The sequence below is a fragment of the Pelodiscus sinensis genome, chromosome 3, assembly GCF_049634645.1.
Source record: "Pelodiscus sinensis isolate JC-2024 chromosome 3, ASM4963464v1, whole genome shotgun sequence".
Taxonomy (NCBI): domain Eukaryota; kingdom Metazoa; phylum Chordata; order Testudines; family Trionychidae; genus Pelodiscus; species Pelodiscus sinensis.
This window is the reverse complement of record NC_134713.1, coordinates 198,605,358-198,746,099: the sequence shown is the minus strand read 5'-3', so window position 1 is coordinate 198,746,099 and position 140,742 is coordinate 198,605,358. Positions and strand designations below refer to the sequence as shown.

At 55.2% G+C, this 140,742-nt stretch overlaps 3 protein-coding genes across 7 annotated transcripts; 1 reads left to right on the top strand and 2 right to left on the bottom strand.

Moving 5' to 3' along the window:
• Positions 1 to 38,289: 38,289 nt before the first annotated feature.
• CST7 (cystatin F) lies at positions 38,290 to 46,352 on the top strand. Its single transcript, XM_006136892.4, has 4 exons — positions 38,290 to 38,470; positions 41,131 to 41,303; positions 41,762 to 41,878; positions 42,240 to 46,352. Exons 1-4 carry the CDS (start codon positions 38,401 to 38,403, stop codon positions 42,315 to 42,317), a joined length of 438 nt encoding a protein of 145 aa, XP_006136954.2. The 5' UTR covers positions 38,290 to 38,400; the 3' UTR covers positions 42,318 to 46,352.
• Positions 46,353 to 48,248: 1,896 nt separating this feature from the next.
• Positions 48,249 to 71,345, bottom strand: APMAP (adipocyte plasma membrane associated protein). Of its 3 annotated transcripts, none has more exons than XM_075925865.1 (9): positions 71,186 to 71,345; positions 62,489 to 62,605; positions 60,354 to 60,469; positions 58,896 to 58,988; positions 55,401 to 55,517; positions 53,793 to 53,967; positions 53,191 to 53,325; positions 50,661 to 50,853; positions 48,249 to 49,029 (listed from the first exon to the last, which is right to left on the bottom strand). In XM_075925865.1, exons 1-9 carry the CDS (start codon positions 71,275 to 71,277, stop codon positions 48,820 to 48,822), a joined length of 1,248 nt encoding a protein of 415 aa, XP_075781980.1. In that variant the 5' UTR covers positions 71,278 to 71,345; the 3' UTR covers positions 48,249 to 48,819. The 3 variants fall into 3 exon arrangements, 2 of the variants coding, with proteins under 2 accessions (XP_075781980.1, XP_006136955.2); XM_006136893.4 differs by lacking the exon at positions 71,186 to 71,345 and adding an exon at positions 62,989 to 63,280; XR_012903080.1 differs by lacking the exon at positions 48,249 to 49,029 and adding an exon at positions 51,680 to 52,505 and having other exon boundaries at positions 50,825 to 50,853.
• Positions 71,346 to 74,557: 3,212 nt separating this feature from the next.
• Positions 74,558 to 133,343, bottom strand: ACSS1 (acyl-CoA synthetase short chain family member 1). 3 transcript variants are annotated; one of them, XM_075925863.1, is made up of 13 exons: positions 131,045 to 133,343; positions 125,254 to 125,453; positions 123,180 to 123,355; positions 113,140 to 113,292; positions 109,075 to 109,222; positions 108,662 to 108,799; positions 107,162 to 107,254; positions 102,346 to 102,458; positions 100,961 to 101,087; positions 98,993 to 99,120; positions 96,202 to 96,265; positions 92,892 to 93,010; positions 74,558 to 75,519 (listed from the first exon to the last, which is right to left on the bottom strand). In XM_075925863.1, the coding sequence occupies exons 1-13, from the start codon at positions 131,086 to 131,088 to the stop codon at positions 75,490 to 75,492; spliced, it is 1,533 nt and encodes a 510-aa protein (XP_075781978.1). In that variant the 5' UTR covers positions 131,089 to 133,343; the 3' UTR covers positions 74,558 to 75,489. The 3 variants fall into 3 exon arrangements, with proteins under 3 accessions (XP_075781978.1, XP_075781977.1, XP_075781979.1); XM_075925862.1 differs by having other exon boundaries at positions 74,558 to 80,768; positions 131,045 to 133,341; XM_075925864.1 differs by lacking the exon at positions 113,140 to 113,292 and having other exon boundaries at positions 74,558 to 80,768; positions 131,045 to 133,342.
• Positions 133,344 to 140,742: the final 7,399 nt, after the last annotated feature.

Below are 140,742 nucleotides of genomic sequence, written 5' to 3'. Positions count from 1 at the left end.
GGGGCACCAGATACATTTTCTCCTCCTTGCACTTCAGGAATTCTCTAGGCCCGGGGCATCCGACCACGTCTGACGCAGTGGCCATGATGTTGGCTACAGCGAACTAGCCACACTCCACCAGCCAGCCAGCCACGTATGGCTAGTGGCTAGCGTGTTGGACACCACGGCTCTAGGGCCTGCCCCATGGGGACACGTTGGACGGAGACGTCCTTTCACCTTCCAGTTGTTGGAAGGGACTTCCAAGGCAGCCTAGCGCTGGGTGATATAAGCTAGCATATGGTGGCTCTATCATTAGCTAGTGTTAGCGCAGCACTATTGGCTTCCTGTGATGTACCACTCTATTTTCTCTGCTTCCATAATGTTCTCAAATTGATGTTTTCATATCTTTTTATGGTTTAAAGAGACCATTTCAGGTTTAGCTGGGGCTCTTTCTCTCTCTCTCGCTCGGTCTTAATTGCACCCTTCTGCCGTTCCTCTTTGCAATGTGCCAGCTGGAATACGGCTGAGGGCTTCCTGCAAGCAATATTTAACCCCAGGAAACTTAAGTTATCCATAAACCATAAGACTAAAAGAAACTTTGCAAAACACAAACAGCTTTGGAACAACCCAGCTTTGGTTTCTCGGCCTGTCACCTCTGCCGCTGGAAAACGGCTTTTCGCCGCAGTGAATCTTCTGGCCAAATTTTGAAAAACCCGGGCACCTAAAGTCAGGCTCCTGAGCTCTGGCATCCAGGCTGAGCACTGACCTCAGCAGGGGTTTTGCCTTTGGCCATGCAGCCCAGTTGGAAATTTCAGCTGGGACGAGTGGTGGGGGCCAGAGGCCAATGGGTGAGGATCATGTCAAATGCATAAACCACCTCTTGTCCGGGCTGCACTTCCTCTCTCCTCCTGCAGGAGGCGCTGGTCTGTGCGGTGGGGCTGGCCAGTGGCCCTGGGGACAGACTCTCCCCCGACTGGTGCCGTAACTAGCTGGCCCCGGGAACCGAATGCAGGGACGGTGCCTGTCCCCTCCTGCCTGGACAGCCCTGCGTAACGCCTAGCCCGAGCGAGCCTGCGAGTGACCCATCTCCTCCCTCTGCAGCCCAGAGTGGAGGTGTGCGTCCACAGCTCAGAGCAGCAGGGACGGTCTCTGTGGCCGCACTTGCCCCTGGTCGCCAACAAGGGAGGACAGAGCTATTTCCTTTCTGGGGGCCAGCCGCTTGGCTACGCAGCCCTGCTCTTGGCGCTGGACGAGAACGGGTTTGTCATGCGAACTGGCCACACACGGATGCCTGGGATGCAGCAGGCAGGCCCGACATGCTGCTCCGAGACGAGGCGGGTGTTCCCAGCTGTACAACCCCCCCACCCCCGCCCTTGGTGTGGGAGTTCGTGCCAGCGCAGGAAGAGTGTGGAACAGCTGTAACGTGGCCAGTCCTAGTGCAAATAGCTGCCATCCTTGTAGCATGTGGGCACCTCCCAGTCCCTAACGTAGCCCTCCTCACGCCTCTCGGGGAGGCGGGTCGTGCTGCCCCACCACCTGGATGGGGCCCTGAGGCACCGGGAACCAGAGCCACAGACGTATTTAGGGGTCACGCGCCCGCTGCGTTCAAATCAGGGGGTGATAATCAGGCCCCTTTGAGGTTCACCCACAAAGGGAGACAGCCAGGGGCATGGAACCATAGAACCTCCTCCGGCCCCGCCCCTGCCCTGTCCTGCCCCCACTCTACCCCTTCCCCAAGCCCCACCCCTGCTCTGCCCACCCCCATTGGGCACCTTCCCCCAAGCTCCCTCCTGAGCACTATGATCCAGGGAATTACCATGGGGCCTGGCCCCAGCAGCAGGGCCTGGCCCCCCACTCACTGGGGCAGAGGGAGGGGAGCTCCACTCCCCAGAGCCCAGCCCTGGCTGCATGGCTCCGAGGCGCAGAGCGGGATGTGCCGGGGATGCAGCTGCAGTGATCACGCCCCGCCTGCAGGCCTGGCTGCTTTGGGGCCCCACCCATCTTCCAATGGGAGGGGCCGGTAGCGAGAAAAAGCATTGTCGGTTGAGTGGGTTGAGTCAGAGAAATCCCCTTGGGACTGTCGCCCAATGGGCTGATCAGACCACTGAGCCTGCCTACCTGCCCTGTGGGATGCCCCATCAGCCTGTCCTGCTGAGCCAGAAGCTCTGGCCTCCTCCAGCAAGACACAGAGCTGGGGGTCACAGCTCACAGCAGAGTAACAGACACTGAGAACTGCTCAGCTCCGGGGAGGCTCAGTCACCAGTTCTGGGGTGCACAACCCCAGAGGGACCAAACCCCAGCTACACCATCTCACTATGCCTGAAGTTTATACAGAGTGAGCTCATGAGATGTTTGCCCCCTTTATCAATGAAAGAGAGAGATGTACAGCTGTTGTCCCCTCCTCCTCCCCCTCCCCCCAGCAACAATTATTTACACCGAGCTTGATCAAAAAATCACTTCTGGTTGTTAAGAATACAGGTGTAGGGTAAACTGAGGCAGTCCATGGTCTCTTGCTGAGAACTGACAACTCAAACCTGAAATCATTAGGCCAGGCCTGGGCAGCGCACAGACAGCAGTGACCGCGACCCTGGTTCCCCTGGCAATGACATTCCAAAAGGGCCTCTCTCTGGTAAGGCCTGGCGGGTACCAGCCGGGCTGCGCAGTCTCACTGTCTCCTGTGATTTCAGATTAATGAGCTTGGGTCCTAAGGACTGTGCCCACACAAGGATGAAGTCATCTCGCAGTAGACGTCACAATTTCAGCTTTCAAACTAACAGCAATATGTCCATTTTGGGGCTTCCACCCTGTTTATGTTGGCGCATTTAGCTTGTTGGAAATAACTACCTGTATTAGTGATAACATGTTTAACTGGCAGTGGGCGGAGATGCTGTGTAACTTTTGTAGCTTATTGGCTTATGTGCATATCTCACTTCTGCTGCTAGACCTATCAAATCACTTCTCCATCCATCCATCTGCTGCCTATATAATCTAATGTATGTTTTGGTTAAGTTAGTGCTCACCAGGCTAACCCCCTGATGGGCCCCTCACCAGCTTTGTGAACCAATAAATCCCCTGCTTGTTTCACCTGCACCCAGTGTGTTCGGTATTACTCCCTACAGTAGGGGTACGTGGTTGCAAGGGATGGCAGACAGAGCAAAGTACGTCACTAAGCAAAATCAAACACCCCCACCAGCTACACCTAATTCACTCAAAGACGTTGTTACACACATCATTTCTCACCCTCGTTCTTCTTTAGGCAAGTTCTTCTCAGGCCAGAGCTGATCTTTCTGACCGGGGTCCAGCAGCTTCTCTCCACCCCGCCTGCAGAATTCTTTTCGTTTCCAGGGACCCTCGCAGAACGGGAGCAGTCCGTGAAGCCAGCTGAAGACCGTCATTGTTTGCTTCCTGTTCCCGCCCTGGGGAAATTCTATATAAGAAAGTCTTTGTTCCATTCCCACTACTCCTGTGGAAAAGTAGAGAATCCAAGATGTATTCCAGCACCAGGTGGCATGGTCCCATCTCTTTGTAGGACTAACCATAGACCAGGCTTGCAGGAAAAACAAGACTATTCACAGATCATTGCGAGTGCGGGTTAACTGGTGCCTGGGGGTGGGCCAGGTGCCTGTCGGCGCCCGCCCTAGCACTGGGGCCAGTGTAGAAGCAGGAGCCCCACTGGCTGAGGGCTGCTCCAGCTGGGCTGGAGTGGTCCCCCACCTGGGATCCTGCTTAATCGGTTAACTGGTTTAGTGTTAGGTTAACTTAACATGTAACCGGTTAGCCGATGAATCGGGACTCCACGTCCGACACCTGCAGCAGTGAAAGGAACTGAGGGTCTGTCTACACTACCCCGCTAGTTCGAACTAGGAGGGTAATGTAGGCATACCGCACTTGCAAATGAAGCCCGGGATTTGAATTTCCCGGGCTTCATTTGCATAAACTGGGCGCCGCCATTTTTAAATCCCTGCTCGTTCGAACCCCGTGCAGCGCGGCTACACGCGGCACAAACTAGGTAGTTCGGACTAGGCTTCCTAGTCCAAACTACCGTTACTCCTCGTGGAATGAGGAGTTCGAACTAGCGGGGTAGTGTAGACAGACCCTGACAGCTTCCTACAGGCGCTGTCCTATTGTGACCCGGGGCCTTGCCGGAGCTGCCACCGGGGCCCCCGCGTCCTTTTCCTCTGCGCGTCTGAGCTGAGGGCCCTGCCTCCCCAGCGGTGCGCTAGCCCAGCCCCGCTCGCTCTGGTGTTTTGAATGGGAAATGCCCAGGGGCTCAGTTTTCTGCCAAAGCAGAGTGGGAACATTTTCCAAATGTACAAGCCCTTTCCCACCGGTTGTGCAGAAGGTCTGTTACCCACCGGGCCCTGCTCCTCACACGCTCAGACCCCTGCGGCGCACCTCTCGAGCCAGCGGGCTCCGGGGCGCGGGGCTGGGAAGAGCGGGCCGTGCCCCTTTACAGAAAAGCAGAGTGACCAGCAGGCCCTTTGAATAACCACTCCGCTTACGCAGGGGCGGGGGAATCTCAAAATGCTTTTGGAAGGAAACCAATTCCACTCCCAGCTGCTGTGCACGGTGAAGTGGTGCAAATGGACTGCGCGCAATTAGACAATTACCGGGGAGGTTAACAGGCTCAGCGCACACCAGGCAGGCGCCTGACAGAGCTCTCAGATGCAGACAGGCGAGACCCGGTAATTAAACCACTTAGCACGCAGAGCGCGGCTGGATTAGGGGCAGGTTTCTCTCCAGCGTCGGTGGAGCCGAGAAGCACTTGAAGGCTGTTGACAAAGTCCCCAGGTGTCCCGGTAGGATTCTGGGCCCATAACTCCAACCCAGTATTGTCAGTTCCACTCTTTTGGTCGTCTGACCAGACCAGCACCCCCCTCGGCCCGCGCCCCTCCGGAGCCCCGCTCGCCCGGCCCGCAGCCCTCCGGAGCCCCGCTCGCCCGGCCCGCGCCCCTCCGGAGCCCCGCTCGCCCGGCCCGCGCCCCTCCGGAGCCCCGCTCGCCCGGCCCGCGCCCCTCCAGAGCCCCGCTCGCCCGGCCCGCGCCCCTCCAGAGCCCCGCTCGCCCGGCCCGCAGCCCTCCGGAGCCCCGCTCGCCCGGCCCGCAGCCCTCCGGAGCCCCGCTCGCCCGGCCCGCGCCCCTCCGGAGCCCCGCTCGCCCGGCCCGCGCCCCTCCGGAGCCCCGCTCGCCCGGCCCGCAGCCCTCCGGAGCCCCGCTCGCCCGGCCCGCGCCCCTCCGGAGCCCCGCTCGCCCGGCCCGCAGCCCTCCGGAGCCCCGCTCGCCCGGCCCGCGCCCCTCCGGAGCCCCGCTCGCCCGGCCCGCGCCCCTCCGGAGCCCCGCTCGCCCGGCCCGCGCCCCTCCGGAGCCCCGCTCGCCCGGCCCGCGCCCCTCCGGAGCCCCGCTCGCCCGGCCCGCAGCCCTCCGGAGCCCCGCTCGCCCGGCCCGCAGCCCTCCGGAGCCCCGCTCGCCCGGCCCGCGCCCCTCCGGAGCCCCGCTCGCCCGGCCCGCGCCCCTCCGGAGCCCCGCTCGCCCGGCCCGCGCCCCTCCGGAGCCCCGCTCGCCCGGCCCGCGCCCCTCCAGAGCCCCGCTCGCCCGGCCTGCGCCCCTCCAGAGCCCCGCTCGCCCGGCCTGCGCCCCTCCAGAGCCCCGCTCGCCCGGCCTGCGCCCCTCCAGAGCTCTGCTCGCCCGGCCAGCGCCCCTCCGGAGCCCCGCTCGCCCGGCCCGCGCCCCTCCGGAGCCCCGCTCGCCCGGCCCGCGCCCCTCCGGAGCCCCGCTCGCCCGGCCCGCGCCCCTCCGGAGCCCCGCTCGCCCGGCCTGCGCCCCTCCAGAGCCCCGCTCGCCCGGCCTGCGCCCCTCCGGAGCCCCGCTCGCCCGGCCCGCGCCCCTCCAGAGCTCTGCTCGCCCGGCCTGCGCCCCTCCAGAGCTCTGCTCGCCCGGCCTGCGCCCCTCCAGAGCTCTGCTCGCCCGGCCCGCGCCCCTCCGGAGCCCCGCTCGCCCGGCCTGCGCCCCTCCAGAGCCCCGCTCGCCCGGCCTGCGCCCCTCCGGAGCCCCGCTCGCCCGGCCTGCGCCCCTCCGGAGCCCCGCTCGCCCGGCCCGCGCCCCTCCGGAGCCCCGCTCGCCCGGCCTGCGCCCCTCCGGAGCCCCGCTCGCCCGGCCTGCGCCCCTCCAGAGCTCTGCTCGCCAGCGCGACGGGAGCGGCAGGGACAGACGTGGCTGCAGGTGCCCAGCAGTCCACACTGACTCAGAAATGCAGGGCTGGGGGGCACGGGAGAGCTCAAGTCCAAAGAACGCCGCCTGCGTGTCACGTGGCAGTCTGGAGAGACCCTCCTCGAGCCGACCCTGGGGCAGCCTGTTCCGTGGCCCGCGAGGGTTTAGCTGGGTCAATCCTCACAGGTGGAAACCGGTTCCATTCCTCGGCTGCCAGGGCTTGGGGGCACGAACGACGCCGGTGATCCGGCGAGAGCTGACACTGCGCCCCAGGGCCCAGCTCCCCACGCCGGCCCTGCTGAAAGCTGCTCCGGGACATCTGGAGCACGTGCGCTGGGGGGCTACATGCAGGGTCAGCACGGTCCCGCCCGGTCTGGGTGCTGTCCGGCACGCGAGGCCCTGGCCGTTCTGGCATCGCAGCTGTCTCGTCGGTGGGGGTCGCGTAGTCGATCAGGTGCCGCTGTTTGGGCCGTGGGGGCAGCCACGTGGTTTGATGTGTGTGGTTTTGCCTAGAGACGGGCGCGCGCCGAGCAGACTGTTCTGCAGTTACCCAGCGGGAGGGCCCGCCCCATGCTGTCCTGGCGCACCTCTCCGGGCACTGCTCTGCCAGCTCCCGGCAGGCTGAGTCTGTCATGTGCAGGGGCTGGGCTGAGCCCGTCAGAGAAGAACTGGTCCTTGCTGCGATAGACCCCCTGCCCTGTGCTCTCTGAGATGGACACGTGGACCCAAATATCTGCTAAGAGCCTGTATTGAGAACTGGGAGATTCGATGCATGTAATGTATTCCCTCTTAACAACCTCACTCTCCTGCTTTTCTTCCTTTTAGGAATAAACCTTTAGATTGTAGATTCTAAACGACTGGCCCAGCGTGATCTTGTGGGTAAGATCCAGAGTGTACATTGACTGGGACCTGTGGCTGGTTTCTTGGGACCAGAAGAACCCGTTCGGGGTAGGTGAGATCAGGTTCTATAACCCCTCACCTGTGTGCAGGCCCAGGGCTGTTTGGGGCAGAGGGAGAGCTGGGGTATCAGGGGTTTTGCTCGTGAGGCTTCTGGCTGGCCAGATTGACAGCTGGAGTACTCGATGGGACTGGTGTGTGGCCTATTTGGGAAGGTCTCCAGTCCAGGGCTGTAAGGAGCCCTGAGCTTGAGCAATTCGCCCTGAGCAGACGCCCTCGGCGGTGCCAGACCCGTCCCGTCCCATCTCCTATGATCGCCCCCGTCACACTGGCTTTCCTCCGTGCTGGCCGGGGTAGGCACAAAGGCGCTGACCACAGGGACGTGCCCAAGGCTGCAGGGGAAATGGATTCCAGGAGCCGTTCGGTCAGGAAACCAGGGCGGTCAGGCGGGTGCTTCAGGAGAAAGGTTCTTATGGCAAATGCAGCTCCAGGGATCCCGTCTTCACCCTCGGCTCTCCCTTTCTGAGAGAACGTGTCGCTGCCTCCGGCCCACAGACAGCACCAGTCCGGTGCAGGGCCAGGACCGTCGCGGGAAGCCCTCTGCAGACGAGAGCCGTGCTGCTCTCCGGCCGCCGGGCATCCCCTCCAGCCAGAGGGGTGTGGACAGTCCAGCGCCGAGGGCGAGTCTTCTCTTCTTTACTGGGCTTTGACAGCCGTGGGGTACTCTGGCCAGATATCGTGGGGCAGGCAGTGTTTAGGGCACCGCCCCTAGCCCCTTCCCTTAAAAAGCCGCTGAGTAGCATAGGATGCTGCCCAACGTCTCCGCTGCCCCGGGGACGGAGCTACCTGGCCACTAGTCCCAAGCCCGCCAGTGCACGGGCTGGTGGCCCTGGCTCCACCTTGCCCTTCGCTGCAGGACGTACGCCGTGGCAACGAGGTCTGATGAGGAGCTAGTGGGATGAGAGCTGTGAGAAAGCCGGCGCGGGAAGCTTCCGAGTGAGAAATCCCTTGCAGAGGGCAGCTCCGCCCTTGGCTGCGGAAGCCAGATTCCAGCAGCACGAAGGAGCCTTATAGCAGAGGCCTCCCGTGGCCATGCATGGTGTCACACTGCCTCAGTTTCCCCCAACATCCTGTGCTACGAAGCTTCCTCTGCAGATTCCAGCAGGGCCTCCTCTTCCAAGGCTATAGGGTCTGACAGCTCAGGACCAATGGCCCTACCCCTGTTTATTTTGGACGGGAACATTTCTTGAGCTCGGAAATGTCCATGACACAGGAAAAGCACTTCCTGCCCAGCTCTGCCTCTGGCTTCCTGTCGCACAGAAAGTCTGGGGAGCCTAGAATGCAAGTTCAGTAAATGAAACCAGCGGGATCGCTCCCTGGCACAGCTGCAGTGTTACACGGTATCACCCCCTGGAGTCAGACCAGCACAAAACTGGCCACGCACAGCTGGGACCCAGGGCCAAGGTTTTCATGTCGATTGCGACTGCCAGAGAAAAATGCGAGCAGCAAATAAACCTCTGCCCTCCCATCGCCCCAGACCGATCGCTAACCGCTGACATTTTAAGTAGCACTATATAACTAGGGAGTAAACATAACTTCCTTCAAGGCTATTACCATGAAAAACATGAAGGCCATTTTATTGACTGGCAATTAAAACCTCATCCCTTTTTGTAGCACATGGTGACTGAAGTGAAGCCATTTTGTCCAAGAGATGGATTCCAAGCTGCATTAGCAATCAGTACGCTTTATCTCCCTAGGACTGTACAAAAAAAGATTCAGATCTTACAAGTGAGCTGGCTAAAGATACTGACACTCAAAAGTCAACATGGCATCTTGCCAAACATCAGTATTACAGATGCCAGCATTTAAAAGTCTGTTTTTATTCTGTACTGTTTACTTTCTCCTTTCTGAGCCCTCTGCGGAGCAGAAATAAAAATTCGCCTGCCTCTCACTTGGCATCGGCGTGGTGACTATCAAAAGGTGCTTTGTACAGTATTGAAGGGTTTTGTTCTTTCCCCTTCCCCCAATCAAAGGAGATAAGAAGACAGAAGATTGTTAAGAGGAAGGGGGAAAGACCCACATTCTAGTACATGGAAGGCAGGCAGCTGCAGGCCTGGTGCAATTCAATAAATGTCTAATCCAAAGCCCAGTGGGAAGGATTCACATTGATTCAGCTGGCATTGGGCCGGGCCCCTAGCGTCTGTTTAGTCACTAGCTTGAAATGACACCGTTGGATCTGCCCCCCGGCCTAAGCAAACCTGTGCAGAGCGACCCGGCTTTGCGGTTCACCGCCACCCGGAGCGTTTACGATCTCACAAAGGAAATGAATAAATGTGTCTGTTGGGCACGACCCCTTTGTCCCAGCCGGCCCCGTTCTACGACCCCCGGCACGGCCTTCCAGACAGTGAATTCATGCGTGTGCTGAACAGACTCGAAGCAATGAAGACGAGTCGGCTCTACCAGGCTTGTCCAGAGATCCATAACGAATCTTTTATTAAACAGACATTCCCAGGAGCACACAGGCAGGAATCAGATTATAGCGATAATAAAGTTAATACATCGAGCCAATAAAAATAGACTGCAATTACTAGGGAACTCCATTCATCAGGAAAATGACTGAATTTATTACATTGCAGATCCTTGCAGCATGCAACTAAGCAATAGACTGGTCAAGAGGAAAGAGACACTGAGGGGCAGGCACTATCCAGCCGGCCCCACGGAGCGATGGGCGCGGAGCCCTGGCGGGCACTATCCAGCCGGCCCCACGGAGCGATGGGCGCGGAGCCCTGGTGGGCACTAGCCGGCCGGCCCCACGGAGCGATGGGCGCGGAGCCCTGGTGGGCACTAGCCGGCCGGCCCCACGGAGCGATGGGCGCGGAGCCCTGACGGGCACTATCCAGACGGCCCCACGGAGCGATGGGCGCGGAGCACTGGCGGGCACTATCCAGCCGGCCCCACGGAGCGATGGGCGCGGAGCCCTGGTGGGCACTAGCCGGCCGGCCCCACGGAGCGATGGGCGCGGAGCCCTGGTGGGCACTAGCCGGCCGGCCCCACGGAGCGATGGGCGCGGAGCCCTGACGGGCACTAGCCGGCCGGCCCCACGGAGCGATGGGCGCGGAGCCCTGACGGGCACTAGCCGGCCGGCCCCACGGAGCGATGGGCGCGGAGCCCTGACGGGCACTAGCCGGCCGGCCCCGCGGAGCGATGGGCGCGGAGCCCTGGCGGGCACTAGCCGGCCGGCCCCACGGAGCGATGGGCGCGGAGCCCTGACGGGCACTAGCCGGCCGGCCCCACGGAGCGATGGGCGCGGAGCCCTGACGGGCACTAGCCGGCCGGCACCACGGAGCGATGGGCGCGGAGCCCTGACGGGCACTAGCCAGCCGGCCCCGCGGAGCGATGGGCGCGGAGCCCTGACGGGCACTAGCCGACCCCACGGAGCGTTGGGCGCGGAGCCCTGGCGGGCACTAGCCGGCCGGCCCCACGGAGCGATGGGCGCGGAGCCCTGACGGGCACTAGCCGGCCCCATGGAGCGATGGGCGCGGAGCCCTGACGGGCACTAGCCGGCCGGCCCCACGGAGCGATGGGCACGGAGCCCTGACGGGCACTAGCCGGTCCCACGGAGCGATGGGCACGGAGCCCTGACGGGCACTAGCCGGCCGGCCCCACGGAGCGATGGGCGCGGAGCCCTGACGGGCACTAGCCGGCCGGCCCCACGGAGCGATGGGCGCGGAGCCCTGACGGGCACTAGCCGGCCAGCCCAACGGAGCGATGGGCGCGGAGCCCTGGCGGGCACTAGCCGGCCGGCCCCACGGAGCGATGGGCGCGGAGCCCTGACGGGCACTAGCCGGCCGGCCCCACGGAGCGATGGGCGCGGAGCCCTGGCGGGCACTAGCCGGCCGGCCCCACGGAGCGATGGGCGCGGAGCCCTGGCGGGCACTAGCCGGCCGGCCCCACGGAGCGATGGGCGCGGAGCCCTGGCGGGCGCTAGCCGGCCGACCCCACGGAGCGATGGGCGCGGAGCCCTGACGGGCGCTAGCCGGCCGGCCCCATGGAGTGATGGGCGCGGAGCCCTGGCGGGCACTAGCCGGCCGGCCCCACGGAGCGATGGGCGCGGAGCCCTGACGGGCACTAGCCGGCCCCACGGAGCGATGGGCGCGGAGCCCTGACGGGCACTAGCCGGCCGGCCCCACGGAGCGATGGGCGCGGAGCCCTGACGGGCACTAGCCGGCCCCACGGAGCGATGGGCGCGGAGCCCTGACGGGCACTAGCCGGCCGGCCCCACGGAGCGATGGGCGCGGAGCCCTGACGGGCACTATCCGGCCGGACCCACAGAGCGATGGGCGCGGAGCCCTGGCGGGCACTAGCCGGCCGACCCCACGGAGCGATGGGCGCGGAGCCCTGACGGGCACTAGCCGGCCCCACGGAGCGATGGGCGCGGAGCCCTGACGGGCACTATCCGGCCGGCCCCACGGAGCGATGGGCGCGGAGCCCTGACGGGCACTATCCGGCCGGCCCCACGGAGCGATGGGCGCGGAGCCCTGACGGGCACTAGCCGGCCGGCCCCACGGAGCGATGGGCGCGGAGCCCTGACGGGCACTAGCCGGTCCCACGGAGCGATGGGCGCGGAGCCCTGACGGGCACTAGCCGGCCGGCCCCACGGAGCGATGGGTGCGGAGCCCTGACGGGCACTAGCCAGCCGGCCCCACGGAGCGATGGGCGCGGAGCCCTGACGGGCACTAGCCGGCCAGCCCCACGGAGCGATGGGCGCGGAGCCCTGACGGGCACTAGCCGGCCCCACGGAGCGATGGGCGCGGAGCCCTGACGGGCACTAGCCGGCCCCACGGAGCGATGGGCGCGGAGCCCTGACGGGCACTAGCCAGCCGGCCCCACGGAGCGATGGGCGCGGAGCCCTGACGGGCACTAGCCGGCCAGCCCCACGGAGCGATGGGCGCGGAGCCCTGACGGGCACTAGCCGGCCGGCCCCACGGAGCGATGGGTGCGGAGCCCTGACGGGCACTAGCCAGCCGGCCCCACGGAGCGATGGGCACGGAGCCCTGGCGGGCACTAGCCGGCCGGCCCCACGGAGCGATGGGCGCGGAGCCCTGACGGGCACTAGCCGGCCGGTCCCACGGAGCGATGGGCGCGGAGCCCTGACGGGCACTAGCCGGCCGGCCCCACGGAGCGATGGGTGCGGAGCCCTGACGGGCACTAGCCGGCCGGTCCCACGGAGCGATGGGCGCGGAGCCCTGACGGGCACTAGCCGGCCGGCCCCACGGAGCGATGGGCGCGGAGCCCTGACGGGCACTAGCCGACCCCACGGAGCGTTGGGCGCGGAGCCCTGACGGGCACTAGCCGACCCCACGGAGCGATGGGCGCGGAGCCCTGACGGGCACTAGCCGGCCAGCCCCACGGAGCGATGGGCGCGGAGCCCTGACGGGCACTAGCCGGCCGGCCCCACGGAGCGATGGGCGCGGAGCCCTGACGGGCACTAGCCGACCCCACGGAGCGATGGGCGCGGAGCCCTGACGGGCACTAGCCGGCCGGCCCCACGGAGCGATGGGCGCGGAGCCCTGGCGGGCACTAGCCGGCCGGCCCCACGGAGCGATGGGTGCGGAGCCCTGACGGGCACTAGCCAGCCGGCCCCACGGAGCGATGGGCGCGGAGCCCTGACGGGCACTAGCCGGCCGGCCCCACGGGGCGATGGGTGCGGAGCCCTGACGGGCACTAGCCGGCCGGCCCCACGGAGCGATGGGCGCGGAGCCCTGACGGGCACTAGCCGGCCGGCCCCACGGAGCGATGGGCGCGGAGCCCTGACGGGCACTAGCCGACCCCACGGAGCGTTGGGCGCGGAGCCCTGACGGGCACTAGCCGACCCCACGGAGCGATGGGCGCGGAGCCCTGACGGGCACTAGCCGGCCGGCCCCACGGAGCGATGGGCGCGGAGCCCTGACGGGCACTAGCCGACCCCACGGAGCGATGGGCGCGGAGCCCTGACGGGCACTAGCCGGCCGGCCCCACGGAGCGATGGGCGCGGAGCCCTGACGGGCACTAGCCGGCCGGCCCCACGGAGCGATGGGTGCGGAGCCCTGACGGGCACTAGCCAGCCGGCCCCACGGAGCGATGGGCGCGGAGCCCTGACGGGCACTAGCCGGCCAGCCCCACGGAGCGATGGGCGCGGAGCCCTGACGGGCACTAGCCGACCCCACGGAGCGTTGGGCGCGGAGCCCTGACGGGCACTAGCCGACCCCACGGAGCGATGGGCGCGGAGCCCTGACGGGCACTAGCCGGCCGGCCCCACGGAGCGATGGGCGCGGAGCCCTGACGGGCACTAGCCGACCCCACGGAGCGATGGGCGCGGAGCCCTGACGGGCACTAGCCGGCCGGCCCCACGGAGCGATGGGCGCGGAGCCCTGGCGGGCACTAGCCGGCCGGCCCCACGGAGCGATGGGTGCGGAGCCCTGACGGGCACTAGCCAGCCGGCCCCACGGAGCGATGGGCGCGGAGCCCTGACGGGCACTAGCCGGCCGGCCCCACGGAGCGATGGGTGCGGAGCCCTGACGGGCACTAGCCGGCCGGCCCCACGGAGCGATGGGCGCGGAGCCCTGACGGGCACTAGCCGGCCGGCCCCACGGAGCGATGGGCGCGGAGCCCTGACGGGCACTAGCCGGCCCCACGGAGCGATGGGCGCGGAGCCCTGACGGGCACTAGCCGACCCCACGGAGCGTTGGGCGCGGAGCCCTGACGGGCACTAGCCGACCCCACGGAGCGATGGGCGCGGAGCCCTGACGGGCACTAGCCGGCCGGCCCCACGGAGCGATGGGCGCGGAGCCCTGACGGGCACTAGCCGACCCCACGGAGCGATGGGCGCGGAGCCCTGACGGGCACTAGCCGGCCGGCCCCACGGAGCGATGGGCGCGGAGCCCTGACGGGCACTAGCCGACCCCACGGAGCGTTGGGCGCGGAGCCCTGACGGGCACTTGCCGGCCGACCCCACGGAGCGATGGGCGCGGAGCCTGTGACGTAGTGGGGGTACTTGCTGGGATGTGGTGACCTCTGCTGTCTGGAGCAAGACCCAGCAGGGAAAACCTCACTAGGCAGAGGTAAGGACAAACTTGTTGAACCAGTGGCCAGACACCCCCCATGGAGAGGAACAAAGGAAGGTGAATGCGGCCCTGGCTGGGGGGCAGGGCTGGAAGTGGGTTAGTTGGTTGGTGGCTGTCTGAGAGGATGGATGAGACAGCCTAGGGAGAGGAGCTGGAGTTTTAGGGGCCCAGTCTCCCCCATCTCAAGGGGGCCTGAGGCATCCTAGCCCAGTTCCTGTAACCAGATTACATCTGTGCTGCGCTGTGCTGGAGGAGCAATAAACCACCCTCAATTCCACTGGCTGGTACAGTCTGTTTGTGCCATTTCGGGGTGCAGGAGATGGGGAACCCCCAACGTGCCGTCACACTATATACCCGCTGGCCGCGCGTCCGGCCCGTCAGCTCCACCACGTAGTTCACCTCGTTCAGCTGCTTAACCACCTTGAAGGGGCCGTCCCAGGCGGCTTGCAGCTTGTTCTTCCGCACGGGGATCAGGACCATCACCTGGTCCCCGGTAGCGTAGGCGCGGGCCCGTGCATTGCGGTCGTACCAGACCTTCTGCTTCCTCTGGGCCCTGCTCAGGTTCTCTCTGGCCAGGCCCATGAGCTCGGCAAGTCTTTCCCGGAATGTCAGGACGTATTCCACGACCGGCTCACCCTCCGGGGAGACCTTCCCCTCCCACTCGTCTTTCAATAAGTCCAGGGGGCCCCTCACTCGCCTCCCATATAACAGCTCGAACGGCGAGAACCCCGTGGACTCCTGGGGCACTTCCCTGTACGCAAACAGCAGGTGGGGTAGGTACTTGTCCCAGTCCTGCGGGTGTTTGTGCATAAAGGTCCGTAGCATCTGCTTCAGAGTCCCATTGAACCTCTCCACCAACCCGTTGGTCTGGGGGTGATACGCCGAGGCCCAGGTGTGTTGCACCCCACTCTTCTCCCACAAGCACCGGAGCAGGGCCGACATGAAGTTGGATCCCTGGTCCGTGAGGCCCTCTTGGGGGAACCCCACCCTGCTGAAAATGGTCAGCAGTGCGTCTGCCACCGTGTCTGCCTCGATGGAGGGCAGGGCCACGGCCTCGGGGTAGCGGGTGGCGAAGTCCACCACCACCAGGATGTATTTCTTCCCTGTCCGGGTCGCTCTGTTGAAGGGCCCCACAATATCCATCGCCACCTTCTGGAAAGGCTCCTCTATGATGGGCAGGGGTCTCAATGCAGCTTTCTTCCTGTCTTGGGCCTTCCCCACTCGTTGGCAGGAGTCGCAGGACCGGCAGTACCGCTGGACAGCCGCAAACATCCCCGGCCAATAGAAGTTTTGGAGCAGCCTCGGCCACGTGCGCCGGATCCCCTGGTGTCCCGAGAACGGGATGTCATGGGCCAGGTGTAGCAGCTTGCGGCGATACCTTTGGGGAACCACCAGCTGCCGCTGGAGCCCCCACTCGCCTACCGTCCCGGGGGAAAGCCATTCCCGGTACAGAAATCCCCTCTCCCACCGGAACTTCTCCTGGCAATCTCCTCCTAGGGGTTGAGCGGCACCCAGGTCAGCCCGGTCCCTCAGGGCCTGCAAGGAGGGATCCGCTCGCACCTCCGCCTGGAATTCAGCAGCTGGGGCTGGGACAGGGCCGTGGTTCCCCCCACTGCCTAGGTCCAACTCTAGGTCTGCTGGGACGGGGCCCTGGGCCCCCTGTTGGGGAACCTCCTCGAGTTCCGGGCCGCAAGCCCCTCGCTTGCTCTGGCTACGGGTGGTGACCAGCGTCCTGTGGGGTCTGTCTGGCCACTCCTCTAGGTCACCCCCCATTAGCACGTCGGTGGGCAAGTGCGGGTGCACCCCCACTTCCTTGGGGCCCTCCTGGGCCTCCCATTTCAGATGCACCCTGGCTACGGGTACCTTAAAGGGGGTGCCGCCTATGCCCCTCAGTGTCAGCTGAGTGTCGGGTAGCATACGGTCTGGGGTCACTATGTCGGGCCGGGCCAGCGTCACCTCCGCCCCCGTGTCCCAGAAACCCGTCACCTTCCTACCATCCACCTCCAGGGGTACGAGGCAGTCCCTCCGTAGGGGCCGCCCCGCCCCCACCCGGTGCACGGATAAATCTGTCTCCCGAGGGTCAGACCTCCCAGGGGAGGTGCACTGAGCATCCTTCCCCTCTCTCTGAGCTGAGGTTTGCCGGCCAGCCCCTGCCTCTGGGGCAGCCTGCCCTTCCTCCCGCCCCAGCCAGTTAACCCTGGAACGTCCCAGGTCATGGGACCTGTTCTTGCGCCTGGTGCATTGAGCCCTCTTGTGGCCCCGTTGCCCACAGCGATGGCAAGTTAGGTTCTGTGGGCCCATTCGGGTCGGCTCTGCCCGGGCTCTGGCTGGTTTTCTGGGGTATTGACGACTGGTCCTGGTCCCTGGGGCTCGCCTCGGAGGTGTCTCTCTCCGTTGCTCCGCCGAGAACCGGTCTCTGCGCGATTCTCTTTCTCTAGGGACTCCCGTTCACCCCCGGACTGGCTCTCCGTGAACTCATCCGCCAGTCTCCCGGCCTCCTGGGGGTTCTCTGGTCTCCGGTCCTTGAGCCACAGCCTCAGTTTGGGTGGGCACGCTTCATAGAACTGCTCCATCATGATCAGCTTGAGCAGCTCCTCTGCGGTCTGGGCTCCGACTCCCGAGACCCACTTGCGGCAGTATTGCGCCAGGCGGGAGGCCAGGTCCACATAGGTCTCCCGTGGCCCTTTCTGTACCCCCCGGAACTTCTTCCTGTACATCTCGGGGGTCAGCCCGAACTTGTGCAGCAGGGCCTCCTTGACTCGGTTGTAATCCCCTGGCTGTAGGTCCTCCAGCTGGCTGAGCACTCCGGCCGCCTCCTGGTTCAGTGCGGGGATGAGCTCCTGCAGCCAGTCAGCTGGGGGGACCCGTTGCAGTCCACAGGCCCTCTCAAAGGCACTGAGGAACCCGTCTATGTCACCCATGTCCTTCAGTTGGGCCACCACGAGCCTCTCCAAGTGTCTGGCATCCCCGGGACTCTGGGGCCCATCCACTCTTGGCGCAGCCGGGGCCCCGCAGGTTCTCCGCTCTGCCATGGCCAGCTCATGCTGTCGCTGCCTCTCTCGATCTTGGCGCTCCTTCTCTCGGTCCTGTACTTCCAATTCCTTCATCCGCAGCTGGATCTCCAGCCGCCGCAGCTCCGCTGGTCTGGCCCCTGCCCTAGATGGGCTACGGCTTGCAGGCCTCCCGGGAGACGCTGTCTCATCTCTCCGGTGAGTTCCAGCGCTCCTCCCCCTCTCTGAGCCTGACACACTCTCAGGGGGGGTCTGGCTGCTTCCCCTGGGGACAAGATCCTGGCCCCGTGGCTGGTCATTCTCTTCCAGCTGGGTAATCAGCTGGGCCTTGGTTGCTTTCCGCACAGGCAAGCCCCTCTCTCTGCACAGCCCCACCAGCTCTGCCTTCAAGAGTCGGGCGTAGGCCATCTGCCCGCTGGGCCCCTCGGTGCAGACTCACCAGTCTAGTGCTGCAGCGCCCCACGATTCCCAGGAACCGCTTCGCTCTGTCTCCAGCACGCCTGGCTCCAGGGCTCTTGCTTCTACTGCGCCTTGTCGCTTGCCGCTGGGAGCTTCATCCACGGGGTGCAGTGCATCCCACCCCTGACACCAGTGTGACGGCACGTTGGGGGTTCCCCGTCTCCTGCACCCCGAAATGGCACAAACAGACTGCACCAGCCAGTGGAATTGAGGGTGGTTTATTGCTCCTCCAGCACAGCGCAGCACAGATGTAATCTGGTCACAGGAACTGGGCTAGGATGCCTCAGGCCCCCTTGAGATGGGGGAGACTGGGCCCCTAAAACTCCAGCTCCTCTCCCTAGGCTGTCTCATCCATCCTCACCGACAGCCACCAACCAACTAACCCACTTCCAGCCCTGCCCCCCAGCCAGGGCCGCATTCACCTTCCTTTGTTCCTCTCCATGGGGGGTGTCTGGCCACTGGTTCAACAAGTTTGTCCTTACCTCTGCCTAGTGAGGTTTTCCCTGCTGGGTCTTGCTCCAGACAGCAGAGGTCACCACAGCCCAGCAAGTACCCCCACTACGTCACAGAGCCCTGGCGGGCGCTAGCCGGCCGGCCCCACGGAGCGATGGGCGCGGAGCCCTGGCGGGCACTAGCCGGCCGGCACCACGGAGCGATGGGCGCGGAGCCCTGGCGGGCACTAGCCGGCCGGCCCCACGGAGCGATGGGCGCGGAGCCCTGGCGGGCACTAGCCGGCCGGCCCCACGGAGCGATGGGCGCGGAGCCCTGGCGGGCACTAGCCGGCCGGCCCCACGGAGCGATGGGCGCGGAGCCCTGGCGGGCACTAGCCGGCCGGCCCCACGGAGCGATGGGCGCGGAGCCCTGGCGGGCACTAGACGGCCGGCACCACGGAGCGATGGGCGCGGAGCCCTGGCGGGCACTAGCCGGCCGGCCCCACGGAGCGATGGGCGCGGAGCCCTGGCGGGCACTAACCGGCCGGCCCCACGGAGCGATGGGCGCGGAGCCCTGACGGGCACTAGCCGGCCCCACGGAGCGATGGGCGCGGAGCCCTGACGGGCACTAGCCGGCCGGTCCCACGGAGCGATGGGCACGAAGCCCTGGCGGGCACTAGCCGGCCCCACGGAGCGATGGGCGCGGAGCCCTGGCGGGCACTAGCCGGCCCCACGGAGCGATGGGCGCGGAGCCCTGACGGGCACTAGCCGGCCCCACGGAGCGATGGGCGCGGAGCCCTGACGGGCACTAGCCGGCCCCACGGAGCGATGGGCGCGGAGCCCTGGCGGGCACTAGCCGGCCCCACGGAGCGATGGGCGTGGAGCCCTGGCGGGCGCTAGCCGACCCCACGGAGCGATGGGCGCGGAGCCCTGACGGGCACTAGCCGGCCCCACGGAGCGATGGGCGCGGAGCCCTGACGGGCACTAGCCGGCCCCACGGAGCGATGGGCGTGGAGCCCTAGCGGGCGCTAGCCGACCCCACGGAGCGATGGGCGCGGAGCCCTGACGGGCACTAGCCGGCCCCACGGAGCGATGGGCGCGGAGCCCTGACGGGCACTAGCCGGCCCCACGGAGCGATGGGCGTGGAGCCCTGGCGGGCGCTAGCCGACCCCACGGAGCGATGGGCGCGGAGCCCTGGCGGGCACTAGCCGGCCCCACGGAGCGATGGGCGCGGAGCCCTGGCGGGCGCTAGCCGACCCCACGGAGCGATGGGCGCGGAGCCCTGACGGGCACTAGCCGGCCGGTCCCATGGAGCGATGGGCGCGGAGCCCTGGCGGGCACTAGCCGGCCGGCCCCACGGAGCGATGGGCGCGGAGCCCTGGCGGGCACTAGCCGGCCCCACGGAGCAATGGGCGCGGAGCCCTGACGGGCACTAGCCGGCCCCACGGAGCGATGGGCGTGGAGCCCTGACGGGCACTAGCCAGCCCCACGGAGCGATGGGCACGGAGCCCTGACGGGCACTAGCCGGCCGGCCCCACGGAGCGATGGGCGCGGAGCCCTGACGGGCACTAGCCGGCCGGTCCCACGGAGCGATGGGCGCGGAGCCCTGACGGGCACTAGCCGGCCGGTCCCACGGAGCGATGGGCGCGGAGCCCTGACGGGCACTAGCCGGCCGGTCCCACGGAGCGATGGGCGCGGAGCCCTGACGGGCACTAGCCGGCCCCACGGAGCGATGGGCACGGAGCCCTGGCGGGCACTAGCCGGCCGGCCCCACGGAGCGATGGGCGCGGAGCCCTGGCGGGCACTAGCCGGCCGGCCCCACGGAGCGATGGGCGCGGAGCCCTGACGGGCACTAGCCGGCCGGCCCCACGGAGCGATGGGCGCGGAGCCCTGGCGGGCACTAGCCGGCCGGCCCCACGGAGCGATGGGCGCGGAGCCCTGGCGGGCACTAGACGGCCGGCACCACGGAGCGATGGGCGCGGAGCCCTGGCGGGCACTAGCCGGCCGGCCCCACGGAGCGATGGGCGTGGAGCCCTGACGGGCACTAGCCGGCCGGCCCCACGGAGCGATGGGCGCGGAGCCCTGGCGGGCACTAACCGGCCGGCCCCACGGAGCGATGGGCGCGGAGCCCTGACGGGCACTAGCCGGCCGGCACCACGGAGCGATGGGCGCGGAGCCCTGGCAGGCACTAGCCGGCCCCACGGAGCGATGGGCGCGGAGCCCTGATGGGCGCTAGCCGGCCGGCCCCATGGAGCGATGGGCGCGGAGCCCTGGCGGGCACTAGCCGGCCCCACGGAGCGATGGGCGCGGAGCCCTGATGGGCGCTAGCCGGCCGGCCCCATGGAGCGATGGGCGCGGAGCCCTGACGGGCACTAGCCGGCCCCACGGAGCGATGGGCGCGGAGCCCTGATGGGCGCTAGCCGGCCGGCCCCATGGAGCGATGGGCGCGGAGCCCTGACGGGCACTAGCCGGCCCCACGGAGCGATGGGCGCGGAGCCCTGACGGGCACTAGCCGGCCCCACGGAGCGATGGGCGCGGAGCCCTGGCGGGCACTAGCCGGCCCCACGGAGCGATGGGCGCGGAGCCCTGACGGGCACTAGCCGACCCCACGGAGCGATGGGCGCGGAGCCCTGACGGGCACTAGCCGGCCCCACGGAGCGATGGGCGTGGAGCCCTGGCGGGCGCTAGCCGGCCCCACGGAGCGATGGGCGCGGAGCCCTGACGGGCACTAGCCGACCCCACGGAGCGATGGGCGCGGAGCCCTGGCGGGCACTAGCCGGCCCCACGGAGCGATGGGCGCGGAGCCCTGGCGGGCGCTAGCCGACCCCACGGAGCGATGGGCGCGGAGCCCTGGCGGGCACTAGCCGGCCGGCCCCACGGAGCGATGGGCGCGGAGCCCTGACGGGCACTAGCCGGCCCCACGGAGCGATGGGCGCGGAGCCCTGGCGGGCACTAGCCGACCCCACGGAGCGATGGGCGCGGAGCCCTGGCGGGCACTAGCCGGCCCCACGGAGCGATGGGCGCGGAGCCCTGGCGGGCACTAGCCGACCCCACGGAGCGATGGGCGCGGAGCCCTGACGGGCACTAGCCGGCCCCACGGAGCGATGGGCGTGGAGCCCTGGCGGGCGCTAGCCGACCCCACGGAGCGATGGGCGCGGAGCCCTGGCGGGCACTAGCCGGCCCCACGGAGCGATGGGCGCGGAGCCCTGACGGGCACTAGCCGGCCCCACGGAGCGATGGGCGCGGAGCCCTGGCGGGCGCTAGCCGACCCCACGGAGCGATGGGCGCGGAGCCCTGGCGGGCACTAGCCGGCCCCACGGAGCAATGGGCGCGGAGCCCTGACGGGCACTAGCCGGCCCCACGGAGCGATGGGCGCGGAGCCCTGACGGGCACTAGCCGGCCCCACGGAGCGATGGGCGCGGAGCCCTGGCGGGCACTAGCCGGCCCCACGGAGCGATGGGCGCGGAGCCCTGACGGGCACTAGCCGGCCCCACGGAGCGATGGGCGCGGAGCCCTGACGGGCACTAGCCGGCCCCACGGAGCGATGGGCACGGAGCCCTGACGGGCACTAGCCGGCCCCACGGAGCGATGGGCGCGGAGCCCTGATGGGCGCTAGCCGGCCGGCCCCATGGAGCGATGGGCGCGGAGCCCTGACGGGCACTAGCCGGCCCCACGGAGCGATGGGCGCGGAGCCCTGATGGGCGCTAGCCGGCCGGCCCCATGGAGCGATGGGCGCGGAGCCCTGACGGGCACTAGCCGGCCCCACGGAGCGATGGGCGCGGAGCCCTGATGGGCGCTAGCCGGCCGGCCCCATGGAGCGATGGGCGCGGAGCCCTGACGGGCACTAGCCGGCCCCACGGAGCGATGGGCGCGGAGCCCTGACGGGCACTAGCCGACCCCACGGAGCGATGGGCGCGGAGCCCTGGTGGGCACTAGCCGGCCCCACGGAGCGATGGGCGCGGAGCCCTGACGGGCACTAGCCGGCCGGCCCCACGGAGCGATGGGCGCGGAGCCCTGGCGGGCACTAGCCGGCCGGCCCCACGGAGCGATGGGCACGGAGCCCTGGCGGGCACTATCCAGCCGGCCCCACGGAGCGATGGGCGCGGAGCCCTGACGGGCACTAGCCGGCCGGCCCCACGGAGCGATGGGCGCGGATCCCTGGCGGGCACTAGCCGGCCGGCCCCACGGAGCGATGGGCACGGAGCCCTGGCGGGCACTAGCCGGCCCCACGGAGCGATGGGCGCGGAGCCCTGACGGGCACTAGCCGGCTGGCCCCATGGAGTGATGGGCGCGGAGCCCTGGCGGGCACTAGCCGGCCGACCCCACGGAGCGATGGGCACGGAGCCCTGACGGGTACTAGCCGGTCCCACGGAGCGATGGGCGCGGAGCCCTGACGGGCACTAGCCGGTCCCACGGAGCGATGGGCGCGGAGCCCTGGCGGGCACTAGCCGGCCGGCCCCACGGAGCGATGGGCGCGGAGCCCTGGCGGGCACTAGCCGGCCGGCCCCACGGAGCGATGGGCGCGGAGCCCTGGCGGGCACTAGCCAGCTGGCCCCACGGAGCGATGGGCGCGGAGCCCTGGCGGGCACTAGCCAGCTGGCCCCACGGAGCGATGGGCGCGGAGCCCTGGCGGGCACTAGCCGGCCGGCCCCACGGAGCGATGGGCGCGGAGCCCTGGCGGGCACTAGCCAGCTGGCCCCACGGAGCGATGGGCGCGGAGCCCTGGCGGGCACTAGCCGGCCGGCCCCACGGAGCGATGGGCGCGGAGCCCTGACGGGCACTAGCCAGCTGGCCCCACGGAGCGATGGGCGCGGAGCCCTGGCGGGCACTAGCCGGCCGGCCCCACAGAGCGATGGGCGCGGAGCCCTGGCGGGCACTAGCCAGCCGGCCCCATGGAGTGATGGGCGCGGAGCCCTGACGGGCGCTAGCCGGCCGGCCCCATGGAGCGATGGGCGCGGAGCCCTGGCGGGCACTAGCCGGCCGGCCCCACGGAGCGATGGGCACGGAGCCCTGACGGGCACTAGCCGGCCGGCCCCATGGAGCGATGGGCGCGGAGCCCTGGCAGGCACTAGCCAGCCGGCCCCATGGAGTGATGGGCGCGGAGCCCTGACGGGCGCTAGCCGGCCGGCCCCATGGAGCGATGGGCGCGGAGCCCTGACGGGCACTAGCCGGCTGGCCCCACGGAGCGATGGGCGCGGAGCCCTGACGGGCGCTAGCCGGCCGGCCCCATGGAGTGATGGGCGCGGAGCTCCACTGGCCTCCACTGGCTCCACTGGTCTCGGGGGGCAGATCCCCCGCGAGTGGAAGCTGCCCAGGCTCAGCTTGAGCTGGGCCGACTCGTCGCCGCTGAAAAATCTACTCCAGCCTCTTTCTGTTCCCGGTTCGTCTTCGTTAGCCTGTCCGGCGGAGACACGGCCCATCTTTCCTTCACGCAACAAGCCGGGATTAATCGCAGGCCAGCAGGGAACGCTCAGTAACCCTGATCTATGAGCAGCACCAGAGCGGAGCCTGCACGTCGGCGAGTGAGACCAAGGGCAAGAAGGATGGCCTGGAAGCTCCTCTTTCATTCTAATGGAGACAGAACCAGCCCTGCCTCGCGGGGCAGCAGAGAGAGGGGCTCTAGGACCCAGGCTCCCCTGCGCTGGCTTTGCCCACGTAGCCGTATCTGCCAGGAGAATGACAGAGCCCTGCCAGCTGAAGGCCTGGCGTGGTGCTTTCGTGGCGTCACTAGTGTCATTCCGGGAGAGCCAGGCCAGACAGGTGGTGTTTCCACGCCAGGACGCTGCCAGCAAAGCCACACCGGCAAGGCTCTGTAGTGTAGGCAAGGCTCAAGGAAACCGAAAGTCAGACTGGAGAAAGAAAATGTTTCTTCACACACTGGACAATTAGCCTGCGGAACTCACCGCCACAAGATATAAGTGAAGCCAATTAAGGTACAAACAACTGTAACACCTCCAGTATTTTCATGTAAACTTTACGAAACTGCCTAACTCTGCCGGGCAGCCAAGTGCCGTAGCGATCCCAGGCTCCTTGCGCTCTGATCAGTCCCTTCCAAACTGCAAACCACTGCCGGTACAATCCATCCAGAGCCTCCCAGGCCTTTGCTGCCCTGACTGTAGGCACCTGGTCCTCGCCTCCCTCAGGCCTCCGGCTCAGTCTCTCAGCTCAGCTCCCCTGTCAGCGCAGGGTTCGTGCTGGCTCCAACCAACCGTCTTTCCTCGCTTCACGGCTGTGTCCTCAGTTTCCTGGCAAAGGGGATGACGGCGCATCTCTCCCCCACGGGCACAGGCCTCAACACCGGTAGCCCATCGGATCGGGCTGAATGTGTTTTTGCTCCCAAGAAGTTCTACGCTCCCAGCATGAAAACGTTGCCCTCCAGGACCTAATGGAAAGGCAAAGGCCTTGGGATCTAATGGCCACGACAAGGGTTCAGCTCCTGGCTCGGACAGATCCACACCCTGACCCGAAGCCGGCTGAAGTCAGTGGGAAAATCCCTTTTCTGCCAACTACTCTGAGCTTTGGTCCCCTGAGCTGTCAACAGGAAGATGCTTTCGACCTGAGCTGGGCAGGGGCTGGATCTTCTATTTTGTGGGAAATGCCAAGGTCTCGACACATCTTCCCTTCCAAACGGGAACAACAATCTCGCCGTTCCCGCTGAGCACAATCCCAACAGAACCCCATTTGGGGCCGTCTGAGCCGATACAAAGCTCTGCTCCCTCGCAACAAACCCTGGTGCCAGCTTTGTCCACATATTCACTCTGCTGATACCATTATCGGACCTAACCAAGTGAGTTATAAGATCAAGAACACATATTCCTGCGCATCCAGAAATATAATTTATGCCATCATGTGCCGACAGTGTCCGTCTGCTATGTACATTGGACAAACGTCTCAGACACTTCGCCAAAGGATCAATGCCCACAAAACAGATATTAGACAGGATCACAAAGAGAAAACAGTTTCTTGCCATTTCAACCAGAAAGGACATTGTCTCAATGACTTAATCACCTGCATCCTGCTTCAAAGGCCTTTTAAGACTGCACTTGAAAGAGAATCCTCTGAACTGTTATTCATGCTTAAATTCGACACTTTACACCTAAGTTTAATAAAGATGCTAATTATCTTACCCTTTACAAAGATAGCTTCCCCAATTATCACCTCTAATATCATTAACTCACAGACATTCACCCCCCCCCATCCTCCTTCTGTTCTGAAATGTGATTTGTCCTTTTCATATGTGTTCATTTTTTTTAATTGTACCCTTTGGTATATATGGCTGTGACTATTTTCTTCCACTATTTGATCTGAGGAAGTGGGTCTGGCCCACGAAAGCTCATCATCTAATAAACCATCTTGTTAGTCTTTAAAGTGCTACACAGTCCTGATTTTTGTTCCAGCTGCACCAGACTAACACGGCTACATTTCTATCACTGCTCTGACTGTGACATAAAAATCAGAATAAAAATGGGCACGTTAAAAACCAGAGACAAATGGCCATTTTGAAACAGAAAACGGACACTTTCCGTTCCAGAAAGGTTGAAATGTCCCTTTTGACCTTATGGGGCAAATTCCTTGGGGCGGGTTAATTGTTTCCCTCAAAACAAAATTTCATCAAAACTGACACTTCTGTGAAACGTCTCCCTTTCGCCAAACTGGCAGTTCCCAATGGGAAATCGTTCGGTGGGAAATTTCTAGCCAGCGCCACTCGCCACTCGCCACTCAGCAATACTGGCCATGCTAGCCAGAGGCGAGGGGAGAGTTCAGGACTTCTTCTCCCGAACCACACGGCTCCCTGGCAATCAGACTCCTCCTCTTGCATTTTTGGGCAAACTTTTATGTGCAAATTTTACTACAAGAATGGTCTTTTGTAGCATCCTCTGACTTCTACTGCAGAACGTCCCCAAAACGCAGGCTAGGAAATCCTGCAACCAGTTTGCACAAATGGACGGGAAGGATTTTTCGCTTCCACCCAGCGCTGTCTGTCTGGGCACTTGGCTTGTTAGCGGCCGAGTCTGGGACTGCAGGGCGCGTGTGCTCCCAGGACAGCGCATGGACATTTACTGGTCGGTAGAAAACTGCCTGTTTCCCAATAGCTAGCGTGGCTACTGACAGGGGAGGGGATACGTACCTGCCCTGCTGCTAGGGAGAGCCAGACTGGAGCAGGGTCCATCTAGCCCAGTGTCCCGGCGCCCGATGTTTCAGAGAAAGGCGCCAGAGCCCTGCCGAGGCAGAGGTGGAACAATCTGCCGCACACGAGGTCTCACGAGGCTTACCTGTGTCGATGAAGAAAGGCTTCTTTGTCGGGGCATCGCGTCCAGACTCCCCCGATCTGCCGACAAACAGCTGATCGGCAGATCGGGGCAGCCATTTAAATTTAAATGAAGCCGCGATTATTTTAATCGCGGCTTCATTTCCCTCTTCCGATCTGGCTAATCTACATGCCTCCGTCGAAGGAGGCATGTAGTCTAGACACACCCTAAGTGAAGTCTGTGATACAGCCGGACATTGAAGTCAAGTCTTCCAAGTCCTGGGCAAGTGTCCTAGCTACTAGACCAATCTTCCAGAATTTGTAAATTATTTTTAACTCTGACTATTCTACCCCTTGATGATCCCCCGCGTCGGTATAAATACCAGTGCGTTCTGGAGGAGTTTCTTCCTCTCGTTAAAGCGTTTCATTTGCCAGACACGTGTTTTAAAAGCCAGGTACCATCTGCAACCGACATGATGTGAAGGGGGACGGTGTCTCTCGTCTCGAAAAGCTCTTGTCGAAATAAACCCCCCAGACGCCCTCGTCTCTTCCTGGCCTAGACACTGGCCCCTACAGGCTGATTTCGGCAATGCCACGAGAGGGTCGTTGCTGGTTCGTTTGTTCTTTCCAAATGAAAAGCTGCTCATGTCCCCTGCTAGCTGCAGAACAGAAGAGCCACAGGCACGGAGCTGGCAGCTTTGCTGTACAAGTGATTTTTTAAAATTTAATCTCCATGCAGAATTGCCCCACTATGGCCGTGTAAAGTTTGGAGGAAATATTTTTATTCCCTATTATGCCGAAGAATTGTCGCTGAAGGAAAAGGCACAAACGCAGCTTGACGATTCGTTCCCTCTCTCCAAAGGGGACTAGTATTGGCAAAGATAATGAAGTGCAGATTGATTCCTTTAAGCTCCTCGCTCTCCGAGGCACTTAATGAACTCGCCCTGGTGCTGTACTTCAGCGCTAGGAGCTTCGGGATGCGCCGAGGCTGGCAAGGACCCCGTGCAGACAGCGCCCTGGGGCGTGGGGTGTGAATGCGGGAGCGGGTCCAGCGATGCCCCAGCTGTGAGGATGCTCCGGGCAGTGCCTTGTTCTGCCACACAGGAGGGCATGGGCACCCGGGAGCCCCGCGAAGGCCTGTGCGTTCCAGCACTGCCAACCCCAGGCCCCTGGCTTTGCCGGGCAAACCCCTAGGTCTCTTCATTGCCCTTCTGGGCTCCGCATCTGGAGAGGCCACGAGCTCAGGCCATGGATGTTAAATAGTCGAGTAACCTCGTGAATTCTTATCGGCAGATTAATTAATGTAATCTACTCGCCCGTGGCAAGCAGATTACAAGCCGGCACAGCTGTGCAGCGCGGTCAGCACATGGGCAGCGTGCCGAAACGCGCGGCTGGCGAGTGGGGCTCACCATGGTTTGGCGATTCCTGCTTATCGGTTACTCGACTCTTCTATAGTCCCCGGGGGCGGGGCTGGCAGCCAGGGTGCTCCGGCCTCACGCCCGAGGAGCCCCTGTCGTTCTCTGCTGCCGCTGTATCCGAGGCAGCAGTGAGGGGTGCCAGGGGGAGCTGGTCTGCGAGGGGAGCCCATTTAACAACCAGCTCCCCTCGCGGACTGGCTGCCTGTCGCCCCGCGCTGCAGCCTCAGAGGCAGACAGCAGTGCGGGGTGCCAGCTGCCCGTCTGGGGTGGGTCTGAGCTCCCAGACCTGAGCTGGGCTGCTCGCCTGGCTCCTAACACGCTGGAAATGCAGAGCCGCAGGCCCGTCTCCACAGCCAGGCACGGGGAGAGCAGAGGGAGGACTCCTGGCGGGTTCGGGAGTGAGGGGCGCCCCTGTGACGGGGTTCCCAGGGCGCCGCGGGCCCACACAGCACAGCCAACAAGCACGGCCTGCCAGGGACTCACCGGCCAACTCCTCTGGGCCACTAACGAGGGAGAGCCCCGTTGTGTGTCTGCCGGCAGAGCCCATTGCTCCTGGCACCCCATCGCCCCGCCACCTCCGGTGGGCCCCTCCCCTAACCCAGGACTCCCTGCAGCCCCCTCAGGCCAGGGGCTCTGTGTACCCTGACTCGCCCCTCCCCCTACCAAGGTTGCATGCCGGGCCCCCGGGGCCCCCACGCCCACTGACGCCTAGAGGGTCTGGTGCCCCTGTCCTACGCCGTGCCCAGCCCCCATTCCCACACGCCAGGGGCGCTGCGTGGGACCCCTCCCCCGCCACGTCTTTGCTCTCGGGGTGCCGGCGTGGTCAGCGCCACGAGGGAAAGGCAGTGGCAGGGGGTGCTGGAGCGGAGGGAGGCCAGACAGCTGCACTCGCTGGCGGGATAGCGCAGCACCAGCACGGCCCCGCGGGTGCCCCCCGTTTTCCTATTCTGGGTTTCTGATCCCCCGGACCAATAGGCGCTGCCCATGGAGTCTGGAAACGGGTCATTTCAGGGTGTTCGGGGGAGCCCTAATTTCCAACCCTCCCCCTTCGTTGGGACCAGTCGTCCCCGTGGGCAGGGCTCACCGCTCTCCCGCCAGGCCTGAAGGAAGCAGAGACGGGACGCGCCGGGTGACAGTCTGCCCCACACGGCCCCTCGCCCCTGAGCACCTCGCGGTGTGGCAGGGCCACGGCCACTGAGGCGCTGTCCCCAGAGCAGAGCGTTACAGGTCCCGCCACGCTGGTCTGACTGGCTAACGGAGGTGGCTGCTCCCGGCAGGCTAAGGGCGGGACTCCCCGAGGGGCCCGTTCTCCCTCCCCACCTAAAAACAGGGACCCCAGCTCAACCGTGTGACCATTCACAAGACCCTGCAGCCCCCGAAAACGCAGCTGGGCTGGTGACAAGGGTAATCGTTACCCCAGGCGCCAGGACGCCAGACAGACACTGCCCCGCGCCTGGGCTCGCTGGCGAGCTTCGAGGACGGGTGAGCTCCGCCTGGAGAAACACGACCACGTGGGGACGGAGGCACCGCACAGAACTGGCTTACCCGGTGAGCAGCGAGAGGGGCCAACCTCTCCCCGTGTGCGTGTGCGTGTGCGTGTGCGTGCCCGCACGCCCTGCTCACTAGACGGAGACCAGGGCTACCGGACGTGTCTGCTCTGCTCTGGCCCTGCTTCCACTCTGCTGGTTTGCATGACTCCCGCCCGGGCCCGCAATGCCCCTGGCCGTGGGCAGGAATGGCCGACGGGCTGGAAGGCGAGTCCCTGGCGTGTGCGGTGCCTGCTCAACCCGACGGGGACTCGCGCTGAGGAGCCCCGTCAGTGAGGGGAGCCGGGTGACCTGACTGGCTGGGATTCAGGTCCCGGGGTTGGCTAAGGACAGAGGCCTGCCTTCGACCGGGGCAGCTGGTCTCGTCCCGCGAGCGGGCGCTCAGAGCCACTGGTAAGTGAGCACTGGGGCACCGCAGACACCGGGCGGGACGGCAGAACTTTTCAAATCTACTTTGCTCCCATTTCAACATGAAAAGCCATTTTGGCTTGAAAAACAAAGCGTCTTGTTTGGAAAATGTCAAGGAGAATGTTGTGTCAGTTTCAAAACTCCCCTCGCAACCCTGCCTCCAGAAATATCTCCAGTCAGGAGATCTACCAAAACTGACCTTTTTAATGAGCAATTTTGGTTTCCACAAATGAGCATTTTTCATTGGAAAAATGTTTTTTCAACAGTTTCCATCCATCTCTACAAGAGACAGTTCTTTGAAGGCTGAATGTTAACTGGAAAAGAAAGGCAGACAATTCGCCTGGGCAAACATTGTATCTGGGAGTATCAAGAAACTATTGTCCCAACTTACTCGAAATCTAGCTTGTGAATCTTTGCATTGGGCTAGATTAAATAGAGGAGAATTATTTGCACTACAGAATCAGCCTGTTTACTTTCCTTTGAACAGCTGATATCTATCTCAGCCATGTGTGATTGTCTATACTGATAGGGGTTGCTAGATGTGAGGATTCACAGTAAAACCAACCCCTCTCCTCCTTATCGATCTAACACTGAGCTTATCTTCAACGGCTTTTTCTGTTGAAGCAGCAAAATGTGCAATATGTAAGTCGGGTTTTTTCACGCAGGTAGGATTTGGTTTTGAAGAAATGAGTCGGTTTCTCGTTTGCTGTAAATCAGCCCAGCTTGGGTTCTCAGCTGCCCAAGTAATTCTAGAACGACATCAGTGGAATCACTCGACATTACACGGCTGTAACCGTGGCCAGAATTTGGCCCTCCATATCCTCTCACTCATTTGTCGTTGCTAGATGCTGTGGCTGCGTGCGAGGGCCACGGGAACGGTAAGCAGCCGGCATTTCATTAACCTTGGCCTGCGTCTGGAGCGGGAGGATGCACTTGTGCTCTTGCAAAAGCTTCAGTGAAGACACGTGCCAGCGTCAACGGCTCTTTGTTTGTAATCTGCGCGTGTCCAGGTCTTCCTGGGCCCCCGGTGATAACGTGATTCGGACTCACTTTGATGGAGGCTCTGGGAAGGGCGGTGGATTAGCGGCACCTTCTCCAGGGCCCCGTGGGGCGTCTCTGGCAGCTCCTGGAACAGGGCCCAGGAGCTCTGGGTCCGACGTCGGCGTCCCAACCACAAACCGCCCGTCTCCTCTCCGCCGCCACGCGGCCCAGGGAAAGGGCACGCGGGGACTCGGGCTGGCAGGGAGTGCAAAGCAAGGCCAGCACCCGCTCCTCTCAGTCACCGCCTGGGGACAGCCAGAGAGCCATTCCAGACGGGGGCCGGGGGAGCCGACCTGCGCATGCCGGGACGGGGGGGGGGGGAGTGTGAGAGCACAGGGGTACAGACTGAGGGCAGAGGCTGTGGCGGTGTTACTGAGCATGCTCCGTAGGCGCCAAATGGGGGGGAACCAACCCCATCTACCCGCCATCCCACGCATCATCTCTATCCAGGGGCCCCCGGGGCCCTGGGAAACTCGACCTGCCTGTGTCAACTTCGCAGGGAGCTGGCAGAGCCTGCGTCTGATTCCTGTGGAAAAGAAAAGTCGTTTTCCCGAATATCCCTAAGGCCTCCCTGGGACCCTGGCTCCTTGTTCTGCCGCCCGTCCCTACCGAGAGCCAGCGCCGGCCCGAGCCCTTCTTGTGCAGCGAGCACGTGGCGCATGCGCAGCCCCGCCCCAGGCACACGGCACCCTCCAATTCACAATCTGGCAACCCCCAGAGGTTGGCACCCCGGGCACCTGCCCAGCTAGACCCCCCTCTAATCTGGCCCTGCTGAGACCAGCCTCTCTCCAGCCTCCTGGGAACCTCCCTTCAGAAGTTGCAGGCTGCTCTCAAATCCCCCCTCACTCTTCTCTTCTGCAGACTAAACAGACCCAAGTCCCTCAGCCTCTCCTCATAGGTCATGTGCTCCAGCCCCGAATCATTTTGGTTGCCCTCTGCTGGACCCTCTCCAATGCGTCCATATCATTCCTGTAATTGGGGGCCCAGAACTGGACACAATACTCCAGATGTGGCCTCACCAAAGCCGAATAAAGGGGAATGATGACATCTCTGGATCTGCTGGCAATGCTCCTCCTAATGCCCCCTAATACGCCATTAGCCCTCTTGGCTACAAGGGCCCCCTGTTGACTCCTCTCCAGCTTCTCATCCACTGTAACCCCCAGGGCCTTTTCTGCAGAACTGCTGCTTAGCCAGTCGGTCCCCAGCCTGTACCAATACTTGGGATTCTTCTGTCCCAAGGGCAGGACTCTGCACTTGTCCTTGTTGAACCTCATCAGATTTCTTGTGGCCCAATCCTCCAATTTGTCTAGTCACTCTGGACCCTATCTCTGCCCTTAAGCGTATCTACCTCTCCCCCCGGCTTAGTGTCATCCACAAACTTGCTGAGGGTGCAATCCATCCCCTCATCCAGGTCATTAATAAAGATATCGAACAAAACCGGTCCTAGAACCGAACCTTGGGGTGCTCCACTAGAAACCGACCCCCATCCTGACATCGAGCGTTGATCACTACCCGCTGGGCCCGACAGTCTAGGAAGCTTTCTGTCCATTTATCCAATCCAGACTCCCTTTACTTGCTGGCAAGAATACTGTGGGAGACCGTATTGAAAACTTTGCAAAAGTCAAGGTACATCCCATTCACAGACTTCCCCATGTCCACCGAGCCAGTTACCCTGACATAGAAGCTAATCAGACTGGTCAGGCCTGACTTGCCCTTGGTGAATCCATGCTGACTATTCCTGATCACTTTCCCCTCTTCCAAGTGCTTCAAAATGGATTCCTTGAGGATCCCTCCATGATTTTTAGCACTGGAGAAACGTCATCCGCAAACAGCACCAAACAGCTCATTGGAGGAGATTATCTTCCGCGGCTGTAAATCAGCAACCTGCGTGTAAGCGGAAGAGAAGTGATGTGCCGGGGGCATAACTCAACTCTAGGACCACCCCGACCCTGCTGGTCATGTCCCGTGCACCCACATTCCTTCTAAGGACAAGGCTGAGCCCGGCTCTGGAGCTGTGGCAGATCACAAGGACGCAGACCCGGAGCACACGGGCACAACCTGACCTGCCATTGCCGGTCACAGGTCACGGAAATCTCTGCTCACACTTTGCTCGACGCTCCGTGGAATCGGTGGAGGCCACACGGTTGGGTCAGCTCAAATCTCTGCAGAGAGAGCCCCACGCCGGGCAGCTTTACAGCATCACTGCAGCCGTCCTCCTGCGGCTCCCACCACCAGGCGCTGTCCTCTAGCTCCCTCCCCGGGGCATCGCAGAGGCAGCCTCGTTCTAGCTCGACTGCAAGGAGAAATGCAAAGGGAGAGTCTGGTTGTTTCAACTTCGTGCTCCTCCTCCTGCCCCAAGCCAGCCCTGCTCTGGCTCCCTGGCTCCGTGTGCATGTTCTGCCCGGCCCCGGCTACAACCCGCCCCCTCGCAACAGCCCAGGGCTCTCCACGGGGATGCCTGGCCCCGGCCCCGGCCCCTAGCATCAGTCCAAGGCCTGTGCTGAGCTTGGCTCACGGGGTCTCTTCGCCTTCGCCTGCGCTGCCAGCACAACAGCAAGTGGCACGTTTCAGAGCCCAGGAGCCGGCGCAGGGTGAAAGCAGCCGGGCAGATGCCCGGCTTGGGCCAGAGAGCGTGTGACGGGCCGGGCCGTGTCTGGGCACAGCTGAGGGCGTCCGCTCAGGGCGAATTGCTCAAATTCGGGGCTCTTTACAGTCCCCCTGACTGGCGACCTCTCCACACAGGCCACACACCAGTCCCACAGAGCGCTTCAGCAGCCTGCCTGAAGCCTCCCGAGCAAAACCCCTCCGACACCCCAGCAATATCCGTGCCCCAGATGGCCCCGGGCCTATACACAGGTGGGGGGTCCTAGCACCCAATCCCACCTACCCCGAACAAGTTCTGTCCGGTTCCAAGAAACCAGCCACAGATCCCTGGTCAATTTACCCTCTGGACCTTACCCACAAATCACGCTGGGCCAATCCTTTAGAATCTATATCTAAAGGTTTATTATTACAGGAAAGAAAAGCCTGAGAGTAAGGTTATTAAAGTACAGTACGTTACATGCACCGAATCTCCCAGTTCTCGATGCAGGCTCTAGCAGAGATGTTGCAGCTGCTAGTTTAAAAGTCCTTATTGCACATCCTACGATCAGGATGGGTTCACAGGTCTTCCGGGCTCTTCAATCCCTGCAGTGCTGCCTCTGGGATGAAGTGCTGAGCTGAGAACAAAATGGCATCGACCACATGGCCTCTTTATACTCCTTCCTGGCCTCTTCTTGCATGCAGCAAGTCACCTGGTCAGAGGCCAATCTCTATGTTTCCTGCTGGCTGCCCTCAGGTGACAAATCCCATTCTTTGGGTGTGTCCATAGCCCATTGAGAGCCATTGTTCCACAGGGCTTTGCTACTCAGCCTGTCCATAGCAATGCTTAACCACATTCACAGAAATATTCAGCTTCCACACAGATTACAGATTCCTACCTACACAGACATTAAACACTCACATAAATAGCGTACATAAGATCAACAAACAATAATCTCCCATTCAACACCCCACATGGCTCCCCCTACACCAATTTCTGGGGCCAACACCCCCACCTAGGGGTGCAGCAGCGATCTGGCTGCTTCCCTCCAATTCAGTAATGTGACAGTGCGGCTGACACCCAGCTGGGCCAGGGCCGGCACATTGCTGGGGTGCAGTCCGGCCATACTTGTGTGTACTGTGCCCCCCCGTTCCGCCCCCCGCCAGCGGCAGCCCCCCCATGCGGGGGGTCCCAGTGCCCAGGCAGGTGCCCCATCGCCCCGCCCCTCCATGGGCGGCGTTGCCCGAGTCTCTTTCCCGCAGGGCTGCGCGCTGATTGACTGGCCGGCGCCGGGTCTGTGACGGCGGGAGGGGGCATTCTGCTGGTGCCACGTCACAGACCCGGCGGGGCCCTGCGGGGGAATAGGAGGGGGAGGGGCGCGGGGCCCTGGGGCGCGGGCGTCCATCGGGGGGGGGGGCAGAGAGCTCCAGCCCCTCTGCCTCTCCCCACCCAGTCACCGTGCTTGGCTGCACAGGGCAGCAGCATCTCTCCAGATCCCAAAGGGGAAACTGAGGCAGCAGGGAAGCAACTTGCCCCAGGCCAGCCGGCGGCAGGGCCGGGGACAGAACCCAGGCATCTGGGCTCCAGCCTGGCGCTCTGGGTCATTTGGGGCTGGTCCTGGTCTCAGGCCGAGCTCTTATCCCCATGCTGGGCCAGATCGTGAGGCCCGGGCCAAGCGTGCCCCCTCCTGCCAGACCAGGGGGCCTAAGCCGCGAGCCAGCCCTGAAAGGGGGTGGGGCTCAGATCCAAGGGGAGATACCTGCACTGCTGCAGCTCCCTAGCACCAGCCCTGCCAGTCTAAGCAGCCGCCCTGGGCCACAGGACCCTGCCACGGGCCGGGGGGGGGGTTACAGTGTCGATTGCTCCTCGTGTCCCATGGCCTGGGGGCACAGCAGGGCGAGCACCGACCAGAGCCAGGACGCGAGCGAGTTCAGTGCCACGATCGTGAGGCCCGTCCCGTGATGGCTGCAGGTCGCACTCGCCCTGTTGGACCTTCTGGGGCCGATGTCGCTGGGACTCGGCCGTGGTCAGGGATCGATTCCGGGAGAGCTGGAGTCGATCCGATTGGTTCCTGCAGGGAAACTCCAAGGCAGCATCTCCTTGAGCTGCTTCTGCGGCACTAGCTCCCAGCCCCCGGCCGAGCTGCACTTAGCACGTTGCCCGAGGCATTCCAGGAGGCTCCTTGGGGGGGAGACGAGGCTCCTTGGGAGGACGCTGCACTCCGTCCTGCACAGGAGAGCTGGAACGCGGAGCTCTTCTCTCGCTGTGCGGAAAGCAGCATCATTAGCCCCATTTCACAGACAGGGAAACCGAGGCACAGTAGTGATGCGAGATGCCCAAAGCCACCTGCAGTGCCATTGGGAAAAGAAACCATGGCTGCTGAGTCCCGGTCCTGGGCATGGCCCATGAGGCCGCACTGCCTCTCCTAGCGACAGATGCTCCCAGTGCCACGTTGCCAGTTCCACGCACTCCGCAATCAGGCGTCAACTTACAAATCATTCCGGGGTTTGAATAGTCTTGTGGGGGGCTCGGTGTTCTCCCGGCCACAGATACACACGGACACGCAGGCAGTGGGGGCTCCAGGGAAAACACCAAGTACTGGGACCCTGTGTCCGCAGGCCTGGGCCCGCGCTGACCCACCGGCCGGGCGCTCTGGCTGCGGAGACAGGCCTGATTCTCAGGGCTCTCCAAGGAGCCCAGTTAACTCCTGCCCCAGAACTTCCCCAGCCCCGGCCTGGCTGCCCCCCTCCTCCGGGCCTGCGCCCCCGTGATCACGGGCAACGTGCACTTCCCATGGGCCGCAAGGCTCCGCCCTGTGCCGAGGGCCGGGACCGTGTCCGTTCCTGTCCCGCGGGCACTTTCACTTATCGGAGCGCACATGGAGCCAGGGCCAGCGTCTTCCTGGCAGGTGCGACCCGCCGCCACCACCCCCCCCCGGGCACGACGCGCCTCCACAGCTGCCACTCGGAGCGTCAAGTCGTGTGTGTGCCTGTCTGTCTGGAGCTCTGACTCTGCTGTGTGTGTGTGTCAAGCTGTGTGTGTGTGTGTGTGTGTCAAGCTGTGTGTGTCTGTCTCGAGCTCTGACTCTGCTGTGTGTGTGTGTCAAGCTGTGTGTGTGTGTGTGTGTGTCAAGCTGTGTGTGTCTGTCTGCTGTGTGTGTGTGTCAAGCTGTGTGTGTGTGTGTGTCTGTGTCAAGCTGTGTGTGTGCCTGTCTGTCTCGAGCTCTGACTCTGCTGTGTGTGTGTCAAGCTGTGTGTGTGTCTGTCTGTCTGTGTGTGTGTGTCAAGCTGTGTGTGTGTCTGTCTCTGTGTGTCAAGCTGTGTGCCTGTCTGTCTGGAGCTCTGACTCTGCTCTGTGTGTGTGTGTCTGTCTGTCTGTGTGTGTGTGTCAAGCTGTGTGTGTGTGTGTGTCTGTGTCAAGCTGTGTGTGTGCCCGTCTGTCTCGAGCTCTGACTCTGCTGTGTGTGTGTCAAGCTGTGTGTGTGTCTGTCTGTCTCTGTGTGTCAAGCTGTGTGCCTGTCTGTCTGGAGCTCTGACTCTGCTCTGTGTGTGTGTCAAGCTGTGTGTGTGTCTGTCTGTCTCGAGCTCTGACTCTGCTCTGTGTGTGTGTCAAGCTCTGTGTGTGTGTGTGTCTGTGTCAAGCTGTGTGTGTCTGTCTCGAGCTCTGTCTCTGCTCTGTGTGTGTGTGTGTGTGTGTGCCTGTCTGTCTCTGTGTGAAAAGCTGTGTGTCTGTCTCGAGCTGTCTCTGCTGTGTGTGTGTCAAGCTGTGTGTGTCTGTCTGTCTCTGTGTGTCAAGCTGTGTGTGCCTGTCTGTCTGGAGCTCTGACTCTGCTCTGTGTGTGTGTCAAGCTGTGTGTGTGTGTGTGTGTGTCTGTGTCAAGCTGTGTGTGTCTGTCTCGAGCTCTGTCTCTGCTCTGTGTGTGTGTGTGTGTGCCTGTCTGTCTCTGTGTGAAAAGCTGTGTGTCTGTCTCGAGCTGTCTCTGCTCTGTGTGTGTCAAGCTGTGTGTGTGTGTGTCTGTCTGTCTGTGTGTCAAGCTGTGTGAGTCTGTGTCAAGCTGTGTGTGTGTGTGTGTCTGTCTCTGTGTCAAGCTGTGTGTGTGTGTGTGTCTGTCTCTGTGTGTCAAGCTGTGTGTGTGTCTGTCTGTCTCTGTGTCAAGCTGTGTGTGTGTCTGTCTGTCTCTGTGTGTCAAGCTGTGTGTGTGTCTGTGTCAAGCTGTGTGTGTCTGTGTCAAGCTGTGTGTGTGTGTCTGTGTGTCTGTCTGTGTGTGTGTGTGTCTGTCTGTCTCTGTGTCAAGCTGTGTGTGTGTCTGTGTGTCAAGCTGTGTGTGTCTGTGTCAAGCTGTGTGTGTGTCTGTCTGTGTGTGTGTGTGTGTGTGTGTCAAGCTGTGTGTGTGTCTGTCTGTCCCTGTGTGTCAAGCTGTGTGTGTCTGTCTCGAGCTCTATCTCTGCTCTGTGTGTGTCTCTCTCTGTCAAGCTGTGTGTGGGGGGTGTGTCCGTCTCTGTGTGTCAAGCTGTGTGTGTGTGTCTGTCTCTGTGTCAAGCTGTGTGTGTGTCTGTCTGTCCCTGTGTGTGTCTGTCTCGAGCTCTGTCTCTGCTCTGTGTGTGTCTCTCTCTGTCAAGCTGTGTGTGGGGGGTGTGTCCGTCTCTGTGTGTCAAGCTGTGTGTGTGTGTCTGTCTCTGTGTCAAGCTGTGTGTGTGTCTGTCTGTCCCTGTGTGTGTCTGTCTCGAGCTCTGTCTCTGCTCTGTGTGTGTCTCTCTCTGTCAAGCTGTGTGTGGGGGGTGTGTCCGTCTCTGTGTGTCAAGCTGTGTGTGTGTGTCTGTCTCTGTGTCAAGCTGTGTGTGTGTCTGTCTGTCCCTGTGTGTGTCTGTCTCGAGCTCTGTCTCTGCTCTGTGTGTGTCTCTCTCTGTCAAGCTGTGTGTGGGGGGGTGTGTCCGTCTCTGTGTGTCAAGCCGGGTGTGTGTGTTCCCCCCAGCAACCAATGGGAGTGCTCGGGCAGCTCTTCCTTGGGGGCGAGGGGAGCGGCTGGTTTTCCGCCTGACACACTGCTCCCTGCTCTGCGGAGCTGCTCACAATGAGGTTTGGCTGGGGCTTGGCGGTGCTTTGCTATTTCAGTCTATGGGACTCAGCCTGGAGCGCGACCGGTAAGAGCAGAAACCGCCTCGCCCTGCTTTGCGCGCGTCCGGCGGGTGCATGTCGGGGGGGGGGGGGGCAGGACTTGTCTCTTCCGGCCCCCGGGGGTGGGTTGTGTATAATCCCCCCCCCGCGAGACGTGTCTCGGGCTCCTCAGGGCAACTTGTGATTCAATTCACGGCAGCGTCTAAGCTGCCCCGGCCCGCCCGGCCCCTTCCCTGGCTCCCGGCGGGCTCCACCGCGCCGGAAACGCGGCTGCAAATCTGTCGAGTGGTGACTTCAAAGGGGCTTTGCCTCGGGGCTGCGCCGTCTGCGCGAGGCGGCGCCCGGGCCCTGCGCTCTGGCGGCGCCGCTGAACCGGCCGCTGCCGCTTGTGGTTTCCTTGGGGCCGAGGGCTGCAGAGCTGCTGCCGTCGGAGCTTCCGAATCCCCCGCGCGAGGGGCTGCCCGGGCCCGGCCTGCCCGGGGCCGAACGCGCTTCGTGGCCCGCCTGCCCCCGTGCGCTGGTGCAGCAGCCGCACCCCCACGAAAGACCCCCCCGGGCCCAGGGGCAGCGCCGGGCTCTGGGGGGCGGGGTGCAGGGAGCCGACGGGCCGGCTCTCAGGCATGGAAGCCCCGCGGGGCGACCCGTCAGCGGGAGGGCGCTGCTGGCTGGAGCCACCGACCAGCACCGGCCCGACGCCGTCCAGGCCACCGGCAGGAGAAGCGCCATTCGCACCCGGCCCCGGCTCTCTCAGCTCTGCCCCTGCGGCCCAGGCGGGACGTGACCGGCTCCGCTTGGCCAGGACACCCCGGCCCGGCCGGGCTCCCCCTTCCCCGCGGCAGCCAGTGGCGAGGCTACGCCCGTCCCATCGGATCCGCCGGGGGAGGGCCGCTGTGACCACTAGGCAGCAGCTACGGGCGTAGAACGGCCGAGGCCTCAGCCCGCTGGGCAACCTCCGAGGGGCTGCGCCGGCTCCGCTCCAGGGCCCTGGGCGTGCACGGCCCCCACACGGGAGCACCTCGACCTAGCCCCGGGGGGGGGGGGAGCTGCTCGTTCCCCTTTCACACGTGGGAGGCTGCGGCTCAGACAGATCACGTGGGCTGGCACCCAAGCCCCCTCACCACTGAGCAAGGCTGCCTCTGACCTGGGGCTTGGCCGAGCGGGGCACGGAGCTGGCCCTGCTCACTTCATCAGCGGCCAACCCAGCCCGGCAGGAGGCCCTGCCCGTCCCGCACGCCCCTCGGCCCCCGGGAGTCGGGTCCTGTAGCCCGGCCGGCCTCACGGGCTGCGGGCTGGGCGCGCTGCTTCCTCGCCCTCTCCTGCCTCGGTTTCCCCAGCTGTGGGTGGGGGTCACGTGCTGGCTTCCTTTGCAGTAGCACCTGCTCGGCAGCCTGGGGGGAGCAGGGCCCGGCGCTGGGTGCGGGCCAGGGACCCGCTCGGCTCGGGACAGCGATGGGGCTCAGCAGCAGCCCGCTCCAGCGAGCCCCAAACCCCAATCTGCGGCCTCCCCCGGCAGAGCGGCCAGGAGCGTTGGGCGAGCGGAAATCCGCTTCCTCCCAGGCGCAGCGGGCCCGGGCCAGCGAGGGGCTCCCGGCGCACCCCGGCCTCGCGCGGGAGGAAGGGGGCCCAGTGGTTAGGGCCACGCTCCGGCCGACCCGGGGGGGGCGAGGGGGCCGCAGCGTGGGGGAGGGGCCGAGGCGGAGCTGGCCCCGCGGGGGGGAGGGACCAGCTGCTCCCACGCGAGTTACCCGCAGCAGCGCGCTCCACGCCGGGGCGTCACAGCGGGAATCCGGCCCCTGCTCCGCCGGCCGGGCCCTGCCTGCAGCCGGGCGCTGGGGGCCGGGCGGGGGCCGCTAGGAAACACCCGGGGGGGGCGCTGGTGGTTAACTGGGCGGGGGGGGGGGGCGCTGGTAGGGAACACCCGGGGGGGGCCGCTGGTAGGGAACACCCGGGGGGGGCCGCTGGTAGGGAACACCCGGGGGGGGCCGCTGGTAGGGAACACCCGGGGGGGCCGTTGGGGAACACCCGGGGGGGGCCGCTGGTGGTTAACTGAGCGGGGGGGAGCAAGAGGCATTTTTCACCTTCTGGTGCAAAGTTTGGGCTGCTCGTAACTCAGCTGCCGGCCAGCTCGGCTCAGCCCCGCCCCCAGGCCGTGTGTGGGGCGGGGCTTGGGGCCCCCGGCTCCCCCCCCCCCGCACGCGGGCTGCATGGGAGAAGCGGGGGCAGCTTGTGCAAAGGCGCTAGGGGCCGGGCGGGGGCGCGCCTTGTCACTAGGGCCCGCGCACGCGCTTGTGCGAGCACCACGGGCCTGTCGGTGCAGACTCGTCGCACGTGGCTCGTGCCGCGGCTCGGTGCTGACGCAGACGGTGTGAAAACGCGGCGGCCTGAGCCTTGCAGGTGTGAAAAGCTGGAGCCTGGAGCCTCCGCACGCAGCTCACGAGCCAGACCCAGCTGCAGAGCTCCCCGGGCAGCAGGGTGCGGGGCGGCCCCTTCCTCTGTCCCCCGCTGGGCCCCTGCTCCCGCACTCGGGGGGGGGGGGGCGCAGCCCCGGTTTGGAAAGAGGCTCAGAGGGAGGTGCTGGCCGGGCCCTGCGGAGGCTGGGGTAGCCCCGGGTGCAGCTGGTGCCCGGGGGCAGCGGCAGGTGGGGTGCCCTGGGCCAGCTGTTCTGACCCTGCTTGTGGCCTCCCAGCTCCCTACCTGCAGAAGCCGGACTCGACCGCCCCACCGGGATTTCCCCGAGTCCTGGACCCCCACGACCCCCGAGTGCGCACAGCCGCCCGCTTTGGGGTGTATCGCTACAACAACAGCTCCAACGACCTCTTCCTCTTCAGGGAGTCCCGCATCACCCGCGCGCTGGTGCAGGTAAGTGCCGGGGCAGCCGCCTTCTGCTCTCGCCGCCGCAGGCAGGGGCATCCCTGGCCTCGTCCAGGCAGCGCCGCGCCAGCCCCGGCAGCTGGGTCCCCGCTCTGGTGGCGTACTCGGCTCCCCGGCCAGCCCGATGGCAACTGGCGAAAGCAGCCAGGCGGTGCCCGCCGGGTACGTCCACAGGCTCGACGAAATCGGGTTCTAGCCTCGCTCCCAGAAGACACTGCCCCGTCCCAGGCCGGCGACCAGCTGGCCCTGAGCACCTGCTCATGGAGGCCGCGTTCGGACAGCGCACGCTGCTGGGGGCAGGGCCTGGGACACGTTTGTCTGCTCAGCCCCAAGGCCTCCCCCCACGTGGCAGAGTTCCACGGACGCTGTGTGGCTGGTGTAGGCCCATCCCCCAGCCGCTTGTGGAGAGGTCTGACCTCTTCTCCCCACGGCGCCGCTTCCTGCAGGTGGTGCGGGGGCTGAAATACATGATCCACGTGGAAATCAGCCGGACCGTGTGCGACAAGAGGGGACACTCCAACTTGGACAGCTGCGACTTCCAGAAGAAGAAAAAGCTGCAGCAAGTAGGCGTTTCCTTTGCCCTTTCCTCTGCCTGGGGGCTGTACCGGCCCCGGGGGTCAGCCCCACCCTTGCTCTGCAGACAATGGCAAGGTCGGTTTCACACTCTGCACAACACAAGCCCACGAGTGGGCAGCCTGTGTTGTCAGTACAGCAGAGCGGGGCCCCCCAAAACGTGCTGCCGAAAGGCTAACGGCCAGGCGCCCGACTTAGGGATCTGCTCCTCCCCCCGGGGGTGGGGGTCACACGCCCACCCTCCCTTTCCTTAGGCCTAGGAGGGAGGGGGACCCCCAAACTCTTCGGCTGGCTCTGAGGCAGCCCCAAGGAGTGAATTTAGAAGCCTGACCTGTCCTCTCCTGCCTGCAGATGCTGAGATGCTACTTCGAGGTCTGGACTATCCCCTGGCTACATCAAGTCCACGTGCCGGTTTCTCGCTGTCGCTGAGCCGCCTTCCCCAGCGAGGGCCGCGCGCGGCCGGGAGGGGCTCGGCCCGGTCTGTGCGCTCTCGCTTAGCCGCAGGGACCAGGAAGAACTGCTGCAGGGACCATGCCTAGAGCAGCTGACTTCCATCTCCGGCTCTTCGGAGACAGCTCAACAGTCTGCACCATAAACCCACCCAGAGTCATGAGCTCACTGAATAGGGTTAGTGCCGAGAGCCGTCCCGGAGGCATTTTGCCATATTAGCTAAGCCCTGGACAACGGTTGTTCCACCAACCTCACTGGCCCACGCGTCCATGGAAAGTCAACGACACCCCGCTTAGCCGAAAGGCCACGCCCCCCCCCCCCCCCCGCCCGGGGCCAGCTAGACCCCGGCTTAGCCGAAAGGCCACGCCCCCCGGGGGCCAGCTAGACCCCGGCTTAGCCGAAAGGCCACGCCCCCCGGGGGCCAGCTAGACCCCAGCTTAGCCGAAAGGTCATGCGCCCCCCCCCGCCCGGGGCCAGCTAGACCCCGGCTTAGCCGAAAGGCCACGCCCCCCGGGGGCCAGCTAGACCCCGGCTTAGCCGAAAGGCCACGCCCCCCGGGGGCCAGCTAGACCCTGGCTTAGCCGAAAGGCCACGCCCCCCGGGGGCCAGCTAGACCCCAGCTTAGCCGAAAGGCCACGCCCCCCGGGGGCCAGCCAGCGCCAATGTCAGCCGCTGTCGGGCAGACCTGTGAGTGGCGGCAGGGACCCACCCAGCCAGCACTAGCCTGTCCCTGCCTGTGTGGAGGGGCCCTGGCGGCCGAGTGCTGCCGTTGTGGGGGAGGGAGGCACCCAGCTTTGCTGCACTGAACTCCCTTCCGGGGGGGGGGGTGTTGAGCTGGGAATTACGCCCCCCTCTGGCCAGTGCCAAGCCCCCCCCGAGCGGTGCCGGCGTTTCGCTCGAGCCAGAGAACGAATCGGCCCCAGCGCCGCTGGGCAGCCCTTCCCAGCCAACTCACCCCCGAGCTGCACGGTGGACGTGGGTGGGCGCAGGCCCCGCCACATGCACGGGGGGGGGGGGGGGGGAGGAGGCAAGGGACTAAGGAAGAGATGGTTAAAGGGATTTAGGTGCCTCGCTCCCTGCAGCTCGATGGACATTAGGTGCCTACACCCCTTAGGCACTCAGCCTCCAAGCTCTGGCCCCAGCAACCCCCAAACAAAGAGCCACAGGCCCCGAGCACGACATCCCTCCCTCCTGCCGGCGCCTCCCCTTGGGTGGGGCTCACAGGAGCATCTACCTGGGCAACAGCTGCTCCCGACAAGGCCTCTGCCGCCAGCCTGTCCTACAGCCACCACTCCGGTGTGGCCGCCCCAGAGGGAGGAGGGACCCTGCTCCCCACGGAGCCCGGGGGCCGGATGCCCGTGCTAAGCTGGTCACAAGCAGCCAGCGACTCTTCCCTCAGGCGCAGGCGTGTGGCACGGCCCAGAGAACCCCTGCGAGCGCTGCAGGCACCAGCTGGCTCCAGCCCCCAGCTCTTGGGGTGCAGAGGAGCCTTTGCTTGTTCCCCTTTAGGGGATACTTAGCATGTTCTGGAGGTCGGGCCCCAGGCTGTGGTGCTGGGAGCAGGTAGTACAGGTTGGGCCTCCCTGGGCCGTCACCCTCGGGACCTGACCAGACAGCGGGGTGGGGCGGCCGCCGGGCTCCAGTGGCCCTGCCAGCCTCGCTGCCAGGCTGGGCTTTGCTGCCCTGCACATCCCGCTGGCCCTGCCAGCTCTGCCGCTGGGCCCCTCCCACCAGCAACACCCATGGGCCTCCGGACCACAGCTGTTGTGGGACCAGAGTCTTGGTCCAGTCAGGTGCCGTCGGGCCCGCCCCCCGTGGAACGGATTGGGGCCAATGGAGCCAAGCGCCAACCAGCCCCGGGCCACGCCGCTCCTCCAAGGAGCAGGCAGATTCCAACATGCAGCGAGCAGGTCGGAGAGCTCAGCATCCCGGAGCCTGTTCTGAGCGTGCAGGCGTCGCGCCCCAGCCTGGCAGAGGAGTTCGTGCTTCACTTGTTAGTGAAACAGCACGACTCCCCCAAGCAGCGTGGCCGGCCATCCTTGTGGTCGCCACAAACCAGGAGCACAAGCCACCGCTGGCTTCCAAACCCTGGAGAAAGATCCCCACGCTCAGGCCTTGGGGCCCAGCCTGAAACAAATGCTGTCCAGCAGCCACACACCACCCCACAGACACTCACCCAGGAACCCTCCCCTGCAACAAGCCCCAGTGCCAGCTCCACACAAGCCACAGCATCACAGCCCTAAGCACATCAGCCAGCGTGGGCGACACCAGCCAGGGCCCCTCGGCCACGTGCATTGGCCAGCCCGGCCTATCTCCACGACCACGGGTTAACAGACAAGGGGAACACACACCTGCTGGGGACCGTTGGAACGTGCCCAGACACTCCTGGAGCTAAAGCGACTCCTCGGCCAAAGCAATTTCAGAAGCCAGCGAGCGTCTGGCCCTCCAAGGCCGATTTGACACATGCGCCCAAGGAAGCACAACGCCGTCTCTGGATGGGCCATGCTATCCCACACCCTTCTAGCCCACTGTTAGCCACACCGGCACAGACACTACCTGACCACACCCTCCCCACTATGTCGCTGTACCCTGGCCCCAGGCATCTGAAGAAGTGGGCTGCGGCACGTCGCCTGTTCCCCACAACGCAGACCTGAGCCGCCCAAGGCAGCCCACACCACGCGGCACGGCAGGGCTCCTGCCCAGCGAGGGCCAGGCCAGGCTAGCGTCACCACAGCCTTGCCGGGAGGGCAGTGTACACGCTGGGCCTGCTAACGGCTCTTTCCTTAACATCTGAGTGGTGCAGCGTCGCCGCTCCGCCCGCGATGGGTCAGACACCACCCGCCGTCCTCCCAGGGGGGTGAGCTCAAGCGTAGCACTGGCCAGCTAGCTCTAGGTGTCGTACCGCTCGTCCGGACGCTCGCCAGCGGCCTGCTCCAGCTGCAATCGCACGCCGCTTACCCACGGAGCAAGCAACGGAGCAAAAACCCTCCGGACAAGGAAGCAAAGTGGCCTTGCACCGGCTCCACAATGCTGGAAGCTGCCACAAATACTGAGACCCGCACTGCGCAGCGACAGCTTCAGGGCACGGGGGGCTGCTGCTCCCCTCAACCACCTCGCCCGGGTGTGCAGCCGTAGGGGCGGGCTGGGGAGCAGCACGGTTTCCTTTGCCGATTTTCAATCCCCCTCCCCTCCCCACTGGAAGGCGTTGGGCAGCGCTGTCCTCTGGCCACCCTCGGGCACGGCCCCCCCCGGCCTGAGGGGAACATGGGAGCCTGGCAGAAGCTGGGGGAACTGGAGCAGGTGGGGGGGGCAGTGGAGCGCTGCCCCTCGTGCAGATGGGGGGGGGGGGATGTGCATGAACCTGAAAAAGCAGCTTCTGCCTTTTCACAACAAAACATCCCTCAGTCTGGGCGCTCCCAACGCCTGCGCCCCCAAAAGTGCAAGAACCCCACACACGTGGTGCCCCTGTCCCCTGGCACTGCCCCCCCAGCTCCGCACTCTGACAAGGTCACAGGGACTCAGTATGGTCTCCAGCATCTCCAGCCTCCTTGTCGGGGACAGAGCCTGACGCAGGCGCCTGGTGCTGGGACCAGTCAGCACAAGCTATGCTCTGCATAACAGGCCGTGTCCCAAACAGCTGTCTGCCTGCCAGCCTGTCGCTCGGCCCTAGAGCCACGCGCACTGCGAACAGCACGTGAAATACGTAAATCCAGGCCAACAGCCGCGTACATGATAAACCAGCTTGACAGACAGGCAGGGAGTGCTTGGCGGGAACGTGCAAGGGGAGGCACCCAACAGGTCACTAGCGTGCAAGAGGATACGCACGGCCCCTGTGCGTGCTGGGGTGCCTCGCTCACCTCTGGCCGGCCTGGGGGCGGTAGTGAAATCCATGCTATCGACTGAGCCTTGTCCGTCGTAATGGGTCCAACCCTGCAGGGGCGCGGAGGCCATTGGACTACCCACGACTATTGTGTTTTGTTCAACAATAAACCCCACTCGGGTGCCTTGGTCTTATCTGAGTCTGTGGCCTTTGGGGCTCTCGTGGAGTGTCGTGCTGGCGCGATACGCTGAGGGAGCCAGGGAAAGGCACGCAGCCGAACGTTTATCAGCGGACAGAGCAGGAGACCTGCCAGGACGCCGCACCGGTAAATCCTGAGTTTGACATCCCTACTGCACCCTTGGCTTCCCCCCACAGCACCCCACTGCCATGCCGCAGTTGGGCAGCATCTTGGGCGGGGGAGGGCCGGGCATTGGGTCTGGCCCACCACAGAATGGGTAGGGTCTCCCTTTCTCCTGGCCTGGCGCATCCTAGGCCTGTGCTGTGCTCAGACAGATTTGCAGGGGAGCCCTCCCCCCTCGGCTCAAACCGCCGGTGTGCACGGTCCTGCCATGCTGATCCCACCCATGAGCAGCAGACGCACGGGGGGGAGGGGCCTGATTCTCCACTGCACAGTCATTTAACAGTGCAAAGTGGGTGCAGAAACACCAACGCGCTTTGCAGGGCAGCAGGTAACCACACAAAGCAGCAACCCACGCAGCATGGGACCCGTCCAGGAAGGAGCCGCTTGGCAGCCGCCTCTCTTCTCACACTTGTCAGGGTGGTCGCGGACGCAGCCGGAGCAGCAAGATCAAGATCTGGGTTGGCTCACGGATTATACTTTTGGTTGTTTCTTGTGCTGTAAATGTCTGAGCCGCAGCTCCCTCTGCAGTAACCTAACCCCACCCGCTATCAGGCAGCGCAGCTACTTCCTGTGGCTCCCGGCGGTACAGGAGTCCGTTTAGATGCAATCAAAGCAACCGTGCTGGTCGTTCTGCTTCGTGACAGCATCACCACCTAGTGTTCAACGCCCCTGCAGCGCAACCGTGCAGGCTGGTCGAGAAGAGCCGTTACTTCCCCTCCCCCAGCACAGAGAAGCAGCAACCTAGTCCCTTTGCGCCATGGCACGAACTGGGACAGAGCCCAAAGCACCCCCCAAGGCCGACCCGATATGGCCATTCTGTTACTAGCCCTGAGGGTCCCCAGCCTGGCCACACTCCCCGGCTTTATTGTTAACTCGGCCCTGTCAAAGCAGGGAGAGTGAGCCAAGGAAATAATCTGCAGTCATTTTGTACCTGTGAGTCTAACACAAGTAAATCCTATTCCACCCTCTGCGTAGGACATGCAGCAGAGCACACGCAGGGCACCTCCCCGTGGCAATACGGAACAGATTTAAATATACTGGTTAAAACCCAGCTGAACCAACCTTCTGTTTAACCTAGGTCTGTACTTTAGAGATTGGTGCATCTGTCTGCAACTCCTGAACGGTAAGAGCCAGGCCCACCAAGTGTGGTACCCAGCGTCCTCGTCTCCTAACGGAAAGCAAGGTCAGGGCTGGCTGTGTCCAGACAACGGGATGTGCCTGGAATTCGATTGTTTTCCATAACCTGGAAGGGGGGGGCTGAGCAAAGGGGTGCCATCTCACAGTCGCCACTGGAGGCAGCGAGCACGGGGATAGCGATATGCAGTGGCCACTGGGGGCAGCCATATCACCAAGAGAGTGGCTGGAGGGATGGGAATCACCATCTTGCCTGTAACCGGCCCAGGTAAGTGGTCTTCCTGCCCTAAACCCCTCCACTCCCACCCTCAGCCCCAGCACTGGACCCGGAGGGTAGGGCCAGCCAGCCCCACCACCATGGATACCCCTCAGGAGCACCACCGGGGCTCAGCAGCGCAGCCCCGGCTCCCACCACAGGGGCCGCTGCCCTCTCCCCTCCCAGCCTGTGGGCCCCCTCTTCTCCTGGGCCGGGCCCGGGGAACACCATCAGGAGGCCTGCATGGGCCCCTGGGCCAGGGCCAGGCAATGCTGGGTAAGTCTTCTAGTCATGTATAAACTGTAACTACAACGCTATAAGAAAGCATCACAGACAGCGTCACAGCTCAAATACTTTATATCACTTCCATTTCTTCAATTCAGCCTATGGAAAGAGAGCCTGACGTTATACTAAGATGTGACTAGATTTCTAGTGGTTACTGCACCAACCCCTGAAACACGGCAGGACGGGGACTTTCCAAACCATGCCTACAGAGTAGGATCTAACTCAGTGGTGAAGACATGCAAGACACCCTCTCTTCAATAAGCCTATTACTTCATTACATCCATTTACCTATTTCCAGTGTGATCGTTTGTGCCGGTGGGACAGTAAGAGAAGCAGCTCTGTAGATTGCAACGCGTGCAACAGGTTTTGCTCAATAAAAGCATTTGGTCGTATGTACTTGTCACTCTGACGTCTTATGTCTGTTGGGAGTAAAGACGCAGAGGAGTTACACCACGGAAGGGGGGACACAGCAAATCATACATGTTTTCCTATCGCAACAGTCCCACAGGGATTCCCTGCTGCACAGAACAGATCCATTTCCGGCGCTCTGCCTCAGTCACACGCTGCCACAAACGTTCTTGTTCCAGCTCCAGGGTAACAATGGCATTTCATTTTGTACGGGCAGTTAAACATCCTGAAGGTTAAGTCTACATATAAATGGAGATCGGAAGGAGCCCAGGTAAAGATGCCCTTCGTGTTCGTGGACCTCACTAGCGTAAGTTACCACCATTGCATTGGGATCATGAAAGCTTCTTTTGTAGGATCCAGTTTCACTAAGTTCTAAGACAAGGCTGTACTTGGGCACAAACTTCATCACCGTTTCTTGACTTAACAGCTTAAAGAAAGAAAAAGACATCATTAAGCTGTCATAATTAGTTAACCATGAACTACGTAAACTGATCATGTATTTAAAAGCAATCAAGGATCATGCCAAGCCTTTGCAATAATTCGTGAGCTATGTCAGTCTTCAGATTTCAGGTGAGAACTGCAGAGCACTGAAAAGCCCACTTTAAAAGCTTGACTGGCAGAAAATTAACTTCAGTGCAGAGCTCTGGGACCAAGAATGACACTGGTGCATAAACACTGGTGCATAGTGTTCTCACTATTTCACAAGGAGTCCTGCAGCACCTTAGAGACTCAGATTTATTTGGGCATCAGCTTGTGTTGGCAAAACCCGCTTCAGCAGATGCACGGAGCAGAAGTTACAGAGGCCGGCATAACTAGACTGGCATAACCATAACAGAAGGGAGCCTCTTCATATGCCTGTGGATTTATGCCAGCCTCTAATGTCTACTCCATGCATCTGAAAGTGGGTCTTTGCCCAAGTAAGCTCCTGCCCAAATGAATCAGAGTCTGAGGTGCACAGGATGACTCCTTGGTTTTGCAGATACAGACGGACACTGTTCCCCCTCTGGAATTGACAATTTCCTGAGATTATTGCCAGTGGCCAAAAATCAAACACATTTTGTTTCGCTCTCAACAGTGCTGCTTATTTCTGTGTGACATGGGCCCCAACCATGGCTTCTTCTCGAAAGACTCAGCACACCCAGAATTTTTTTTAACAAACATTCAAATGCCGCATGGCCACAGGGTGTTTAACTCAGCTGGCATTTCCATTTTAAGTGCTTCGTGTCAGTCAAGATTGACTAAAATTTTGTGCTGAAAATCTTTAAAAAAGAACGTTGGTTAAAATGTCTGAGGAACAAAAACTCAAAAATTAACATTTTGTCAGTCTTTTAATTTGATTTTCATACAGGTCAAATACCAACACCTTCTGTTGATGCACTAGTGAGGCTGAGAATTTGAGAATACAAAAGGATGATCAAACAGTTTACTCAGAAGATTGCATTTCCATTTGTAAGTTGTGCACTTGCCATTAGTAAGAGCAAGCCTTAGCTCTGCTAACTATAAAAAGTGTCTTCAGGAGGTAGCCGAGTTCGTCTGTTACAGAAAAAAACCAACCAATGGTCTGGTAGCACTTTACAGACTAACAGAACATGGAGATGGGATCATAAGCTTTCGTGGGCACAGCTCACTTCTTCAGGTGACCAACACAGGAGTTTTATCTATGGACTTTGACTTTTATCTGCTTCGGTTTAACTACCCAATCTTCAGATACTTACTGATTCCCTCTGCTCTCTGTCTCCCACCCCCTCCCTTTTCCCCCCTCCCTCCTGCCCTTCCCCTCTCCTATTTATTTTTGGGTTTATCCTAAACTCATAATTCCGATCATCGGAAGAAGCGGGCCATGCCCACGAAAGCTCACGATACCATCGACATGTCTGTAAAGTGCTACCAGACCATTCTGTTGGTTTTTTCTATAAAAAGCGTGAATGATACCTGCTACATCATTATGTGGCTTACCTGCAGCTTTAACCAGAGTACCATGAGATCTTTCGGTGAAAGAGACCCTACACAAAGTATTGGCTAGTAAACTGTTTCCCCCTTTATCTTAAATACACTTACCTTAAATATTATTCTTCTGATCCATGGTTTGTCAGATATGAAATCCACCATAGAAAACCCAGGATTGGGCCGAATAGTTGACATGGCTACCCAATATCCCCCAGAGCTGCTTAACCGGATATTATCTGGAAAGCCAGGCAAGTTTTCTACAAACATATCGGCGCCACCTTTCATCAATCCAGACACATAGTACCTGTAAAGATCACAACAGCCTCTTAACCTAAACAAAGTTCATACAACAAGCAATGGATTTCTTACTGCTAGCAGAATGCAGTACACTACTTTCCTCTCTCTGATAAGCCTCTCGGCCCCAGCTGATGGAAGGAAGAGATTATAAGGCAGATGACTCCAGTAAGGAAAAAAACTGAGTGGAATAGAAGCTTTTCTCCTTGTCACTGAAAACTATAGCGAGGTAGATTTAATCTTTCTGAACCATGTTAGCTAACCCGTGTGGGGCAGACAGAGATCAAAGTAAAGCCAAGAGTCTGATTTGGGAAGCCAAACATGCCTGAATTAGCTTAAATACCAAGATTTCAGATTGTCCATGTAGCACAGCTGCAATGTCACTGACACTAAGAGTTAACAGGACATATTCTGATCATTATTATAAAACCAGAGGAACTCCATAGAAGGCAATGGAGTTCCTCTGATTTTATGTGTCAGATATCTCTAGCATAGCAACAGAATTTGCCCCATATCATTTATATAAATTGTGGTAATTAAGCAATTAAACTCAATTTACCCATGCAAAACAAGACAAAGGTATGGTGCTACTGTGTCAAATCTACTATACGGATTATGGTAGAGGAAAAGATGTGGGGAGGCTGTGTAGTGAAGAACTGACTCATGTTTTAGCCAACTAAATTCTAATCTCAACAGAAATAACGGTAAATCCGAAATGCGCCTCTTTGAATTTCAGCTGCCTGTGTAAGTAAAGCAGAGAGTCTGTGGCTAACGGAGTCAGGTTAAATACTCGGACACCTCAAAGATCTCCACCAAGCACTCTGTGCCATACATACCCGTTGTCCACCAGAGTCACAGGAGTTTTCACTTCAGTTCACATGACGATGAACAAGGCAAGAATATTAATCTCTTCTTTGTGCGGAAACGTCACATGGAACAGAGACCAAGCCCCGCTGACTGGAGGGGAGAGACAACTCGCTACTGTGTGTCCATCTAGCAGGGATGTTCTGCCGAGACCCATAGACTTTAAGGTCAGAAGGGACCATTATGTTCATCTAGTCTGACTCCCTGCACAGTAAAGGCCACAGAATCTCACCCACCCCTCCCAGAATAATCCTCTCACCTATATCTCAGATATTGAAGCCTTCAAATACTTTGAAGACCCCAAGATGCAGAGAATCCTCCAGCTGTGATCTGTGCCCCATGCTACAGAGGAAGGCGAAAAACCTCCAGGGCCTCTGCCAATCTACCCTGGAGGAAAATTCCTTCCCACCATTAACAGGCATTCACACTACAGAGAGCTACTCAAACCCTACCCTGTCCACCCAGGGAGACTGGGAAGTGCCCCCTTTGCTGTTTAACCCACCAGTGTTAAACAACGAGGAGTCCTGTGGCACCTTAGAGACTAACAGATTCATTGGAGCAAAGACCCACCTCGTCAGATGCATGTCAGTGCCAAGTGGGTCTTTGCCCACAGAGCTCATGCTCCAATAAGTCTGTTGGTCTCCAAGGTGCCACAGGACTCCTCGTTGTTTATGCAGATTGAGACTAACATGGCTACCCTCTGATACTTGCCGCGGGTGTTGACAGCCTTCATGGGGATGGGCCAACAGCGGCAGGCACTGTTTTAACACCACCTCTTTCGATTTGCTCCGAGCAGGCCTAATGAATTGGTATGATGCACAGAACAGCGTTAGCAGGTAATGAACCATTTTCACTAACTTCCTTCCAGAACCCCGTGGACCAGGACCGGCAAAAGCTGTCCTGCAACTGCCGGACATTTTTCAAAAATATGTGTAATGTAGGCAGGGCCATTGCCCCCCCTGAAGGTGGGTTAAAAGCAAAGTGGGGGCGGCTGCCTAGGGAAAAGCAGGGACCAAGAAGAGAAGAGGCAACAACCCCCATGCACAGGGAGAAAGGCTTCGGCGAAGGTTTGTGTTGGGTTCCTGTGCTCCGAGTCACCAGCACAGCCAAACGGGGGTGATTCTGCATATGCCAGTGCAGTGTTTGTGCATTTGAGGTCAGGGCAGGGGTTCAGGCTATTCTCTGTGACCAAGAGGCACCCCCACGTCACAGTGACGGGAATCAAGTACCTACAATTTGCCTTGATTACACGTGGTGGAGCTCTGCTTGAAATCACCGGAGTAACATGCGCTGTCACTCAGGGAAGTATTTGGCCCAAGATTTTCTTTACACAATCTAAGCACACAGCACAAATGTCCCGAGACAGGGCTCAGAGCGATGAACGTGGTATAAGAACCTACACGGAACTGAACCAAAACCAACACTGTAACTATAAAGCCATTTGACAGAGTAACGTCCCCCGTGCCCCAAGTGTCTCACTCACCTCCTTATTCTAGCCATGGTTGTTTCTGCTACCAACACAAAATCCTCAGCAGGAGAGAGCTGGACCCCGTTCGGAAACCTCAGTCCTACCATTAAGACTTTCACTTCTTTTGTCACCGTGTCATACTCAAGCAGGCTGAAAGACAGAACCTGGCACTTAGTGCAGTGGGATACGACCCTTTGCCAAGCATTTCCCTTCCTCGTATTCCGCAGCTTTTACATGTAAAGAATGAAATAAGCAGTGCACTCAGGGCACATGCCAGTTTACTTAAAAATGGCCTGGAGAGTAGGGCAGAAATACACCGGCTTGTTAGGGCAGCTGTCCTGCAGCCTTGACAGAACTAGGGGGGGAAGAGATACTTCTTCCTTTCATCTTAAAAAGCACATTCCACTAGAAGAGATCTACACAAATATGCTTGTTGACAGAGGATCTCTTCTTTCATTTCTGCACATGGCAGCTTCTTCTACACATCCTCCCATTGCCTCCCATTACCTGCAGCTCCATAATGACTTAGAGTTTGTAAACACAACTAAGTTGTCCTGGCTATTCCTCTTGGCTTGATCTGCTATAGGATAGAGGGAAGGCTGCACATTGATACTTGCCGGCCATCATCTGTGCCTTCCATAACCAAGAATGTGTAATCCCTCCTTTGCCATTTGCTGCTGGAGTCTGTGAAGAAGATTTTCCTCCCATCCCGAGTCAACGTCAGATCATTCAGAAAGGACATTTTCTGACCTTCAACTGGTTCCTTGGTTGACACTAGTGTTTTCACATTACCTGAGGATAAAATATAATTCAAATCAATGTATAAATAAAATAAAGAGACTTATCTTTCCATACCAATACTTTAAACCCTAACACATTCAGGTAGGTGTTACATTGGCCGAGCATCTTTTCAAACCTCTGAAGAGCATTATATACCATTTTGAATGTTTACAATTTTAAGCTGTCAGTCTGACATTTTATCAAACCACTTTCACTGCATGCACAGAAATGGTAATGATGAATAGTGTTAATAATTGTGTAAGCTTTTTAAAAGTTAGCTTAAGCAAGAAATCAGTTCTAAATGTACTTGAACAAAGTTCTTTTGCATTAAAGGGATCAGATACCGCTGACAGTTTCACAAAGGAGTAGGTTTTCAAACCTACTGAACCCCTAATCTACTCAATGCATTTTACTTGTTAATTTCCAAAAATGAATAGAATAAATTTAGCTGCAATCACGTTTCTGGTGGAGTGTAAACGAAGGGAATATAAATCTTACCTTGGCTAGAAAGCTAAACACAACCTTTACTTTGAAGTCACTGCTGACAGACCCAAAATATGCTCTTATTTTGCAGGAGATTTAGGTATGTCGTGTAAATCAAAGGAAGGAAGACTGAAATATGTTTCTTTCCAGAAATTCCCCCTCTCCCACCACTAAAAATTAAACATACAGATGTAAATCATGTGCTGGGTTTTGGAAGCTCTTCCTGTGTAACTTTCACAGGTCTTTGTACAAATTTTGTATCGGGGAAGGAAATGGAGAGAGGGGTTTTGTTTAGTTGATCTTTGGCAAGTCACTGAAACACAGGGTAAGACTAAAGTCTTTTACATGGGAGAAGCTTCACGCTGTAGAGAGCCACACAGTACAAGTTTTTATAATGTATTTTAATTTCAAGTTCAAACTCGGGTCTTGATCCTTCAGCTGAATCCGTGCAGGCAGACCACTGCACCCCGCCAGCACCTAGTGCAGGACAGGGAAGATTTCAGATCAGCACTGGTCTGGGACTTAGGAGACCCACATTCAAGGCTCCATTCGGTCAGAACCCCAAGTGAAACCTTGGCAAGTTATTTAACGCCTCTGCCTTAGGTCCCCACCTGTACCTCATGTTGGGGGCAAAGGGGGCGCAAGGGTAAATGCATTAAGGACTGTGAACTGCTCAATACTAGAAGAGGAGAGGTACTATGCTTTGGCTTAGATAAATAGAGTACTTAGAGCTAGGGATGAAACGCAGGGGGCAGAAGCTGAGTGCTTTCCAGAAGGGAAGCATTGGCAGCCTTCTTTATGGGAATGGAAATAGGAGGCACACAATGGTGATGTAACTGGGGCAAAGCCACGGAAGTCAAGTAGAGCCAGGAAGAGAACACAAGCTGCCTGACACCTCAGTGGCCAGGCCTGGGGGGGGGGGAGAAGGGGGGGTAAGGGGAGAGAGAGACACCAAAACGTACCTGTGACTGGATCAATTTCATATAATCCGTAATAGGCATCTGCCACAAACAGGGTATTTTTTGGCCCAACTCTGATGCCAAGAGGTCTCCCACAGGCAGGCTCATCTTCTCTGGTTCCTTTTGAGACAATTTTACAGCTGTTTAGGCAGAGCAGTTTGTACAGTTGGTATTAAAGCCATTCCAGAAAAGAAATGTAATACAACAAGACTACATTGGCAGCCCCCAGTCACATTTCTCCAATGGGGAATGAATATTAACGACCAATGAATCAGAGCTGCTTGACGCTTCGCGTTCAGACTGCCCTCTATTGACCAGCCTAGCAAGGAACATCAACCACTCCTCACCGCGGGAGTTGATCATTTCTCAAATTTTTTGTTTTGACAGAAGCTTTGAGTTTTGATTAAACAAATATTGACAAAAACCTGTCTTCTCAAACATGGTGGTCTTTTTTTAGCCAGAAAATCCCCAAGCCGCAAGTATTCTGGTTCTCTGATAGTCAAAAAATTCTGTTGAGAATAATAAAAAGACAAGAGACTTTTCTCTGAGCAACCCTAACCTCAGTACTTCTGAGAGCTAACACATTCTCCTTTAGAACAAGCAGTGAAGATCTGTGTTCTCAAAGCAGATATTGGCACAACCACCTTTGTTGTGTCTACGTGGCTTAGCAATTGACTATAGTGATTTCATATGCATATGCAGCTGAAATCACGGCAATTACATTAGTTTAGATGTTACAATGTATATTCCATTAGCTGGCAAATAATGAAGACAAGTGTGGCACTAGCACCGTGTGTTAGTAATACCTGGTTTTACTAGGTTACCTCAAACAGCACTGAAAATGTTGTGAACAAAGTAGTAACGTACATGGGGACAGCAAGCAAGTTTACCCCGGCAAGTCTGCCTTCTAATAAAAGATTAAAGTAGAAAATTACTACAAGCAAGTCACACACTGTATTTTATTAAACTTGTTTTTCAAAAGCGCCACAGGGCGGTTGCTGCTATTTAACATTTACCCTGGGACCGCTTCTACTTGTTTACTCTAACACCAGTGCTACCATGGGACTCTCAGTCGCAGTTTGAGTTCTCTCCTTTTGCGACGCAAGTAACTGACCGGTCTGCTAAAACGCCACGCAGCATGTCAGCTGCGTAGCAATCAGCAGGGATCTGAACGTTTACCTGGTTCATCGGGGCCCCATCCTGGCCAGAGCAGCCCCCATCCGCAGTGGGATGGGGTCATTGCTCCAGCCCAGCCGCCTCCTCACCTCCATTTAATTGCTCAACATACCGTTTTGCTGGTTAAATAATTAAAAGGGATTTTACAGTCCTAGAAGTCAGGCTCGCCGATGGCAGCAAGCGGGGGGGAATTGGGGGGGCAGAGAAGGCAACTGTCACAGGGTCTGGCAATTCTAAAGGGCCTGGAGCCCTGGGCCCTTTAAATCACCCCCAGAGCGCCACACTGCACACTCCGAGGGGCTCTGAGGGCTGGGGGGAGGGCAATGTGGTGCGCTCCTGGCAGCGCCAAGGGCTGCCCCAGCCCTGCCCTTCTGCATAAGGCCCCACACCTTCCAGGAGTGCAGACCCGTGCTCACCCCTCCCAGCATGACTGTCATCTCCCCTGCTAATGCCTCCGTAGAGGTCAAGGATCTACGCAGCGATCCCATTAGGGCTGTCAGTGGGTACTGTGATTTGGGGGTGTTTAAATGCACTTCAAAACATCCCCCAAACTTCCTGGCACAGGCTGGAAAACACCTGCCTGCCTGTTCTTCAGGGCGTGTTTTTCGTCCTTAGTTTAACGATGAAAGGAAGTACCACAGCGGGCCTGATGCCTAGGTGGTCTAAACAGAGAGCTCTATTGACGTACTGATGTAGCTCCCCTGACAGGAATGGAGCTGAGCCATTTACACCAGCTCAGGATCCGGCCTCACGCGAGAAAGTGATGCAGAAAGGCGAACACAAAAGCCAGACTATTCAGCAAAAGGGCTACGATGCCGTCTCTCACCACACCGGGCCCAGGTAGTGCAGAGAATTCCCACTTGGCTTTTCTATGCGTTTGTCTACACTGCAGTCCGGACAGCAGAGGCGCATCGATCAAATCCATCACTGACGGAGCCAGTTCACTAAAGTAACAATGGAACCACAGTAGACTAGACGAGCTGCCCAAACACAGTCCCGCCGGGGCGTCCAGCCTGTACCACTGCTGGCTCAATGAGTATGCTGCATTTGTGCCTCCTGACTGCAATGCAGGCATGCCCTAACACTGGCCCCATGCCTCCACCCCAAGTACAGCACTGAGAATGGAGTTTATTTGAAATAAATGCTCTATCTTAAAGGAATCTGAACTCAGACTCTGAGCCCTGCTTTCAAATTAAGCACTTTAAAGCGTGCACTACAGTACATGTGGGTAACGTGCAATTAGCACAATTTAAAAAAATTAAATTCACCAACGCATGCTTCACCCAACAGGTAAATGCAATTGCATGTCTCTAATCTGGGTCTATTTCACACGATGGGTGTCAGATTTTCAATAAATATAGGGAAAAGCAGCATGGAAAAATTAGTGTAATTAAAAAATAGTCGGCTGCATCTTGCTTAATACAGGGCCATTCTAATTCATAGAAATCTTTTCACATCTCTCCTTCAGACCATGTGTCTTATCCTTCAGAAGAAGGGAACAAAGATGGAGTCGGGAGTCACAGACAAGTCGCATGTACAAGCCAACTACTGCTAAGCCACAGCACTGGCCATAACCCCACCTTCAGAGGGAACGTCCACAGCCCCAACCTGCCTACGCACGTTGTGCCCTTTCTGGCTCGGTCTCCACAGGCAAGAGTTAGTGCAGCTGCACTGTCACTGTAAGCAAACACACGTAGGTGCAAGAGATGATCAGTGTCCCTACACGCTGGGCGCTTGGGCGGCTTGCTCAGGAGAGATTCCAGCGCCCCTAGTGATTAGCAGAGTGCCTACAACGAGGCTATGTTCCTTCGGGTGGTGCACATTCACGCACACCTTGGTGCACATACAAATATATTCTGCACATGCACAGAAACACCAGGGGAACATTGGTGATAATGGCCAAGATCTTCAGACCTAGATACCGAAGTTAGGCTTTAAACTGAAGAGGCCTCCCTGACAAAGGTTACAAATACACAAAGCTGCCACTGCCTTTGAGAGCACTCCTGAGAGAGGCACACTCACACGTTTTTTCCTGGACACTAGTTTAACGTGTTGGGGTACAAGCCATTCAGTGAGAAATAATCACAGGTTTGTAGAGGTACCATGCAGGGTGTGAAATCAAGGAATATTGAAAATACATGTCCACGAAGCATGGGCATGTTACTGTGGTCTAGACTTTAGCTCTTGCTCACATGCACTATGCTCGGAAATGTATGCAGATGTGCACCTGCAAAAGAGAGCAAGACTGACCACTAACTTATTAACCATTGCAAAATCTATCCCAGGGGTTTAACTGAAAAATAAATGTGTGTATCTACTTACTGCATGGGCCATGGCCAAGTCTAGCTAATATTTTTACTTTCCCATCTTCAATCTTCAGAATCTTTCCATCAGCTGTGCCAGTAAACAGCACATCTGCAGAAACAAATGGCATGATTAGTTGGCTACAAAACTGCTGCAATATAGAAAATCTTTTTATAATGATGCAGCACTGAGCCCACATTCCTCCCACACAAAACGAATGCACTTTGAACACAAAATCTTCCCTATTTACTCGTCCTGCAACTGGAGAGAGAGGGGAAGGAGACAGGGCAATTCAAGCCCTCAAATAGCTTAGTTGGATTCAATCAATAAAAAGGAGGGTTTGAGTCTTAGAGCAGGTTGCTGGTTTGAATCCAACTATGAACACAAGTGATAGTTCTGTGGCCTCAACTCTGAGCATATTTCCAGAAAAAAGAACCAGAAGCCACCACATAAGTCACCCTTGTAGCAGTCTCAACAGGGATGCACCGAGTTTTCCTCTCATGCTAGAAATGGTTCCTTGGGGCCAAACACATAAGCAGGGATGTTTATACTGACACTGCTTGTGCCGTACGTGACCTGTGGAAAGAGTACCTCTGTCTAAGGGAGAGAGTAATCCAGCACTAAGTCATCCAAAACCCAAAATGTTGCAGAGTAAACATTTGGATGCCAAGTCACATGACAGCAATGGGACAAGTTAGCTCTTAATACACCATGATGAGCTAAAGCCCCTCTCTGAACTCTGCCAGGCTCTTACAAATTGAAAGTTCTTCGATGGTTGGGTAAGAGGAATCGCTAAACTGTTTGGGCTTTTAACCTTCCACTTTAACTGCCTGGAATTGTAATGAGTTACATGAACTGTGAGGGGGGGAAACTATTTTGATTTTCAAGGAAGGAACAGCTTCTACTTCCCTAGAAAAGTTCTGAATTGCAGACAGATCAGAGGTTTCACCAGTCTCGAGGCCAGTAATCTGCCTGCAACCACCACATACCCTCCCCTCCCCTCCCCTTCCCCAACTGCCTGTCCCAGGTCACAATCCCCTCCCCAACATGATTTACATTTACAATTTACTGTCTGCAGGTTTTATCTTATTTAAATAAAGCTTAATACTCTGAGAAATGTAATGATCTAATCATATAGGTGGATATTGAAAAAGTGCTTTAACCATTGTAATCTAGTAAAAAAAGTTACCCATGTGAACTGTCAGATCAGTAGCTTCTACGGCTAAAACCTTGACATCATTAAAGGCCATGGTCCAGAAGAGCAAGGATTTTTCATCAGAACTAAATGACTTACTTTTGGGAAGACAGCTACATGGTGATATGTAGCTCTAAGCTAATGGTTACCGACCCAAGACAACATTACAGTGCAGACACATGGAAGTCTGCACAACTGGTAGTCTAGAAATGTGCATCAAACTCTTAAAGAAGCAACTGTGAAAAAACTACCCTAAATCCCTATCGTTTCCCAGGGCTTACCACCAATATTGACAATAGATTCTGGTCCAACAAGTTGATTTTCAAATATCCTTTCTGCTTTTCGCAGCTTAGTATTTGGCTCTAATGCATCAGTCAGGAGGGGAGGGTCTTTGAAGCTGTAAAACCAAAATGCAGGTCTTATGATTATCACAGAACAGGTACAAAGTCAAATACTCGTGAGCAAGAAGCTGAGCAATTCTTCCAGCTTGCATACATGACAGCTGTTTGCGAAACCACATATTTCGTTTTCCTGACCACCAACAGCATTCTCTGAGGCAATGTATCAGCTCTAGCCTACATCAGCTCTTAGGAATTAAGAGAATTTTACAACACTAGTATCTCGATGTCCATTTAAATACAAGTCAGTTTCAAAAAGTGCAGTTCCATAGTCTTAACTAGTTGACGTTAAACTCAGTTCAGAGCTGCTACTTAGCTAGTTGATAGACTAATGTCCTAGCTGTGGCCCCAACCTTCAACCGGAGCCATGTGAATGGACACTTTAGCTCACACGAGTCTGAGTGTCGGTTTATTGCCTGGAGGAGACAATTCATCCTACATAATTATAGTCTATATTCTTGAACAAGCCTTAATTGACACAAACACCACACTTCAACCCTGATGCTGAGCTTACACCTGAGTAGTCTCATCACTAAGTGAGCATACACAGTTGTGCAACAGCTGCAATCTTGGCCAAAACCAGGATCTTAATGCTCCCTCTAATCTTTTCCATCTTTTATGTGCACAGAAGCAAGTGCGAATGTGCACCACCAGCAGAAACACACCCCTCGCTATGGGCGCTCTGCTAATCAGCTGGGTAGCATTTGAACCTCTCCTGAGCGGCTGCACACGGGCCCAGATTGCAGGGAGCACTGATCTTAGCCAGGTTCTCCACAGCTAACCGTCTCTGGGCTGAAGAGCTATGCTTTCTGACTGGGTCCATATCAGCCTCTGTGGATTGGGAACAGAGAGGACCATGTGACACTGACCAGTAGGTTACATTGACTCTCACGAATCAGCTGTCAAGGACTGGAGCCTATAAGCCTAGTAACACCCCTTATGGGATAATGCTTACTGGTTACCCAGTGGCCCAGCTGGGCTGCAGCAGCCCCTCACCTGCCCCACTTCCGCAGTTAACTGGTTAGATGGGATTTTACATCCCTAGTAAAAACTGGGAAGGGAAAGAATGTCTAGTTCTGTTTCAATAATCCAGACACGTTTAAGTACCCCATTAGCAGGACAGGGATCGTTTTGGCTGCGAGGGTTTTTCTTAACAATCCAGTGAACAAGTTACAAATATTCTGAGGCTCGCACTCTGCAACCTGAGCCATAGCAGGGACGCTGAAATGCATTTATTCAAGTCAACGTGTAACTGCTGTAGTGAGCAGTCGAGAACTGTGAAGCAGGACCTGGTGCTGGGGAAAGCCAGCTTTAAAGCCAGCTCCCCACAGCACTGTCTCCAGGCAGCAGCGTGGAGGCAAGGCAAGGGAGGCTGCCGTGAAGCAGCCCCTGCCCATAGGGGGGGAGGGGGTAGATCCTAGCTCCCCACTGATACAGAGGCAGCAGTGCCGGGGGGGAGGGCGCCCTGTGTGTAATTGCGTACACGGTTCCACTTTCACATCCCTTATCCAGAGGGGGTCTGTGATCAATATGGTTCCCCACCATCTTCAGTAAAACTTCACTCAGGGTTCCCTGCTGCAGATCCAACTGCGAGACCACAGCCGTGGGCTGTAGCGCTTTGGACAGAGACCCTGTCTCCGTCCGTACTGGTACAGTGCTTAGAGCAGCGCGCGCCAGCCCTGCTCCTGCACACCACTGCAGGACAGCACACAAAAAGAATAATAAATTAACTCTTCAAAGTAACACCCACCCCAGACTTGTGCCATTTCCCTGGGCCAGGTGGGAAGGGCTGCAGCTGAGATCCCCACAACACCCCACTTCAGTCACTGCAAGCGCCCTGGTGAGGACACACCACCCGTAGAAGGAAGGTGCATGGACACCAACAACTAACTAGATCGTCCTAGATTAAGCGACCTCATTTTGTAGTGCAGATAAGCCCACAGCAACTTCAGAAAAGTTGACCATTAACAGAGAATTAGTACGGAACCTTGCAATAAAATTCAGTTCCAACAGCTCACCTTAGAGGCTGAGGGTCTATTGGGCATTCCAGGAGAACTATTGCTCCAAGCAAGGGAATAATTATGGAGACAGCCAAAGTCAGGAAGGTCACCCGGAACACCCTGCTGCTGTACGCACTGCCACACACAAAACACACAGGTTAGCGTTCGATGTTAAACTCAGCCAGGAGATTTTAAGAGCCTCTCGTTACACTATTTTGTTTTTGAAAAGCCAACTGCTTTCCCCTTTCACCCCCCTCCCCCCACCACCACACACTTCTCTTTATGCTCAACATCTGCCACATCAGGCAGCCAGCGTCGTCTGTTTGCATACACCACTGTACGTATACTCTGCCAGGGTTCATTTCTAGTGTATCGTAACTAGAGTACGCGGATAGACTACTGTCTGCCTTCTCAACAGACTGGGAATTCCCATTCCAGTAGCCAGTTCTGTTGCCCAGAGTAAGTTGCCTCCAGTAACTGGAACAAAAGCTATTGAAATATTTTAAAGAAACACTCACGTTAGTGAGAACGAGGGATGTAATGGAGCAGTCGACGACCCGATAAGCATAGTAGACCAGTCAGCTACTCGCATTCCACCCCTCCCCACTGCCTTTGCATCAGCCTCTTAAAAGCCCGTCTCCTCCCTCCTCCACCCCCCCTGCTCCCTCAATCAGAGGCTGGGAGGGGACATAGCTGCTGTGCAGAGAAGCCCCTGCCCGAGACACCGTAAGGAGGGGCTGCTTCGTGGCAGCAGTCCCTGTGCAGCGAGGCCCCAAATCCCCCGGCACCCCCGCGCACAGGGGCTGCTGCCAGCCCGGCTCAGTTCTGGCTCCCGCCGGGTGCGGGACAAAGCCCCGCTGCAGCTCTGCAATTTAAAATGCAGTAGGAGCCGGGGGGCAGGCTGCCCAGCTCCTACTGCCTTTTAAATTGCAGAACTGCAGCGGGCCTTGGTCCCGCACCTAGCGCGAGCCAGAACTGAGCCAGGCTGCCTAACTGACTCATTGGGTAGTCGATAAAAATTCTATCGACTACTCGATTAGATACCCGCATTTTAACATCCCTAGTGAGAATCACCTCCAAACTGATAAGGTAGGCTGAATATGAATAAAACCTTCAATTCATCCATACGCGACAACCATTAAAACATGAACAAGACATTGAATTCTAAGGTTGCAGGTCTAAAACTGAGGATGTGTGAACAGCAAGCCGATCCTGCTACCCAGAAAACAACACAGCACCTTCCCAAACCAGGCCGCAGAATTTCACCTTGGGAGTACCAGAGACCTCCAGTAGGTAAAGGCAGCCCATCTACTCACAGTAGCCTGTGCTCCCCGTCTTTGCCATGAGAACCGTGTTCCTCACTCTTGAAAAGATAGTGATCACGAGAGTTTGTTCTCTGGAAAAAATTCTTCCTTGGAGTGTGAAGGTGTAAAAGCCAGGAGCCATCCCCGAATGTCAGAGAAAATTCAAGACTGAGTGAAGTTTCCTGGACATGACCTTGACAGGTCCCTCAAGACCCGAAAAATCCGTTGGATTCTCAACATTTACAACAGCCCAGCTATGAAGGAGAGTAGGTACAGCCTTTCAGTGCAGATACACCAGGGCCACAAAACCTTCCTCAGTGCAAACAGGGTCATCTCTTGGACGTGGTTCTTATATAAAATGGTTTGACTGAAACAATCCTAAAGACACTTAGGCTAAGCGTCCAGAGAAGAGAAATGCATGGATTTTTGGCATGCTTGAGTCTTGACTTGGAAATACAGCCACTGAGACTCTTAGCTGCTCTTTAAAACAGCCATTAATATGCCCCATCTCCTTGCAGTGTCAATTAAATCCACAGCAATAGAACTTGTGAGAGCATGCATAAATCCTTGATGAGCCAATCATCCAAAGAGTGGAGAAATGTGTCATCACCCTGTGTACAAACACCACTGTGTCCAGTAGGCAATTAGCACATAGACAAATGGCTAACACCAGCCCATATCTTTAGGATTACACACACACACACACACACACACAGCTCGACAATCTATGAAATCTACTCGCCTGTGACGAGTAGATTACAACCTGGAAGAGCCGGGTTCGGGTGATCTGCACACGCGCAGAACGATCTGCGCATGCGCAGATAGCTGGACAGCGCAGCTGGCGAGCGGGGCTTGCTGCGACTCGGTGAGCCCTGTGTGTATAAAGTTTTCCTGCCATGCGTCATCAGCCTTTTTGAAAATGGAGTCTCATCGTCTTGCTTACTTGCACTTCAAGCAGAACTGACTGTGAAACTGAGATCTGTCTGTAACATATAGTACATGAGCAATAGACCAATTACACTGGTCTACAATTTTTTAGAAGTCGTCTGCTTCAGAGATAAAATGCGCTATTTATTATGTATTTTGATGTGCTGAATTCAAATATGACAATTAAAACAACTGATTGGCTACTGTTTCCAAGATATTTAAGTTTTTACATGTTACATCTATGCATATTGTAGATAGTAGAGTTTTAATCGTAAATGTGTTTATGGTTGCTTTACATGATAATATTTCACCTGCCCTGTTTATGTAACACTTTAAAAATCAGCAAAAGGGTTATATAAATAAAATGTATTATGAAACAAAAGGCAAAAAACTATTATGTACATAGTTTAGTCCTACTCAGTGTCTACTCGGCACTTCTTGGCTTGTCTCTTGTTTTCATTAAATGGAACATCTCTTGTCACTGTCCAGCAATAGTCTGCAAGCATTGATGGGCTCCATTTGCCTTGATAGTGTTTCTCCATTGTTGCAATGTCCTGGTGTAGCCAGACAGACCGCCCCTCTCTCCCCCCCTCCCCCCCCCGCATCCATCTTACTTGCCTCTCTGAGGTTCATGAGGCATACAGGGCAGAGAAGGAACAATAAAATCAGCATAGTCTATGCTGGTTCATCTGATCCCGAGAAGCTGAAAACATAGATATGAGGAGAGAGCGATTAAGGCAATAAGCTGGCCTCGAGGCTGCAAGAACTGCCCCGGCTGGCACCCATGTTGATACGATCACACACAGTCATCCCTGGGAGAGGAATCTCCCACTGAGAAAAGAATCCCCAGTACTTCCAATTTAGTTATCTCTCTTACAAGTGTAAATTAAGTTCACAACTCCCTTGTAAGAACTGGTCTTACAAAAGACAGACCAGCACCATTTGGCATTACAGATAAGAAAGAGAAATACGTGACCCCATGGGTATAAAGATGGGTCCAGCAGCACACTCACTTTGAGTGTCAATCTACCCTCTACCTGCTGGTCGGGTTAGGTGTTTGACCTCCCGAGGTTCCATGGGGACGCCCACCTCGTATTTTTGTCTTTCCTAGGAATTGAGGGACCAGCCCCGGCTTGACACGCTGGAGTCGAGAGGCACAGAAGGGGGTAAAAATTGTACCTGGATGTAGTCTTTTGTCTTAAGTGTACACATAGACTTAGAGCTCTTTAAAGATTAAGCTGTCACTTGGTACCATTATTTCTATTTTCTATCTTTATTTTCTTTGTAACCATTTTTAAGATCTAGCAGTTAAGAAATAGAGCAATAGCCATTGTAACCATATGATTTATAAGCTTCCTTAATAAACCTGTAACTGTTTAAGCTTTAACCTGACTCCTTCAGTTGCTGTAACAGAACCAAGCACAATTTAAAAGAACTTCAGCCTGTCATAAGGGACAGGTATAGGAAGAGCTTGGGCATTTGGATTGGGTCACTCCCAGGTGACAGATCCGTTGGGGCATCTCTCAGTCTTCCTGCTGCGAAGGGATCTTCCTGCTGCGAAGGGACTGCCTGCTGCGAAGGGATCTTGTATCCTAGCAGCTAAAATCTGAGATGTAATAGGCTCTTCCTATAAACCCAGGGCGCCTGTCGGCTGCCTTCTGTGACGAGACTTTGGTCCTAGCAGTAAAGTCACGGATGTTAAACCTTTTTCTCGGTAACACACACACACACACACACACACACACACACACACACACACACACACACCCACCCCCTCCCCGTCGGCTGACACCTGGTGAAATCGCTCGCTGTGCTCGTCGCTCACTGCTCTGCAGTTCAGTGGGAAAAAAAATCTAGATGAGAGTGCAAAAAATGTATCTTTAGTGACATGCTGCAACCAAGGCTTTTGTATGCCTTGGGGCGGTTTTCCACCAACAACCTGTAGTTGTCTGCCTTGTTGTTTCTGAGAAAATTTATTGCCACTAACTGGAAGGCTTTCCATGCCGTCTTTTCCTTGCCACGCAGTGCATGGTCAAATGCATCATCTTGAAGAAGTTCACAAATCTGAGGACCAACAAAGACACGTTCCTTGATCTTAGCTTCACTTACCCTTGGAAATTTTCCACGGAGGTACTTGAAAGCTGCTTGTGTTTTGTCCATGGCCTTGACAAAGTTCTTCATCAGACCCAGCTTGATGTGTAAGGGTGGTAACAAAATCTTCCTTGATTCAACAAGTGGTGGATGCTGAACGCTTTTCCTCCCAGGCTCCAATGACTGTCGGAGTGGCCAATCTATCTTGATGTAGTGGGAATCTCTTGCATGACTATCCCATTCGCAGAGAAAACAACAGTTCTTTGTGTATCCAGTCTGCAGACCAAGCAAGAGAGCAACAACCTTCAAATCGCCACAAAGCTGCCACTGATGTTGGTCATAGTTTATGCACCTCAAAAGTTGTTTCATGTTGTCATAGGTTTCCTTCATATGGACTGCATGACCAACTGGAATTGATGGCAAAACATTGCCATTATGCAGCAAAACCGCTTTAAGACTCGTCTTTGATGAATTAATGAACAGTCTCCACTCATCTGGATCATGAACGATGTTGAGGGCTGCCATCACACCATCGATGTTGTTGCAGGCTACAAGATCACCTTCCATGAAGAAGAATGGGGCAAGATCCTTTTGATGGTCACGGAACATGGAAACCCTAACATCACCTGCCAGGAGATTCCACTGCTGTAGTCTGGAGCCCAACAACTCTGCCTTACTCTTGGGTAGTTCCAAATCCCTGACAAGGTCATTCAGTTCACCTTGTGTTATGAGGTGTGGTTCAGAGGAGGAGGATGGGAGAAAATGTGGGTCCTGTGACATTGATAGTTCAGGACCAGAAGTTTCATCCTAATCCTCTTCCTCATCTGACTCAAGTGAGAATGATTCTGGTGCCTCAGGAACCGGCAGTCCTTCTCCATGGGGGTACTGAGCGTATAGCTGATGGAATGTTTGGATAATGCACAGTCCACTTCTTCTTTGACACACCTTTCCCAACTTGAGGCACCATGCAAAAGTAACAATTGCTGGTATGATCTGCTGGCTCGCTCCAAATCATTGGCACTGCAAAAGGCATAGATTTCCTTTTCCTGTTCAACCACTGGCGAAGATTTGTTGCACAAGTGTTGCAGCATATGTGTGGGGCCCACCTCTTGTCCTGATCTCCAATTTTGCAGCCAAAATAAAGGTGATAGGCTTTCTTAACCATAGTGGTTATACTGCGCTTTTGTGATGCAAAAGTCACTTCACCACAAACATAGCAGAAGTTATCTGCACTGTTCACACAAGTACGAGGCATCTCTGCTCATTTTGGCTAAACAGAAATGTGTCCCTCTGAAAAATCAAACACTGACAAATAAGAGAGCACGACACTATGATTTCTAGAGCTGATATAGGGCAATTTTTCAGCAGAGTGATGTAAGCTTCATTATGATTGCATCATCCATGACTTCTAGGAATAACATGATGCAATACCAGCTTCAGATTGCATCCTTCATTGTTTTGCCTAAAAAGCAAGTACTGTCCAAATCCAGTCATAGATTTATTCATAGATTCAGTCAAAGATGTATTTTAGTCATTTCTGGTTTAAATTGAGATCCCTTCCCTTTATAACTCACTTATCCTCCACCATTAAAAGTCAAGGGTCGTATATACTGACCCAATAGCATATCTTGAAAACTAGAGCCAATCAACAATTTTAAGCATCATTTTCGTTCTCAGTGACCCAGAATTAGTAAAGTTTGACTACATTTATTTCAGAAGCATTTTGGCTGTAGAGCAGTGTTAACAGGTTTGTTCTATACACTTTCGTTTGTTCACTTTTCTATATAATCAGTGCAAGATTAGCGGACTCTCTGGCCAGAGAAAGGGGAGTTGGTAAGAGTAGAGAGCACAGACAGCAGCCCCCTAGTATAGTATACGATTTTTACAATCTATTTGTTTTGGCAGGTGAGATCATTTACACCTGCCATCTAGGATAACAGCGAAACAGAAAATTCACCATTAATGAATCACTCATCTCTTGTAATATATCCACAGACATCTCAAGCTATTCAAGCTAAATCAATAGCTCAGATGTTGGAAAATACTACATGCAACTCTATATAGGTGTTTTTTGTCAGATATTGTTAGTTAAAAAAAATCAGGGTGTCTGTTTTTCTTTATTCTAAGATCTCTTGAGCCAACGGCTCCATACATGCACCCTATCACATAACTGAAAAAAGTCAATTTTCTTTTAGAATAAGGAAGGAGAGGCCTGGCAGATGGCTCCTTCGCACCATGCCAGGAAGAGGGGACTGTTAAAGAGGGCTCATCTTGGCACAGGAAGTATCAAAGCACGTCAAAGGATGCTACTAAAGCAACCATCCTTTGTATTTCTTCCGTTTCAAATGTGGAAGGGAGATTGGTGTAACAAGTGGTCCCAACCACTCGACTAGTACAGGACATACCAAGGCAGAAAAAGGAAGCTGTCAAAGTAACAGACCCTTCCTGATACCTGGAAAAAATGGTGAAGCCACCAGTGCTTGTGGTCACATCCTCTTAGGCCAGAAATGTTGAGACAGCAAGAGGCAGGTTGCCAAAGCAGCAAAGCTTGCTGACTCTGATAGCTGATGTGCCAAGGGAGTGAAGATGAGCCATATACACTTTAGAGGCATGCAACCCAGTCGGAAGGATGAGAGCGCCCGATCAGAGTAAGGATGTTAAATATCAATTAATTTACTAGTCGAGTAGTCGATGGAATATGCACTGACTATTCAACTAGTCGATCGGCACTTCCGCATTCCTCCTTTGAAATGTACAAGAGTCCCCAGCAGGGGTTCTTGTGCATTTCAAAGTGGAAGCACCTGCATGGAGCCTGGGGTCAGCGTGGGACTCAGAGTCCCTCGCTGACCTCCGGCTCCATGCGGTGCTGCTGCTTTGAAATGTTGAACAGAGCCAGAGTCAGTTGGGGACTCCCCAGCTGATCCAGGCTCTCCGTTGCATTTCCGTGGAATCCAGAGTCAGCTGGGGAGTTCCCAGCTGACTCAGAGCGCCACATGGTGCTGCTTCTTTGAAATGCTGCGGTGGCGTTTCAAAGGGGCAGTGCTGCACGAAGCCCATACCCTGGGCTCTATCTGAGAGAAGCAGTGGGGGGGGGAGAGGAGGGGAGGAGAGGGGAGAAAAGCAACTAGTCGATTCAACTATCTGATAAGCATTTCCTTATCAGATAGTCAACTAGTCCTTAATATCCTTAAATCAGAGGAGGATGGGCAACCAGATATACTACTGGGCAATGTACAAAGTCACCAATGGTAGCTCCTTCCTTGAGGTGAACCTGGATGACAAAGAGGAAAAATAATTTGCAAGAAAGAGAAGAAAAGAAAGAGAAAACAAATATAATCACAGGCTGTGCAAACCACTAGCTGCCTAATCCAATGACAGCTCATGATCAAATATATTTCTTACTCTAAATTGCCCCAGGACTGCTTGTTGTTTGTAAATTTACACTGCTGCAAAACAGACATCCAGTACAAAGTCAAATAACTGAATATACCTGTGCACCCTCAAAGCAATTAATATGACAACATAAGTACAACCAAAATCACAATGTGACCCACAGAAATCAATGAGTAACTCTAGCCTGGTTAATATTTATTCATGTTGTTTTATAACATAGGTTTGGGCTTAAAAGGCACAAAAGAACAAAGAAATACTGCTCAATTAACAACCTCCCCTGAAAAAAAAATCTGTTAGATGCATAAAACACAGGGAAACCCACCAGCTGTCTATTCTGATCCCACAGAGGGAATGCCTGCTATTCCCTGATTCCTAAAGTGCTATGGTGACCATGAAAATCACAAGAGCTATTGCAAAAGAAAAGAACGACCTTATATTCATAGCAAGTCATAAGCCCAAAGCTAGAGGGTGAGGGGAATGGCGGTGGTGTGACCACTAGTGCAGAAGAGATCTCGGGAGGAGGGGGATGAAGGGCTATGCAGCAAGAGTTGAGAAACACCCCAGCAGGCCGACGCCTCCTCCCACATCTCCCAGCAATTCCTCTCCAGCGACAACCCCTCCACGTAGCGACCAACAGCGCACCCCAGGCCAGCAGGAGGGGCCAGGCCATGGCCACGGCCGCCCCTCTGCCCCCACACAGCTAGGAGCCCCGCCACTTGCCCCACCAGCCACTGAGCCTGGCAAGCAAAGTGCCCCTCCCCCAGTCAGTCCTCCCCCAGGAAAGCCCCCCCTCCCCTCGGCCAGGAGAGCCCCCCGGCCAGGACAGCCCCCTCCCATCCCCCTCCCAGCCAGGACAGCCCCCCCTTCTCGGCCCGGACAGCCCCCCCCCCGCCCCACTCGCCCCTCCCCCCAGCCCGGACAGCCCCTCCCCCCAGCCCGGACAGCCCCTCCCCCCCACTCGCCCCTCCCCCCAGCCCGGACAGCCCGGGGCGGCCCGCACCCGCCATCCTTCGCCGCCTGGGACGCGGTGTCCTCGGTGACGACTCGCGGCCGGACCGCACGGCGCTGCCGCAACCCCTCCGCCTCATTCATGCTGCTCGGCGCCCGCTCAGCCCCGCCCCCCGCGTCGCGCGCCCGCTCAGCCCCGCCCAGGCCGCGCCTGGCCCCGCCCCCCGGCTGTTATCGGCGCCCAAGTGGTGGCCGCAGAGCCCCGCCCCTTCTCCCACAGACACAGACCCCGCCCACCAACTCTGTCGGAAGAGAACGGCCGTGTCGCCGGCCGCGCAGGAAGATGACGTACACCTCTCGGCGCGAGGGGACGCGCCCCTTCTCCCTGCTAGCCCCGCCCTTCCCGTCGCGCAGAGGCCGTGGCCACGCCCCCGCCGGGCCTGTCAGTCAGTGCCGCGCTGCCCGCCCCCCTCCATTCTGCAGCGCGCTCGCGGGCTCCCCGCTCCGGCGCACGCGCGCCCTCGCGCCCATGAGGCGGCCTGCGGGCGCGTGCACGGGAAAGCCGCTCCGCCAGCTGGGCTGCGTTGCGCACGCGGTGCCGGGGCTTTGCGGCGCTGAGAGCCCCTGGCACAAGCCCCCCTCACTGGAGACTGGCCGGGCCTCCCTTGCCCAGGGAGAGGCAGGTGCTCTTGGTACGTGTCTGCAGCGGTACCCTCCAGTACCTGAGCTGGCACCTGGCCCTTGGTACCTGCTGGCTGCAAGGGTGGACTTATGCCATCGAGGCCACTGCTGACTCCACAGCCCATAGCTTCCCTTAGCATGGCCAGCCTGTTGCAGGCTAAGGTCTGAGTTACACACTCTTCCTGGGTGTTTTGGCAAAAAGATGCAAACAGTGCTTGCCAAAAGCCTGCCAGCCGTTTGTAAGAGGTAGCGGCACTACAAAGCTCGGGGTGGTAGGCCGTGCCCTTTCACCTAATGTAGACAAGGCCTCAACTTAGCTCCTTAATCTCCTAACATACAAGGCAAGTTCAAAAAAGGGGATGGACACAATAGCACACCACCAGCTCGCTTTCCAATCTGTGACTCTCTTCATCTGATTCCCCACTGTCTTGCACAATGCGTTGGCATTCACACCTGTGCAAAATGCATGGCAAAAGATGCTCTGATGTGGTACCATGAACAGGGATGCTATGTTTCCTTTGCACAGATGTAAATTATGACCTAAATCAGGGCTACTCAACTTTGGAAGCCCCGGAGGCCACAATGATACTCACAGTACATATGAGGGCCACAATTAAGTGGTTGCATATACATGAAAATATTTATGCAAAAAGCTGCTTTCACACTGACAGGCATGTATACAAAGATTAATGCAAGACAACACAACATGCAGACCCTATTTAAGTCAGTTCTGCTGATATTAATAAGATGCAATATTTACTCGATTTCCACCCATATGACAGCACTTTGAATGAGCAATGACAGTCCAGAAATTTAACTACTAAAACACATATCAACAGAAGACCTTTATATTGACTCACCATTGTGGAGCGTGTTCCCAGTGGAGGCCATGTTCAAAGGATCCCATCTGCAGGCTGCGTGTTGAGCAAATTAATTACATTTTGCAATTTCCTTTAAAAAAAATAGAGTGCAGGGGAGTGGTGCTCACCCAAGGCACTGTTAACCATCCCGATTTTAACAGATGTTTAGATCAATAGGAAAGCAATCCTCGGGAAGTTGAAAGGTCACATGTGGATTTTAGCAAGTATGAAAACGAATGAACATACTTTTGAACAATATAATTTTGCCCGTGCTCAGAGAAGTTGGTAGTGGAGCGGGGACTTGAACTCCTGAGTCCTAGCCCACCACACTAACCTTTGGACCATGCTTCCTCTGAGTCATGGTAGCAGGACAAAGACTGAATGGACATGGAGGCTGAACTAACCTGTTACCCATGGAGCTGTTATGTCCAGAACGAGGTGAGGCATGGTAACAGAGTAAACCTGCTGCTATCATGAGTAGCAGTTACTTGGAAACTGATCTATACAAATCTCTTATCAATAGGTCCAAAGTAACCTATCATATACCCTTGAGTACTGCTCCTCAAAAGGAGTACTAGAGTACAGGCTGCTTACAGATTCCTTTTGCTGTGTGTGTTTAAACTGTATGGTGACGCCAAGGCCATGCTCAGCACTGTAACTAGCATTCTCACAGTCACGACAGGACTGTCAAGAAAAATAACAGACTTCAGATCTGAAAAGTTACGTTACTTCTCAGGGCTACGGTTAAAAACTGAAATGCATTACTGAAACTAGGCATGTGATTTACTACCACAGCCATAATTGCTACTGCAATAACCCAATACAGGAGGCATGTGGGCTAAAGACACAGCCACTTGCGCATTATGCTGAGAAATTGTGCCAGGAAATGAATGACCAGGTCAGCTAAAGCACAAAGAGAGAAAGGAGGGGAAATGCATTTTAACCCTTGAGAGCAGCTCACAGGTTCCAGGTGATGTTTTTCAGCGTGGATGCAGAAGCACTCATGAGCTAACTGTGGTTGGTTGCTTGTCCAAATGAGGCTGCAGGATAATTAGATTGTGGGGAGGGCAGTTGCATTCTTGAACAAACATGCATTACATACTCATCTGTGTTAGCTGAATGGTGTTATGCATCTGCTAACCTAAGGGTTCAAAGGGCCCTTAGAGCAGGGAGGACCCTTCACGGAATTGTGCTATACTGACACCTGCAAATAGGACACCGCACCTGGCAAAATACTACTACACGTCAATCTGCTAAAGCCTGACGTTTGGATGGATGCAAATTGTCTTGGGACTATACATTCCCTCCCATTCTCCGAAGAGCCAGTGTCATCTTTTTCACTTGTGTTACCATCTGTGATGCAGCTGTATGGCTGAACTGCCTGAAGTAATTAGCAGTGGAAACTGCCTAGAAATTTCACCGAGGAAACAAGTGGGAAAAATCTCAAACAAGTTTGCTCTCTATGATGTGTTGTATCTGCCCAAGGAGCCACAGTTGAAACAATCCAGTTTGTTTTTCATTAGGAAGAAATACACAGTGCAACCCAGAACTCCCTCCTTCTGTGGCTCTGTTTTGTGGTGGAGGTTTTCCTGTGCAATTGCAGTGCTCCCTAGTGGGTTATTGTCCAGTGAGAAGTAAACCCAAACAATTTTGGCATTGTGTTTGAATTGAAGAGTGAGATTTAACTCACCTTGATCTAGAAAATTCCTTTGCTTCTGAAAAGTAAACCATGTGTAAACAGATCACAATAATCAGTAAAGGCAGATTTGAGTTTTAGGAGCTGAATAAACCCATAGCTCAAAACCCTTAAGGGACAGGCAGTGTACGGCTAGGCTAAGGTGCAGCTAAGGTGTCAGCTATACCTGACACTGAAAAGAAGACACTTTATATAGGGACAAGGATTTCTTTTAATGAAAATCTGAGAACAGAAATTACTCCAGTTTACTTTTAAGGCACTTGGGCCCAGACCTTCACAGGTATTGAGGATTTGGACCTTGATCAAAAATATTTTTTTACTTAAACCATGTCATTACAAGGAAACAATAGAAGTTAATATGTTCCATAGATATAGCCAACATCTACAAAGAAGTCTTAAAAAGTCTTAAATAAAATTAAGAGCCTCATGGCCTATGCCCACAGTATTTAACAAATGTGTCTATCCAAAGAGGAGAAAAAAGGCAACATGGTTAAAACTCAGAGTTGGGAACAAGTGAAGTAAAAATGTGCAGGTTAGACACGTACACATCTGTGCAAAAAACATTTGGTTCACTCCAAGACTGACAACAGAGAAGGAGACTTTGCAGTCAATGCAAAATCTTATTTCCCTTTTTAAACCTTCCTGTTAGCCCTTCAGTTAAAAAAGAGTGTAAAGGTCACTCAAGATGCTATATTAGCTGCAGCGAAAGCTAATGTGATCTGAAAAATACAATTTCATGAGATAACATTGGCCAATAAGATGTTTGGAAGATTCTAAAACCTTTGTTTTTGTTCTTCATTAGTGAAGCCATCGTTCAGTTCGACCAACAGCCAAATCGGTTGCATATCTCTAGTTCTTATGTGGCCACCTTGCATGAGGAACAATCTCAAGAAGAGAAAGGCCTATGGGAGCTTCATACGCTCCCACATTCCAAGGAAACAAAGCAGTACACTGGAAGGCCAATGCCGCAAGCCAAGTCACAGGGTCTCCTTATGACCCCCCTAATGACTTCAGTGGAGCTTGGCGCTGGGTCTTCACAGAATAGAGCGAAGCCTCGAGAGTGTGCAGTGAGTGACTCTCTTTAGGAGGACTGGTCCCTCATCTTTGAAACGGTTTCATTTACATCTTACGACAGAGACTGCCTGCAAGCTAGGAAGCACATTTTTAATTAGGCACCCAGACAATGGTGAAGTATACAGTATTAAGTGCAAAACTCAGTTCAACCTGGTTTTGGGTCTGTAGCTAGTCCCTAAGTAATGTAATAGGGGATCACAAAAATATTGGTATTTCACCTACTATTTGGAAAGTTTCATCTTCTTGGCAAAGTCATCTGAGAGCACATATCATTTCTTGCAAGATGCAAAAACAGCAGTTCTGAGCCCTGCCAAACTGAGGGTAGCTCAAAGCAGCAATACATACTTGAAAACACAACAGCTTAACTGACAGAAGTCACTGCAAGGAAGAGGGGCACTGAGGAGTCACAGTTAATTGCAATACTCGCTTTGCATGAAGTGCTCTGATCTTGCTTAATGGGTTACTTTTTAAGGTGATTTTGGTGAAGTTGTTTACATGACTTTAGAGATTCACAAGGTTTCTTCTGGCTCACTGTGGCTCAAATGCCAGTGCATATACACATCTTGCATGCTATCACTACATAAGGGTTACTGCAGTGAATTTGTCTCTTTCGGCACAAGATTTGCACAAGTACATCTATACCCTTTGTAACAGTTAGCTTCCATTAGTACCTTTATATTAAGACACTAGTTACACATTCAGTATGAACAGAAGATACAGCTTTGCCTCAGTTGCTCACCAGAGCAGATGACGAATGAAATGACTAGCTTCAAACCAGCAAACCCTTACCTGCACCCTTAACTTTTACTCACCTGGGCCATCTCAGAAGGACTACTCTGGTGAGCAAAGAGGCCAGTGTGAAAGTGTTTACAATATGGAGGCTTATATGGGAAACTTGAGGTTACTCCAGTACAAAAGTCCATTATTCCCACCACACAGTTTCCTTGCTTTTATGTGAATTGTACACTCTTCATAAAGGCTTTTTTTCTTTCCCAACATCAATTTTCATTACTATGGAGACAGTTTTACAAGTATTTGAACAAGTGAGTCTGTCCACTCTGTAAAAAAGCTGTTCTGAATGTTTTCTGCTTGAAAAGCACTTTTTAATGGTGGTGGAAGACATGTAGGATAGGCATCTCATGGAGATTTAATAGGCTTCTAGCTGCAAACTTTTAAGGGAGAGAGCTTCTGGATCTATGGTGCTGGGGTACCCCAGAACCCCCATGTATCTCAGGGGCTTTTCAAGGATATGGGGGTCCATACGCTGCTTGTTTTGCACAGGAATGGCCAATGCACTGGAGAGATCTGGAGGAAGCTCTCAGGATTTTCCATGGAATAGGGTAATGCTGCTTATTGTATTTCATTAAAACTGCAGCCCCTAGTGACAATAAAAATGACAGATGAATTTAATAAAATATGTACAACGGTCACTCTCCTCCGTAAGATATGCAGCGTGGGCACAGTGTGATCTAAGAATGCACACGTCTCGGGAGTAAGATTATACCACAAGCAGTTTAAGATTTGCTTCCATGTTTAGCAACCTGTTATCAGAATCTTTCATGGCTCAAGAGCTCATAGCTACCCTCACTGGAGGCTACCTATTGCTCTAATATAGACAGAGAAAATATGCAATTTTGCCAGCAATTCAAGTTCTGATTAGTTATTCGATCCTGGGCCAAATCCTGAAACTCCCCGAAGTCCATAAAGTTTAGCCAGAGTTAGGTTTCCAGTTGGATTGCAAGTTTCAGCTCCATGACTCCAAATGATCCACAGCAGTGTAGAAATTACCATGGAAATCACTTAACCATTTGGGGTAGCTACTGATACAGAGTGGCAGGGGGCTCCTCGGGAGTGGGGCCAGAGCGCACTGGCTGCCGGCCCCGCCCTGGGGACTACAGAATAGTCAAGTAACTGATAAGAATTCACAAGGTTACTCAACCATTCAGTTAACTGATATTTAACATCCCTAACTGGCAGAACTCTATTAAGAGCAGAGGAGGATTAGGCATGATACCAACAGAATATATTCTAACCTTGTAATATGCAAAAAGAGGCAGGGAAATCTTGTACCAATCAGTCCAGTTACAGATTAGCACTCCCGAATCTCTGGTGTCAGGGTAACATGCAAACTAACCAATCAAAATATAAACTCGGAACCCTTTAAACTGTTATAAATGACTATGAATATTTTTCTACAACTATTTTCTCTTCCCTTTATTTTTTCCCTATCCTAGCCTAATTATTTTCCTTAAGGAGTTTGAAAGTGATGTTCCTTTCTCTTGTTCCTGGTGGAATAGGCAGCAAAGTTCTAATCGCCGACCTTGCAGAGAATTCTTTCAATGGGAGTAGAATGAAAAGATAGTTTAGCATGACTGTAGCACTAGGAAGAGAAGGATACTCCTAAAGCATGGTTGTCACCTACAAACCTTACTAGTTACTGACCAGGAGAATGAGTAGACACAAGCTTTCAAGCAACACAGAGCTCTTAGAATCATAGGGCTGGAAGAGATCTCCGGTCACTGATGCCTCTCCTATGGGGCTCAAAGCGTAACGGTCTCTTCCACCAACAGAAGTTGGTCCAGTAAAAGATGTTACCTCTTTCATGGATAAGGACTAACAGCTACAGCACCACTGCAGACAAGGACCAGGTCTACACTAGACATGGAAGGCTGGGTAAGGTATGTAAAATTCACAGCTGGAGCCAGCTTACCCCAAACCCAAGCTTGGTGCTGTCTTCACAGAGGGAGGCTGACAGGAGCAAACACTCCCATCGGCTTGCCTTACCCCTCACAACTGGCACTGAGGGTGCTGGCAGGAGCTGCTCTCTGCAGTCAATGTATGGGTCTTAACTAGACCCACTAAATCAAACACCAGAAGAGCGCTCACCAGCACAGTGATGAAGACTCACCAAAAAAAAAAGGAACGTCTTTTCAGGAAGTCCATGCATGGAGTCTATCTCTCCTGCCAGTAAAATTCAGCAAGGCTGGCCCTATGTCCATACGGCCAGGGAACATTTGAAAGTGGGTGAGTCATTCCCTGCCGGCAAAAACGGAGGAGGCTTAGCAAGTCATGAAGGTTACTTCATGAGAATTGCACGGCTTGCCTTGCCTCCGTTGCTGCCATGTCTGAGTCCCTCCCGGGAGGCAAGGAAGCACAATGCCCTTTTTGCAGATGAGGCAGTGGGCACAGGGAGGTGACGCTCCTGATCCAAGATCACACCGAATTCGTTACACTGTAATAACTCCCAGGTGTCTGTCGCTCACTTTTCCTATTCTTCAAATGTGAGAGACCCTCAGTGCTGTCACGGGATGAAGGTGGCTCGCAGGGGCTACTTACCCTGATACGTTGCACCTGAGGGGAGGCCTTGCCATAACTGCCAAGCACTCACAGAGCATGGAGTCTTCTGGGCAAGAGTATGTGGGGACTTGTAGAAAGCCAGGAAGTTCAAGCAGAAGGTGCCGCCATATGGAAGCAAAGAGGTGGTGAGGAGGAAACTCGGGGGTGGAACAGAAGCCCTGGGACCTTGTCCCTTGTGGAAGAGCTCATCCAGAGGATGAAGAAGAAAACCCCTGAATGCAGAATAGTAAGCGACAGCAGGAGATGGGACTGTGCAGACCTGGGCTGTTGATGGAAGGGTCCCTGGCTGGAACATGGAGCAGTGCCCGAGTTCCCCCACCCCTCACAGGGTAAATGGCATGTCTGGAATGGGAAGACTGCCTGGGGCGGCACAGATAGCTGGTCCAGTGAAACGCTGTTACCCCACAAGGAGAAAGCTACAGTGACCTGGCCGCAGCACCAAGCACTGCTACAACTAGGAGGGGCTGAGTGCACGCACAGGAAGGAAGGAATGGGAAGTCAGGCCAAGCAGAGCTACTCCACAGAGGCAGCCATCAGGCGATACCCCAGGGAAGGGAACAATCCTGTTACTTCAGAATTTCCAAATATTTCATGGGCTTAGAGGAGGCTAATCATCCCCAAGCCCAGGTGGGTGCTGAGATCCCTTTCCCAGAGGGCATAGGAACCGAACTTCGGAGGTACTGAGGTGCCTCAGTGCCATTGATTTCAAAGGGAGCTGGGGACCTAAAGAGCTTTGCGGATCTGGGCCTAGGTTCATTAATCTGAGGGAAGGGAATGGCTGGGATCCTTTGGACCCCAGACTGACTATTTTGAGGCCTGAAACCATAATTAGGTGCTAAAGCAACTGTAATGAAAAGAATATGGCTACTTGATCTGCTCCATTTGACAAATAGTGCACATGCGCTATACACTGCAGCGTATAGCACGGCTAAAATAAAGCACTGTGGCAGCTACCTGAACTGGGAAAATCAAGTTATATTAGGTTGTGGCTTCCCCATCCCGGGATGTGTTTAAAAACAGGCTGGGGATGGTCTAAGCTTGGTCCTGCCTAGGCCCAGAGGGCTGGACTCGATGACACCTCAAGGTCCATTCCAGCCCATGTCTATGATTCTAAGTCAGTGTTTCTTAAACTGTGTTCCGAGGCAGACCAGTTTTTGCTCAATAACTTCCCCCCACCCAACCCTTTTTTTTTTCTTCTCAACAAAAAAATCCTTGGTGTTCCTCAGAAAAAAAAGTTATTGTTTGGTGTTCCTCGGTCTGAAAATGTTTAAGAAACACTGTTCTAAGGGGAATGAAAAATGGAAGATGTGTGTTATCTTACTATTTTCCAAAAGGGCAAAATATATTATACATGTTCTTCCCTGTGTGTCTGAAGTAGCTAGGGGAAAGTGTTACTTCATGCATTAAAAACATCACCTACCTCAATAGTCAAACATTTTACTAGCAATTTATTTTTAATGCAGCTAATGTAATCTTCAAAAGGCTGCTATCCACCTCCCCTAAAAATAGTGTGAAAACACTTAGATTTGGCAGATTCAGTAAGGCACTTGGTTAGAAGGTTTTTGACATATGGTGCTTCACATTGTGTTGTCCATGGTTTCCAAGGAAAGAAAGAAGGCAGCTGTAAACCATAGTCTATGAGAGATTATAAGTAAGTATGTTGTGAAAGGAATAATTTTTTCTCTTAGGAGCGAGCAGAATTAGATGATAGTCCATGAAAGAGCAGTTGTCTGGAGGGTTATTTAGGATCCTCCAAATTTCATTAGGAAAGAGACGTGAGCCTTTTCCTATGAAGATGCAGACTGCTCGGTCTTGTATTTCTCGTAGGCATCTACTATTTCTGCAACAATGATTGGATCATCCAGCGTGGTGATATCTCCCAAGTCACTGGATTGGTTAGTGACTATTTTCTTCAACACCCGTCTCATGATTTTCCCAGATCGCGTTTTAGGAAGCCGTTTTACCACCTACAGAGAAGAACAAATCCACTTGCCTTACAATTGTGCAGCTAACTCAGCTAGTCCCTGAAGAATTTGATCCTGATGAGAATATTTGAATGAACCCAGCCTTGAAACAATCCCATTGCATACCCCCGAGAGGTTCCTGGGAACCACCTCCGAGCTGGGCTTGGAGGGCAGTGCCCAGAAAGAAGGAATACTGCAACATTTATTTGTATTCGTTTTCAACTGATTTTTCTCCTTTCTTTTTCTGGTTTTAGCCCAACTGCAGATGCTGGATTCTAAGCGCTTTGAAAATAAGGCTACTCAATCAGATGCTAAACTAAAGTTAGAAGGTGGGTTGTAGGCACCTGTGTCTGGAAACCTGGGCCTCAGCACTCTCATATATCTGAGCGTGGCTTGCAAAGCAGCAGGCATCATCTGCCCAGTTGTACGGAGCAGGAACAGTTAAGCTGCCTGCTCACAGTCACACTGTATGGAATATATCTCAGTGCCCTGATTCCCCATCACAAGTCCTATCCACAATAGTCTGCAAGCTGCCATGTACAGACACGGGTTAATGGTAACTCATAAGGTCATAGGGAAGGCCTTCGAGAGGAACCTGAAGGGTTACTATTTGTACAGATCACTCCTTTACACAGAACAGAGGCACAGACAGGCCATGCCATCTGCCATATGACGAGGGCCCCGCCAAACTCACAATTCGTTTTGGTCAATTTCATGGTCATAGGATTTAAAAAATCATTCATGTCATTATTACAGCTATTGAAATCAGAAATGTCAGTGTTGCACTTAAAGGGGTCCTGACCCAAAGAGCAGTTGTGGGTGGCTACAAGGTTATTATAGGCTGGGTGCGGAGCTGCCTCCATTACTTCTGTGCTGAGGCTGGCAGTGATGCTGCCTTCACAGCTGGGAAGCTGGAGAATGTCAGCTGATGGTCGGGAGTTAGGGATGTAAAAGGTTAAATAGTTAACTGGTAAGCATTAGGCTTACCATTAACCAGATCTTAACCATTACATCCAGCAAATGGCCATCCATGCTGGCTCAGCCAGCCAGAAGGACCCCCGTTCTAGCCATGCGTGTCCGGGCACAGCAGCCCTGGCCACAATGGGTCACCCAGCCAGGTGGACCCCAGCCACAGAAGTCTGGGTCGGTGAGACCCAAGGCCTTGCTAGGCTAAGCTGGCTAGCTGGAGCAACCCAGGCAACCCACCCTGCACTGGCCTGCTGGGGGATCCCAGCCCCTATCATGCCAGGCTAGCTGGAGTGACCTTGGTTAAGCAGATAAACTATGAATTTTTAATAATTACACCACTATTGGGAGCACAGTCCAGCTCTGAACACAGCTGGCACCGTTGTATGGAGGTGCCGCCCTTACTTCTGTGCGGCTGCTGTTGGGGTGCTTCCTTCAGAGCTGGGCACCGGCTAACAGCTCCCACACTCCCACTGCCCTGCTCTAAAGTTAGCCCAGAAGTAAAAGTGGCACTAGCATGATCCCCTCCCCCCACAAAAAAAATAATCTTGTGACCCACCCACTACTCCTCTTTCAGTCAGGGCCCCCAATTTGAGACACATTTGTCTCCCCCATGAAATCAGGTCTTTTGTGTGCTTTCACCCTCCATGCTACAGATTTCTCCGAGGGAGATCAGATTTCAAGGTCCATGACACATTTTTCAGTCCTGAATTTGGTAGGGCCCTACATATGGCTGCTCTGTTTTGGGATGCATGTGCTGAAAACAGGCCAATGGGTAACTGCTACTCTGTAGGGAAATGGAGCAGTATGATCAGCCATGGGCTTTACTCTGGGACTAACTGGGGAAATTGCTTTCACTGAGGTCTAAGCTAGTCACTAAACTTGGCCAGCATCCCTTTAAATGGCCAAGGCACATTCTGCCACTGCTCTGCACTTGCTCAGCCTATGGCTGAACTAGGGACGTAAGCGACTAGTCGCGCACTCCCTGCACGGCTTCTGCTTTGGAACTGTTCAAGAGCCCATTTCAAAGGCTCAGGCACCGCAGGGAGCGTGGGGGCCAGTCGACTGTTCGATTAGTTAATTAATCTAAATTTAACATCCCTAGGTTGACCTGCTCCTTACTGATGTCCAGATTAAATAAATGCCGGGGTGAGATGAGCATCACCTGGTACAACGGTGCTTTACTTCGCTTTGGCTGTGGTATAACTGCAGCTTTGCTCTTGTATGTTCCAACCTTCCCCCTTAATGTTTGGGTTTTTTAATCAAATAAAATGGGAGTATTCTGTATATCTTTGTATTTCCGTCGGTCACTCCTCGGTCTGATTAACTGCATTGTGTGCCCGACAGACACAGAAGCATATGAACATAGCAAGGATGCTGTATTAAGATGGAGGCAGGAAACAGACCTTTTAAGCAACTTGACTATGTGTACATGCTTTGAACATGAGGGGCCCCACCCCCTTCCTCCCACACATGCCGAGCTCTCCTCAATGTAGTTTGGAAGCAGAAGTAAAACAGCTGGTTTGAAATCCCCTTTATGTGCTCCTGATTCGTAGGGTAGGCTCAGTACTTGGCATAAGCCAGAGGTGGCCAACCAGTTAGACACTAAAATCAAAAGAGCTGTGGATAGTAGTGCAAAGAGCCACACAACCCTCCCCCAGAGCCAGGCACCCCACTCTAACCCAATGAATCCCTCCTCCCCCAGAGCCAAGCACCCCCGCTCTAACCCAATGCCTCCCCCCTCCCCCAGAGCCAGGCAGCCCCAGGCACCCTCGCTCTAACCCAATGCCTCCCCCCTCCCGCAGAGCCAAGCACCCCCGCTCTAACCCAATGCCTCCCCCCTCCCGCAGAGCCAAGCACCCCCGCTCTAACCCAATGCCTCCCCCCTCCCGCAGAGCCAAGCACCCCCGCTCTAATCCAATGCCTCACCCCTCCCCCAGAGCCAGGCACCCCACTCTAACCCAATGCCTCACCCCTCCTCCAGAGCCAGGCAGCCCCAGGCACCCCCGCTCTAACCCAATGCCTCCCCCCTCCCCCAGAGCCAGGCACCCCCGCTCTAATCCAATGCCTCACCCCTCCTCCAGAGCCAGGCAGCCCGCTCTAATCCAATGCCTCACCCCTCCCCCAGAGCCAGGCACCCCCGCTCTAATCCAATGCCTCACCCCTCCCCCAGAGCCAAGCACCCCCGCTCTAATCCAATGCCTCCTCCCTCCCCCAGAGCCAAGCACCCCCGCTCTAATCCAATGCCTCACCCCTCCCCCAGAGCCAGGCACCCCCACTCTAACCCAATGCCTCACCCCTCCTCCAGAGCCAGGCACCCCCGCTCTAATCCAATGCCTCCCCCCTCCCCCAGAGCCAGGCACCCCCGCTCTAACCCAATGCCTCACCCCTCCTCCAGAGCCAGGCACCCCCGCTCTAACCCAATGCCTCACCCCTCCTCCAGAGCCAGGCACCCCCGCTCTAATCCAATGCCTCCCCCCTCCCCCAGAGCCAGGCACCCCCGCTCTAACCCAATGCCTCACCCCTCCTCCAGAGCCAGGCACCCCCGCTCTAACCCAATGCCTCCCCCCTCCCCCAGAGCCAGGCACCCCCGCTCTAATCCAATGCCTCCCCCCTCCCCCAGAGCCAGGCACCCCCGCTCTAACCCAATGCCTCCCCCCTCCCCCAGAGCCAAGCACCCCCGCTCTAATCCAATGCCTCACCCCTCCCCCAGAGCCAGGCACCCCCGCTCTAACCCAATGCCTCACCCCTCCCCCAGAGCCAGGCACCCCCGCTCTAACCCAATGCCTCACCCCTCCCCCAGAGCCAGGCACCCCCGCTCTAATCCAATGCCTCACCCCTCCCCCAGAGCCAGGCACCCCCGCTCTAACCCAATGCCTCCCCCCTCCCCCAGAGCCAAGCACCCCCGCTCTAATCCAATGCCTCACCCCTCCCCCAGAGCCAGGCACCCCCGCTCTAACCCAATGCCTCACCCCTCCCCCAGAGCCAGGCACCCCCGCTCTAACCCAATGCCTCACCCCTCCCCCAGAGCCAGGCACCCCCGCTCTAACCCAATGCCTCACCCCTCCCCCAGAGCCAGGCACCCCCTCTCTAACCCAATGCCTCACCCCTCCTCCAGAGCCAGGCACCCCCGCTCTAATCCAATGCCTCACCCCTCCCCCAGAGCCAGGCACCCCCGCTCTAACCCAATGCCTCACCCCTCCCCCAGAGCCAGGCACCCCCGCTCTAATCCAATGCCTCACCCCTCCCCCAGAGCCAGGCACCCCCGCTCTAACCCAATGCCTCCCCCCTCCTCCAGAGCCAGGCAGCCCGCTCTAATCCAATGCCTCACCCCTCCTCCAGAGCCAAGCACCCCCGCTCTAACCCAATGCCTCACCCCTCCCCCAGAGCCAGGCACCCCCGCTCTAACCCAATGCCTCATCCCTCCTCCAGAGCCAAGCACCCCCGCTCTAACCCAATGCCTCACCCCTCCTCCAGAGCCAAGCACCCCCGCTCTAATCCAATGCCTCATCCCTCCTCCAGAGCCAAGCACCCCCGCTCTAACCCAATGCCTCATCCCTCCTCCAGAGCCAAGCACCCCCGCTCTAATCCAATGCCTCATCCCTCCTCCAGAGCCAAGCACCCCCGCTCTAACCCAATGCCTCATCCCTCCTCCAGAGCCAAGCACCCCCGCTCTAACCCAATGCCTCATCCCTCCTCCAGAGCCAGGCACCCCCGCTCTAATCCAATGCCTCCTCCCTCCCCCAGAGCCAGGCACCCCCGCTCTAACCCAATGCCTCATCCCTCCTCCAGAGCCAAGCACCCCCGCTCTAACCCAATGCCTCACCCCTCCCCCAGAGCCAAGCACCCCCGCTCTAACCCAATGCCTCACCCCTCCCCCAGAGCCAGGCACCCCCGCTCTAACCCAATGCCTCACCCCTCCCCCAGAGCCAGGCACCCCCGCTCTAATCCAATGCCTCATCCCTCCTCCAGAGCCAGGCACCCCCGCTCTAACCCAATGCCTCATCCCTCCTCCAGAGCCAAGCACCCCCGCTCTAACCCAATGCCTCACCCCTCCCCCAGAGCCAAGCACCCCCGCTCTAACCCAATGCCTCACCCCTCCCCCAGAGCCAGGCACCCCCGCTCTAACCCAATGCCTCACCCCTCCCCCAGAGCCAGGCACCCCCGCTCTAATCCAATGCCTCATCCCTCCTCCAGAGCCAAGCACCCCCGCTCTAACCCAATGCCTCATCCCTCCTCCAGAGCCAAGCACCCCCGCTCTAACCCAATGCCTCATCCCTCCTCCAGAGCCAGGCACCCCCGCTCTAATCCAATGCCTCCTCCCTCCCCCAGAGCCAGGCACCCCCGCTCTAACCCAATGCCTCATCCCTCCTCCAGAGCCAAGCACCCCCGCTCTAACCCAATGCCTCACCCCTCCCCCAGAGCCAAGCACCCCCGCTCTAACCCAATGCCTCACCCCTCCCCCAGAGCCAGGCACCCCCACTCTAACCCAATGCCTCATCCCTCCTCCAGAGCCAGGCACCCCCGCTCTAACCCAATGCCTCACCCCTCCTCCAGAGCCAGGCACCCCCGCTCTAACCCAATGCCTCACCCCTCCCCCAGAGCCAGGCACCCCCGCTCTAACCCAATGCCTCCCCCCTCCCCCAGAGCCAGGCACCCCCGCTCTAACCCAATGCCTCACCCCTCCTCCAGAGCCAGGCACCCCCGCTCTAATCCAATGCCTCCCCCCTCCCCCAGAGCCAAGCACCCCCGCTCTAACCCAATGCCTCACCCCTCCCCCAGAGCCAGGCACCCCCGCTCTAACCCAATGCCTCACCCCTCCTCCAGAGCCAGGCACCCCCGCTCTAACCCAATGCCTCACCCCTCCCCCAGAGCCAGGCACCCCCGCTCTAACCCAATGCCTCACCCCTCCTCCAGAGCCAGGCACCCCCGCTCTAACCCAATGCCTCACCCCTCCTCCAGAGCCAGGCACCCCCGCTCTAATCCAATGCCTCACCCCTCCCCCAGAGCCAGGCACCCCCTCTCTAACCCAATGCCTCACCCCTCCTCCAGAGCCAGGCACCCCCGCTCTAATCCAATGCCTCACCCCTCCTCCAGAGCCAGGCACCCCCGCTCTAACCCAATGCCTCACCCCTCCCCCAGAGCCAAGCACCCCGCTCTAATCCAATGCCTCCCCCCTCCTCCAGAGCCAGGCACCCCCGCTCTAATCCAATGCCTCCTCCCTCCCCCAGAGCCAGGCACCCCCGCTCTAACCCAATGCCTCACCCCTCCTCCAGAGCCAGGCACCCCCGCTCTAACCCAATGCCTCACCCCTCCCCCAGAGCCAGGCACCCCCGCTCTAACCCAATGCCTCACCCCTCCTCCAGAGCCAGGCACCCCCGCTCTAACCCAATGCCTCACCCCTCCTCCAGAGCCAGGCACCCCCGCTCTAATCCAATGCCTCACCCCTCCCCCAGAGCCAGGCACCCCCTCTCTAACCCAATGCCTCACCCCTCCTCCAGAGCCAGGCACCCCCGCTCTAATCCAATGCCTCACCCCTCCTCCAGAGCCAGGCACCCCCGCTCTAACCCAATGCCTCACCCCTCCCCCAGAGCCAAGCACCCCGCTCTAATCCAATGCCTCCTCCCTCCCCCAGAGCCAGGCACCCCCGCTCTAATCCAATGCCTCACCCCTCCTCCAGAGCCAGGCACCCCCGCTCTAACCCAATGCCTCCCCCCTCCCCCAGAGCCAGGCACCCCCGCTCTAATCCAATGCCTCACCCCTCCCCCAGAGCCAGGCACCCCCGCTCTAATCCAATGCCTCCTCCCTCCCCCAGAGCCAGGCACCCCCGCTCTAATCCAATGCCTCACCCCTCCCCCAGAGCCAGGCACCCCCGCTCTAATCCAATGCCTCCCCCCTCCCCCAGAGCCAAGCACCCCCGCTCTAACCCAATGCCTCACCCCTCCCCCAGAGCCAGGCACCCCCGCTCTAACCCAATGCCTCACCCCTCCCCCAGAGCCAGGCACCCCCGCTCTAATCCAATGCCTCCCCCCTCCCCCAGAGCCAGGCACCCCCGCTCTAATCCAATGCCTCCCCCCTCCCCCAGAGCCAGGCACCCCCTCTCTAACCCAATGCCTCACCCCTCCCCCAGAGCCAGGCACCCCCGCTCTAACCCAATGCCTCACCCCTCCCCCAGAGCCAGGCACCCCCGCTCTAATCCAATGCCTCCCCCCTCCCCCAGAGCCAGGCACCCCCGCTCTAATCCAATGCCTCCCCCCTCCCCCAGAGCCAGGCACCCCCTCTCTAACCCAATGCCTCACCCCTCCTCCAGAGCCAGGCACCCCCTCTCTAACCCAATGCCTCACCCCTCCTCCAGAGCCAGGCACCCCCGCTCTAATCCAATGCCTCACCCCTCCTCCAGAGCCAGGCACCCCCTCTCTAACCCAATGCCTCACCCCTCCCCCAGAGCCAGGCACCCCCGCTCTAATCCAATGCCTCACCCCTCCTCCAGAGCCAGGCACCCCCGCTCTAATCCAATGCCTCCCCCCTCCCCCAGAGCCAAGCACCCCCGCTCTAACCCAATGCCTCACCCCTCCCCCAGAGCCAGGCACCCCCGCTCTAACCCAATGCCTCACCCCTCCTCCAGAGCCAGGCACCCCCGCTCTAACCCAATGCCTCACCCCTCCCCCAGAGCCAGGCACCCCCGCTCTAACCCAATGCCTCACCCCTCCTCCAGAGCCAGGCACCCCCGCTCTAACCCAATGCCTCACCCCTCCTCCAGAGCCAGGCACCCCCGCTCTAACCCAATGCCTCACCCCTCCTCCAGAGCCAGGCACCCCCACTCTAACCCAATGCCTCACCCCTCCTCCAGAGCCAGGCACCCCCGCTCTAACCCAATGCCTCACCCCTCCTCCAGAGCCAGGCACCCCCGCTCTAATCCAATGCCTCACCCCTCCTCCAGAGCCAGGCACCCCCGCTCTAATCCAATGCCTCACCCCTCCCCCAGAGCCAGGCACCCCCTCTCTAACCCAATGCCTCACCCCTCCTCCAGAGCCAGGCACCCCCGCTCTAATCCAATGCCTCACCCCTCCTCCAGAGCCAGGCACCCCCGCTCTAACCCAATGCCTCACCCCTCCCCCAGAGCCAAGCACCCCGCTCTAATCCAATGCCTCCCCCCTCCTCCAGAGCCAGGCACCCCCGCTCTAATCCAATGCCTCCTCCCTCCCCCAGAGCCAGGCACCCCCGCTCTAACCCAATGCCTCACCCCTCCTCCAGAGCCAGGCACCCCCGCTCTAACCCAATGCCTCACCCCTCCCCCAGAGCCAGGCACCCCCGCTCTAACCCAATGCCTCACCCCTCCTCCAGAGCCAGGCACCCCCGCTCTAACCCAATGCCTCACCCCTCCTCCAGAGCCAGGCACCCCCGCTCTAATCCAATGCCTCACCCCTCCCCCAGAGCCAGGCACCCCCTCTCTAACCCAATGCCTCACCCCTCCTCCAGAGCCAGGCACCCCCGCTCTAATCCAATGCCTCACCCCTCCTCCAGAGCCAGGCACCCCCGCTCTAACCCAATGCCTCACCCCTCCCCCAGAGCCAAGCACCCCGCTCTAATCCAATGCCTCCTCCCTCCCCCAGAGCCAGGCACCCCCGCTCTAATCCAATGCCTCACCCCTCCTCCAGAGCCAGGCACCCCCGCTCTAACCCAATGCCTCACCCCTCCCCCAGAGCCAGGCACCCCCGCTCTAACCCAATGCCTCACCCCTCCCCCAGAGCCAGGCACCCCCGCTCTAATCCAATGCCTCCCCCCTCCCCCAGAGCCAGGCACCCCCGCTCTAATCCAATGCCTCCCCCCTCCCCCAGAGCCAGGCACCCCCTCTCTAACCCAATGCCTCACCCCTCCCCCAGAGCCAGGCACCCCCGCTCTAACCCAATGCCTCACCCCTCCCCCAGAGCCAGGCACCCCCGCTCTAATCCAATGCCTCCCCCCTCCCCCAGAGCCAGGCACCCCCGCTCTAATCCAATGCCTCCCCCCTCCCCCAGAGCCAGGCACCCCCTCTCTAACCCAATGCCTCACCCCTCCTCCAGAGCCAGGCACCCCCTCTCTAACCCAATGCCTCACCCCTCCTCCAGAGCCAGGCACCCCCGCTCTAATCCAATGCCTCACCCCTCCTCCAGAGCCAGGCACCCCCGCTCTAATCCAATGCCTCCCCCCTCCCCCAGAGCCAAGCACCCCCGCTCTAACCCAATGCCTCACCCCTCCCCCAGAGCCAGGCACCCCCGCTCTAACCCAATGCCTCACCCCTCCTCCAGAGCCAGGCACCCCCGCTCTAACCCAATGCCTCACCCCTCCCCCAGAGCCAGGCACCCCCGCTCTAACCCAATGCCTCACCCCTCCTCCAGAGCCAGGCACCCCCGCTCTAACCCAATGCCTCCCCCCTCCCCCAGAGCCAGGCACCCCCACTCTAACCCAATGCCTCCCCCCTCCCCCAGAGCCAGGCACCCCCGCTCTAATCCAATGCCTCACCCCTCCTCCAGAGCCAGGCACCCCCGCTCTAATCCAATGCCTCACCCCTCCCCCAGAGCCAGGCACCCCCTCTCTAACCCAATGCCTCACCCCTCCTCCAGAGCCAGGCACCCCCGCTCTAATCCAATGCCTCACCCCTCCCCCAGAGCCAGGCACCCCCGCTCTAATCCAATGCCTCCCCCCTCCCCCAGAGCCAGGCACCCCCGCTCTAATCCAATGCCTCACCCCTCCCCCAGAGCCAAGCACCCCGCTCTAATCCAATGCCTCCCCCCTCCTCCAGAGCCAGGCACCCCCGCTCTAACCCAATGCCTCACCCCTCCCCCAGAGCCAAGCACCCCGCTCTAATCCAATGCCTCCCCCCTCCTCCAGAGCCAGGCACCCCCGCTCTAATCCAATGCCTCCTCCCTCCCCCAGAGCCAGGCACCCCCGCTCTAACCCAATGCCTCACCCCTCCTCCAGAGCCAGGCACCCCCGCTCTAACCCAATGCCTCACCCCTCCCCCAGAGCCAGGCACCCCCGCTCTAACCCAATGCCTCACCCCTCCCCCAGAGCCAGGCACCCCCGCTCTAACCCAATGCCTCACCCCTCCCCCAGAGCCAGGCACCCCCGCTCTAATCCAATGCCTCACCCCTCCCCCAGAGCCAGGCACCCCCTCTCTAACCCAATGCCTCACCCCTCCTCCAGAGCCAGGCACCCCCGCTCTAACCCAATGCCTCACCCCTCCCCCAGAGCCAGGCACCCCCGCTCTAATCCAATGCCTCACCCCTCCCCCAGAGCCAGGCACCCCCTCTCTAACCCAATGCCTCACCCCTCCTCCAGAGCCAGGCACCCCCGCTCTAATCCAATGCCTCACCCCTCCCCCAGAGCCAGGCACCCCCTCTCTAACCCAATGCCTCACCCCTCCTCCAGAGCCAGGCACCCCCGCTCTAATCCAATGCCTCACCCCTCCTCCAGAGCCAGGCACCCCCGCTCTAACCCAATGCCTCACCCCTCCCCCAGAGCCAGGCACCCCCTCTCTAACCCAATGCCTCACCCCTCCTCCAGAGCCAGGCACCCCCGCTCTAATCCAATGCCTCACCCCTCCTCCAGAGCCAGGCACCCCCGCTCTAACCCAATGCCTCCCCCCTCCCCCAGAGCCAGGCACCCCCGCTCTAATCCAATGCCTCCCCCCTCCCCCAGAGCCAGGCACCCCCTCTCTAACCCAATGCCTCACCCCTCCCCCAGAGCCAGGCACCCCCGCTCTAACCCAATGCCTCACCCCTCCCCCAGAGCCAGGCACCCCCGCTCTAATCCAATGCCTCCCCCCTCCCCCAGAGCCAGGCACCCCCGCTCTAATCCAATGCCTCCCCCCTCCCCCAGAGCCAGGCACCCCCTCTCTAACCCAATGCCTCACCCCTCCCCCAGAGCCAGGCACCCCCGCTCTAATCCAATGCCTCCCCCCTCCCCCAGAGCCAGGCACCCCGCTCTAACCCAATGCCTCACCCCTCCCCCAGAGCCAGGCACCCCCGCTCTAATCCAATGCCTCCCCCCTCCCCCAGAGCCAGGCACCCCGCTCTAATCCAATGCCTCCCCCCTCCCCCAGAGCCAGGCACCCCCGCTCTAACCCAATGCCTCCCCCCTCCCCCAGAGCCAAGCACCCCTGCTCTAATCCAATGCCTCCCCCCTCCCCCAGAGCCAGGCACCCCCGCTCTAACCCAATGCCTCCCCCCTCCCCCAGAGCCAAGCACCCCTGCTCTAATCCAATGCCTCCCCCCTCCCCCAGAGCCAAGCACCCCTGCTCTAATCCAATGCCTCACCCCTCCCCCAGAGCCAGGCACCCCCGCTCTAACCCAATGCCTCCCCCCTCCCCCAGAGCCAGGCACCCCCGCTCTAACCCAATGCCTCACCCCTCCCCCAGAGCCAGGCACCCCCGCTCTAACCCAATGCCTCACCCCTCCCCCAGAGCCAGGCACCCCCACTCTAACCCAATGCCTCACCCCTCCCCCAGAGCCAGGCACCCCCGCTCTAATCCAATGCCTCACCCCTCCTCCAGAGCCAGGCAGCCCGCTCTAATCCAATGCCTCACCCCTCCCCCAGAGCCAGGCACCCCCGCTCTAATCCAATGCCTCCCCCCTCCCCCAGAGCCAGGCACCCCCGCTCTAATCCAATGCCTCCCCGCTCCCCCAGAGCCAGGCACCCCCGCTCTAACCCAATGCCTCACCCCTCCCCCAGAGCCAGGCACCCCCGCTCTAACCCAATGCCTGGGTTTCACCAGAGCTGCCAGCGCTGAAATCAGACGCTTCTCCCTCCAGCCGCTGGGGCGCACGCGCAGAGCGGCCAGGAGCTGTCCGGGTGCGTGGCTCCGAACAAGCTGTAACCCTAAGAGCCTCATTCTCTTAAGCAAAGGGCCGCATGCGGCTCAAGAGCCACAGGCTGGCCACCCCTGGCATAAGCAGAACAGCCTCTGGGCCACTCTATGGACGCAACTGTCGTGGCCCCCCAGGAGACTGGTTTGCGACCCAGGATTCCAGGTGCGCTAGCATCCAGCTGTCCCTCTTTTCCTGCAGCCATGCCTTGGCACACTCCCCCACCAATGCCAGTTCGGCACTGCGGAGGCAGTCCCGCCTGCCAGGGCGGAGCAGAGCAGGCTCACTGGGGCGGGGCAGACCCCACACTTACCAGAACGTGATCGGGCACTGCATACTTGGCAATCTTGGAAGCAACGATAGATTTGAGCTCTTCTTTAACATTTTCGGTCTGAACGGTGTCCTCTTTTAACACGATGAAAGCAAAGGCACCTGGAAGGAAAAGGAACAGAGGGCACACGTCTGTGCATGATCTCATCGGTGGGGAAGGCATTCCTTCTAGTGTGTCTGTTTGCATGGCTGCTGTTTCACATGCCTGTAGTGACGGTCAGATCTGAGGTCTACCTTGCTCACTCTGACTCGTACCAATGAAACCAGTGGCTTCTTTACAGAGTAGAGAGGAGTAAGGGTGGCAGGATCAGGTCCTTAACAATACCTGTGCCTTGTTCTGGTGTCCCTGGGCTAGATTCTAATCTCAGTGATAGTAAATCTGGAATAAATCCACTAACGTTCCCAAGTATAAATGAAATCAGAAACTGGTCCATGGAGGTAAAGGTTCTGGATCCTGTTTCAAATTATTTCCTTGTGAACAAATCTTTATTTCCATTTACCAAAAATGGAGTCAAATGCTACAGTAACACACTATCCCCCTAAAAATGATAAGGGGTTAAGAGTTTGTCTACACAGGGATATCCAGGAAAATTCATATGAATTAACTAAAGATGTGAGTTTGAAATGGACTAGTGAAGCTGAATTAAACTCCTGTGTAAACACCCTCATTTGGAATAAAAGTGGCTTTCTTTTGGTTTAACTTAATTCACTTCCAAAATGAAGTAAGCAAAACCAAGTTAAAGCTACAGGTTTCACTTCCCTAAACTGGAACTCTGCTCTGACAACCTCCTGGACCGGTAGGGCCAGCAGCTGGGAGCCTGGTGGTAGCAGGGCTGGGCCATCCTGGCAGTCTGCTGCCTAGCAGTGGAGCTGGTGTAACAGTGACCTAGGCGGCCACGAGGCTGGTGCAGCGCAGTAAGTCACAGCATTGCAGCAAAGGCAGCCTGGCTGGGGCCACAACAGCCCGGCAGAGGCTGCCCGCTGCCCGGCAGTGGGGTGGGGGCTGCCTGTGTGGTGCAGGACCAGGGTCGCAAGAGTTGGCAGAGGCAGCCTGGCTGGATGCAGCAACCCCGCTGGGGCAGTTCTGCAGCCCAGCAAGGGCAGCATGCTGCCTTTCAGCGAGGCCAGGGCCACGGCAACTGGCAGAGGCAGCGTGCTGGGCTGGGGCTGGGGGCCACATGGCAGTGGGGCCAGGGCCACGGCAGCTGGTGGAGGCAGCGTGCTGGGCTGGGGCTGGGGGCCACATGGCAGTGGGGCCAGGGCCACGGCAGCTGGTGGAGGCAGCGTGCTGGGCTGGGGCTGGGGGCCACATGGCAGTGGGGCTGGGGCCACGGCAACTGGCGGAGGCAGCGTGCTGGGCTGGGGCTGGGGGCCACATGGCAGCGGGGCCAGGGCCACGGCAGCTGGTGGAGGCAGCGTGCTGGGCTGGGGCTGGGGGCCACATGGCAGCGGGGCCAGGGCCACGGCAGCTGGTGGAGGCAGCGTGCTGGGCTGGGGCTGGGGGCCACATGGCAGCGGGGCTGGGGCCACAGCAGCTGGTGGAGGCAGCGTGCTGGCTGGGGCTGGGGGCCACATGGCAGCGGGGCTGGGGCCAGGGCCACAGCAGCTGGCAGAGGCAGCGTGCTGGCTGGGGCTGGGGGCCACATGGCAGCAGGGCTGGGGCCATGGCCACAGCAGCTGGCAGAGGCAGCGTGCTGGCTGGGGCTGGGGGCCGCCTGGCAGCCGGGCCAGGGCTGCAGCAGCTCAGCCATCAGCAGGGCCAGGGCAGCCTGGCTGCGGCCAGAGTGGGACTGGGGTCGAAGCAGGACCTGGGCTGGGGACAGCCAGCAGGCAGCCCAGACAGGGCGCAATGAGCCGGCAGCGGGGCTGGGGGGCAGGCTGAGGGCCAATGGCCAGGGATCTCCCCAGGACCAGCACATTCCCTCCGTCAGGACTGGGCAGATCCCACAGGTGCTGGGTGAGGGAGGCCCGACCTGTGCCTTACCTTTGAGCAGCAGCACCACACAGCAATTTGATGTCGTTTAATTAACCCACTTCAAATCCACACCCCTAGTGGATTCAGATGAATTTTCCAAGCTGTGCCTGTGTGGATAGCCCCTTGGAGGACTGCCCCTTCCCCACACGAGAGGAAATGAACGCACAGTGCAGTTTCTTGACTTAACCCTCAACTCCTTTTGTTGTGTCTTGGTATATTAGACATCAGACCCACCAGGGCAACCTGGTATCTCTTCCCCCTGCAGGCATGAGCTAGGGGAGTGCTGCTGGGCTTCTGGCTCAGCTGGTCCCTTACAGGAATGCAGCTGCCCAGAACTTCAAGGAGGTGTGACTACGATCTGGTCTACACAGCAGCCCTATATCAGTATACCTAAGCTGGTCAAGGCGACATACCAATACCGACCTACCCGTGGGTGAGACAGCCCTATAGCAACAGGCCAGCTCTCCCCACCAGCTTAGTGTCTTCATTAAGGCACTACCTTGGTACAGCTGCGCTGATGCAGCACTTGAAGGGTTTGCTGATTTGCCCTGAGAACAGAAAAGGACCATCCCAGATTATGCCAATATTTTAACAAGGGCGGGGGCTCCAAATACTTTCCCCTCCTGAGGAAGAGGTGCGGAGGTCACAGGTGAGGAAAGGAGGCACTATCCAAACACCTTTTAAAATAAAAATTAGAGGGTTGCCCCCTGCTCACTCCACTCGCCAACCCCTTCCCCTCTGGCCACGAAAACCCCAGTTCACTACGCTCGCCAACCCCCTCTCTGGCCACTTTCAAGGCCAGAGAGCCTGATGACATCAGTGTGTGTTACAGCAGGGGAGAGAGAGAGAGACTCGGAGTTAAATAAGCAACGGAGACGGAGTTCCAGCAGGTATAGGACTGGTCTGGCCCTTCACTTCATAAGTGGGGCAGGGAAAACAGAAGAGAGATCTGAAAGTGGCAAGAGCCAGGGTCTGGTGCTGTCAGGCCCAGAGCCCTGCACTGAGAATGCCTACCCTTTGGGGCGTCTGCAGGCTGCCCTCTGGAGACTTCAGTGTCTGTCAACGTCAGCTGTCACTGAGGTGGACAGAGAAGGCTGGCCTTTGGTTAGCTAGGTTCTTGCCCATCAAGAGCAGATCACAGAAATAGATCCAGACAGGGACAGAGAACAGCGTATCACGAGATGTATTGAACCAGCCAATCTCCCTTTCAAACTGCCAGATGCTCTCTGTACTGGCATGGCAAAAAGTTGAGGGAAAGGTTACAGACAAAATTCACCATTGGCATATTTCCATTAGGGACACTATTTTACACACTTACCTTCTCCTTTGATCTCATGGGGGTAACCAACCACAGCTGTTTCAGGCACAGCTGGATGTTCATCCTTTAAAAAAAATAGCAGCAAAATATAAGAGCCCTAAGCGGGCTGTGCCCACGAAAGCTCATGATCCCATCTACATGTTTAGTTAGTCTAGAACATGCTACCAGACCATTGGTTGTTTTCCTCCTCTATTCAGGCCATCTAGGGCATGCCTCCACTGTAATTAGACATCTGGGGCTGTCCCCTGCCACCCGACTCAGGCTCGAGGGGCTGGGGCTAAAAGGTTGTTTAATTCTGGTGTGGACATTCAAGCTCGCATCTCCCCATGTCACAGAACCCAAGCCCAGATGTCTACACCACAATTAAACTGCCCCTTAGTCTAAGCCTGAGTCAGCGGACACATGCCAGCTGCAGGTTTTGAACTGTGGTGTAGACGTAGGGTCCAGGAGCCTAGGCTGGCTCTGTTAGGAATTGTAACAAGTTGCTACCTATGTGTGAAGTTCTACTAATACATTTCCTACGTGCACTGTACTGAGACCCCAGCTTCTGTATACGAACAGCCAGGCTGGGTCAGACCAATGGTCCAGCTAGCCCAGTGCCAGGTGCCCAGAGGGAGTGAACAGAGCAGGGAATCCTCACGTGACCCCTCCCGTCGCCCATTCCCAGCTTCTGACAAACAGGCCAGGGGCACCCCCCTGCCCATCCTGGCTAACAGCCACTGATGGACCTGACCTCCATGGATTTATCTAGCTCTTTTTGACCTCTGTTATAGACTTGGCCACATTAATGCTGGGCTTAATGAAATTAACAGGAGCCATATGTGTCCATCCCAGCACAGCACGTAAGCCAGTGGCTTTGGTTGAAAAGGGCCCTGGTTTTAAACCGCTGAATAGTGTTTCTGACATCCCTTTTGGCTAATGAGAATAAATCCTGAAAAGCACATCCTATATTTAGACTTGGGTAGAGCCCTGTGAGCAGCTGCACTACTGCACCCCCAGGTACAGACAAAGCGGTGGCCTGCACTAACCAGCCTCTCCTTGCTCAAAACAAGCGTTTCTTGTCTAAAGGTTGGTTTGCACCGAGGGAGCCCACTGACTGCTGATCCAGCAAGGCCCAATAGCAGGCAGAGTTAAGCCGAGGTTCATTCTCCGCTGCTTTGCGCTTTGAGCAGTCATCTACGCCAAAGCACGTGCAAATCATCTTATTTATATGCCCTTGTCAGTGGCGGAAATCAGTGCAGAAAGTACAGCACAGGGCAGTGGAGAAGTAGGCCTCAGTCTCCCAACAGACGGAAGCTGAATATAGATCTTTACTAACTGTGGGTATGTCTACACTGCCACCCTAGTTCGAACTAGGGTGGCTAATGTAGGCATTCGAAGTTGCAAATGAAGCCCGGGATTTAAATATCCCGGACTTCATTTGCATCTTGCCGGGCGCCGCCATTTTTAAATCCCCGTCAGTGCGGACTCTGTGCCTGTGGCTACACGCGGCACGGAGTAGGTAGTTCAAATTAGGCTCTCTAATTCGAACTACCGGTACACCTCGTTCCACGAGGAGTAAGGGTAGTTCGAATTAGAGAGCCTAATTCGAACTACCTACTCCGTGCCGCGTGTAGCCGCGGGCACGGAGTCCGCACTGACGGGGATTTAAAAATGGCGGCGCCCGGCAAGATGCAAATGAAGCCCAGGATATTTAAATCCCGGGCTTCATTTGCAACTTCGAATGCCTACATTAGCCACCCTAGTTTGAACTAGGGTGGCAGTGTAGACATACCCTTACTCTGCCAGGATTCATTGTTAACGGTGACAATCCTTCTACACTGACAGAGCAGATTGTGTGTGCAGACTGATAGCGCCTATATTCATTTTAAACCAAAAATGGGTTATGCTCTTTTAAACTTGATTAAAATACGGAAGAAAACTTTGTCTTAGCTGTGCCTCTCTGAGAAGAAACCTGCATGAAAATATACAATGGCGAGCTTATTAGGTCTTCCAAAAGCTAGCCTCAAAAGTCAGCACTAATGTCATACGAGATTCATTTGTAGATACAATATTACAATGTAAGGATAATTTTGTTTTATCAAATTTCACATGATTACGGTCTGCAAGCGTGGCACTTAATGTGCAAAGAAACGCTCCACTCAAGCTACATAGAGAAATGCTTTGAGAGATTGTGTGTTCAACTCTGTGGCTACCATGACCTCTTAGCTAGGTGATGGACTGGACTCTCCAGCGGTGTAAACTGCATTTGCTCCATGTTTAATGTTGGAGAAGGTTACAAACCATGTTCAAATAGTACAGATAGGCCTGAGCCAGAAAGCTGAGAACAAAATGTTAACTCCATCAAAGCTACTAGTGAGGGAAGCTAGAGGGGAGTTCTGAAGCCCCCGCCATCCAAAAGTAAAACAGCAACAGTGAGAAATCACAGATGTAGCTTGAAAACAGGAAATGAATTCAGATCTGATCAGTTCAAACAAAGGAACTGCAAGTAGCCCTTCACTTTGATCTCCTTCATAAAAACGATCTTAACCCTGAATAAACTTTCCTGATTTCCATAACAAGGTTGTTTTCTTCTGCATAATCACTGCCTGGTGTATTTAGTACCAAGTATTGTATTTAGTGCGTGGAGGTCAAGCACACATGAGAAAGAGTCTGGGGTAGTAAAGTTACTCGTTATGCATTAACCAGCGAGCCAGACCCTCCCACGCTGTACATCAGCATAGATCTGATTTGTACCAGCTGAGGGTCTGGCCCCAAGTCTGAAGGGCTTTTTGTGGGTTTCAACAATTACCATGGCATCTTCGATCTCTGCCGTTCCAAGCCTGTGACCGCTGATATTTATGACATCATCCATCCGCCCTGTTATCTGGTAATACCCTTCTGGGGATCTATAGGCACCATCCCCGGTGAAATAATAGCCTGTAGCAAGAAAGAACACCATCCCCTGTGACCACAGCAGCTAGTATAATAATTCATTACTTGTGGTTGCTGTTTGTATTACTGCTTTATACTCTTAGGCCCTTTCCATCACAGATCTCCAAGCACTCTACAGGCGCCCGTTAACTGAGCCACACAACACTCCAGAGGGCAGGGTTTTGTTACACCCACTTCCCTCTTAGGGAATGTACATGCTGGAGAGGGGCTGGGACCTGTCCTCTGTCCTGCCATGGTCTCCACGTGTGACCTGAGGCAAATCACTTCTCTCTGCCTCCATCCGCGGTGTAAAATGAGGGTAACACTCCTTCCTTTCTCCTAGCCAGTGATCTGTCTTGTCTGCTGGGGCTGTGAGCTCTTCTGGGCAGCATCCAGCACAGAGGGCTCGGATCTCGCCTCGGCCGCACAACCGCAGGAATACAAAGAGCAGTGACTGAGCATTCTGACAGCCCCATGACGCCGGCAGCCTCACCAGCACCCTCCTCCCAGGGCCCCAGGAGGCACTGACACCCTTAGCATTCCACACACACTTGGCTTCCAGGCACTACTGCTGGGATCCCTTCAAACGCACACTCCTGCAGGGGACTGTGGCCCTTGAACCCGGCTTCTGGGTTCAACATCCACGAGACATCCTTGACCTGGCCTGACGTCCATCACACCAGCATCTAGCCCCAGGAGAGGCAGTGTCGGCAGGCACTCAGAGTCCTTGAGCGGGACTCAAGACATCTGGGTACTAACCCTGATCTGCTGTGTGACGCCAGGAGAGTCCCTTCCCCTCTGTTCTCTCTCCTCCCAGCCTTTTCTCGCTTGTGTGCACCGTGCGCTCTTTGGGCCAGGAGGCATTGTTTCCTACTACGTGTACGTACAGCACCCAGCACAACAGGGTCCTGGCCTGGGGCCTCTCTGCACCACAGGAATAGAGCTACTTATGCTGGGCAAGACCTGTACAACTTCGGCAGCAATCCCTGGCTGGGGTCACGGAAGTTAAACTCGTCCACTCCCCTCCAGCACAGCCAGCTGGAAGAGTAACTCAGATCAGCAAGGAGACTTCTCCCCTGAACTTCCCATGCTACAGTGAGAGCACATTCACTGCGACTGCACGCCCAGGGCTATATTTGAGGCATAACAGACACAAGGAAAATCCCTCCATTCTGTTTTCTCTGTATTGCATAAAAGAGACGTCACTGCAAGAGCCGGGTGAGGTAATGCCACAGCAGGAAGGTGTCCACACCCTGCTGCTAACCACAGAGCAATGCTTCCCATGTGTCTTGGCAATCCCTGTGAAAGGAGAGCAGTTCTGTTTGACGCCTGTCCCAGAAAGGACCGCTGTCAATGTTTTGAATCACCTACGGCTGAACACATGCAAACATTTCTTCCCCTGCAGCCAGACAAACACTAATTACACCCAGTGCTTGTCTACATGGCAAATGCAAGTGTGGCAAGCAGCCAGGGTGTGAATTTATAGCACACTCATTTCACAGCCATTAACTGGCCATGCAGACAAGCCTCCCGTTTCACAACACCCTGGAGAGATCAGACAGCACTATCAGTAAAGGGGATTGATCCACCCAAGGCCACGCGGGGAGGCAGTGACAGAGCTGGGGAAAAGAATCCAATAATCTTGACTTTTGCTCCAGCCTCAAGTGCTGTCAGGTCCCACAGACCCCACAGACTTCCTCATGGGTACTGTGAATGATTAAAAGCAAAGCCACTTGCAAGGCTGTGTAAGCAACCTGTGCTATGGTGAGGCACACCCATCAATGTGCCTGGGTGAAATCGATGCAACTGGCCCTGGGCCATCATTCCTCCCTGACACCGTCCTTACCTGGGTACTTTTTGAAGTAAGCGTCTATAAATCTCTGATCATCTCCATAGATGGTTCTCGCCAGGCCAGGCCAGGGCTGTGCGATGCACAGAGCACCAGAGACATCGTTCCCCTCGATAACTTTTCCCTGTTGGTCCAAGCACAGGAGGGATTGTCAAACACATGATGGGCAACATCCCAGACTATAAGAAAGTAGCTGGGTAGCACGGTCTAGCCCGGGGAGGCCTGAGTCTGGTCTCCCCCCCACTTTTCACTGACTTTAAAGGTGTCAGGGCAGGCGAGCGCCCTTCATGTCCTGAAGCTTCCCAGACTCGGTGTCTCTTTGCAGCAGCTGAGTGGGGGCGGCTGTACTGACTAGTGGGATTGCTGTGCAGGGACGCACACAAGCAGCAGCAGCGGGCATGAGTCGCACGCTACTCGGGAGAAAGGAACGGCGGGTGACCCCCAGGGCACAAAGAAAATACAAAGCTCGCTCTCCCGCACGCTGGGGGTGCACTGGCGCCAGAGCACAGCACAGCGGCAGGCGGGCGGCAGCTTCCTGACCCTAGGGCTGCCAGGGCTGACTCTGGGCCAAGCACAGGGCACCTAAGAGCGTTTGCAGCCCCACCACATCCCAGCCCTCACCGGCCCGTCGCTAGCCACAGCGTCCGGCGGGAAGGCAGCGTTCTCCTAAGCCACCCGACAGCCAGGCTGAGAACAGCTGCTGGCCAGGGAGAGGCCAAGCTACCGCGGACCAATACAGAGCAAGGGACGGAGCGTCAGCAACGTGCCGCGTGAGCCAAATACCAGTAGTGAACGTGATTCCCTTCCTGTCCCTCTCGCAGGAAGTGGCTGCAGCTGCCTACCTCAGGGGAGGCTGTGAACATGAGCTGTTATTTTACAGTTGGGGAAACCGAGTCACAGTGGCATGGAGCCAGGCAGGTGCCTATCAGGATCTGCAAGAGCATCCAAGCAGGTTAAAAGCCCAAATCCCATTGATGTTAATGGGCATTAGGTGCCCAACATGCTCAGGTGCTTTGCAAAATCCTACTCGGCACCACAATACCATTGAAAACCTGGTCCTAAGTGACCTGCCCAAGGCTACGCAGCAGGGCCCCAAGCTCTCAGCCAGGTGCGAGGGGGGCGGGGCAGCTTATGCACTGTGCAATTGTCACCGTCACCCTAGAGCCAGCCCAGACGCATCGCCCCACTGGCTCTCTCCAGCATTTCACCGTGCCTAGAGACGGGCTGGATCCCTACTGGGACAGGTGAGGAACAAACCGGCGTCCGGCTGCCTTTCCTAAGTGCTTTGGCCACTGAAAAGGGGAATTAGCCGGATACACCCAGAGGCAGCAGGTTTGCCAGCTCTTTGTACCATGGCCCCAATGGCAGAGCACACAACTCACGTTCTCATCCATCAGCGCCGGAACAATCCCAAAGAACGGCCTCATAGCCATCGCCGGAATGACCTCAGCTCCTTCCTCCGAGGGCCGGGGAGCAATGCACACGCCTCCTGTTTCTGGAAGCCCAACAGAAAAGTAGCAGAGGCTGAGACTCGTCAGAATGGCAGGGGAGGCGCGAGCCGAGCAAGCGCGTTGACTCTTCTCAAGGGCACAAGAGCAGCCCAGTGCAGGCCCTCCCAGTAGGATCCCTCTGGCGAGGTCTGCAGCGTACGGGACAGCCCCAGGTAGGAGAGACAGGGCGGGGAGGCCAGATCTTTTCTTGACCAGCTTCTCTGAGCGAGAGACCAGCCTTCGAGCTGACCCCGAGCTGCCTGAAGCAGAATTCTGGGTGGCTCACAAGTTTGCTTCTGTCATGCACAGAAGGTGGTTCCTCACCCACCATGTCTCAGTAACGCTTTGAGGCAGAGACCCTGCTTCGCCAGGCTGTGCCCACGGCGTACGCGTTGAAGGGGGTACCCCTTTCCGCTCTCTCCGCGGCACAGTGCAGTGCACAGCGCCGGGAAAGATCTGAGCTCAGAAATGATTTGGGGCATCCAGACAACAGCTGCATTATCATAGCCCCCTTTAAACCTCTCCTCCAAACCCTCTCGGGCCATGGCGCCTCCAAAGCACTGGCCAATGGTCATCCAGCTGGTGAGCTGTGACCACCGCCTGTCACTGCTTGCACCTGTATCCCCGTTATCTCGGGCTCATCACCTGCGGCTGCTCAACCTCGCCTGCAAGTGTCAGTTCCTCTGGACATGCCCGGACGGTGCCTCGTATTGTGGCAACATGGTGCCTACCGTGGCAATAGGCGTATTCCTTTCCTCTTCTCTTCAGCTGGCGTCCTGCCCATTATTTTCTAAACCCTTCCCCACTACGTTTGAACCCCCTGCAGAGCTGCATCCTTAGAACGCACTGGTGCCCAGAAACAATCTGGCTGTCGCAAGCCACATGAAAACGGACACCCGTCTTTATAAATGACAGTCGTCAGAAATAACGGGGCCTGGGTCAGCAGCTGGCGTCAGGTGCGGCGCAGCATCAAAGTGCCCTGCTTCGGGGCAACCGACTCCAAGGGCGTGGCCTGTACTCGCCGGAGTCAGTGGCAACGCTCTCGCTGACTCTAAAAGTGCAGGTCGAGGTCCTAGTGAGGAGCAGAGCAGCAGTGGCCAGAGCGCCGTGCAGGAGGTAACAGTGGGGGTAGCAGCTGTGGTCTGGACGCACACCAGCATTACAAACGGGAGAGGGGGTGCATGCCTTAGACCTGCATCCTGCAAGTACATTTCTCAGAAGGAGCAGCCCGCTGATTCAGCCCAGAGCGTGCCCCTAAACTAACACACACGCACCGCGAGCTACCCGGGCAATGCATTCATTCCACAGAATCGACACAGTGAGCACGAATGTTCAGATTCCTTTCTTGTACGCAATGCTACCTGGGAAATGCTGCCCAGCCCCATTTCCCACCCCCCCGCTGATTGTAGCAGTGGGGGTATAAGCACAAAATATCAGGGGATTTGTTTCCTTGTGCTGCTTTTACAGCACTTTGAGGAATTTGTATGAAAAGCGCTTTATGAGACTAAATTACTATTATTATACGGCATTAGAATAGCCCTCCCATTAGGGGCATCCTGAGATTATTTTCCATTCAGAACCGAGCCTCTTAATCAGTCTTCCCTCATTTCTGCTGGGATGAATGTTAAATCAGATCAGAGCTTTCAACCTTAATCAGAGCTCTCTCCAAACAGCCACGGCCCTTTCCTAGCACAGGCAGAAGCCAGAAGAACTGCTGTGAGGCTGGCCGAGTATGAAGCGCATGCTGCATGTAAAATATGCCTGTTTAGCTCCGCAGCAATGGATGCTCTTTATACGAGAACATTAATTAAAATCAGTCCTGTAAACATTTAAATATAGCCCATGCCATCTGTTACCCAGCACCATGACGAAGTCCATAAAAGCCAGCAGAGCGGTGCACATCCAAGGGGAGACACATGATGGCAGTAGGATGAATGGGGCAAAATCCTTGAAGGAAGTAAAAGATCAAACAGAGGCAAGGCAATGCAAAGAGTGGGAGGACATGACAGCTTTCCCCCCTTATTCGCGGTGGGCAGTAGCTCAAGACAGAGCCGACACTCAAACTTGCGCTGTTTTAATTAAAGGGATGTTTTTCCCCTGAGCTGGTTAGACAGAGCACACTTCTGTGTGGACACTATTAAACTGCTTATTAAAATGGCTTATAGCAGGTTTGCTTAATGTGGCGCAAAGTCAACTTCAGCCAAGTTGACACAAGCCTGGTTTAAATCATGTCCATGCAGGGGGTTTAAAGTAATTTAACTAAATTGGTCTTTAAGAGCAAGCAAAGAACTCTGGGAATAAGAAGAATCCACAGCAAAGCGGCACCTTGCAGAAACCAAATCAACCCCAAGCTGAGAAAGTCACGTCATCTGGAGCAGTGGGCTGTGCCCACGAAAGCTCATGATCCCATCCACATGTTTGGTTAGTCTTTAAGGTGCTAGTAGACTCTGTTGTTTTCCCAAGTTGACAATGACCTTGGCAGAATCTCTGGGCAATTGTCCCTCAGATCTTTGAGCACCTCTGCAGTGTGTTAAGCACAAACAGGCTTTTGCTTAAATATTACACATGCATGCTTGTTGTTTTACCTGTTTCCTTAAATATTTTCTGTTGATAATGTCATCAAAACCTTCTCTCTTCCTCCACATATTTTGTGTGCTCCGACATTCCTCCTGCAGAGCTTGTAGCACTGCAAGGAAGCCAAAGTCACAGCAATTCTACTCTGTGCTGCCCAGCAAAGTCAGCACTTTGGAGACCACCACAGATTTTCTTTGTGGAAACAAAGCATGCTCCTTAGCTAACGCTGCATGGGCATGAATGCTGCTGTGGAGAAGAAGAGGATGTAGTCATGCCTGGGGTACCAATATCAGCAGGACTCCTCAGTGAGTCATGCTGCCTAGGAGAAGCACCTCTAACTTAGGATCTCCACGATCTGGTGGGTATGGGCACTCGGAGAGGAACCCCAGTTAGCAATTCCACTCGGAGGGGAACCCCAGTTAGCAATTCCATCAGATGAACTCCCAGAGTTTCCTGGACCATCTGTGCGCTTCTTGCGGGCTTTATCACAGAAGTATGACCTGGTTTTTAATAAAGAAAGTCAAATAGAATTCCTGTGTAAAGGCTTTTACTAATAGCCTTATCCTCCTGTGCTCCTTATCTTCTTTCTGCTTCCTCCTTTCCATGACATAAATCTAGTCCCTTGTGGAGCAATTCACAGTCCATTCTCACATGAAACTTTATTTACAAGTTAGCAGAGAAGAGACTGTCTGGGTTACCACTTTTTGTTAACACAATATTCAATACCAATATCTCTAGCTAGCTGGCAAAATTCATAATCTTACTCGCACTGAAGCTGACGAGAGTTTTGCTGTTGTTTAATAAGAGCAGGAGCAAGTCCACGAGAAGAAGCAATACACCCTTTGTATGACCAAGTACGAGAATCCAAGCACTGAGATGCCCTATTCTGAGATCCAGGGCTGGCTTACCCCTCCTGTGGGCCAAGGGCTATAGATTTTGTGGGGCTCCTAGGCTGGGACATGGAGTTGGGGTGCAGGAGGGAGTTCAGGGTGCTGGCTACGGGAGGGAGGCAAGGCTGGGGCAGGGGTGCAGAACGGAGTACAGGGTAGGGATGTGAAGGGGTAACTGGCCCAGCCGGAGCAGCCCCCTACCTGCTGCAAGGATGGTGCTGAGGGCAGAGGCAGTGCATTGAGCCACCTTTCCGTGCGAGTGTTGAAAGGCTGCTATATTCAACCCCCAAAAGACGTCAAAAGCTAAGTACCGGGCACTTACGGCCCACTGTGTTAGCCTCATTTAGCACAGACACTCGAATTGACAAGATTCTTTCCCCTTCTCTTTCCTTCCTCATCCCCTCCCTTTGTCTGCTATTTATTTGCACCTCTGGACCCCTTCCTCCACTCATCTAAGAGGTAGGTTGTGCCCAGGAAAGCTCATGATCCCATCTCCATTTTTGGTTAATCTCTAAGGTGCTGCCAGATCATTCACTGGCCTTAGTGGAACTGAGGCAAGACGGACTTCATTTGGATGGGAGCCCAAGAACCAGCCTCCTGCTTTCTGTGACACGGCTCAGTGCTAAGCCCCTGTTCAGTCACCACACGACACTCTCAACTAGAGCTATTCATTCACCTGGCGAGAGACAGCTAACTATACAAAATAGCATAATTTCTCTCACATCCATCCTGAAACAAAGCTAAGCCATCTTAACTGTATACTTTTGTCAACTACGGGGATGAACAAATACCCTTATGGCTACGTAGTTTTATTTTCCACATGAAAACAGGACAACACACACTTAGGCAGACTCTGTGCTTCACTGTCACCGGTTGCTGTGCCATAAATTGCTTTCCACAATAAAAAACTTTGTCGAGGTCAGTTCAATTCTCAAAATAACTACTGCCTGGTTTCCATTTCAGACAGCTGTCTCATATTCAACTGAACAATGAAAATGGTTTTCTGCTTCTAAAGATGGTCAACGCTTTCAAATGTTCAAAATGAAAATGCAAATGTTTCATGAAAAAATTGCTGGTTTTCAGACAGAGAGAGGATCATATTTTGCTGAAAAAACCCTCAAAAATGTTAATAAAATGTGTTCAGGAAAAAAATCCCCCAAAAGTGGTAAAGTCGTCACCACTTTCTAAATGTTCCATGATCATTCCTTGCAAACATGTTCCTCTTTCCCAGCAGCGTTTTTTACCTGTTTGCCACCAGGTGTCAACAAGGGTGCACCGGCTGTCTCCCACTACACGGTAGAACCATTGCCACGCTTCATGGTTAATTGGTTCTCCCACTAAATCCAAAACAAGAAAGAAAGAAAGAAGGATGAATTCTGGGAAAAGGATTTGTACACTATGTGCTTCCCCTTCAATGTATATAGGTTCAGAAGGATTCGATTTTTACTGGTAAATGTCTGTATATGTCCATATCAATATCACTATCAACACCAAACTAACCAGAAAATATTTCCAATGAGAATAATTGAAATTACAGATAGGCAAAGTAAGAAACATGCTGCTTGAGAACTTACTACAGTTTGATTTAAGAGAAGTTACTCTGCATATTATGTCATCTGATGCTGACAATTTTGTGGGGGTTTTTAAACCTCAAAGGCTACTGTTATTGAATAATTATTGTTTAATCTCTCCTTAATTACCCTCAACTATGAACAAATAAATTAACAAAAATTTTAAAAAATGCATAAAACCCATAATTTCATCCAAGTTTGGAAATTTAAATTAAAAATTAAAAAATGCTTAAAAATAATCAATATAATTAATTGACATTATAAAAAAAAATCTAATGTTGCCAACCCCAAATACATTGCATGCATATTGCATGATCTCAGACATTACTGATCATAATAATTTGTCTACACCTATAAACTACTGATCATACTGTGCCGAGACATGAAAAGAAGTTTAATGTATCTGTGTAATATGCTGAGCCTCACATTGTAAGACATTCCTTTCCTAGAACTGGTGAAAAGCAAAAAGGACTCTAAGGGTATGTCTACACTGCAACACTATTTCGGGATAACGGAGTATCCCAAAATAGCTATCCCGCACCTTCATAGCAATCCCGTTATTTCGGGCATGCTATTCCAACATCCCTATAAACCTCATTCTCAGTAAGGGATGTTTTGGAATAGAACTTTATTTCAAAATGTGGTGCTGTGTAGACAGCACCAAATGACTAAATAAGCTATTTTGAAATAGCATCGCAATAAGATATGCAATTTGCGTAACTCAGATTGCGTATTTTATTTCGAGTCACAATGCTGTGTAGATGCATCATAAGGGAAGATAAGCACCAACTGAAGGCAATTTGGGGGGTCTTTAGCAAATTAAAATGATGCTGATGCAGAGGTTAGCTAAGTATCCCAAGCTCTAGAAATATTAATGCTCTAGGATGCCACAAGCACAAATTAATTTCTTTGGCATCTTTTTCTGGAGAATGTTATACTCATAAAGGAATCGAGGACATGAGGGATAATTCAAAGATATTTATTGCATTGCCCTGGCACTCGACTCTTCATTTTTCTCTACATAATTAGTAACTAAAAAACTGTATGTGAAATTTGTATTTGTTCCTAGTCATTCCCAGCCAGCCCTGCCTTGGCGTAAACTGGCACAGCAATGCTGACTAACAGAGCAACATCCATTTACATCTACTGAGAATCTGTCCCTGTTCCTCTCACCTGATCCCAGGGTTTTTAAGGAAGATCTGTCATACGTCTTCACCCACTTATCTCCATACTTCAGCAGAAGTCGTATAGCAGTTGGCGCACCATAAAACTGGTTAATTTTTAATCTCTGTACAGTTTCCCAATAACGACCTGAAAAATCCCAAATATTCTCCTTTAGTCTCTTTGGTTACAAACGCAGAACACGAAGGTAAAACTCTACAGCCTCTACTTGCTGTATCTATAAAGCAATGCTGAGAGCACCTGTATTATCCTGGGCACATATATACACCTAGCATGTATGGACACAGCCTCAAGAGACATGGGAGAGGTGATAACAGGAAGGAGCCAAGGCAGCCAGGTCACACTTGACAGGCTCCTAAGCTACAGACATGCTTAATTCAAACCGCAACCAATTACTCCCTCACCTGGGTCAGGATACAATGGAGTGCTCTCAAAGAGGACAGAGGTTCCCCCATTACAGAGTGGTCCATATACAACATAGCTATGTCCCGTGATCCAGCCGATGTCAGCCACACAGCCAAAGACGTCACCTTGCTGGTAGTCAAACACATGCTGCAAAGAAAAGCAGTGTGAAGCTGTGTCCTGATGCTGAGCGAGATAATATGTGCTGCACCCATTTCAGTTCAGCCTGCAAAGCTACCTTTAACGCTCTACACAGAGCAAGCGCACAGACACACGAGCTACAAATGCGCAGAGGCACGGCTGGCCTCGCGTTTGGAGGCTACAGCACCATTTGTAACCAAGGAGTGGGCCAAATCAAACCAGACACACGCCCATGGGTTTCAGTGGGAGTCTGCATGAGTAAAAGTGAAGGCTGTGATCCCGCAGTGTGTAGGAGGCTGCCTGCACCTGTGTCCCGCCAAGGCCAACGGCTCCTCAGCCAGGCAGAGCTCCTCGCAGGGTCGGGCCTCAGGGTTTAACCGACTGCATAGTTACAAGCGCTCTGATTGTTTCCAGGCAAATGCCCTGAGCATTAATGAAGGAGAATAGGTCTCCGTAAGAGACTCAGTTAGGTTCAGCTTGCCCTAGGCACCCTCACACACCAACAGCCTTTCACATTAGTCAGATAACAGCATCTGGGCTAGACATAAATGTAGATAATTAACTAATCCAGTTGTCAACAGGATGTCCATCGACTATTCGATCAGTCAATAAGGGCGCCTCTGCCTTTGAACCACAGCAAGAGCCCTGCCAGAGCCCCCCTCCACCTCCCTCTGAGCAACACAGCAAGAGAGGGAGCGACTAGTCGCATCACTAGTTGGCTAGTCACTTACATCCCTAAGCTGGGGCTGATTATACTTCCCCGGCTGTCTGAGGGTATGTCTACACTACAGCGCTAATTCAAACTAACTTAGTTCCAATTAGTTAATTCGAACTAAGCTAATTCGAACTAACGCGTCTAGAACTAAAAACTAGTTCGAATTAGCGTTTTGCTAATTCGAACTAGCATGTCCACATTAAGTGGACCCTGAACAGGGCTTAAGGATGGCTGGAAGCAGTGCTGGCAGGGCATCAGAGGAGGACTTAGAGCGTGGAGATGCTGTCTCAGGCTAGCCGAGGGCTGTGCTTAAAGGGTCCCGACCCCACCCCGGACAGACAGTTCTCAGGGGTGCCCCGCTTGCAAAGCAGTCCTGGCTTGGAGTGCCCGGAGTGCCCACACTGGGCACATCACACCACTCGGCCATCAGCCCGGCTGCACTTGCCGCAGGCTGCCATCTGGGGAGAGGGGGCAATTGGGGGGCTGCAGGAGAGCTTCCACCCCCAGAAGCCCACAGAGCCAGCCCAGTCCTCCCCATCAGGGGCTCGTGCCCCATTCCTCCCTCACCTCCTTCCACTTACCCTTCCCTAGCCCCTTTTCTTGATGTACAAAATAAAGGACAATTGTGTTCAAAAATGGAATCTGTCTTTATTGAATAAAACTGGGGGAGATTGGGAAAAGGAGGTGGGAGAGGGGAAGAGAAAGGCTGGGAGAGGGGAGGGCAACTAAAATGATCAGGGGTTGGGAACAGGTCCCATATGAAGAGAGGCTAAAGAGACTGCGACTTCTCAGCTTAGAAAAGAGGAGACGGAGGGGGGACAGGATAGAGGTCTCTAAAAACAGGAGTTGGGTGGAGAGGGTGCATACAGAAAAGTTCTTCATTAGTTCCCATAAAGAAGGACTAGAGGACACCAAAGGAAAGGAATGGGTAGCAGGCTTCAAACTAGTAACAGAAAGTTCTTCTTCACAAAGCAAAGAGTCAACCTGTGGAACTCCTTGCTGCATGAGGCTGTGAAGGCTAGAACTAGAACAGAGTTGAAAGGGAAGTGAGATCAAGTGATGGAGGTTGGGTCCATGGAGTGGTATTAGCCAGGGGGTAGGAGTGGTGTCCCTGCCCAAAGTTTGTGGAAGGCTGGAGAGGGATGGCACGAGACAAATGGCTTGGTCACTGTCTCCGGTCCATCCCCTCCAGGGTCCCTAGGGTTGGCCGCTTCGGCAGACAGGCTACTGGGCTAGATGGACCTTTGGTCTGACCCAGGACGGCCATTGTAAGCTCAGGGCTCAGGGTCGGGGGTCTCAGTGGACCCCCTTGATTTTCATGCACACCTGCTCCTGGGTGGCCAGGCTGGCAGCTCTCCTGCCCAAGCCGGCCACTTTCCTGTGCCTAGTACGGAGATCGTGGACAAGGTCCACGATGTCCGCACTAGCCCAGGCAGGCGCCCGCCTCTTGCGGTCCCGGGCAAGCTCCCTGGAGCCGCCAGCCTGGTCCTGGGAAGAGGGGGAGGGCTGGGGGGCATCGGGTGGGTGGCTCGATCCGTGCCAGGTGCAGGGTCTGCTGGCTGGGTGCTGGCAGGCTTGCACCTGGCACGGGCACCGTAGCCAGCCCGTGCCCCTTTAAGGGGGCCGGGAGGGGGGCAGACGAGTTTCCCTTGTGTTGGCCAGAGTGGCCACCAGGGAAACCTGGGAAGCCTTAGCCTCCCACTAGTTCGAATTAAGGGGCTACACACCCCTTAATTCAAACTAGCTAGTTCGAACTAGGCTTAATCCTCGTAAAATGAGGTTTACCTAGTTCGAACTAAGCGCTCCACTAGTTCGAATTAAATTCGAACTAGCGGAGCGCTAGAGTAGCACCTATTAAAGTTAGTTCGAACTAACGTCTGTTAGTTCGAACTAACTTTGTAGTGTAGACATACCCTGAAATATTCTGCCTAGGAAGCCTGCCTTCTTGCAGCAGCTGATACATGTTACCAGAGTTGGAAAGCTGTAGCTAGATTTACCTTTTAAGTAATAAAAAAAAAAGCCTGAGAAAACAACAAAAACCCAACCAATATTCCCTCTAATTGTTTCCATGTGCAGAATACATTTTGTGAAGTGCACTGAGGCATGTGCCGATGTGCACCACCAGTACAGGCACGTGTTGCTGGCTGTGGGCGCTCTGCTAATCAGCTGGGTGGCATTGGAATCTCTGCTGGATGGCTGCCCAAGCGCTCAGCTTAGAGGCAACACCGAACCCAAAGCTCTACCCTGAAATGCGAATCAAAGGGCCAAGGAGACTTACCAGCAAGCAGGTCCAGGGCCAGTGCTGGATCATTCGCACAGCACCTTTCCTAGTGCTCAAAGGGCTGTACGTTTAGAGGAAAGCACCCGTGTGGGAAGCAAGACTCTCTGAATGCCTAGACCAAAGCTGGGAACCTTCCTTTTGGACTGAGAAGCACACAGATTTGTATGCCCCACCTTGCAGTTACTTGGGGGGAAAAAGTGACTGGTGCAACCACCCCACTGGAGAAAGGTTTAACAGCTCAGCCCATCATCCCAAATGGATCTTCAAATCTTCTAAAGGTCACCGCTGAGCTGAGAACCCCAAAGGGTCTCTCTGAAAATGACACGTGAGTGGGGCCGGGGACTAGATCAGAAATCTCCTCTAGAAACTTTGCTATAATGCTACATGGATTTCTACTACACTTTTCAGGGGGGGACCTCAAAGCAGAAACAGCAAGAGGGGAGCCTCACAACACCCCTTTGCAAGGGTCTCATTAGGCCCATTTTGCTTCGGGGGAAATGCAGGTACAGTGAGGCTAACGGACTTGCCTGACCTCACATAGCAAATCAGTGGCAGAGGCAGAAACAGTAAGCATTAATCGTTTGTTTGCTCTGCAACAGACAGGCACACAAACTGCCATCCCTTCTTAGAAACCCAGCACCTGTGTGCAGCAAGAGCCCTGCAATGCGGAGCAAGACCGACAATGAGGGATGAATTCAAAATGCCTCCTTCGCATTCCTTCCAAGCCCTGGGATCGGACTCTCCAGGCAGCGTGCTTCCGGAAAGCAAATCAATACAATGTAATGATTAATGGGCTCTTGTGTACTTTTCAACCCCATTGCACGCAATACGCTAGACAATTTGCAAACATGGACAGAAGCAGCCTTATTAAACAAACAACTGTCCCACATTGCTACTGATAAAGCACAAACGTTCTTTCTTGGCAGGTACCTGGTGTGTCACAGCAGCATAAAGCAGGTACCCAGCCTGCGTGTGAACAATCCCTTTGGGTTTGCCCGTGCTCCCTGAGGTATAAAGCATGAAGAGCATGTCTTCGCTGTCCATGCTTTCAGGAGCACACACAGGGGCCTCCTTGGCCATCTCCTACGGGGAGAGAAGGAGCAAAAGAAACGCATTAGCCTCGTGCAGCAAATCCTTCCAGAACAGCACGTACTGTAAGTGTCTCACCAGCGAACCAGCCGCAGGTGAAAGAACTGACCGCCTCAGCAGATGCCATCCATCGCTGCAGAGAGCCTGGCAAGCTGAGTATTTCCTAAAACACAGACAACGGAGAAGACAAAAAAGGAGCCGGCCTGAGGACAGAGCAGGTGACAGAGGAGCAGGCATAAGGACAGAGTCAGTGAAGGAGCCAGCCTGAGGACAGAGCAGGTGACGGAGGAGCCGGCCTGAGGACACAGCAGGTGAAGGAGCCGGCATGAGGACAGACAGAGCCGGTGAAGGAGCCGGCCTGAGGACACAGCAGGTGACGAAGGAGCCGGCCGGAGGACAGACAGAGCCGGTGAAGGAGCCGGCCTGAGGACACAGCAGGTGAAGGAGCCAGCCTGAGGACAGACAGAGCCGATGATGAAGGAGCCGGCCTGAGGACAGACAGAGCCGGTGAAGGAGCAGGCCTGCGGACACAGCAGGTGAAGGAGCCGGCATGAGGACAGAGCAGGTGACGAAGGAGCCGGCCTGAGGACACAGCAGGTGAAGGAGCCGGCCTGAGGACAGACAGAGCCGGTGAAGGAGCCAGCCTGAGGACACAGCAGGTGAAGGAGCCGGCATGAGGACAGAGCAGGTGACGAAGGAGCCGGCCTGGGGACAGACAGAGCCAATGAAGGAGCAGGCCTGAGGACACAGCAGGTGAAGGAGCCGGCATGAGGACAGAGCAGGTGACGAAGGAGCCGGCCTGAGGACACAGCAGGTGAAGGAGCCGGCCTGAGGACAGACAGAGCCGATGATGAAGGAGCCGGCCTGAGGACAGACAGAGCCGGTGAAGGAGCCGGCCTGAGGACACAGCAGGTGAAGGAGCCGGCCTGAGAACACAGCAGGTGAAGGAGCCGGCCTGAGGACACAGCATGTGAAGGAGCCGGCCTGGGGACAGACAGAGCCGGTGAAGGAGCCGGCCTGAGGACAGAGCAGGTGAAGGAGCCGGCCTGAGGACACAGCAGGTGAAGGAGCCAGCCTGAGGACACAGCAGGTGAAGGAGCCGGCCTGAGGACAGACAGAGCAGGTGAAGGAGCCGGCCTGAGAACACAGCAGGTGATGAAGGAGCCGGCCTGAGGACAGACAGAGCCAGTGAAGGAGCAGGCCTGAGGACACAGCAGGTGAAGGAGCCGGCCTGAGGACACAGCAGGTGATGAAGGAGCCGGCCTGAGGACAGACAGAGCCAGTGAAGGAGCCGGCCTGAGGAAAGAGCAGGTGAAGGAGCCGGCATGAGGATGGACAGAGCCGGTGAAGGAGCCGGCCTGAGGACACAGCAAGTGAAGGAGCCGGCATGAGGACAGAGCAGGTGACGAAGGAGCCGGCCTGAGGACAGACAGAGCCAGTGAAGGAGCAGGCCTGAGGACACAGCAGGTGAAGGAGCCGGCCTGAGGACACAGCAGGTGATGAAGGAGCCGGCCTGAGGACAGACAGAGCCAGTGAAGGAGCCGGCCTGAGGAAAGAGCAGGTGAAGGAGCCAGCATGAGGACAGACAGAGCCGGTGAAGGAGCCGGCCTGAGGACACAGCAGGTGAAGGAGCCGGCATGAGGACAGAGCAGGTGACGAAGGAGCTGGCCTGAGGACAGACAGAGCCGGTGAAGGAGCCGGCCTGAGGACACAGCAGGTGAAGGAGCCGGCCTGAGGACAGACAGAGCCGGTGAAGGAGCAGGCCTGAGGACAGAGCAGGTGAAGGAGCCGGTATGAGGACAGAGCAGGTGACGAAGGAGCCGGCCTGAGGACACAGCAGGTGAAGGAGCCGGCATGAGGACAGAGCAGGTGACGAAGGAGCCGGCCTGAGGACACAGCATGTGAAGGAGCCGGCATGAGGACAGACAGTGCCGATGACGAAGGAGCCGGCTGGAGGACAGACAGAGCCAGTGAAGGAGCAGGCCTGAGGACACAGCAGGTGAAGGAGCCGGCCTGAGGACACAGCAGGTGACAAAGGAGCCGGCCTGAGGACAGACAGAGCCAGTGAAGGAGCAGGCCTGAGGACACAGCAGGTGAAGGAGCCGGCCTGAGGACACAGCAGGTGACGAAGGAGCCGGCCGGAAGACAGACAGAGCCAGTGAAGGAGCAGGCCTGAGGACACAGCAGGTGATAAAGGAGCCGGCCTGAGGACACAGCAGGTGACGAAGGAGCCGGCCGGAAGACAGACAGAGCCAGTGAAGGAGCAGGCCTGAGGACACAGCAGGTGAAGGAGCCGGCATGAGGACAGACAGAGCCGATGACGAAGGAGCCGGCCGGAAGACAGACAGAGCCAGTGAAGGAGCAGGTCTGAGGACACAGCAGGTGAAGGAGCCGGCCTGAGGACACAGCAGGTGACAAAGGAGCCGGCCTGAGGACAGACAGAGCCAGTGAAGGAGCAGGCCTGAGGACACAGCAGGTGAAGGAGCCGGCATGGATGCTCAATGACAGGCACTCTCTGTTCCCTGCACTCAGACACAAAAGAGAGTGCCACACGCCCTAGGCTGTGTCTAGACTACATGGCTCCGTCGATGGAGCCATGTAGATTAGGATTATAGACAAAGGCAAATGAAGCCGCGATTTAAATGATCGTGGCTTCATTTACATTTACATGGCTGCCGCGGTGAGCCGACAAACAGCTGATCAGCTGTTTGTCTGCTCAGCGCGCTAGTCTGGACGCTCCCCTGCCGACATCAAAGCCCTTTGTCGGCAGCCCCGTTATTCCTCATGGGATGAGGTTTACCGGGGCTGCCGACAAAGGGCTTTGATGTCGACAAGGGGAACGTCCAGACTAGCGGCGAGCCGACAAACAGCTGATCAGCTGTTTGTCGGCTCAGCGCTGCAGCCATGTAAATGTAAATGAAGCCGCGATCATTTAAATCGCGGCTTCATTTGCCTTTGCCAAAACAACAACTCTACATGGCTCCGTCGACAGAGCCATGTAGTTTAGACGTACCCCTACATACACGTTCATGTGGGATGTCTCCAGCCCCACCCTTCTGTGAGGCTCAGGCGTGCATGGAGCCATCCATAAGACAGCAGGGACTCTCTGTGGGTTTCCAGAGCCTGGGAGGATCAAAGCGCGACTCCCATCACGAGGCAGCCCTGGCAATATTAGAAAGGTCTTTAGGGGCTCAGCTCCAATTAAGGATTCCTCTTTTTTAACTGACATTTTCAATTCCATTTTAACTCACACGTAGGCTCTCCCTATGCCTGCCTCCATTTCCTGCCAGCGAGGGGCGAGAACCCTGCTGACACGGGAGAAACTTAACTTGAAGAGACGAGAGAGAGGCAAGGCAGTCTGTGAGTAATCCCCATGCTTCCAGACACCCCCAGCCAACGTCCTCGCAAAGCCCCTTGGCTGCAGCTGGATCTCACAGTCCATGAGGCACGCCAAGGCCATGGACTCAGGTCCAACAGGAGGGAGGGGTAAGAGCTCAAGTTACCCTGAGTGTGGGCAGGAGTAGGAGGGGTTCCAGGCCTGCTTATTCCATCCCCAGAGCAAGTGACTGGAGAGAGGCTGGAGGCTCAGGTCCAACCCCTGCCCCAGTCCTGCAGTGGGCAGAGCAGCTGGCCCCATGGTGCTGCTAGCGTGGCCAGCTCGCCTCTGGGATACGGAGACGGGGGGAGCTATGCCTCAGCGGGACGTCTGAGTCACAGTGCCTCCTAGAGCTACCCGGGACGATGCCGTTCACACACCACTCCTTGCCCCAGAGGGCTGACTCCTAGTGCCTCTCCCCAGCGGCTGTTACACCTGGGGACGCTCTCTTTGCCAGCACAGTCGGACATCCCCGGGCCCCAGCCCAAGAGCAAGGCAGGGGAGTGTGGGCTCACTGTGCACAGCTCAGCACTTCATGCTCCACCCAGAAAGCAGACGTCCATTCCAGCGGGAGGCACGATCAGCCCTGGCCAGAGTCTTCCAGCCTTAGCCGACTCCTCTGCCCTCACCTTCGACTTCCCCCAGAGCAGCATTTGGTTTTCAGGCGCAGCGAGCGCGTCTCCTCGGCCAGCCTTGCTTACGCACAGGAGCAGTCGCGCTGGCAGGGGCCAGGCTGGTCACAAAGGACTTGATGGGCTCCGCTGAAGTCAACAGGAATTTTCCCGACATCCATGGGCTTTGATGGTGTTCCGAGTGTGGTACAGCGCAGCCTGGGGCAGGGTGGCAGATCCGGCCCTTCACAGAACCCAGAGGCTCGCTAGTCCCTTCCCCAGACACTGAGCTAGTAATAGGTGGCTCTGTGGTAGGTGAAAATGGAGCATTGATGTAATGTGCTACTCACTGTCTAACCAGATCTGAGGAACCTTCACCCCGAGAGCCCGTTAGATCAGGGGTGGGCAATAATATCTGAAGGGGGGGCACTTCACAAATTTCTGAAGTGGTCCTGGGCTGCCCAGGAAGGGGCGGGGCCTGGGGTGGAAGGGGAGGGGCCAGGAGCCTTCCCATGCTCCCCACTCACAGACCTTATTGGCCTGGGGGGTGGGGGGAGAACTGCTAGCTGTTTTGAACAGCTGGGGGTTCCCTCTTGGTGCCGCACGCCCCTGGCAATGGAAAGAGACTTTGTGCACCCCCTCACCTCCTATCTAATCAGGGTTTAGGGGCGGGGGAGCATGTGAAGTCTTTGCCCCTCGCCCCCACCCTACAAGGAGCACCCAGAGGGAGCTGCCAGCTGTTTTGAACAGCTGGTGGTTTCCTCTGGTACCGTGCACACCTGGTGGAGGGAGGAGACTTTGAGTGCTCCCCCTGCCTCCAGGTCTCGTTGGCCTGAAGGTGGGGGGCGGCAGGGTGGCCACGGGCCGGACCCAACCCGTGGAGGCTGTCTTGCCCACCCGTGTTGGATGGCCGAGGAGCACTTACTCTTGACCCAACTAAAACAAGATCTATTAAAGACCTGGCTGCTTTACACGGCTTCTCATTGCCCAATTCCCTTCACCCCGGGAGGATCGCGCTGCTGCTGTCTCACTAAGCTTTAGCCCGCGAGCCGTATGCCCTAGCCTAGACTTCTTGTCTCTCTTGCTTCGTTTCCGTGGATTTTAGCAGATTAAGTCTGAAAAGAGCGAAATCTGTTTCTTAGCCATGGCTTCGGGAATAACTCAGCAGCTGAGCACCCAGTAAGCATCCAGAGTAAAACAACAAGCAGTCCTGTGGCACCTTAGGCATGAATATAGATCTTAACTTAGGCTTGAACAGAGGTGAAAGTAAGCCAGAGCGCCCTGCTGCAGTGCACCAGTGAGAAAGTGGCCAGCTGGGGGCGGGACCTTAATCCTGCCCCTGCCCCTCGCCCCCTGCCCAAAGGTGAAGGCCAGCAGGCAGAGAGCCCCTGGTGGGGGTGGGAGGGCCAGTGGCTAGAGAGCCCTTTCAGGGGCCAGGATCGGTGGCCGGAGAGCTCCCGGGGGTGGCAGAGCCAGTGGCTGGGCAGCCCCTGGTGGGGGAGGTTGTGACAGGACAGTACCTGTAAGAAATGTCAGTTACTTTCACCCCTGGAGAAAAGATCCTAACTGGTTACCACAAGCTACAAAAGCAATTTCCCCGCCCTGGATGGTCACCAAATAAGGTGACTAGGACACCCTGACTTAATTAGCTCCATTAATGCTGGTCCTGCAGGTAACTGCCTTTGCTGTTCTATATACCCTGGATTCTATGAATCCCACTCCAACTCATCTGATGAAGTGGGTTTTACCCAGGAAAGCTCCTGACCAAGTAAATGTTAAGTCTCCAAGGTGCCACAGGACTGCTCATTGTTTTTACAGTGACTGACTAACATAGCTACCCCTCGGAGACTTTTACCATGTCAGTGGGAACTGGTACATGAGAAATAATTAAGGGCTCAGGCTGTAAGCATATGCTCCAAAGAGTCACTGTGTTCTCCAGCACCTGAGCCCTGCATGAATAGAATACGTGCTGATTCGTACTAGCAGGTGGATTCAGTTAGTTCAGTCTGGATACAGGAAAGGTGAGGTCCCTTGTAAGGACACAGATTTGGGACAGATGTCCTGCAAAAACAACTCCTCCAGGAACAGCTAATCTTGGAGAGAAAGTTTAGACTGAAACGTAAGTTTCTGTTACTTAAATGATCAGGGAAGCCAACCAACTCCTAGGAAGGGGATGAGCCTGGACTGCGTCTCACGTGTAAACTCCCTTCTGAACAGGGCAGGAAGCGGACCTGCTTACAGGGTCATTTCATTTTACTGGCTCAGTACTTCGCGCTTGTTTCTTCAGTGACTTTACTGATTCTCTATTACTGTTTCTGTCCATCTGAAGAGGAGGGATGATTTCATTTTCTTCTTCCATATAAACTGTTGGAATTGATTCAGATTCCTTGTGGTCCATTATCAAACACCACCTTCCCAGGGAGTATACAAAATAGAAGTAAGCTCCTTTGTGGTTTTTGTTAAGGCTGCTGTGGATGCTGAAATTACTGCTGCTGCCCTGTCGAAGGACGCATCATTCAGCTTTCTCAGGAAAGTGAATATGAATGCAGAGCCAAAGTCAAGTCAGCCATTTGCCCACATGCACAAGTGCCAAAATCCAGATGTTCTTTACTGTCATATGCAAACTCCACTGCCTTCTGCTCAATCACAATCAACAGCCGAGCACAGAACGCATCTTGCGTCAGCCACCACGTGCCATGTCTCAGAGTGCTCTCTCAGACCCTGTCTCGCTCCTGCTCCACAGCAGGGAGAGGTCAGCGGGTCTCCTAACGCAAACCACTGGGTTCCGGTGGGAGAGTCTCCAATCTCTCTAGTATTCCAAAGCCTCCTCTGCCACAAAATCTGACTGGCCATATTTTGTACACCTACTCATTTGGGAGAGAACAGGGTCTCTTCAGCTGTACTTTCCAATGGCACCATGCCTGAAAATTCATATGCAAGGTTAGTAAACCATTGCATTACTAAATCCTTCTGATTTCTGGCCTTCAGTATTGTAACACTAAATAGATAAGACCAGTGCCCAGTGCTGCATATTCAATCAGGCCAGCCTTGGTACAGCTGACTCACAGGGCTGAGTATGTACCTACGCAAAATGGAGCTGTCTCATCATAAAAGGTTTTTTTCGTGTGTGTGTCTCCCACTGCTCCCTCTAGAGCAGCATGGGTCCACACTGCACAGCTAGGGCACTGCATCGGCCACACATGTGGGAGGAAGGAGACAATTGCCAGGACTAGGTCCAAGAGAGGGACCCAGCCAGAGGACTTAAGCCCATCACCATGAGATATAAATTCAGACTAACGTCTGGCGCTTGAATGTGACTAAATATTATGTATCCAGTCTCCATGAGTACATTTGTTTCTTTGCATCTGTCTGTGTGGGATGGGGAGGGGCCCAGGAAATGTGAACATTATTTAACATAGAATATATTAATAATAAAGAGGACCAGTCTTTTGTCATCTTCAGCCATGTGCCACATTACAATTCCTACACCACAGATCTGTGGAGGGCTGTGAGAGAATCATCCTACCCCAGGGCACTGCTTGGTCCTGGCTTTGGCTTTCATTCATCTGAAGTGCCAGCACACTCCTCTGTTTCCAGGCTTGTCGCGCTGCAACAATGCACATGAAGATTGTAGCACGGCTGAAAGATTTCCCGAAAATGGTGTAGAAAAGACGTAGACTTGAAGACGATCGTTCTTCAGATGCCATTTTCAGCCTGGCTGCCAGGACTACAGCTGCAGCCTCTTCCTCAGGTGTGCCACACCTGTCACTCTGGGCGTATTCCAAATACTTCACTTCTGGCTGGAGAAATGAGCAGGCGGCCTGCTCCCTGCAGACTCATGCTGGTCTCAGTAAAGAAGCGCTTCCAAGATTCCTTAGGTATCTGTCTGCCGAGAGCCACGACTAAGTGCAAGTGCCCTTTAAATACTTGCAGGTGAGCCACATTTACAAGCACACATGCGTCTAGTTCCAATTGCCTCTCAGCCTCGGACAGATCAATCCTACCACAGCAAGTGCCTCCGGAGGCTCAGAAATGAATTTTACACCCCAGACAAATGATAGCTCTCATCATACACGTTTACTGTGGCCTTTCATCAATGCGTATTCAGACTGACTTGCCAGGGTTGGGTCTGCGACCCACTTCCCACACGCCCTACAGTAAGAGAAACCCTTGCAGTGGTGATTCTGCAGCAGTGTCAGTTCCATTCAAATCTGGGGCATAGTAGTGAATTAAATAAGAAAATGAATAATTTCGTCTATGTCAGGATCTTGGGCAAAGGCAGGTAGGACCCTGAGAGCCAAACAATCCTTCTCAATGGAGATGGGTCAATTATACTGTCCTTTCCGTACATTAAGATCTCTCCTGTGTCTTGTTTACTCCTGCAGCTCCATGCAGTATGTCCAGTTCAGGACGATAAATGACATTGACAGAACCATGCTGCCGCTGTCGTAGTGTCGATATGATCTGGGATTCCTTAGCACTGTTGAAGGGAGAGAGGATTTGGGGTAATTTCCAAGCACCGGGCATTGCAGTCACCGGGCATTGCAGTCCACAGTGGAATGGAATTCAGGGGACCATTTTCTGAACTGATGCAGCTGTAACATTTGAAAGTTCCTGTCCAATCTGCAGTAGGCTGCTCTGGTTCCCTCAACTGAAGGCATTGCTCTGGTCACTGGGATTAACCAGTACGAAGCTCCAGCTACGGTAAGTATCACCATTTTGTTTAGACAAAAGAGAGGACTGTGCAGCACTTTAAAGACTAACAAGATGGTTTATTAGGTGATGAGCTTTCGTGGGCCAGACCCACTTCCTCAGATCAAATTCTGGAAGAGAATTGGCATGTCCACATATACCAAAGGAATACAATGAAAAAAAGTGAACACATTATAAAACTGACCAATCAGATTTAGAACAGAAGAGGGGTGAGTACTGAGGGGCTCAGGGGAAGGTCCACAGCTGTTACTCTGATCTGCGAGAGGTTAAGACTAGGACACCAGAGGGTGTCTTGGAGTATGCCAAACCGGTGACCGAGGATGGAGTCAACTGACAGCCCATCTACAGTGAATAAAAGCTGCGGCTGGCTTGAGTCAGGTGGCTTGAGTCAGGGCTCAGGCTCTATGGATAAAAACTGCTGTGTAGACAGACATTCAGGTTTGGGCTGGAGCCTGAGTTCTGGGACCCTCCCGCATGACACCGAATGTCTTCACAGCAATTTTTGAACCCCAGAACCCGAGCCCCACCAGCCTGAGTTAGCTGACCCAGGCCAGCTGGGTCTTTGACCCCCATGTAGACATATCCTTTGTTACACATGCCAGAGAGGATGGACTGAAGCCAGCAGTCTGCATCTGTAGCCATCGCATCAGAGAGAAAAAATTAGGCTTAAAATACTAAAAGGAGAGAAAAGAAAATACGTAATTGCTTCAAATTCTTTTAATCTACCTCATTTATGCAATGAGAATACACAGATCATATAGATCTTCCTTGTTAGTATAATGCACTGAGACTACATAGCACCAAAGGCCAATATAAATATCTGGGTTATTTACAAGTGTGCCCATTCTAGATTAAGCTGATTTGTACTTTTCCCTTTTTGCTCCCCGAGTTACGACCACCTCCACTTACAACCATCCGCACTTACGACCAAAGCGGTCGTAAATGCGGATCCGAGTTACGAACGGCAATCCGTGCTTACGAACAGCACAGTCGCCATGTAACTCTATGGGATCCGAGTTACGAACACTTCGAGTTACGGACCTAGTGTTGGTCTGTAACTTGTTCATAACTCGGGGAATGGCTGTATTACAATGTATGATGCACCCTCTGCTGAGTTATAAACCATCACACCCTTCAGGAAATACCTGATAGAAGGGTTACATTTAACAAAGTCAACGTACTTCTTCAAGAGGAATATCACGATCATCCATATGGACCTTGTTGTCTGTCCTCTGAGCCACGAAGACATGCTTGACACCGGGACAGTTCTTTACAGCTTCATCCACAGTCTTCTTCAGCTCTACAACTCGTCCTCCCCTGACTCCCTGGTTGTAGGTAATGACAGCTTTGCAGCCAGCTAATGAGAGAGAGATTTGGCAGACCTATCAGTTTGTTTTTCACTACCTTCTCCCAGTGTCACTAGCCTTAGGGATGTTAAACAGCCCGTTGCAATGGTGAGGCTCCTCAGAAACTCTAGCAGACAGTAGCAGCCAACATCACTGGCAAATGCTCCTTCTAATCCTCATACACTGAAGGCAGGATGACCTTTCCAGTCTCTTAGGCAGAGGAGCAGAATTAGGGCCGGATACAAAACTTACTAAAATAGATGAGTCTTTCCACTGGTTGTAATGGGAATTAGATCAGACGGCTTAGGGCACATCTACACAGCAGGGCAAAAGTCAAGGTAAGATGCGCAACTTCAGCTATGTCATTTGCGTAGCTGAAATTGAAATAGCTTAACTCGGCTTTTGGCACAGTCTACACAGCAGGAAGTCAAACACTCCTCCTTCGACTTCCCTTATGCCTTGTGAAATGAGGGTTACAGGAGTCGGAGTAAAAAGTCCTCTAGCCTGACATTATGTCGAAATAATGGCTTCCTGTGTAGACGCATACTTTGTTATTTTGAAATAACGTCAATTATTCTGAAAAAAACGCTGCTGTGTAGACGTACTCTTACAGTGAGTAAAAACCATCTTCTTCCACACAACTCCCCTTTCTGTGAAACAGATATTATAGCCCCTTCAAAACTTCCATTAAGCCCCAATCTTGAGCAAATTCAGTGTTCTTTGTTTGGTTTTTTTGTTCTTGTTGTTTGTTTGTTTTAGAGATGCCAATGGATTTCTAGCACCCAGTTAGCTCACATGGGGGCTTCAGGATTTGTGGATTTTCCTGGGAGCTCTATCACAACTGCACTACTTCAGCACAGCACTTCAAATTGCAACACATATTTCATGTTATGTTATTTATGAAGCAGATTATACAGCTGTATAATAAACGAATGTTTACCCATAACTCTTTACTAGTTACCAGAGATAAAAGAGAAGTCAAAAACCTTTACTTGCCCCACCTAGAGTACCTTCCATTCAAAAAAATCCCATGAGACTTAATTCCTCGTGCTAGCCATACAGAAAGATGACCTTTTAGAAGATGTACTGCTAATAATCATAGCACCTAAGGTTATGCATTAGACCTCTGCCTTTTGAGACTTTGTTTCTGTGTTGTATAGCATTGGTTTATCCAATGTTATTATAAGCTCTTTGGGGTAGCACCTATATATATATGTTTATATAGGGACTAGCAAAGTGGGCCCAGATCTTTAATTGGGGACTTTAAGCGCTTCAGAAATACAAATTAATTATATGCTGCAGACTTAGCACTTCACAAGAGTGCACAAGGAAACTGTTATTTTGCTCTAAGAGAACATAACCAGCCCCTTGCCAGAGGTCCCAGTTTTCCCTACGGTTTATACATTATGTGGCAGCAATTTAAAACTGATTGAATGTTAAGTGATTTTAAAAGCTTCTTAAACCCAAAGCAGTTCAAGTCAGTCAGGAGCAGACAGAGTCGATGACGTGATAGTACTCTGATGCTTTGCTAAGGAGAGACTGAACTGCCCAGCAAAATGAGAATAAGCCAACCATATTTCAGGTGTGCCAGCATGGGCCCATCAATGGCTATTAGCCAGGAGGGGCAGGGATGGTGTCCCTAGCCTCTGTTTGCCAGAAGCTGGGAAAGGCTGACAGGAGAGAGATCACTTGATGGTTCCCTGTTGCGTTCACTCCCTCTGGGGCGCCTGGCATTGGCCACTGCGGGCAGACAGGACCCTGGGCTGGATGGGCCTTTGGCCTGACCCAGTCTGGCCGTTCTTACGTGCTTTTCTTTGCAAGCTGAATGTTGAATCTTCATCAAAGGATCAAGCCTTCAAGGAGTAGAGCACGTTCCTAAATTGCTTGTTCATCGTTTTAAACTACTTACAGTCAATGATCCTCCCAGCTAAAGACTCTGCACTGAATCCAGCAAAGACAACTGTATGAATAGCACCAATTCTGGCACAAGCCAACATGGCAGCCACAGCCAGTGGCGTCACAGGCATATAGATTGCCACCCTGTCCCCTTTGTGTATTCCATATTTCTTCAGTGTGTTGGCAAGACGGCAGGTCGTGTCCAGAAGTTCCCTGCAGCACAGAAAGAGATGTCCGGGTCATTTTCACTGGCAAGCTGCATGTTATTCGTTTGCTCACAATGAAAGATTTACAGCTACAAAGAACAAACGTATGAACCTGAACCCAGAGGGTCATGATAGGCAACTGCTCATCCACCTCCAAAGCTGTTATCTGTATGGTCCCACAAGGTTCAATCTTCTCCCCCGTGCTTTTCAGCTTCTCTGGGGATGGCCACACCACCCAGAAAGATGTGACTGTTCCAGGAGCAGGCATACCCAAGCTGCCTTTCAACCTAGCTAGTCAGAAAGGTGGTGGCACGGACAACAGTGGAGGCTGGCAACCCCACCACATATGCACTCGGGGTCCCCAGCGAGCCTGTCCTAAATCCTGTGTCATCCTGTCTTCACTACTAAGTTACCTGGGCTAGCTTGATATGCCTCCCTGTGCCATCACCTTTATTTGTAATGTAGACGTGCCCTACATGAGGCCATTGGGGAACTGATGAGACAGCACAGGCTGAAATGCCAGCAGTTCTCAGTCTATGCCCACAGCTATATCTCTTTTATATCCAATGTAAATACTTCAACCACCCAACTGTCTCATCTCCTAGGCAAAATGAACACTTGCCTGTAACCAGTACAGCTCTCAGAAGAGAAGACAGTCAAGAAATAATGAAGAGGAGGCTGCTCAGAGATATGCAGAGGTAAGAAATGGATTAGCCTTGTGGACACAGGGTTCATATGGACCCAGATCCTTTTTAACGACAGGATAACACATCTAGAGGCCAGAAGGGACCATCATGACCTCCTAGTCTGACCTCCTGCACATCAGGTTACTGGATTGTTAATCACATTAATACATTCTTACACACATTTTGGTTTATGCCAGTTCATTGTTCCAAGCTGCTCACTCATTTCTCAATCCAACTCACCCTCTGGGTACAACAATGATTTAAAAAAGCAACGGTTTGCTAAGCAGCTAAATGTATTCCTCCACAATCTGCTACTCTCACAAACACCTTGGCCATGCTAGAAGAGGACAATCCCAGGACAAGCTGCCTTGCTCTTCAAAATTTCAGGCTGCTTCCATCTTTCTAGAGCAGAGATACTGACCACGCAGCCCGCGGCCTGTTTGTTTGTGGCCCGCAGTGCAGTGTGGGTTTTCGCGGGGCTCAACACGTGGCCCGTGGGTGGGAGCCAAAACAAAAAGTAGTCAATATAAATGCCTTCTGCTGAGATACGTTCAGTAGTTAAATTCCTGGACTGTCATTGCTCATTCAAAGTGCTGTCATAGGGGTGGAAATCGGGTAAATATTGTATCTTATTAGTATCAGCAGAACTGACTTAAATGGGGCCTGTGTGTTGTGTAATCTTGCCTTAAACTTTGTATTCATGCCCATCAGTGTGAAAGAAGCTATTTGCATATATATCTACATATATATGCAACCACACTTAAGTTGCAGTCCTCGGCATGTCCTGTGTCATTGTCACCCCTGGGGCTTCCAAAGTTGAGTAGCTCTGCTCTACAGAGTACACTGCACCCCTTTAATGAAGTTCACTGGTTGTGTTTTCATCAGAAAAAGCATTCTTGTGTACCAGCTGTGCATTTGTACTGGGGTCAGTCAATGGGAGCTGCATATACAGATCAATACGTGGCCCTAAGCATCCAAACAGCATTAAGAGACAACAAAATGTGTGTATTTTGCAAAATCACCTCAGGGGAGAAGAGACTCAACTACTACCAAAGCAAAGCTCCTCTGTCTGTGTAAAGTAGCCTACCGGCAAACTGGAGACAGTTCAGAGAAGAGCCCTGAAAATGATTAAAGGGTTAAGAACATGCCTATAGTGATAGACTCAAAGAGCTCAATCAATTTATCTTAGCAAGGAGAAGATTAAGGAATGACTTGATTGCAGTCTAGATGTAGCTACAGGGGGAATAAATATGTAATAATGGCTCTTCGGACTAGCAGAGAAGGGTATGACATGATCCAGTAGTAGAAGTCATAGCTAGACACATTCAGAGTGGAAATAAGACATACATTTTAATGGTGAGAATAATTCACAAGAGGAACAATTCCCCCAGAGTAGTGGTGGATTCTCCATCACGGACTCTTTTTAAAATCAAGACTGGATGATTTTTCTAAAAGATCTGCTCTGGGATCATTTTGGGGCAGCCCTCTGGCCTGTGTTCTACAATGATCCCGATGGTCCCTTTTCATCTTGGAATATATGAATGAACCCAGGAATAATGTCTGTGGTACCATGTGGGCGGCAGAAGACAGGACAGTAATGAGCCTCTGCATTTTGTCAGGCTAGCTACATGATGCAGCACCTGCGCTAGCAGCACACCTCTTCCTGTATTTGTCCCTACATATGAATGGCCTGATTTTCAGAGCGTCTGAACAGCAGCTCTCACTGACTTCCGCGGAAGAACCTCTGAAAATCAGGCCTTAAAATCTGCTTAAAACAATGTTGGCATCTTGGCAAAGAAGCAGAACTGGAATAACTATTTGATGTTTCAGAAAAGGATAATCGCAGTATTTATCTGACATGCAGGAGGGCAGAGGCGGAGTAAAACTCAACCAGAGTATATTTTACAAGAATTTGATCAATTGGCTCATGATCCTTACAATGTGCAATTTCACTATGGAATGACATTATCGGGAATGGTGTTACAAGGGGTCACTGCCACAAGAACAAAACCACAAGCCAGTTCCTTGTAGAGAGAAACCCAAAAGCACGGACTAGGAACAAATACACTATTCACACTGCCTATCCATGTGACACTGGTTTAATGGCCGAAATGTTCCTTTAACAAACTAAAAAGACAGCATTGTGGGCTTCACAGATTGCAATTTCTCGTACATTTCCTTTGGCATCTGTACTGTGGAGAATAGGCGAGATCAGCCAAACTTTGGACCAAGATACTGTCACATCTCACACACCAAACAGGTCGAAGTGCTCAGTGCTTGGACTAAAGGACTCCAAGAACATCCCAGATTGTTCCAGGATGCGGTTTTGGCAGAGGGGTTAGCACGAGCCAAGGAGCCAGAGAGCTAGGGTAAGCTCTGGGCCTCCTGAAGACAGCAGAAGCTTCCAGCTGCTGATGCTGCCACCACTCAGGAAATGCCACCGGAACATGGCAGGGAGCTCATGTATGAGGAATAGGGATGTTAGCGTATAGACGTTTAAATTATTAACCAATAAAGTTGGTCTTATCAGTTAATCCAAACGACTACACACTACACCCCTCCCCTTGCTGCCTCTGATAGAAAGGCAGCAGCACGGAGCGTGAAAGGGGCAGGCAGGAGTCGGTAGACGCAGGAAGCCGGCTTTCAAGCCATCTCCCTGAGTGTACTGGCTCCTGCCCTCCCCTTCCCTTCCCTCCCCCCACGTTGCTGCCTCTCTATCAGAGGTAGCAGTACGGGGGGGGGCAGGTGAGAGCTGATACATGTGGGGATCCTGTGGAAGGCAGGAGCTGGTGTTTGGGGGAGCCAGGTTAAAAGACAGCTCCTTACAAGCACCAGCTCCATGGAGCCGTGTGCCCCCCCTCCCAAACATAGGCTGTTGCCTCGGTATCAGAGGAAGCAGCATGGGGGAGAAGGGCAGGGGCTGCTGCTGTAGAGCAGCCTCTGTCTGTGGTGGCCCAGGCTCACTGTAGAGAGGCTGCTCCATGGGGTGCCAGAGCAGCCTCTGTCTGCAGGGAGCTCGGGCTCCCCAAAGACAGGGGCTGCTGCCACCCTGGACTGCTGCCCCTGATTCAGAAGCTGTAGCGCAGGATGGCAGGGGTAGCCAGGAGTGGGGCAGGAGTACACTGGCTGCCAGTCCTGCTCCCAGGGAGTATTTTAGTAACTGTGTAACCGCTAAAAATTGTTGCGGCTACACGATTACTAAAAACACAATATCTAACATCACTAGTGAGGAAAACTCTCCCGTTCTGTGGGTATAAAATATATGATCTCCCCTAGCACCACACTGGTACATAGGGGTTAACTGAGTCAGACAGCAAAGTACCCTCTAGTCCAGCACTCTCTGCTTTGGCAGGATTTCAGTTAGCCGGATGTCCACTTACTATGGGGGTGGCCAAGTTTCCTGTGGCCCTATAAAGTGTGTTTGCAGCCTCCAGTCCTGTACCCATACATTATGCCTCATCTTGATCTCTAATAGCTAGAGATAGCTAAGAAAAGCTGACCAGGGTACAATTTGGGCTGCTGAACAGCTGTGTCCCCTTAATCCTCTAACCTCCGGTGCTTTTCACAGAACTTTGCTGTTAAGATATTCACTCCTGGCCTGTTCACACAGCCTTCAGCATGCAAATACACTCATGCAAATACATGTCCGTCTGCTATGTACATTGGACAGACGTCTCAGACACTTCGCCAAAGGATCAATGCCCACAAAACAGATATTAGACAGGATCACAAAGAAAAAACAGTTTCTTGCCATTTCAACCAGAAAGGACATTGTCTCAATGACTTAATCACCTTCATCCTGCTGCAAAGACCTTTTAAATCTGCACTTGAAAGGGAATCCTCTGAACTGTCATTCATGCTAAAATTCGACATTCTACATCTGAGTCTAAACAAAGGATCTAGTTATCTTACCCATTAAAAAGATAGCTTCCCCAATTATCACTTCTAATATCATTAGCCCACAGACATTCACCCCCCCCCCCCCCCCATCCTCCTTCTGTTCTGAAATGTGATTTGTCCTTTTCATATGTGTTCATTTTTTTAAATTGTATCCTTTGGTATATATGGCTGTGACTATTTTCTTCCACTATTTGATCTGAGGAAGTGGGTCTGGCCCACAAAAGCTCATCATCTAATAAACCATCTTGTTAGTCTTTAAAGTGCTACATAGTCCTGTATTTTGCTTCATCTAATATACGTGACTTCAGCCACACAGATAGCATAGCTGAAATCAACATACTTACCACGGTGTCTTGTGTGTGATAAAGTTGGCAGGCACTGTTCTCCCGTTGATACCGGCTATTCTTCTCAACCTGGCAGAGTACCGGTGTCTATGGGAGAGCGCTCAGAGACTGATTTATCGCATCTAAGCAGACTCAATAAATCGACAGCTGGTGGACTGATCACTGCAGCATTGATCCCCAGCATAATGGAGACAAGCTCTTTGTCTTTAAAAAAATAGTTTGAGCTTGCTTTTCTTAATGTTGGGACATGTTATAACCAGAGCCGGCCCTGGGCAACCGCCCGGCTCGCCCGCCCCTAAGACCAGCTCTGGTTATAACAATGCTACACAGCATAATCTTATAACAGGGCTACTCAACTTTGGAAGCCCCAGGGGCCACAATGATACTCACAGCACATGCTGAGGGCCGCAACTTAAGTGTGGTTGCATCTACATGCAAATATATGCAAATAGCTTCTTTCACACAGACGGGCATGAATAGAAAGATTAAGCCTTAAGCCGCAGTGCTGGACCCAAATGTGGCCAGTGTGAGGCCATCAGCACCTCTCAGACTCTGCTCACCAGGCTAAGCAGCCAGCACTTCCCACAATGCCCGGGCGCTCCAGCACCTCCTCTCTGGGGGCAGTCCTGGCCCAGCAGCAGGGCGACACCGAGAGACCGATACTCTACCTGAGCCGCAAGCTGCTGCCACGAGAACAGATGTACTCCACCATCGAGCGGGAAGCACTGGCAGTGCGCTGGGCGGTAGAAGCACTCCGTTACTACCTGTTAGGGGGCGCGTTCCAGTTGGTAACCGACCACGCACCCTTGCAATGGATGCATAATATGCGGGAGGCAAACCCGCGGATAATGAGGTGGTACCTGTTCTTACAACAGTACAAGTTCTCGGTGGCCCACAAGGCGGGGCGGGAGCACGTCAACGCAGACTTCTTATCGCGCTGTGGGGAAAGGGGGACACGGAAGGAGAGGACTGAGGGACAGGGAGGGGAGGTGTGTGACGGGGAAGAAGCTCCCCGCACTGCCAGCCCCTCCCCCGGAGAGGCGCCGAGCGGCACGGCGGAGCGGAGCCCGGGGGAAAGCTCACGGGGAGAGGAGTGGGGGCGCGCGGCCGCAGGCGCGTCGGGCACGGCGGGCGGCGGGACCCAGGAGGAGGCGGACGGGAGACGCCAGGGTGAGCGGCACGCCCCTGGCGTGCCGGCTCAAAAGGGGGAGGGGCCGGAAGGGAAGGGGGCTGCCGGCATTCCCTTTCATTTGGCAGGCAACCAGGGGAGCGGAGCCGGAGGAGCCAGCGGGACGGAGAAGGGAGTCCGGACCCGCGCAGCCCTTGCCCTGGGCGACGAGACTCCCCAGCCGGGGGCCAGGAGGGTTGAGGCCGCAGACGGACGGCCACACGCCCTGCACCCAAAGAGGACCGAAGGTCGAGCCCGGCGGAGGGCCAACCCCCGCTGCTGGGTCGTGAGCGGGGCGGAGAGCGGGGGGCCCGCCCAAGCCCGCGGGCTGAGCGAAAGCCCGGGCGGGGCGGCCACAAACCCAGGGCCAGGACAGAAGGCTCAGGACTCGGGAAGCCGAGACTGTGGGTGGTGGATATAGGCGAGAGGGGGGGCACGGCAGCGGTGCCGCTGACCGGGGGGCCCGACTTCGCCACAGTGCTCTTTGCAGAAAGGCCCCAGAGAAACGAGAGCTCTGTAGGTATACAGGTATTGCTGTGTGCAGGTATGCCTATTGTGACCGAGTCAGGTCACATGGCTATAGAAGAGCACTGGAAGGGAGGTATGTGAGCCCTAGATTAAGCAGGTCTCTGCTCCCTGCGTAAAGTGGCAGGGTCTGGCCAGGAACCAGCAGGCACTTTCCAGAATCAGGCTGGACACTCAGGCCAGTTAGAACACTTGGAGCTAATTAGGAGCCTTCCAGCGCCAAGGGAGTCAGGCTAATCAGACACCTGGGGCCAATCAAGAACCAGTAGAGACGGGTTTAAAAGGGCTCCTCTTCTGTCAGTTCTGGGGCCTGTGAGGAGGTAGGAAGGAGCCAAAGTGCTGAGAGGGAGCAGGGTCTGGGTGAGAGCTGCAAGTCAGGCAAGGAGCAGGGTAAGTTTCTCAGGTACCCGAGGGAAGGTCCTGGGAGGGATCCTTTGGGGAAGTGGCCCAGGGAAGTAGTTACCCAACGGGGAGTAGAACAAACCCCCTGCCTGTTGCCACTGCCTGAGAGTTCCTGGGCTGGAACCCAGAGTAATGGGTGGGCCCAGGTTCCTCACCACTACAGGGCCTGTCCCTGGGTCGGGAGACTGTAGAGAGGCTTCACACATACACCCCATACTCTGGACTAGCCTGTGATGAGGATGGCTCAGTAGGCTGTGACCCTGCCTCTAGTAAAGAGAAAGAGGCCATGTGGCGGGATGTCTGCCAGAAGTGCAGGATCCTGGGCTCAGGCAGCGCTCTGCCACACTGTGACAGTGTGCAACCAGTGTACAGCTTGTGTATTCAAATCATTGGGCTTCAGAGCCCTTGTTTCAATGTAATTTTTAAATCAACATAATCACCAGGATTCATGGCACAAATTAGTTCCTTCAACACTAAGTAAACATGTCACAGCTTCAAGCTTCCTGGTACTGTTCAATTTCTGTTTGTCTCTCTGCATTTTATATTTATTTATTATCATAGTTCTCACATGTAAAAAAAAAAATCTGCTTTTGGTGATCAGCTGGGCTGCACGGAAGGAAATGAGCTCAAGCAGATGGCTGCAGGCAGAAAGATGACAATCACTTAACCACAATGGAAACTGAGAATGAAAATGTCTGTACTTTTCAGTCCACTGCCTGCTTGTCCTGAACAGATATACCAAAAAGTCCTAATTCAGAAAGTACATTCTAATTATTTATTTACTTAGCTTTCAGGAACAGCATTTGTATAAACACTCTGGAACTCTGATTAATCTTGGGTTGTTACAGGCAGTCCCCGGGTTACGTACAAGATAAGGACTGTAGGTTTGTTAAGTTGAATTTGTATGTAAGTCGGAACTGGTACATATTTTGGGGGGGGGGGGGGGGGGAGCTGGAGTTAGGTGGAAAAGACCCTGATTCTCATACAACTTCCTTATTCTAAGAAAAACACATACTGTTTTGATATGAAGGTTTTTTTGGTTGATATTTTAATTAAAAATTGATCATAAGTTTCAGTGTTTTGTGCTATATCCAAATCTTCCTTTTGGGGTACCTGAAAGATCCCAGTTATTCATTTAATAGTCAGAATTCTTTTTTGTATATAACTAAAAAAAGTTTATTCAATGCATATTACTGTTCCAAATAGAATTTGCTACAGATGGTTCAGTGAAATGGGTATTAAGTGTAATCAATAGTCATTGGAGAGCACAGTGAAATATTGATACAATCAAAGCTGTTGTTGTATTCTGCTGAGCAGAAAATGGAAATCCCTTCCTGTGAAGTGTGTGTGAATTTATCCACAGGATTAATTTTAAAGAAAAATTCTGTGTTGCAAACAGGAGTTTAGCCACAGGTGGGTCCTCATTGTCCACTCACCCACTTTGCAACCAGACCCATCCCCTCGGGGCTTACCCTGCTCCGCTCCAGCCAGGGTGTGGGGTTGGGGCTTATCCCCTCTTCCCTTCTGTCCTGCTCCTCCCCATTCTTGCCCACCCACACCACTGGGTAATTTTTCAGCTTCACCTCTGCCCAGCTGGAAGGGACTTGTTAATTTCACATGACGCTAACAAGATACTTGCAGCTCTAGTGCTGAAGAGGGAAAGAGCTGTTGCTCCCAAGGTGGGGACTGTAACACAATGGGTCTCACTGCCTGCTGCTCCTGCTGTTCCCTAGGAAATTAATTTTTCCCGCTCTGGGGAGCCCCCTTTTGGCTGGTGTCTTGTTCCCCCTAGCAGACCCGCGTCCTCCGCGGCGAGAAAAGACGCTCCGCGTCTCACTGGTCTGCTGGGGGGGGGGCGCTAGCTCCGCGTCTCCCTGATCTGCTGGGGGAAAGCGCCCCCCGCGCCACCAGAGGCGGCGACAGTGGGGGAGGCACCCCGCACTAGCTGCGCCTCCCCCCCTCCCCGTTTGTAACTAGGGATCCGACGTAAGTCGGACTGATGTAACCCAGGGACTGCCTGTATTGGCTTAATGACAGAGCTTGAATAAGTTAATAAGCACTAAGGAAGAGTTACAGATCCTTAGACTCCTTAGTCCATTAACCTGTTAATTTTACATCAGAAAAGGGCAACAAAAATTATTAGAGGTAGGAACGGCTGCCTTATGAGGAGAGAACACTAGAACTTTTCAGCTGGGCAAGGAGACAACTGGGGGGGAGGTATGATAGAGGTCTGTAAAATGACTGCTGTGGAAAAATGAATAAAGAAGGGTTATTTAGTCCTTCCCATATGTGACGTAGTGGGGGTACCTGGCTGGTTTCTATGCTGCTGGCTCTGGGGTAACCCCCACTGGCTGCCGTGGGTACCATGACCCAGCAAAACAGGATGAGTCACTATGCAAACCAGTATGGCCAGACACCCCCCATGGAGAGGAACAAAGGAAGGTGGAATGCTGCCCTGGCTGGGGGGCAGGGCTGGAAGAGAGTTAGTTAGTTGCTGGCTGGAAGCATGGAGGAGACAGCCTAGGGAAAGGGGCTGGAGTTTAGGGGCCCAGTCTCCCCCATCTCAAGGGGGCCTGAGGCATCCTAGCCCAGCTCTGTGACCAGATTACATCTGTGCTGTGCTGTATCCTGGAGAGGCAATAAACTTCCTCTATTCCACCGGCTGGTGCAGTCTGTTTGTGCCATTTCGGGGTGCAGGAGACGGGGGACCCCCAACGCGCCGTCATACCATAATACAATCAATTAATAGGTAGCAGGTTTAAAACAAACAAAAGGAAGTTTTCCTTCACACAAGGTGATGTCCCTAGCCTCTGTCTGTCAGAATGCACTGGAAATAAGAAAGGGGGAGACAACCAAATTCAGAGTTGGTTACAGCCTGCAGAGAGAAGATAAGGACAACAAAGGCAAAATGAACTGCTAGCGAATAGGGCTAAGGGGAATGAATATGAAAGGTTTTACAGATGTAAAAAAGAAAAGACCCAGGAGACAACAGGTCCATTAATAAATGAAGATGTGGAAAAAATGAATGATGACCTCAAAAGGGATGAGAGTCTGAACTCTTTTTCCAAACATTTGTATTTGGCAAGAAAAACAGAAACAAGAATTAGTTGAAATGAAGGTCTCACAAAATGTGGCTTGAAAAATGAATTCCCACTAACTCACTGGCCATCAACAAAGGGTTCTGTGTCTGTCTGGGGGAGGGTATCACTAGTGGCTTATCTCAGGAACCAGGGCTAGGTCTGGTCTTACCTAACATCTTCAATAATGATCTGGGAGGGATCTCGAGGGAGCCGGACTGGAGAGATTCAGCCTTTACTAGGAATATTAGCAGGAGAGAGCTAAAGGGCACATTCCTGCCTGCTGAGAAGCAACAGCACTGCTCTCGTGGCTAGCTGCATGGCCATGGGCCTGGTCTACTAGTCAAGTCAGCGTGGGCTACCAAGTCTTTCCATTGACTTCAAAGGGCTTTGGGTCAGGCTTGGGGTGTGGAAGCATCATGCCAGAAGGAAGCAGGGATGCTGGGATAATCACTGCTTTCCTTTTCTTCTGAATGCTTGACAAATTCTGGGCAGCTCTCACCGCTAGCCCTAGTAATCACAGCAACAACCATTGGCAAAAGCACAGAAAACTGCTGAATTCAGCCAGCAAGTCATCATCTGTGCCAATGCTCTTGCTAACGTCATAACCTAACGAATGCAAACTTTCCTGACTCAGTTTTCCATTCCTTCCCCTCCCATGGGGAGAAGCAACGAGGTCCTCAAAACCCACTGCCCAGTCCGCTGAGAGAGCCATTGGTGCTAAAGACTCCTGTAAACGTCAGCTTTTATCAGCATATAGCTGTGCTCCCACTGGCCTGTGGATGGATGGTCTCCTATCTTACTGAAACATTTGTCCTAGCCTGGTGTTATCTTCAACTACAGCAAGATCATCTACAGTTCTCTAAAGGGAAGAGGCTAGCTATTTTCACATAAGAGCCCACATCAAATACTCTGTCTGGATGTGGTATTTTGCAAAAGAAATGTACTTGGATTATTTTCCTAATAAACCTGACCCCAGGCGTAGTCACACTACTGTGACTTGGAATGGTGCCACAAAAATTATTAGTCTGAATTACACAAGCTGCCTTCTTGGGACCTGACCTTCTGAACCCAAACTGACTCAGCATCTCACATGCTGACCCCTCTTTCCACATAGCAGTGGGCTTTGAACTGTAGGAAATTCACCCAGCCAATTCCTCGGCCTTGAAATAGGGCATGGATGGGAATGTACACAGCCCAACTTCCCCATTCGGGGTCTAAACCAGGCTGCCAGTTCTTGCCTGACAATCCACAGATTATACTCTTGGTTGCATCCCATTTACAAAGGTAATAAAAAGAAAAGGAACTTGTTAAATCATTGTATTCGAAGGGTAACTAGTTTCCAACCAACTGCCCCCGCCCACTGCTTTTCTTTTCCCTGTGAAAGTTTATAATTGGTTGTGAATCTTTTTTCTTCAATACTAGAAGTATAACAGTCCCAAACCTCACAGCATTGTTTCAAAGGCAGGTGCCATTATAAGCAAAGTGCTGCAGAATTATCCTACATCTGTTCCCTTTTTCCACAAGCTGTACAAAGAAATATATCACATGACGGGTTAAAGGGATATGTTTAGCAAATGGAGGGCATTTTTAAGGGAGAGCTTTCCAGGTGGTGACTACAAAGTTAATGTGATGTATTACAAATGTGTGTTTCTGTTTCCACCTTTCTATACCTTTGCATAAAACAGGCTACCCCTCACTACACATGCAAACAGCAGTGCAGCAAATCAACAGGTCACTCTTAGCTGCATCACTACACCAGGGACCCTGCTCTGTTGCTGTTCAGAACTCTGGGGAGCTAGGCCCGCATACTGCAGAAATGCTTACTGCAGCTGTGCCCAGGGAACAACTATGGCTCGCAACTTCTCCTTCCTTTACTTGCATATACAGGCAGTCCCCGGGTTACATGGATCCGACTTACATCGGATCCCTACTTACAAACGGGGTGAGGCAACCCCACACTAGCTGCTTCCCCCCAGCAGACCAGGGAAACGCGAAGCTAGCGCCCCCCCCCCCCCAGCAGACCAGGGAGACGCGGAGTGGCTTTTCTCAGCAGACTCCTCAGCTTGAGAATAAAGGACTGAGGGAAGTGAGGTGTGGGAGAATAAAACTGAGCTCTGGAGAAATGTTTGGCTAGAGTTTCCCCTACAATATGTACCAGTTCCGACTTACATACAAATTCAACTTAAGAACAAACCTACAGTCCCTATCTTGTACGTAACCCGGGGACTGCCTGTACTCCTCATATGCTTGCACAGTTTCTGTTAACCACATTTTTTTCCCATGAACCAGCACTGATTCTAGTGAATTACTTGGCCTACAACTTTAGCCTGGCTCTTTTTCACTGTGTTAAGATTCCATCATTACTTAAATATTCACTGCCGGGCCAGATTATGAACCCCTGACTCCTTTGGGTGAGTGCTTACTCGAATAAGTCCTCCCATTCAAATCAATGGTACTACTCACATGAGCAACTCTACACTAGTGAGTTACGTCCCCACAATCTGACAACTCTGCACTAGTGAGTTAAGTCCCCACAATCTGACCCCAAATTTATGAACTGTCCATGTTTTTATTTCTCAGCCTTATAGCTCTCTAGACTAGATACATATTTTTATTTTACTTAGAACTAGGCTCTGACTCAGACTACATCTGCTCACTTGTGTGGTTGAGGGAATGAAAAAAAATGCTGACATCTGTTTTTAAACTGTTTCCAAAAACATCTGAGTCAATAAACTAGACTGTTCTATTGTTGGCAGAAAGTAAACACAAAAAGGGATATACTGTACAACAATGAGGAGTTCTGTAGCATCTTAGAGACTAGCAGGTTGTTTTAGGGTACAGAATAAGCTTTTGTGGGTAAAACCACTTCATCAGATGAATGGGAGTGGCGTTTACAGAGGCATGGATAGATGTAAGATTGGGATGTTAGCTAGCGCGTAACTGAATAGTCGTGTAGCCACATAACGTTTTAGTGGTTATACAACAATGTGATAGTCCCCGGTGGCAGGGCCAGCAGCCAGTGCACTCCCAGCCTCACTCCTGGGGAGTCCCCTGCCATCTCGCACTGCTGCCCCTCTGTCAGAGGCAGCGATGCAGGATGGCAGGCGGGAGCTGGTCCGTGAGGGGAGCTGGGTTTTGGTTTAAAAACCAGCTCCATGCACAGATTGGCTGAGGGCCCCACGCTGCTGCCTCTGATACAGAACAGACAGGTGAGGTGACAGGCTGGCAGGGCCCCATTTGTGGTGCTGCGAAGGTGTGACTCCAGGAGGCATCTAGACTGACCCGACAGGTCCTGCTGGGTGGGGGAAGGACCTTCCAGTGACTGTGCGTGTGCACGCGCGCGCACACACACACACACACAAACACACCCACCCCCGTTACTTGGAATCAACATGAGCAAGCTCTCTAAGAGCTCCCATTACTGCACAGGGACTAATCACTTCTTCTGCTTCTTCGAGCAGTCCCTCTGGGCACTCCATTCTGGGAACCTACTGAGCCGCTCCCCTCAAAGGAGAAGGGGACTTTGGAGACAAGGGCGATATTGAGCCCAACTCAGCATCAGAAGCAGAGTCTGGAGTTACTGCCGGGGCTCTCAACTCTACATGCTGAAGCCCCCCAAACACGCTATCAAACTCGGCAGCCCACCAGGGCCACACCAACTGTTTGCTGCATAAAAAAGCCAGGCCAGAATGAGTGGGGAGCAGACAGGGCAACAGCCAGGGCCGCGCAAAGCTAAGCTGCTTAGACTTCAGCTTCAGCCCCAGGTGGCGGGGCTTTGGGGACATGGCTTTGGCTTTCTGCCCTGTGCCCCAGCAAGTCTGAGGCTGGCCCTGCTTGGCAGCCCCCTGGTTGAGTACCACTGAATTACTGCCTAGTGCTCTGCCAATGTATGTGGAGAGGCCCAAGTCACAGCAATGATGGGAACATTCCTGAGGAAGGCTGGAGAGGAGGAATAGACCTCCCAGAGTAAGGAGATTACAAGATTGGTAGCACCCACTAATGCAGTCAGATTGCCACTTGGAAAGTCTTTGTTTAGAGCCGGGGTGTCCAACCAGTTCTGAAGCAGAAGCCACTAAAGTGACTACTGCTATAGCGATCTAGCCACACTCAACCGGCCAAATAGCCACATTGTTCAAGCCAGCTAGCCACACTCGACCGGCCAAACAGCCACATGTGGCTAGCGTGTTGGACACCACAGGTTTAGAGACTGGGAACCCCTGTGACCCATCTGCCATCAAGACAAATCATTTGGGAGTCCCTCTAAAAGGTCTAGTCCTGTCAAGACAGAAGGCCAGGCCAAGACTGTCCTGGCATCAAGTGTGGGTAACAATGCCTCTTTTTTGCACAGGTGAGGTTTAGGGTGAAGAATGGGAGGTGACTGGATAGCTGTTCTGTTCACTCCCTCTGGGGCACCTGGCATTGGCCACTGTCGGCAGACAGGACACGGAGCTAGGAGGACCTGTAGTCTGACCCAGTGTGGCCGTTCTTAGGTAAAGTTCTCATGAGCTGGCCAGATTTTCTTACATAATGGTTCATCCATCCCTTCTTGGAGTATGTCAGACACAAGAAGGCAACAAACAGATTCCTGGAAAAGCTACTGCACAGTCTGTGTTTGTGAGATGCCTTCTGCATCAGGCTGAAATGGGGAAATGTTTCTTAATTTTTCTGCATATTAAAGAGAGAGAAATTCACCATTCCCCCAAACCCTGCTGTGGCTGGGTTCGGGCATCAGAATGCCATAAAGGGATGGAACGAGGCCCAGAAGCAAGCTTGATGTGTCTAGCAACCATCAGTCAAGGTTTCTCAGTCAAACATATCCTTGTGCTGTGGTTACTCATTAATCAAATCTGAAAGGTGATACTGCACCTGTACAATCAGTCGTTTAGTAACTCCATGATCCAAACCAAGCTATGTCTTCAGGAGTTTTATAGATGCTATAACTGCCGCATTATGCTTACTGTGCTGTAATTCTGCATTGCCACAGAAATGTAGTCAGCTGCAAGGCCTGTTTTTCCTATTGGCCAGCTCTCACATTTCAAGCAGCCTTCTTTTAAAGCGACACTAATAAATAGTGAAGTTGAGAAAGATCATAGGTGCCTACAGGTGTTCAAATAAATCCAAGGAATCCCAACCATCCATAGCCTTGAAAAGATATTCTATAGACATAAAGGTCAGATTCCAGCACAGATCA

What these genes read in the sequence shown, in the direction of transcription:
- CST7 (XM_006136892.4), top strand. Translation starts at nt 38,401, where the DNA reads ATGAGGTTTGGCTGGGGCTTGGCGGTGCTTTGCTATTTCAGTCTATGG. An exon ending in CTCAGCCTGGAGCGCGACCG is followed by an intron (nt 38,471 to 41,130) that starts GTAAGAGCAGAA and finishes GTGGCCTCCCAG; the next exon opens with CTCCCTACCTGCAGAAGCCG. An exon ending in AGAAGAAAAAGCTGCAGCAA is followed by an intron (nt 41,879 to 42,239) that starts GTAGGCGTTTCC and finishes TCCTGCCTGCAG; the next exon opens with ATGCTGAGATGCTACTTCGA.
- APMAP (XM_075925865.1), bottom strand. Translation starts at nt 71,277, where the DNA reads ATGAATGAGGCGGAGGGGTTGCGGCAGCGCCGTGCGGTCCGGCCGCGA. An exon ending in ATAGACCCTCAGCCTCTAAG is followed by an intron (nt 60,470 to 62,488) that starts GTGAGCTGTTGG and finishes TTGGTTTTACAG; the next exon opens with CTTCAAAGACCCTCCCCTCC. An exon ending in TGAAATTGATCCAGTCACAG is followed by an intron (nt 53,968 to 55,400) that starts GTACGTTTTGGT and finishes TTTTATCCTCAG; the next exon opens with GTAATGTGAAAACACTAGTG.
- ACSS1 (XM_075925862.1), bottom strand. Translation starts at nt 131,088, where the DNA reads ATGGTGGAGTACATCTGTTCTCGTGGCAGCAGCTTGCGGCTCAG. An exon ending in GTGATATTCCTCTTGAAGAA is followed by an intron (nt 113,293 to 123,179) that starts GTACGTTGACTT and finishes CTCTCCCCGTAG; the next exon opens with GAGATGGCCAAGGAGGCCCC. An exon ending in TCCATTGTATCCTGACCCAG is followed by an intron (nt 108,800 to 109,074) that starts GTGAGGGAGTAA and finishes GGGATTTTTCAG; the next exon opens with GTCGTTATTGGGAAACTGTA.